The 107,218-nt window shown below is 27.9% G+C and overlaps 4 protein-coding genes across 5 annotated transcripts; all 4 read left to right on the top strand.

The window, feature by feature from the left end:
- Positions 1 to 11,524: 11,524 nt before the first annotated feature.
- LOC107441222 (uncharacterized) lies at positions 11,525 to 33,454 on the top strand. 2 transcript variants are annotated; one of them, XM_087155937.1, is made up of 4 exons: positions 11,525 to 11,560; positions 28,433 to 28,703; positions 29,590 to 29,974; positions 32,133 to 33,454. In XM_087155937.1, the coding sequence occupies exons 2-4, from the start codon at positions 28,447 to 28,449 to the stop codon at positions 32,697 to 32,699; spliced, it is 1,209 nt and encodes a 402-aa protein (XP_087012063.1). In that variant the 5' UTR covers positions 11,525 to 11,560; positions 28,433 to 28,446; the 3' UTR covers positions 32,700 to 33,454. The 2 variants fall into 2 exon arrangements, with proteins under 2 accessions (XP_087012063.1, XP_015909880.1); XM_016054394.4 differs by lacking the exon at positions 11,525 to 11,560 and adding an exon at positions 15,861 to 16,033.
- Positions 33,455 to 42,377: 8,923 nt separating this feature from the next.
- LOC107441223 (uncharacterized) lies at positions 42,378 to 59,338 on the top strand. Its single transcript, XM_087157280.1, has 2 exons — positions 42,378 to 42,451; positions 57,226 to 59,338. Exon 2 carries the CDS (start codon positions 57,233 to 57,235, stop codon positions 57,587 to 57,589), a length of 357 nt encoding a protein of 118 aa, XP_087013406.1. The 5' UTR covers positions 42,378 to 42,451; positions 57,226 to 57,232; the 3' UTR covers positions 57,590 to 59,338.
- Positions 59,339 to 65,548: 6,210 nt separating this feature from the next.
- LOC107441226 (uncharacterized) lies at positions 65,549 to 69,607 on the top strand. The gene is made up of 2 exons (XM_071178128.2): positions 65,549 to 65,753; positions 68,994 to 69,607. Exon 2 carries the CDS (start codon positions 69,000 to 69,002, stop codon positions 69,435 to 69,437), a length of 438 nt encoding a protein of 145 aa, XP_071034229.1. The 5' UTR covers positions 65,549 to 65,753; positions 68,994 to 68,999; the 3' UTR covers positions 69,438 to 69,607.
- A 12,918-nt stretch (positions 69,608 to 82,525) lies between these two features.
- Positions 82,526 to 99,571, top strand: LOC107441224 (uncharacterized). Its single transcript, XM_016054400.4, has 2 exons — positions 82,526 to 82,877; positions 99,042 to 99,571. Exon 2 carries the CDS (start codon positions 99,051 to 99,053, stop codon positions 99,513 to 99,515), a length of 465 nt encoding a protein of 154 aa, XP_015909886.2. The 5' UTR covers positions 82,526 to 82,877; positions 99,042 to 99,050; the 3' UTR covers positions 99,516 to 99,571.
- Positions 99,572 to 107,218: the final 7,647 nt, after the last annotated feature.

Here is a 107,218-nt window from a genome sequence, read left to right as displayed (position 1 = left end):
ATATATATATATATAAACCTCATGATATGATTCAGAATACTATCGCTACCATAATCATAAAAATTAAAGAAAGTTATAATTGTTTTTGTCCCAGAAGATTTACCCGTAAATTAATTACTTCTCCCTTTCTTTACGGTATTTACCATTAAAATAAACTAAAACTTTCGTTCTTTTATAAAGCTTAATGATATTACTATATTATGCAACAACAATATTATAAGTAGTCTCATGATGTTACTATATTAAAACTAAACTAAACTCAGTGGCGCGACAAGGCCTACTGTGCCCATCTCAGTTGTCTTGACCTTGGGCTCTGGGGTGCAGGAGCAGATGTTCCGGCCAGGTGGTCAGCCGAACGCAGAACCCCCAGTGTTTAGTTCCCAAGCATGCTTGGTACTCATTTATCGACCCACTGAAGGGATGAGAGGCTGAGTCAACCTTGCCCGGCCCGAGGATCGAACCAGGGACCTGTGGCACGACAGCTACCGCTCAGGCACTATGTCGATGTTACTATATTATGCAACATTTTATTACAAAAATATTTAGTAACCGCTTTACAATTATTAAACAGAAACAAGTTGTATTTACTTTAATTATAAATTTTATGCAAAGCTTTCCAATCAACGTATGTAATCAAAATAATGAATACAAAAATAACCTTTCAAAATTCGAAATAAATTTTATGAATTCACTTTTTTCCTACTGCTAAATAATACCTTGGGCGAAAAACATGTAAAGAGTTATTCAATAACCAATAGCTAAGAAAGAAATTTAAAAAGTTTATGGATGACTTGATTTAGCAAATTGTAAAACCTGATTTATTAATGCCAAATATTTTTTCAAACGTCATTAAACTGAGTTACATTCAAACTGCTATCAATCCTTTGATGAATTTGGCTTACACTTATAAAACAGATAAGCATTAATCAAAAAGTTTTGAAGAATAACCTTTTCTTATCAATTTTATGTGGATCATTAGTATTGAAATCAATTTCTAATATGTGTTCCAATTAAGGCCAGCAAAATTCTTTAAAGTTGTGAAATTATGTCTAGAAGGAAGATCGAGACTTGAAACAAAAGACGATTCACACTCGCGCCATCAACCATGAGATAAGAGAGCAATAATCCGATTAAGCAAAGATACACTAATTCCCTTTTAACAACGGCGAGAAAAGATCTAATTATGAGGCTAAAAACATATTTTTAGAAGGAATTTGTCCTAATTTAAAATTCATGGACAGGGACACCATTATAAAAATGTTTTAATGTTTTTTTTCATATTTTTACAAAATTTAAAAGTACACATAAGCTGAAAATGAGATAGTTGTGAAAAGTATCATACATTTCGCTTTGACAAGTTTCGTTTGGATTTTTAGTTGATTTGTTAAGCACATTTTTTGTAGCAACTAAAAGATATCGCAAACTTAAACTAGCGTTTTCCAATAACACCAATTATCTCTCTCGCAGAATCGAAAACCTTTTAAATTGTAAACCAATTTACATTATATTTTTGTCGCGTGGAGACTTAAAAAATTCTTTGATTGTTATCATCTTTACTTAAGGGGTGTCGGTAGGGCATATACCAATAATGTTAAAACTTACCTTTTTCTATGTACCATTCCTCAGCATTTAAACTAGATATTGCCTAATGATTTTAACAGTATATTTATATATACATGTTTACACTCTGATAACTGTTTAATTTTTTTAAAAAAATAATGAACTGAGAACTTTTGATTTTTTTAAAAAAGTTTCATAAAAAATCTTTCTTAATTCAAAAACTACTCCCGTTAACTCTGAAGCATTATCATATTATACAACTTATATAATCTAAAATATATCCAAAGGAAAATTCAAGGCGATATTATAAGTTGTATCTTAGGAAAGGTGTTTCGAAAAGGTCAGTTTTATTACTGTTAATGTCTACCTTACTGATTTCCCTTAAAAATTAAACAACATGCGTAAAAATACTACAGTTTTCCTTGAATTTAGAAGTTTTTGTTACGTTTTTCTCACTTATAAACTGAAAATCGTCTTCAACTGTCACCCAATTGAATTAAGAATTTAACAACGTGCAAAAATTTAACTCAATATTCATTAAAATTGATATAAGCTTTATTGGGTTTTTTTTCACTCGTGAATTATATTTAATTACTACCCAATTACTTAAAAATGCAACAGCATGCATACGACTACTGTAGTTTTCGTTTTAGAAGTCTATTTTATCTAATCTTATTACGTTTTTCCGGCGCGCAAATTATAAATTATTTTCACTTTTTACACAATTTATTTTTACCAATGTTGACAATTATGCAGTGTTACTTAATTAAAAACTTCCTTCGCATTAAAAATGTATAACAATAATAACAGTCAACTTGTTTCAAGAGCTCAAAAATAAGTTCAAGATTTGCCAGACGTGAATGAAACGAAACGAAAGTGATTTGATGTATTAAAAGTTAAGTTGCCAACAAAAAATAGGAAATAAATAAACTGGAAAAACCTCAGCAGTCGTGAAAAAATAAAAAGAAATATGAGAAAATCGAACAAGAAAAACTGCTGTCGCTGAGAGGCAATATCAAGGTAAAACGCATTTCCACGCGTCATGGAGAGGTGGTGAGGAACATATGTCTTTAACAAGCAAGTTAGCATTCATATGAAGTAAAAAAGATTCCAGAGCATCAAGATGAACTAATGTGACTGGGGTGGAAATAATTTTGGCATTGTTGAAATTGAATTTATGCTAAAGATTCTAACACTGAGGAGTAATTGATGATTTCTCGTATTCTTGATAACAGATATATCTATCATGCTCTTTAAGGCAATTTTTTTTTTGCATTTTACCTTAATTTGCTTCTTCCAGCCGCAATGTTTTTTCTAAACTAAGAAATTGTTTTTTTTTTTATCTACTTTACTAAACAATTTAACAGACTGCATATAAATAATGTACTTTTCTTTGCACTTCGAAGTTGTTTTACTCCGTTTTTTTCACTTTGAAGTGAGATAAATTTTAATACGTCTTTCTCGCTTACAGATTCTATTTAATTACTACCCAATTGCCTCAAAATGCAGTATATACATATGACTACCGTAGTTTTCTTTTTTACAAATGTATATTTTATCTTATTTTATTACGTTTTTCTTGATCATAAATTCTAAAATTTTTTCGCTTTTTTACCAATTTATTTTTGCTAATATTGAGAGTATGTAATGTGCGAAAAAGGATGAATAGACTAGTTTATTTTGATATAAGGACCGGAAATTTTAGTTTAATGGTTCGAGGGCCTAGTTAAAAACATGCTAATTAATATGAGTAGGTGAATGAATTTACTTTTTTTCAACGGATGGGAAATTTTAAAACGTTATAATCTGGGACAGTAGATAGAATCTGTAAAATATAGAGCGAATAATATAAGTAGTCGAAAGTTTGGACCCCAAAATGTAAATTTCCCTTTTTTTACGCATTTACTCTTCGAAATTTTTTTAAGTTAATCGGAAATGTTTGTACATAATTATAAAACTCGCTTGTAAATCACTAGCTTGTAAATACTATATGTAAAAATGCTACTATTTTTTTCTAAGCGAATTTGAACTTTTAATGTATAGGGGTACAATTTTTAAAATCATAGTTCAGGGAAGGTAAAAAGATTGCGGATATTTTTCATAATTTCAGGATTAAAGTTCCAAATCCGTTAACAAAAAGAATGTTAATTCAGTCGAAAACTTTTTGTATCTAAATTTATCACTTACAGTATTTTCTGGTCTAAGTAATTTACATATTCATGCTCAAATTATTACGGTTAAGTCTTAGTACGAGAAAATCTGATTATTAGATCAAAAAACTTGCAGTCAGAATATTTTATGTTGAACGCATATACTTTTTATTGAATAGTTATAGCATAGCCTTGAAGCGAAGGAAAGATGTTTCTTTTTCACACTAGTAACATACACGAATGTAATCGCCATAATCTAATTGTATTTATTTTTAAAATTTTATATATTTTTCACGATTCAACGATTTTCTGTTATAGTTTTATTTTTATGTTCATTATAAAAATCAACCAAGGGAAAAACGAAATTCAGAAAATATCGTATAGCTTGAACTATTGATTCCAGTTCTCGTGAAAAATGTGACCTTCATAAACATTTACGTAATGTATTTTTTTCTTTTTTTCTCGATTAATCAATTGATGTATTTTTTATTTTTTATATGTGGCTAGACTAGTCTTTAAATTAAGTTCATACAAATTCATGAAATAAACTATAAACGTATAAACTATTATAAGTTTAAAATGTCATTTTTGAAGCTATACTTCTTATGCGATTTTCAACAAGGAAGCGTTAAACGCTTAACGCTGCATTTTTATTGGCCGAGAAATCCCGTGGTAGGATCCAGTTTTCCCTCATTCATTTCCACATTGTTTTGGTTCTCACTAACATAAAAATAATAAATGTCATAAAACTTTTGTTTTTCTATAAAATTTTTTTTAGTTTGTTTTGATACACATATAATTTATTAGGGAGCAGGAGAAAGAGTCGTTGAATAGAACTAGTGATCCTTCTACGACTGCTGATTCTTCTACAATTAACATCGCAGGTTACGAAGTTTAACTTCTTCCGCGCGGAGGGACTCCACGCACTTTTTTTTAAAATATTTCTCGTTTAAAAAATAATTCTTTCACTACCATTAAGATTAAATATATTGTTATAATGACAAAAAATCTGAATATTTTGTTGATACATGTTTAAATAATTTGGAAGCATGCATCTTATATTGAATAAATGCTGAAATCAATGTCGGCTAAAAACAATATAGTTTTTTTTCTTTTTTTGTTTCCAATGAGCTGCACAATCGGTCTTGCCGATAAGCAGACCTAGTGCGTTCTCCAGAGGTGGTATCCACTCTTTCAGGACCACCACAATGGGTGAGATACCGTTGGTCATGTTAATTTGGACGTCTAGTTTCTGCCACACTAGATGACAGCACCGAGACTCTATTTGGATGCTAAAGTGCACTAGGAATTTAATTTTGCCGGAAATGCCAAGAGCCAATAAGGCACTCCAGGGATCTTTTACATGCCGCATAATCATACGACATGGCCGCTGAGAATTTTCTGCATCTCGAAAATCCGGTGTCTGGGCCGGGGATCGAACCCGCAAACTTGGGCTCAGAAGGCCGACGACAAACCAACTGCCCCACCCAGCCACAAAATAATATAGTTAATTCCAATAGTTTTATCAAGTAGCAGTTTAACTTAAGTTATGGTCAGGAGATAAGACAAATTGATTTTATGATGTCTTTTGTTATGAATCCGCAATTTTAACGCGAAAAAATAATTTATTAATTACTCGTAATGGAAAATAGAATTTATAATTCAGTTATAAACTAAGATACATTGTTGCCATGACCAAATTTTGCAATTTTTTAAAAACAATACATTTATTAAAAATATATAAATTGTTTAATAGAAAATATGCTAGTAAACAATCAATAATCAAGCAATCAACTGCAAAATTTATAACTAAATTATAAGATTCGATAAATTTTTGATGACAAAATGTTATCATTCAAAATTTTATCATTCAATTTAATCATACAACTCTTAATTCGATTAATATAATTTAAACATAAAAATTAATGATTATACATCATAGAATAAAATTTTTTTAACTATGTTAGAAGAAAATACAGTTTGTTTTTATCAGAGCAAAAGAGTTGGTAGTTAAAATGTTTGAATCCGTCTCTATATTTTACCGAGAATTCAAGTATTACTCCAACACCGCCTTATACTCAAATAAAGTTTCTTCAAAATATCAATGGAGTAATAACATTAGTGTTAAGTATTTTTTAATTGCAAATTATACATTCCTATTTTTTATGTACAATAAAGCAAAATGAGGTTAATTTAAAATTTACTTTTTCTATTATGACAAAGCAATTGAAAAAATTAATTTTAATATATATTTTTTAAAAATATTGAAATTGTGGAAAACTATGCTAACAAAAGGTTCACAAATCAGTATCTCACCCACAAATTTATAAAAATTTGTTAAGATAAAAAATTGTTTTCTAAATATTAACGAATTTAGAAATTTTTATAAATAATGCATTAAATTCATTCGCTAATTTTTTCAACTAACTTAGTAACTAAACTGAAAAAATGGGGTTGTAAAATTTTTCAGGTAAAAAGATAACTTACTAATAAATCATATATTAATCTCGATTTTTCGATCATTTCAATGATTTTCCGTGTTATTTATTAATAATTTGGTTAAACGTAGGCTCAAAAACGTTCAAATATAACTAGTTTGCAGTAAGTAATAATTTAAATAGTTGTAATAATATTTATTAGAGTAACATTCCTGTTTACATGTACGCAAATATTTGTTTAAAATCGTCATAAAAATGAAAACTGTTTTATCCTCTTTAAAAACTAATACGCCTAATTCTTAACAAACCGGATTTGTGTTAAGGAAAAATAGCACCTATGCTGTAAAATTTTCTTGATCAAATTACGATAAAAAGTAGTGGTATTTTTTGCCGTAAAATTCATTTTTACCGGAAAATATTACGGAACAAAAAATCTGACACACTGTAATTTTTACAGAAATAATTACCGTAAAATTGCTGAATCACTCTAATTAAATAAATATTACAGTAAAAATTACGATATGCTATTTTGCGATAAAAATGAATTCTTACGATAGAATGGATTTTACGGATGGTGCACCCAAAGTACCGGTACTTTGTATGACTTATATTTAATTAAGTACTTATATGGCTTATATTATATCTTATGTTATATCTAATTGACTTATTATTATGTCTAATACTTTATATCTAATTAAGTACGTATTATTTACCTTATTACGCTTAATTACCACTTGTAATATGTTAATGACGCATTACACCGAAAACAGTTTATAACTAACTATTTTTAGCAAGAATGTCTGAACTGCTTAACTAAAATTTTAAAATAATATACAGTGTTATTATAGTGATTCTTACTAGAAAGAAATCTAAGTCAGTATACACGATATAAATTAATCATATGATTTTATTAATTATATTTGGCTTCAAATATCTTTGATATTGATTTATTACCCAAATTTGTATTTGGTAATAGCCAATAATTATTATGGGCATGTTTCCTGACAGTAACTTTTTATAAATGTTTAATAACATCGCACTTTAAGCACTTTTTTAAAGCGTAAACACTCTTCGACACACTATCTATAAAAGTTTTTTATGCTTACAGCAATTTTCTAAATGCTTGAGAGGAGACAATAAATTACTTAACTGCAAATAAATCTGACAATAGTTGTAGAATGTAAGTATATTACTGTTTTTACAGCGATTTTATTTGCCTCAGAGTCGACTATAAATATTTAAGAAGCTTTTAAATGTCCAATTGGTTTCACTTCAACTATAAAATAACAGATTAAAAATGCAGGTATTTGTCTCCTTGATAAAATGATTCAATTAGTTACAAAAAAAGGTTCTTTTATTTCTGGAAATTCGGAAACTTACATGCATACTTAAAAGAAATTATTATTGCTTTTTGATCATGAAAATAGATCTCAATCTAATTTACATTCATATCTACCAGTTTGGTAATTAATGAGGAGCCAATTTCGCAATGAAATTTCATAAGAGCTTAAATTTTAAATGGAGCTCTTGGTCGGATGATAATAAAAATTTAAATTATTTTCTAACAGCTGCAAGTAGGATATCTTACCAAAAAAAAAATATCGGGAATTAAAACTTTGCTCTTCTGTAGTTTAGCAGGAAGGTTCAATTTCATTTCATTTTATAACCGTTGTTGAACAGTCGACCCGAATTTGAGTTTACGGTTACCAATGCTTAACTCCGTATTCTTGTAATTTTGAACCTAATCCAAAAGACAAGGGAATTCCAGGATCAAGTATTGGGAGAAATTTTTACTTCGCTTAGGACTTTTTGTTACTAACCTGAATTTGTGTTACATGGGGCGGAAAACAGCGAAAACCTCTCATGGTTAGTGTGACGGCAAGCGGCCTCTAACCCTCTATTTTGCTGCGGTCGGAGCAAATCGGGTGCAGAATTCTTATCGACAAGCCATTGCTGGAATACGAACCAGCCCCCTACCTAAAGGATCATGCAGTTGTTGACTAATGAAATCCAACTGAGACTATGCAATCGTTGACGAATTGCAACAAGCAAAACTTATCCCCAGTTGAAATTTTGACCACTTTATGCTTAGCTAGTGTTTTAGACAATTTTCTGTTATAGGTAACTTTTTTCACTTAAAATCTCATTTTCATGAAGCATACAGAAAACAATTCCCGTTGTATTTATAGTTTTAAACCGGCAGTCCGGTTTGTTATGTAAAGCCGTAAAGTTAACGTTGTCTGTCAGAAACTTCAACGGTTTCTTACCATATGAGATCAAGTTTTTTCTGTAAGACTTATGAAGAAAAACAGCAATCAAATTGGTTTTTGATCGTAATAAAACAAGTTTTTGAAAGAGAAATCTCAAATAAAAATAAATCTGTTGTTTCAACAGATTTTTTCTATATAGGAACAAGCTTTCTCTTTGACAGTTATGAAGTGAATCTGCACTCGCCGCAGACGTAAATATTACACGCTGGAAGATTTTGTAACTAGCTTTCAGCTCTGGGACTTGAACTTGGGTCACTTCATTTGGAGTCGCGTACTGTCCCTTGAACGAACCAGTTCGGACCAGTGTTATTTTGAAGAAATAGTGATAGTGAGAATTTTGACTCAATATTGCATCAATTTGAATATATCAATTCGAATCACAGTTGTTCTTCGAACGATGTTAAAAACCAGTTATATTACGGAACGCAAAACTGCATGTCAAAAACTAGAATTTCAACTGATTGTCTTACTCAATTTGTGATTAGGGGAAAAAAAAGTGAAAAACCGTTTTGTAAACAAAACGGCTTTAAACCGTTAAATATACGAAGATATTCCATAAAAACTAGGGGTATTTTCATAGTGTATAGAATTTTATTAAAACTATACAATTATACTATGAAACTTGAAAAGAAAGACTTTGAGAAAGCCTAATTATAACTTTTATTACTATTTAAATATGATTTATACAGTGGCTGTCTTGAACCTGGTCTTGAACACGGTTTCCTATAATTGCGTTGCTAATTGTTGCTGAAAGATAATATTTTAAACTTGTATTTGTTTTTATTAGCTTTTATGTCATAACGTTTAAATATTTTAAGAATATAAATTAAGTGCGAAAAAATCTTTAATCATAATAAATTATTGTGATAAATTAAGTAACGCTTTTGATATTTATTTGGTTGATGATATTTGTTAGAATTTTTTAAATATTTACAAATGTCCAGCGTATTTTGAATACTTTGATTAAAATAATATTCAAAAAAATTTTGTAGATAATAAATTCTATAAGATAAGAAAACTTATAATTCATAAATCTCTGAGAACGGTATCTTTCTTAGATAAAAAGAGAGCATCTTATGCTTAGATAATCTAAAACCCAAGGGAATTCCATTAGAAAAATTCACATTAAATATACGATTAGAAAACTGGATTCTAGAATAAAATTAATGAAATGTATCTTTATTTATCATCCATAATCTTTATAGGATGTGCATAGGAAGGATTAACCAAAGACACAATCAGGATACTAATGTATAAAAAAAAAATATAGATTCTGGAAAAGAGAACGTTGAAGTTGTTCTCACAATGGAATAATTTCCGACAGCAACATGTCTACAAATCTAAAATCAGTTGTCTATTTTAGCAATGTTAGTAGTATTTCGCTTTGAGGGATTTGTAATCTAACTCAGCATCCGCGTTTTAAAGAAATTTGGGACGGTTGAGTAAAAGTCTTGATAACAGGGTTGGAAGATTATGCTTTCATCTTGCACTGAATACCGCATGTAAATGCTGTTTTAATGAAAGCTGTAACCAATATCTTGATATAGTTAAACAAATAATCGGTTGTTATTTCCCATATGGGAGTTGCAGTACATCTTTAGGTGGTGTGATATATCATGCAGATATGTGATGCTGTGTAAACAAATAAGTAGTAAATAATCGCGTAAGTATGGAAACCAAAATGTGTTTTAAAATAAACAATTTCGATTTGAGTTATTTAATTATTGCTAATTTTTGATTTTCTACAACTTTGTTGAATCACAAAAACTGGTGTTGTTTGAAAAATATGTAAGGGAGATTGGGTTTAGTTGTCCCATTTACGGTAATACACAGAGAAAAAAAGTTTGGTAAAAGTGCAATTGTCAGAACATGGTAAAGTTTACCGTTTTTCTAGCTATTGGAACGCCAAATCTTAACAAAATCGATGCAAGTACAAATGTTAAGATTTCTGAAACAATTACAGGCAACGACAAGTACATGCAAGTACAATTTGAGCATAGCTAAAAAAAATTTTCTTTAAAAAGTATCTAAAGTAATATTTTTAACAACGGTAATTATTTAGAAACGAATTTTTTATTTTTGAGAATATTTAATTCTAGAAACGTAATATTTTGTGAGCTAGCTGTACATTTGTACAAGATTTCAAGTTTAAAAAAATTCTGAAACTATGTTTTATTTCATGTAAAAAATATCTCTTATGCTATGATTATTTAAAGCTTACTTTTTTAAAATTTTGACTTCAAATAGGATTTACAATAAATTTTTATACAAAATATATAAAAAAAGTAGAATTAAAAAAAATCAACAGTGTTGATAAGTGTTAAGCTTATTTTATTGCTGACAATATTGAACGAATTTAGTTATAATATTGTTAATTACTGCACGAATTAAAATTTTGGCTCACCATAATTAAACAAAACTTTTCAAAAGAAAAAAAATCCAAATAATTAACTGCGTACAAAGAACTAAAAAAACAATAGATCCTTAACGAATTTATTCCTTTTGATACCAGTAGAAGTAAGTTTCTCAAACATAGTCAAAATTTAAGGAAACCATAAATCTTTCTTAATTACATGTATTAAAAATGTTAGCTACGCTTAATTTTTTTTAATGAATTATAACTTATTTTTTTAATTTAGCCCTCAAAAAGAATTTCTAACAAATTTTATATGAAATGTACAGTTTGAACAAAATAATAATTTAACAAATACGATACAACAATAAATGTGAAGATCTTTTATTGATGACAATTTTGAACGAATTTAGTTAGAATAGTACTGTAAATTACTGTCCAAATTAAAATTATTATCAACCATAGTGAAAAACTATTTTTTTCGAAACAACAACTGAAGTAATATTGGTATGCCTTAGACTTACGAGAACTGTGGACGGTACAATCAAAACACATTTGGTATGAAACGTTATAAAAAGTATTCAGTGCCTTTAAATAATACGTATCAAAGTTAATGCAATTTTACGAGTAAAGATTTTTTCCGTCGAATAGATTACTTATCTGAAATCTTATCTGAAAAGTATGCTGTTCAGAAATTTATCTAGATAAGATAATGTAATTTATAGTTTCAATTATGAAACACATTATCTTCAGTTTAGTATTGATTCTAGAGGAAGTTTATCTAGACAAGTATGTATGTGAATGTAATTTATAATTTCAATTATAAATTACATTATATTCAATTTAGTATTGATTCTAGAAGAAGTTTATCTAGATAAGTATGTAAGTTAATGTAATTTATTATTTCAATTATAAATCACATTATCTTCTCTTTAGTCTTGATTTTCGAAGAAGTTTATACAGATAAGTATGTAAGTTAATGTAATTTATAATTTCAACTATAAATCACATTATCTTCAGTTTATTATTGTCTTTCGAAGAAATTTATCTAGATAAGTATGTAAGTTAATGTGATCTTTAATTTCGATTATAAATCACATTGTCTTTCCTTTAGTCTTGATTTTTGTAGTTTATCTAGATAAGAATGAAAGTTAACGTAATTCATAATTTCAATTCTAAATCACATTATCGTCACTTTAGTACTGATTTTCGAAGAAGTTTATCTTGATAAGCATGTAAGTTAATGTAATTTATAATTTCAACTATACATCATATTATCTTCAGTTTAGTATTGTCTTTCGAAGAAGTTTATTTAGATAAGTATGTAAGTTAATGTAATTTATAATTTCAATTATAAATCACATTATCTTCACTTTGGTACTGATTTTCGAAGAAGTTTATTTAGATAAGTATGTAAGGTTATGTAATTTATAATTAATTTCAATTATAAATTACATTATCTTCAGTTTAGTATTGATTTAAATATATTCAGTTCAGTACACTGAGTATGATCAAAACAGCAGTGTTTCTGGCTCTAAGGGAACACCAAAAAACTCTGTAATTTTTATCTAAGAGTTTTGATATTGATTTTGCTAAAATTAACATTAAAATATGATTTTATAATGTGTTATAAAATATAGTAATTTTATCTGTATAATCCAAAATTCATTCATTCGGATAAAATTACTTTTCAGTTTCGTATTTTTGAATAAATGTGTGGTGATAAGAACTATAATTTTGAAAACCAGAATTTCTGGTAAACTGTTACCGCATGAACGAAAAAATTACCACCTGAGTGGTTAGTTTAAATAACGTAAATTTATCAGAAGTACGTTTTTTTTACCGGAATTATCATTATCATCTAGTACGGTAGTTTTGTCGGACTTTTTTTCTCCGTGTAATTATGAATAAATAAAAGATGACAACACAGCATTCGAACCACTGAATTAATGTCTTTGTGAGAAAAACAATATTTTTTCCACTTAAAGAAAATTTTCCTTTCATTCTATTTTCATTTTCAAAAAAATTTTTTTAGCAACTCATCTGAATTTTATTTGAAAAAAATGAGGGTTACGAAATAATGAGGATAGCTTATTTCGACTGATGTCAATTTTGTGTTTATTTAAAAATGCGATGATTGTACTTCAGGACAGTAAAACATAATGTTTTTAAGCGTACGCAACAAATGCATAAGTTATAATTCCCGTATCCTTTTCTATAAGAAATATCTGCTCTATAATCTATTGAAATCTTTTAAATAAAAATTTTTTTGTATCTAATGAGTAATTTTTAATTACGTGCATTATTGTAATATTTTTGCTATTTTTTTAAATTTAGATATTATGAACATTAATGCTGGAAAGTTGTTTTATGACATAAATTTCCATGAGTTTTTTTAAGTTCAATAAACAATTCTTTCTTTCTTCTTAAATCAGTAAATAACTTTGTTTCATAACAAAATAAAATTCCTAATTTAAGTAACTTTTTGAGAAAATTAATTTATTTTAACCATTTATTCACCCATAAAAATAATACTATTTTCATTATCAAATTGGGATCATTTCACTTAGGGGATATGGTGTTAATATTTATCATTACTGTAGATACGAGGGTTGCTATTTATATTTCTGACCTAATAATGAAAAAACAAATATGTAGGATTGAAATTGGTTTTATTGTTTTTCAAAATATTCTCCATGATGATCAATACACTTTTGCATGCGTTTGAACCAATTTTCAAAGCACTTTTTTCAGTCCGATTGAGGTAACTCCAAAACATGCGTTTTGAATGCATCAACCGCTTCTTCGGGGGTCGAAAATCGTTGTCCCCGTAATTTATTTTTGATGTGAGGGAATAAGAAGAAGTCATTGGGTGCCAAATCAGGGCTGTACGGCGGATGACCCATCAGTTCAATCTTTCGCTCCGTCAGAAATGCCTTTGTTTGAGTCGATGTGTGAGAGCTCGCATTGTCATGATGAAGAATGATTCGCCTGTTCTTCTGCTTTTCTCGAATTTCTCCGATGACTTCTGGCAAACAAATGGTCGTGCACCATTCAGAATTGACCGTCCTGCGTTGCTCTAACGCCACTGTTGCCACATGACCGTTAATGTCGAAGAAACAGGCAATCATTTGTTTCGATGTGCTTCTTCTTCGAACAACTTTTGTTGGTTTTGCCTCGTCTTGGAAGACCCATACAGTTGATTGCTGTTTTGTTTCCGGCTCATATGCATAGATCCATGATTCGTCACCTGTGCAGATGTTATACACAGCCTTTGATGTACCTTGAACGTATTTTTCTAACATTTCCTTGCACCAATCGACACGAGCCTTTTTTTGAGCGTTTGTCAGATTATGCGGGATCCAACACGAACAATTTTTTTTTACGCTCAAATGTTCATGCAATATTTTATTGATGCTAGTCATACTAATGTCCAAAGACGCCTATATCTCACGGTATGTCACATGATGATCTTGCTTTATCAGTTTATGCACAGCATCGATCTTTTCTGGCACAACAACGGATTTTGGACGACCTGCACGGGATTCGTCCTGGATCGAACATCGACCACAATTAAATTCGTAGTGCTGTAGGATGGCGCTTTATCACTGAATAAAGAATTAAGTTCATCGAAGCACTCTTGTCTTGACAATCCACGTCGAAAGTTATGAAAAATAATGGCACGAAAATGTTCACGATTCAATTACATTTTTTGAAAGAGAAGAACTTTTCAATTTACTGTCAACAACACAAATGAAACTATAATGGTAAATCATCTGCTGAATTTATGTTTAAAATTATCAAACTTTCGATTAAAATCGTCTGCGGTCGCCTAGCAACACTTACTGTTGCCAAGGCCAGAAATATAAATAGCAACCCTCGTATACCGACATGCTTAGATTTGTACATTTTAATATATTGGCAAAAAAATTTTTTAGGATTAAATTTGCTCGAATAAAACTTTGCCGGGATGCAATTTGTTCTTTTGCTGATTATAAAGGATAAATTAAATTTAGTGATAAAATAAAGTTAATATTTTTGCTGCAGACAAGAACGTGTATTGATTTTAGATCTTGAGCTCTAGTTGAAATTAAATAACTTTTACCTGTCGAAAAATAGCTGAAATTTTTATGAATGATAATTTCATTTGGTGATAATATCATGATAAAATCAATTAATATTATGATAAATTCAATTTAAATACGGTGAAGTACAATGATAGGTGATAATGCTACAAGGAATTATAAATTTTTTAATAAAAGCTAATGAAAAATTGCGACGAAAAAATATGTACATTTGTTGCATAAAACGCTGCACTTGCCAATTAAATTAATAATTTATTTTTTTCGTTAAATAATTTTAAATTTGGATTAAATACCCCCCTAAAAACCTAAAACTTTTGTCAATATATACTGTTATATATATCAATATATTGTGTATGAATTATATGATTTATTGTTCTCGTATCAGAAAGCGTGAACATTATGTAATCACGCAAAAAATGTATAAATAAATTCGAATATTATCGAACAAATTAAAAGTTTAGCTTTGTAGTTCTCTCTTATAAAACAGTTATTCAAAATGATTTTAATAAAAAATAAATAAGCAAAAATTTAGACTGGAATTGAAATTTTTTTTATAATAATACAAAAGCTATATAAGTACAAAATAAATAGACAAATATTATAAGAAAAACTTATTTATAATATCAATTAAAACTTAAACGTTTATCTAAATGAAAACGTTTAAGAGCTGAAAAAAATGATTTGTTCTATTTGACATTCAAACATACATCTTCAAATCCTTCGTGTTTTATCCTAATTTGACGATTTGAACTTAATCAGTTCATACATAATTCAGAATCAAGAAGATTAATTTGTTTCATATTTAATGTTATTTCCGAACTTCCGGAGGGAAAGAAAACATTTTTGTTTCCGCTTCATTAAAAAAAAATCCCATTGACTTACAAGCCTCGTGACACTGAACTTGTCCTGTGAACCAATTTAAAATATCTCAACGGAATGGTGATGCCAATCCGGTGGAACCAAATTCAAACATCAAAAATGGCTCCCGGCTTTGTGGGGAAAAATTCTTTATTGACTATTTGTGGGAGGATCTTGTGTCTTATTGCTAATTATGACGTCTCAGAAACCACGTGATGAAACGGCAAAAAAGATGGTCTCTTAAAAGGCGATCACCGATTCGAAACATTCAGTAATTTTCTGCGTGATTCATGTCACTCAACCATTGATTTGTTTGAAGGTGAGTAACGTTTTATGATTACCATTCAATGGGGAAGTAAAAAAAAATTAATGTTTTTTTTTAAATATTTTATTTTTCATATTTAAGATTGAAAGCAAGTGATAAAAACGATATTCCGAATTGAGAATTTTTTAGTTCAAATTTTTTTTTAATAAAAAAAATTTAATATTTTTAAATAATATTTTATTTAAAACATTTTTATTATAAAAATTTTTTTTTTTCAAAAAATAATAATTTTTTTTTAAATATTTAATTTTTTTAGATAAATAATTGTATTAAATAATTTAGTTGAATTGTAAAAATGATTAGTCTATTCAAATTAACATTCATTCAGTGGATTTTTTTTAATATTTGAAGTTTGCGCGGTTATATGTTAACAGCAAGTTATAACAAAATTATTCTTATTAATTTTAAGTGTTTATCAATCACACAACGAAGGAAGTTTAAGCTAAAATTTATTTTAGGAAAAAAAATCTTGTATAAATTATTTTATTTAATATTTTTTTAAAATTTTCTTCATTAGAAAATCTGTATGGCTCAAGTCTGTTAGTCACTGATTTAAAAAGAGATAATCTTTTTTTAAATGAGCATTCAAATTAGGTAAAGAGTTGATTTCGTTTTTATATTCCAGTTTCTTTTAATATTTACAAATTTATTTAGATTTTGTACCAAGAGTTTTTTGTGAGCTTAAATATGTTTTAACAAAAAATATGTTATATCAAAATATATATGGTATCAAAAATATATGTTATAATTAACGGATTTATTTATTTAATTACTATTTTTATTTTATTGAAAATTTCTGTATTGTTCAAGATATTTGAACTGTAGATGCAAGTAAACTATTACGATTGGCATTGAAATTAAAGAAAAAAATATTTTTAATATTCTTAGTTATGTATTGGCAGTAAGTGAAGTAAAAAGGATTCTCAATCATTTTCAAATTGATAGCAATCTTTAATCAAACACTTTTTAGCTGAAATTTCGTTTAATAAGGAAAATAGGCTTTTTTTATTTAAAATTTTAAAGATTTCATTTAAAACATTTAAAAAAAATTTTTTTTTCATGAAAATTATGTTTGATTTGAAAATCCTAATAATTTAATCGAGCTGAAAACAGTGTGATATTCTGCACCGAGAAAAGAAGTATGGTCGAAACTACCAAGATATGATAAAATTTACTTATTATATAAATATAGAATATGATTAAAATTTACCGGGTGTATAAGAGCACTAAAAAACACAGTAATTTTTACCGAAGTTTTTTGGTAAAATTAACAATAAAATATGGATTTATCATCGTCCTAATTGGTACTAAATGTAGTAAAATTTGGTAATTTTATCACGATGCATAGCAGAGAAAATGAATTATTCGGTTAAATTAATTTTTCAGTTTTATATTTTTACTAAATGTGTAGCAATAAGAACTATAATTTTTACTGTAAACTGTAACCATAACGAATGGAAAAATTATCACATGAATGGTATAAATATTGTATAGTTTGGTCTATTAACAGAATTATGTTTTTTTAAATCAGAAATATGATTGCCATATAATAAGGTATTTATGTCCCCCTGTGTATGGTCAACAAATCAATCAAAGAAAAATTATTATTATTCTCCATAGTTTTTGAGGCTATATGCTTCAAAAAATTTCTTTCTTATTATTGAGAAGTATCAAAATCAGTAAGTATTATGAGATCATATCAAAAAACCTTTTCACTTTAAAATTTTTTTTGAGCGTTTCTGTTTTGTCTTTAATTTTAAAACTCTCTGATTAATTTATTTAAAAGAATTGAAATTTTTTTTCTCTAATATCTTTACGTGCGTATATTTTTTGTTTGAAAGCTTGTTTACTTTTCTGCTTGGTTACTTTTACTTTTTCATCCCTTTCAAAAAACTTCTTAGGTATTAAATTGTTCTCAAATGATGCAAGTGTTACTCTTAATAAATTTGGATAAAACAAATACTTTCAATTTCATCTAAATCTTAAAAATGTTCGTTTTTATTTTTAATGAAACAACTTTTTTTTTGCTTAGATATGTCATATTTGTTTTTATTTAATATGAAAAGTAATGTTCACATATATATTAGTTTTGCTTAATGTATGGAATTTATTTCAAATAAAATTTTGAAATATTGTTGAAGGAGTATAAAGTAAGAAAATAATAAAAAACCTTCAGAGAGATGATAATTTTCATACTATTAGATACTTTATTGATCAGTGTCTACCCATGAAATAAAATCATCTGAAAAACTGAGGAACGAATTGCAGTTATCACCATAAAAATGCAGAAATTTCGAAAGTCTACTAAGACGATTTAAAAAGCTGCAGATTTTATAAATGTTTATTCAAATATTTCAGAGATTTAGACCTGCAAAAGGAAAAATGCGCAACATTTTTCAAATTTCAGCTTTAGTAAAAGAAAAATATAATTAACATTTCTTAACATTCATACCATATAAATAACTTATAGAAATTTTATTTACTTATTTCCAATTAAGGTCATTAAACTTATATTCCGAAATAGATTAATTTTTGATACAATTAGATGTGCAATTTTAATGAGCTTTATCGGATAACAATTTTTCATTGATTATATTTTTATTAGTTAGTTTTTTTTAAATTATTGAGAAATGAATAACGAAATTTTCGGCTAAATATTTAACTATTGATAAAATTAATTAATTTCATTACACTTTGTACTTATGTTGTATGTAACAATTGCATCATAATAATAATATTCACAAAAATATTGTTGCGCTTATGGCTTATTATTATTTTATATAACTATTTGCGTTCAATATTTGATTCAATTTTTGAAAACAGATTTTTGACAAGCTCTAAAAAGATGGAAGCATAACCATATCTAAACTTTAAGCTCTGGAAATAATTAAGTTCTCATTTAAATTATAAAATTAACAATAAGACAAATTTTTTTTAGAGTAAACTTGTTACTCTCTCTAATGAAAGGTATTAATATTAATTATTACAATATTTTTCTATAAATAAATACCTTTAAAAAAACGTTTTTCTAAACGAAAGGACCAATTTTCTAAGCCTAAATAATGGCAAAAAAATTTCAAATATTTTTCAGATGATTAAAATAAAATAATAAAGTTTTAATTGGATGATTACAGCCTTAAAAATGACAGCATTAAAAAACCAATGATTTACTGTGTTAAAGGGTTTTTGAGAAGAATCTTGCGTAATCAGTCTGTAATGCAGCCAACATGTAAAAATAAACAGTGCAATTATTTATACAAAAATAGACAGAGAAAAAAATTCCGGTAAAATTACCCTACTGTAAGGTAATGACATTTCCAGTAAAAAAACCCAATAATTCTTAGTAATAAAAATAAATACAGTATTTGAACCATTCATATAGTTATTTAATCCATTCATAAAATAACGGTTTACCGGAAACTGTGGTTTTTTAAAATTATAGTTATAATTTATAAATTACAGTAGCAACACAATTAGTAAAAACTGAAAAACTGGAAAGCAAATTTTACCGAATAAAGGAGTTTTATACCATAAGCTAAATTATCATGATAAAATTGCCAATTTTTATTACATTTACCAAATTTTAACACATATTAGAAAACAATATTTTACTGTTAATTTTACCAAAATCATTACCAAAGCACTTCCGTAAAAACTGTCGAGCCTTTTGGTCCAATAGAGCCAGAAACATGGCAAATTTTAACATATTCTATATTTTTATTTGTTATGATAACAGTTTACCAGAAATTCTGGTTCTCAAAATTATAGTTCTTATTACTACACAATTAGTAAAAATATGCTAAGTGCAGAATGGTTTTTATGATATGCCCAAAAATATGATAAAATTACCACATTTATTACCAAACAGGAGAATGATAAAATACTATTTTATTGTTAATTTTACCAAAAGTGGTTGTGGGTTTGAATCCCACCGTAGGCATGGATGTAACTTTCTCTCTCTCTCTTTGTGTTCTATGTCCTTTCTTCTGTGTGAATGAAACCAGCTTTATAAACGGGTTTGTGATTGTATGACGTGGGCGACGCTACTCCACCGCCGTGGATTAGCCACAGTTGTCCACTGGGTAACGATAAAAGAGCAGCAATTCTGGCATTTCTAAGGCCTATGGGAAATAGACTCAAATGCCAGCCATTAAACCAAAAAAATTGTCCATTATGATAAAATAATTGGGAAAACAAAAAAAAAGAAGAAAAAAACGCATTTACTTAAACTTTTGAACAAAAACATTCCAAAACCATATTTGACCAAATATCTAACAAGAGTAGTAATTTTTTTCTGATGAAACATTTTACTATCAGGTCAGTAAAACAAACTATGAAAAAAACCGCAAGATGGGAGCATAACAAGAGAATATCTTCGACTTAAGATAATTAAATAATTGTATTGATATTGTAATGATGTTGTATTGTTAAAAGCTTTTAATTAAATTTATATAGTAATGCCTTAATTAAAGATTTATTTGAATTCATACATTTGAAATGATATAAATCACAAAAAAAATTATAACAGATAACGATTAATATCGCTTATGATAAAGCTAGATTTTTTTCGTATAAAGATACTTTAAGATGTTACTAAAATTAACTCCAAATAGGATACAGTTTTTTAATTCAATAATAAAATTTTTTGTATCATCATTTAATAGGCTGCAACACCATACTTGAAAATTGCTTTTTTTCTTAATTTAGCAATTTTGGACACTTTTCTTGCTTTTCTATTTCGTAGCTCAGAAGTTAAGTGTTCGCCTTCCAAATGGACAGCCCAAGTTCGATTGCCGGCGGTAGCTAGTTGATACGAACTCTGATCTCTGCTCGTAGCAACAGTGCTGACGTAAAATATCCTCAGTGGTAGACGGGTGATGGGTTAAAATCCTGTACCATGTTAGATTATGATAGCGTTTTTATTTTTTTCTGGGTCAAATATTAATTCGCCATCCCCGATTCGAAAGATACTTGCTAAGGGAAATCTTTACGAAACACCCAGCATTTAACATGTTTTATGGGCATTTCGTTGTTATATGAACAGTTATATGAGCAGTATTCGGTAAGATCTGTTGCTTGTGTTAAGGTTTTGATTTTGCATGGCACTAATATATTTTTTGCTTCTGCAGTCTTTGTTTTACATTTTTACAAAAATTTGCATCCGATGTTTCGTTTATGGATTCCAATTTCAAACTTTGCTCTTATTATTTAAATAAAATAAATGAAAAACAATTATTTTTAGCTACCGCACAATTTTGCTTAAAAGCACATTTTAATTTTACCGTAATGAAGCTCTTGTCATGACTATCACTTAAAAACCGATTAAATATAATCGGTCATTTGTATTTAGAAACCATGGATTCACCAACTATTTAAGTAAACTAAGCCTTTTCGTAATTTTTTTTCATCATTCCAGCTTTGAATTCTGGATAATTATAAAAACTAATTTTAATTTAACAAGTGAAAAGTTGATTTCTTTGAATTATTACAGTTACAACTGCAGTCAATTATGTACTTACCAATATAAATATTTGTGGGCAGGTCATTAAATGTCAAACACAACAGGCACAAACTTCTTTATTTCAACTTTGTTTAAGTGAATAGTGTTACTTGAGGAAAATATATAAAATGAAATAATAATGCAATATTATGCAAATTGTTTTAAGCTATCTGGTATGCAGTTTACTCCAAGATAAAAATTGCTTTTTAAAGAAAAGCAAATGTTTAATTAGGGAAATATTTTAAAGGAAATGCTTACACAAAATGTAAATAAATATGTACGTATTTAAATCTACGGTTATATTACAAGGATAAAAAACGATTCTGGTAAAATTACCATATAGGAGGGCAATAAAATTTGTTAAAAGAAAGAATTTTATATATTAGCAGTTATCATACCATGTTCTAAAGGTTAAGACTTCTCTCTATTTTACCGAAGAAAAAAGTTTTTTCATGCTTTAAAGTAATAATGAAATTAATAAATTTTGCCTCATCCAAATTTTATCACTTGTTATTAAGGCTTATTTAATTTCTAATTTTACTAATATCATTATCAAAGGGCTTCGGTAAAAACTACTGAGTCTTTCGGTGTCACCATAGAAAGAGAAACTCGGTAAATTTTGCAATATTCTAATAATTTTAACCATACTTTTTTCTCAGTGTAGAATGAATAAACTATTTTAAAACTAGCAATTTAATTCTCTTTTAATATTTTTCTACAAAGTGGTTATTTAGCATTTATGCAAAAAGTTAATTCCCAGTATATTTTTTCAGTTTTAAATAATTATTTTACAACATTATTTTAATTAATAGAGTTGGTTGACTGCACGCAGTTTTACAGAAAATCTAGTTTAAATATAAATGTAATTTATTTAAAACAAAATATAGCTTGATTGCTATTTAAGGATAATTAAACGGTGTTTATTATAATATTTATGTTTATCACGAAATGTTTCTTAATAAATTAAGATCATAGAACTACTTAATAATATACAAAAAGAATACCTAACATTTTTAGTTTTTACCTTTGCCGATTGTTGATTTCTGAAGTAATATCAAATGCAAAATACAATTAAAAATTTAAGCCACATCGGGGAGGTGCATCATTTTATGTATGAACGTATCCTGTGATACTAATTAAAAGAACATAATTTTTCCAGAAGAAATAGAGTGGAATGGATTTATTTTTATTTCGTACATAATAAAATCAAGTCTTTTCGCTATTAACTTAGCATCATTGGTTAGCATATATTTGATTGTTTCGGATTTTAACATACGCTAGATTTTTTTTAATTTTAAGGTCAAGTAAGCATTAAAATAAATGATTAAATTCAATTGTATACCCGTTCTAATTAGTAAGCTCCATCAGACCAAATATTAGCGATAATAAAAATTATTAATACCGTCTAACTGTGTCTTTTCTAAACAATATGTGTAACGGATGGCGCTATGTGCAGTGATGTAAGAGTTAATTACTATTCAGATTCCATAGAGGAACTGTAACGTTACATCATTCTTCGTTGTTGTTGTTAGATATATGTTTCTGTTACAAAGAGTTTTGTTATGAATTTTCAGCTCATTTATCTTATATGGATTAGCGAAATACGGATTCACGAATGAATAACCATTGACCCTAAGACTAGTATATTTCACGTTAGAGCCTCCAATATTAATTTTTGAAGTTAATCATAAGCAATATGTAAGTTCAAATATTGCTTAAGATTAACACTTACCTCTATTCTTGAGCCTCCAAGGAAGTTCACAAAGCTCTTGCATCCAGTTGAAGCAACTTGCTTGATATTGAATCTTGCAAATTCATCAAATACGGTTAACCCATTGTATAAACGTGTCCCTTTTGTTTTTCACGAAATTCAATTTAAGTGATTTTTCAGTGTCATCGAAAAGGAATTGGGTGTATGATTGTTCATGATATCAGTCTCATAAACTTTCAACACATTGAACTTTAAAGTTGACCCCTTGAAAAAAAAAGGGATTTCAACTGCATACTAAAAAAGGATGACTGACAGAATATTAAAATAAGACAAATTTTTTTCCCGGTAAGCTACTATTGTTACGCTATGCTTACATTTCCGTAATTTTTTTATGCAATAAATTCGATAAACATTAGTTTTCATCTTAATTAGATAAAATATTATTATGCAGTTGTGCGCACTCGACAGCTATTCGAAACACAAGAGCAATCACGCCCACAACCGTGATCTTTATCCAGCTCTCATGACCAACACTCAAAGCCCGGTGATACAGTTCTCCCGGCCTCTTACAAAGCAGCAATGAATCAACAAATGGAATCCATTCATCGAATTCTATCACAGATAAAATTCTGGAGGGGGAATAATATAGCTTAGTTACCGCTACAACTATTAAATTCCAATTCTCTAATATATAAGACATGTTAATTCGATTTTACTTGTGTCTTGAGATGCTCTTTAATAGATGAGGGTTGACATTGTTGGTAGCTTAGCTCCACAAGAGGTTTCCAACATGTTAAGATACGTATTTGAAAACTACATGCACAGTAGCTGCCCCATATATTTAGAATCATTTCAGGATTTTTCTTTATAGTATACATGCTGGTTTTATTAATCTGCTTTATGGGGCTTTTTTTTGCCGGAAATACCATTACAGTATGGTAATTTTCCAGAGTTTTTCTTTATGTGTACTTTAAAAAAAAAATAAGTAGTTTTAATTTTTACAATATTATTTTTCCGAAAAAATTACCGCTTTCTTCTGAAAGCTCATTAGGAAATTTCGGCAGTATTTATAAATCAAAATTAAAAAGTATTCAGTTAAGAAATGTCCAGAATGTTTCACTCTATCAAAGCAGTTTTGGTCGTGCAGATTCAGTTTCCGATTTTATTGGAATAAAATTTAAACCTAAGCATATCACATTTACTATTGTAATTTCATTCAAAAACTGCTTATTTAATTCTCATTTAATATTTTTCGATAAAGAGATAATTTAGCATTAGTGCGAAAAGTTAGATCTCAGTATTTTTTTTCAGTCTTAAATAATTATTTTACAAAAATTTTTTAATTGCTCATGTTGATTGTACACAATTTTACTGAAAATCAACTTTAAATATATACATAACTTATTTAAAGCCATTGTATAATGAATATTAAGCTGTGTTTATAATAATGCTTATGTTTATCATAAAATATTGCTTAATAAATTAACATCACAGAACTACTTAATAATAAAAGGAACGACATTTTTAGTTTTAACCGTTCAATTTCGTATAACATCGTTACTTTAATTAATATTTAAATTGCAATATTAAGATTTAAATGAAACTGATTAAAAATAGTTTGGAGATAACCTTAACAATGTTTATTAAATACCTAAGTAATCGAATTGAACAGAATAAAAATACCATTACTTGATGAATTAATAATTTGAGGGCAAATACCGTTATAATACTTATAAATTTCTTGTTGATGGAATCCAACTACTTACAGATAGAATTAGTTTGAGGATTCAATCAGTTTTTTTGTCTAATTAGAATGTATCGATAAAGTTAAAAAAATGTGTTAGACCATTATTTTATATTACATGAGTTGTATTCACTTCGCTCGAAATATCTAAGATTTAAGTGTTAAAGTATTTGGTTTAACCCAGTGTTTCTCAAACTTATGACTTTCGTGTACCCTTTCTAAATTTTTCGTAACGCTGTGTACCACTAATAAATAAGCTAATGTATATTTTTAAATTATGTTTATTTTTCTTTCTTGGTGCAAAATTGTGTTAATAAGTTTATTTGCATCAGTGAGAAGGATGATATTGTTTTTGCTGTGATAACAGGAAAAAAATTTTATTTTTTAAAAATAATCAAAATAAGTAGAATTTTTTACAAACCTTTACTATAAAAAAATTGCACAAAAGTTAAAAATCACAACTGGCTGTTGACACCACTAATTATTAACTCTTAACTTTGCAAAAAATAGCCAATAGAAAAATACGTAATCGTAAATTTTCGTGGCCAGCTTTGTTTTGAAATTAAATTTTTTGAAATTTTACTTTGTTGCAAGATATTTCGCATAAGAACGCGTACCCCTGCTAAGTTGTTCCAGTACCCCTGGGGGTACGCATACCACAGTTTGGGAAACACTGGTTTAACTCTATCTTTTTATATTTAACAATAAATTGTTCAAACAATAAATAGTATCAATTTTGAGAGAGTAAAATTTTCGTTTGATAATTAAATTTATGCAGTTACTGATTCATTTAACGAAAGCTAAATTAATTAATTATTTAGTTTAATTTTTATAAATTATTTGCTAATTATTGTAATATTAATGAAAATTACTGTAGGAAAAGCGAATCACCAGTATTCACCATTTTATTAAACTTTTAATTCATTGGATTAGCAACTGAGTTCTTACTGGGTTCTCTTTTTTAAATAACATTATGCATAATATTAAATGTTTTTGTAATAATGTTCGAAATCATTTGAAATTTTTATTTTATTTTAATGGCACTTTTGTTATTTGTTTTTGTTCGATTTAATTTACATTAATTTTCAGATCTTTAAAATCGAATATCAAGCTTAGAAAAATTAGCATTTTTCATGCCTTTTTTTACTTTTAAACAAGGCTCGAGGTTTCTGCTTTTAATTAAGTTCCAACCTAAAAAATCAGTAAGGTAGATGTTTTGAAAATAGTTGCTTCAGATTATCTAGGAAAATTCAGTTTATACAGGCAATACGTACATTAAATTCCTTTAGCTTAACAAAACTTTTAATTTTGTTGCAACAATTGAAAGTTTTTGTTTACATTGAGTTTTAGTTTGAAAGAACTTATCATATTACATTTTGTCAACAAAACTTCCGATTGAGATAGAAATGATAGCATGCATTCTAACTGATCGGTTATGAAAGAAATACTTGCATCTAAAATCTTTAGTTTAGCGAAATTTCAATTTAAATGATTATGGTATAAGTTATTAGCAGTTCTTGAATCAGGTCTGCTATCTAGGAAATAAGTACGTCTAAAATTCCTTAATTTTAAAAGAATTGTAATTTAAATCAATATAGTAGAAAGTATAGCATTTCTTGAAACTGATTGGTTACTCAAGAAATAAGTACATTTAAAATCCTTCAGTTTTATAAGACTTACGATTTAAATAACTGTGCTAGAAATTATAGGTGAACTTGAAACTGGTCGGCCCATTAGGTTTACAAAACTTTTAATTTAAATTATTGGGATAGTTCTTGAAGGATTTGAAACGAGTTGGTTTGAATTGGTGGCATTAGAGGGTTTTCATATGGATTTGGAACATTTCGTCGAATTGGAGCGTTTAAGGGAGAAATCATCTTCCCTCATCCTTGAAGTCAAGGTCGAGAAATTCGACTGCTTATTGCCGGGTTGTTAAGAAAACTTTAAGTATACTTAAAACAACTTAATGCACGATGTAGGCATTAGTATTCCTCTTCAGAGGGAATTTTGCCGCGCCTCGATTATTTTGAAGCATCCTCGTGACGAGTTTTGTCATTTACATTTGGAATACCTGAAGATGTTTCACTTATCAACAACCGTTAGAGAGATTAGGCAACCTTCTTCTCTTTATCTAAATTAACCTCCATATCATTCTCCATCATTAAATGTAACAAATTTGTAAAGAATTGCAATTTGTAAAAATATGTATTCCAGAAGAGTAACTTATCAAATCAGAGAGTAAGAGATCAAACATGTCCAAATGTTAATTTTCCCATGAACACGGTGTCTAATGATTCACACTATATATAATATATATTATATATATATATATATATATATAGTTCAAAATTAAGAGAAACATAGAAAAAAAATAAATTACAGAATTATTAAAAAAATTATTTGAAAAAAAAAATTATAAAAATCCGGGTGAAGAAATATAGATATAATCTCTTCATCGTCTCACATGATTATATGCGCAAAAGGAGTGCTTTCTAATATAGTATTGCAAATTATATCAATATAATAGTGTGAGGAGCACTCTTTCTGTCCTTTTTGTATTTTTTTTACTGTGCATACATATAACAGGTGTTTGATTGAAAGTTATTCAACGTCTGCAGTATAAGATTGTTTAAGGAGTAGAAATATCGAGGAATGGTCTCCCCGGCTGCTGACACAGATGCAATTATTTAAAAAAAAATTCAGGGGCCCTTTTGTACAGACGAGGCTGAAAGTTTTTGATATAGAGCTTAATTAGGTAGAATTAGGGACCTAAAACCACTTACCGCTTTTAAGATGGTTATAGATTTGTAAGCATTAACTGTGGAATTGAAAATAATAACAAGAAAAAGAGCATACGGCGTTAAATCGTATGATTGACGACCAATTCTGATAAACGAAACTGAAAATTACACGATCAGTTCTGTCTTAGAACGCAAAATATCATCCAACAATGAAAAAGAGTCTGTCTTTGATTTGGGACAAAGCTTTCCATTTCTAATGTGCCCCGAATAGCCCCACTGAATAGTTTTTTTTTATCAGTTTCATTCATGCTAATGAAAATAACTCTTGTGTTTATAACTTTAATGGTTTGGTGCAAAAGTCAAATTTTCAATGAGATTGTGAACACCTTTTAAAAAATGTTGCTGGAATGGCAGGAAGGGACGTTTACAAATTGAAAACTAAAAACAAAAATCTTTCTATTTTTTTTTATATCGATGAAATGGAATTTTCAATCTTAAAGCACAGAACTCTTAAAAGGACAACTTAAAATGACAACTTCAATGAACTAATAGGGATTTACAGGTTATTTGAACTTTTCTTACACTTCAAGAAAATTGTAAATTAAGTCTATCTTTTACAATAATTACCGCACTAAAGTTTGGAATCATATGTTAATATATTGCTTTTTCGGATTATACGATATTATTTCTTTTCCAGACAATTAAAGCACAATGAAGGACAAAAAAGTTATGAAGACCAGCGTAGCTGCTCTCGTTCTATTTATGGCACTGAACAGTGTTCAATCTCAAGGATTAATGGGTGGTGGCTATAAGCACCGAGGTAATCATGCTATAGAATTACTTTTAGCCACAGGAATATTGGCTAAATTGTTCAATCACCGAGGAAAACTTGGGCATGCTGGTCGTCAATTTATGAGCGCGCTTATTGGAGGACCCCGTTATCATCATCCAAGGTTTGCAAACGCCAGGTATGTGAGTTTACCAGTAAAGTATACCGGTCAATATACCAGTAAAATGAAGTTTATTTAAACGTAATATGTATGTTTAACTAATAATTTATGAAGTAATCTGAATCTGGCAGAATTAGACAAAATGTAATTATATCTTTAATTCACATTGACGATTTTTTTCTCACCCAAATTTTAAAATTTATATGTTCTGTCTTTCAGAATATAAAATTATTTTTTCAGACACAATACGTTATTTAATTTCTGTATCGATGAAAATTTTAAAGCATTATCGTAATTTTAAAAAAAAAGCATGCTTAGGAAAAATGCCGTAAAAAATTATGCTACAGTTACGTAGATTCCATCTTGAACGATTATTTTTTGCGGATCCCTTCTTCATTTTAATTGTTTCTTCACACTAATTACTGACTCCATAATTTCAAAAAATAACGTTTTGGTATTTAACGGTTAAAATGTTTTGCTCGTCTTTTTTCAATAAATGATTCGTTGCATTTATGGAAATTAATAGTTAAAGAATAAGAAACGTAAAACAAATTAAAAAAAAATTAAAAAATATTTTTAATAAAACTCAACCTAAATCACAATATGATACTTTATGTTATTAATTTTACTTAATAAGATGGGTACAGTTGTTTATTGAAACCAAAACTGCAATGTTGGGTTATTTGTTAGAATGTTTGATTTTAAGTCTCAATCCTTATTTCCGTATATATTGATATAAAATGTAACAATTGTTTCAAAAACAATATTAATACAAACAGAATGGAATATTGGAGTGCTTTATTTGGAGTTAATATCAAAATTGTTTCTTAAATACCCGGTAAGGTAGAGGCTAAGACCACACTAAGACTAAACTAGAAAATTGCAATATTCTATTTTTTCACAGGTTTCCCCTCGACATGGCTATTGGTCATCCTGCCTTGTTGCAAGACGACATTCTAGATGCTAGTGCATTAAGTTCAATGAATGTTCCCTTAATGGACAACGACCTCCTACTCAACCAAGAGAGTTCATTACTTGCAGCCAGAGCACCACTTCTAATGTCTCCCTCCACACAATTCTTTAACGATGGCCATCTATTTGCTGAGGCACAACTCAACCAACAGCTCTTAGCTGCCAGGAGAGCTAGAAAAATATTAGAAGCCAAGAAACTTTTGGCAGCTTCTGAGGCGAAGAATATTTTAGCAGCACAAAGTGAAGCAATGCAGATGTTAGCAGCTGAAGATGCTGCGCAAGCAACTGCTTTTCTAGCAGCGGATCAATCCCGACAGGTAAAAGAATAGACAGGGGGTTATTTAATCTCCCCCCTTAACATATATTTTTAGAGCCCTTGATAAAAAGCTAAGAAAAATTGCAGACTAAAGTTAGAAATGCAATACTTGAGTAAAGAAATTATCAAAACTTGTGGAATCAGTAATAGAATTGACTAAAACAACGGAAACTGTGGAAAGACTAAAACAACGAAATCTGTTTCAGCCCCAAATAAATCTGAGAGGAGAAGAAATGCGATTTATCTGGCAATTGATCTATTTTTGAGTTTTTAAATCTTGCCAAACTTGCCTTCACCAAATTTTAATAACCTTTTATTTTTTTATGTTTTAACTATTTTATTTAAATACTAAAAGTGCATAATTTGTGACTTTATTTTTGAAAAATGTTCAAAATCCATGGATTAAAAGAGGTAGAGCACTTCGCAACTTTTTATTTTTTCAGAAAAGGAAAATTTTAATTATGGTAACAGAAGTCTTCGCTGGTGAAACGTAACCTCATAATACAACAAATGAACAACAATAATTTACTGCTTGTAAAATAGAAGAATGGATAATAAATAGTGAATTATTTCTTTTATTTTTTATTTTAAAAAAAATAGTAAAAAAATACAAAAGTACTGATTGATCTCAAAAAAATTGAGAATCTTTTTGAGCTTTAAGTTCATATTAACGACAACTGTAAATTTATACTAGATGAGTTGATGAATTGATTGTTTGATGTTTTTTGAATTGATGTATTCGATTAATTGAGTCAAGCTTATTATGCCTAAATATGAATTTAAAGAAAGAATGTGTATAACAACAATAGATAAGCGAAATACAAATGAAATAACATCAGCTAAACATCAGCTGTCATAAAATGAAATAACATCAGCTCATTTAGCTAAACTCATATCAAGCTATATAAAAGAGGAAATCAGGAGTGATAAGTTTCATTTCTTTGTCTGTAAAGTTAAAGATAATATTTGCAATTACACTTATAAAAATTCGCTTAACAAAAGTTGAATTTGTAAACAGTTATAAAATGATATTCTGTATGCTAAAAATGGAAGAAAAAAAATTAAAAGAACTTTTAGAAAAGATTTATGTAGTTTGCTTATGTATCTTTATTAAAGTTTATTTAAACGTTATTTAATTTAACTTTATTAATTATCAAATTTATTCATTATTTTAAATTTATTTCTTAATATAGTGAGCTTCCTTGCAATGATGTAATGTATGATAGCTTCCTTGTAAACATATAATTATAAATTCCGTACTGTTAATGTAATTTTTTTAAGCATGCATCATTGGAAATTAAAACAATTTAGTTTTTTACGCATGAAAAATATTTCCACCGGTGAATTTCACTCTAAGATGTTGTAATTAAAACTAATTAAAGAAAATGAAAAATATACTAGTTTTATAAAATTGTTTTCATAAATTTTTATCCATATAATTAATTTTAACCTGATGATCATAGATTTTATAATTGAATAAGCTACAATATAGAAAAAATATTCTTACTTGCAAAATAGGTTTAATTAATGTCAGTGTTCTATTTTAACTAACCGATTTCCTTTCCATTTGCTAATAGAGGTATTTGGATATCAAAAAGGGAACAAACATAAACAACGCATAATATTTTGAAAAGAAATACAACTGAGCCATAAAATAGGGTAATCATAGTAGGTTTTATTGAAAATCTAAAAAAAATTGATTCGTAACAACACCAGCTAAAGACATTAAAATAATTCACATAGAAACCAAAAAGTTTTTTTAAGAAGAATATCTTAAAACAGACTTTTGTCTTAGAAAAATACCGAAAACTTTGATCTAAATCCAAAGTACTTAGTTAAAAAATAAAAAGAGTTTGTGTTGATTTTGTGGACATACAGTTTCATTTAAGAACTCAACTGTGTAAACAGGATTTTAAAAAATTACAGTTTATATCGTAAAACATAATGCGAATATTTAAAATTTCTGGAAACTTAGGTATGAGAAATATATTATTTATAACTTATTTTGTATTTGGGATTGTAATTTTGTTATTATTTTCAATTTCTTATTGACTTATTATTTTCTATTATTTGTTATCTTATTATTTTACTTTCGCGAATTATTTATCTATCTCTAATTCAAAACTCTTTTCATAATTTAACTATGTTTTATTTCATAGTATTCCAGTGCAATGCCTCCCCCAAAACACTTTGTTCCTCGCCAAGTCAATCAAGGAAATATGTTTCAAGGACACTCAGCCCAACAACAACAGGGCATGTCTTATATGGGAGGACAGCAGCCGTCTCAACAAATGCAAGGCTCAATGAACAGCTTCTTGGGTTCCCAACCACTACAGATGCAAGGCTCAATGAATAGTTTCGCAGGATCCCAACCACAACAGATGCAAGGCTCAATGAACAGCTTCGCAGGATCCCAACCACAACAGATGCAAGGATCAGCAAGCAGTTTTATTCCCTCCCAACCACAGCCGATGCAAGAATCCTTGAATAGTTTTATGGGATCCCAATCCTCACAACAAATGCAGCAAGGTTCTTTGAGCAGCTATTTGGCATCCCAGTCTCCTAACCAAATGCAAGCTGCAGCCAGCAACTACTTCAGATCGCATGCAGTTCCACCTCCAATGCAATCTTCCTCTGCACGAGCTGATCATGTATTGCACCTACCACCAGGAATGAGTGATGCAGAAGCCAACAGAGTCATCGCCAATTTGCATAGATTTATATAATTAGAAAAGAAAGTCGCTGGCGACTTTTACTCATTAGGAACTTTGAGTTTAAAGATATATAATGAGACACCGTTTTTTTTCCAGAGAAGTTGACATTTAGACTATGAAACAACATTGTAAGAGAGTTGACATCTGGCACGCAAAAAAGTACAATTTGTGGATTAACAAATACATCATAATGATCACGTATTTTCTTGCCATCAACTTTGATTGAAATTTTGCAAAGTCAATACATTTAGTTATGAAGAGGACGTAATGGTACTATTTTACATATAAAAGCGAATCTTCATCAAAATTTAGATTTCAATTGGTAAATGCTGATATGCACTAATATCTGTGCTAAGAAATTTTATTGACTTTGTATAATTCATTTCTAAGTTAATGATAGTTTACTTCTATTAACTACATAATTCACTTTTATTAACTACATAGTTTACTTTTATTAACTACATAGTTTACTTTTATTAACTACATTAAAAGATAATGCTTAAAATAATGCAGAGCTGTAGTTAAAAGAGTTTTGAAGACATGCTATTCATATGGCTTTGTTTCAACAGAAAATTTAGAAAATTAAGTTAAAACATATATGCACTTTCACTTTTATGATATACTTTTAGATTCATATTCAAAACAAAGCCTTAGTCATTCATTGTATTTTGTACATAGATAATATAATCAATACTCGATACTGATTGTCTTGTTCGTAATTATGTAAATATTCTTTGTAATCGTTTGAAATAAATGTAGAAAATGCAGTTTCTATTCATTCTTTAGAAGTTTCCAAAATTCTATTAATATATTTTTTATTCATTTTCCAAAATGTTTCTTTATTTATACAAAATTATCCTTACTCGCACTCCACATTGTTGATGTCAAATACTCTCGGTGATATATGAATCATAGGTTAAAATCCCCTCACCCTCGGGTTAATCGAGGGAGTCATTCGTTTTTCCATGTATCGCAAATGCGGGTTAATTCCATCAAAGTCTCCTTCACGTAGGTTCCTCCTTATCTTCTGGGTTTGGTTTAAAATTACTAGACTACGGAATTGAGTATTGATAGTCGTAACTCATAATTGGGTCGGCTATGCAACGTCGGTTATTAATAATATGTGTAATGATAATGCAGTAGATGAAGAAGAGCGAAATAAAGAAAAATCTTAAACTGAATGGCCTTAAAAGAAGGTTTTTGATTGGGAATCTCTCACACCATAAAAAAAAAATAATAATAAAAACTTGAATATTTGCTGTTGTTTACAATTCTTCGACATTTCTCTTTCACATTCAATTCCAGATTTTTTTCTTTGATTCGTTTTACAAGTTAGTGATAAAAAAATGTTTCAATGACTAATTTCCTTGATTAGACCTCAAGGGCTGAGTGGTGAGACTACAAAATACGATTTTTATCTGATGAATAATTCTTGCTCGGGCAGACACGGGCGTTAAGAGGCCTCAGCTCGAGTGGGCTCAGTTTAAAATCTTTCAGGCTCGGACCTAATAAATTAAACTCGAAGTCATCTCTAGTGCGTGAAGTTTCATAATGACATTTTTGCAGTTTTTAATGAAATAAATTAAGAAAAAATTAATTTAATTAAGAAATAATTAATTTAATTTAATTAATTAAGAAATAATTAATTTAATTAAATTGATTAAGGAATAATTAATTTAATTTAATTAATTAAGAAAAACAAATGAGGTATCCCCAATTAAGGTTTGGTTGTTAGCGTTGCACTTGAGTTACTCTAATGGGATTTTGGTCAGGTTCGAAAATTCATCTTTATTGATGATTCGAAAACAATTCTGGCAAATGAGCACACTACATTGCTACAATTTAGATCAGATGATGGTAGTAATCATTTAGCCTTAGCATTGAACTTCCCAACTGACCAACATTGCGTGGACTTTTCCTGTTCTGAAACCATCAAGGACAATACATTATAATGAATTCTGAACCCCTAAAACACAATTGCAATAAGGACAGTTCGTTGAGGCTCTTATCCTTTAGAGCGGGGAATGGAATACTGGAAAACTGTCATAGACTAAAACTAAACCCACCTCTTCTTACAAGGTGACCACAAATGAAGGAATAAAACTTCAATAGTTCAAAAAATTTCCTTTATGAAAAGAGTTTTCTGATAAATTTTATATCATTAATAATTTTTAATTGTTTATTTTTAATTTAAAATTTATTCTTAATTTTTTTCATTTTTCTTTTTTTAGAAATGAGCCAACTTTATCCATTTCTCTATTGACCTTGTTTATAAAACATATTTCATATAATTCCTTACTCTAGTCATCTCTTACTCTAGTCATCTCTAGTCATTTATTATTTTACCCTAGTCATTTCACAATTATCATACATTTTTCACATTATCAAATTATATTCTGAAAATCTCACTATATAGTATAAGAGTTATATTTAAATTTAAATTGAATGGAAATTTCAATTATAAAAAAATTTTTTTTTTGTTCTTACCAGCTTAAAATATAACTATATGTCATTATTTATTTCCATAAAATAAAACTGTAGCTTGTAGTACATGCAGTGAAATTTTAGAAAAATTTATTAAAAAAGAATTGTCCAATTTGTTTCCTAATGCATGGTGAATTTTTACACCGAAACACCTCAAAACTTAGACAATATTTTTTTCGATTAATTGTTACATTTTAACTACCCGATTTACACGAAATATCTTTGTTAAAGTGTTTGTCAGTTTCTAATTGATACTTTAAATCTTTTGATCTATTAACTGTAAAAATCAAAATCAAAATTTAAGAAAAACTAACAAAAATAAAACGATTAATCATATTAATTTAATAAAAAATCTAAAAAAATGTTGTAAAATATCAAATAAATAATTAACAATTGAATTATAATGTATAATAACAGTATATATTATTAAAAAAATTCATAAATACTAAATTCAGTAGTGCTGCCATCTAAGTGGGGAAATATGAACAAAACTATTACACCTATTTTTCTCCTCTGTTGAAAATGGCTAATCTTTACTTAGTAATATTTTCTTTAGGTATGCCGGTTATTCATTTAATTATTATAAAAAAAATTTGCTAAATAAGTGTAAATGAAATAAATTCTACAACTAATTAGTATCTACAACAAGTTTGAATAGAAATGTTAAATGAAGTTCCTGCCTTCATAATTCTCATCAATATTCTTGTTTCTTCTTCTTTTTTTTAATACTGAAAACCGTAAATTTTAGAATACTGAAAACCGTAATACATTGACTCTAAAAGAAAGTTGGCATCCTCTAATGTTTACTAATGACTCATTCTATAGATTCATTTTTTATTTAAGTGTAAATGGCTTGTTTCTGTCAGATAAATACTATTATTCTAAGAATTTGTGTTAAGGAAAGTTTAACGATTAAATTAATAATTTTTAAAAAGGTTTTAATTCATAAAACCAGCTAATGAGAAAAAAATCATGCAACTTTGCGCAGTTATGAATACTTTTCTATTTATTATTCTGGCAAAATGTTAAGCTTTATTTTGCAAACTTAACATTTTGTTAGGCATTTTACAATTTTACTAATATTGTAACTTTTAACATTGTAAAGCAATGTTGAAAGTTACAATAACTTGCGATACAGTAAATGCTCGATAAAGCGAGTCGATCATTTTACGTGAATACTTCGGCAAAATGCTAATATTAAAAATTCAAAAGCTTGTATAGTTTATAAGGATTTAAAAACGTTTGGAATGTTTCTTGTTCATTAATTTTGAAACGACAGTGCACTTTTTTGATATCGAGCATATAATAATAATAATAATAATAATAATAATAATAATAATAATAATAATAATAATAATAATAATAATAATAATAATAATAATAATAATAATAATAATAATAAAAGCATTAATCTGAATTTGCATCACGTTACCCTCTGTTACCAACGTTCCTAAGTGCTTAAATAAATAAATTAAAAAAGAGCTAACAGTAAAACAGTGAACAATTTACACTCAAGTCAAATTTACTGTAAACAACTAAAATTGCCTTGCTTTTTGTTAAATTATATGGGAAAATAACGAAAAAAAAATGAAAGCATGAGAAGGTGAAGTTGCCACTACAATTTAATTTTAAATTTTCTTGCATTGCATATTACAGTATTTTACTCAAACAAGCATTGTTACCTGTCTAGTACTTAATGAACTTAATTTTTTAATGTAACATGGTAGCAAAATGGACTGAGTAACAGAGTGGAAAAAGAAATTGCGAATCAATTGACTAAGACAGGCTCAATTGAAAGGAAGAAATGTTTATAAAGAACGAAGAAACATGATTTGATCTCACCATAAAAATTCAAATGAAAATTAAAACAACAAATTCGAAACAATTATGCTGTATAGTAACAGAGGGGAAAGTGAATGAAACATCTCTGCCTTGTCAAATTTTGTTAGAGTACAACGAATATAACGATTATTTTTAAAAAGTATAAATTACCTAAAAATAGACCACTCTGTGAGTCAAGGAACCCATTTTTGCCAACTCAACAGAAGTAATTTTAAAACTATACATAACATAAGCTGAGCTGTACATTATATGTAGCCCAATTTTCACAACACGATAAATTAAAATTATTTTTAATTGACAATTGTTCTAATTGCAGTAATATGAGCGGTAAAGAAGAGTAAACGTAACAATTTATCTTTATATATGGTATTAAAAAGGTATTTCACGGACATTATTTTTAAAACCCTAATTTCTATATATCTGCATTTTCTAAAAACAAATAATAAATTAATTTGAATGCTTAAAAATGTTATTTGGAATTTTATTTGAGTAATTTAAATTACTTGAAATCATTCGGCATCAAAAGTATAAGTCACTTGAAAATGACCCAAGGAATTGCTATAGATTCAGTAAGTATAGAAAGTACGCAACATCTCTAATTTTGGTAGCTTTTCTGACCAAATTATTGGTACCAGATTTTTCAGAAGGTGGCTCTTCTCGACTTTTTGGGACACAAAAAAGTGTGTTTATACACAATGAAGAACTTTTTAAATTAAAGTTATAAGCTTAAAAATATCTTTAATGTTATCTTTAAAGTATTTAACAAAACCGAGTCGTCTATAATTTATTTTGTAGCAATTGCTTCCGTTAATTCAATGAAAAAAAGAGTGATAGGGGATAGAGCATTCGCCTTCCAATGAGGTGAACCGGGTTCGAATCCCAGCGAAAGCTGGTCGATACGAATCCCGCATCCGGTTTCCAACGACCACAGTGTTGACGTAAAATATCCTCAGTAGTAGATGGATCATGGATTTGAGTCCCCTTGCCGTCAAGCTAACCGTGAGAGGTTTTCATGGATTGCCTCTCCTTGTAACCCAAAAGTGGGTGAGTTCCATCAAAAAGTCCTCCACGAAGGCAAAATTTCTCTCAATGTAAGAGTTCCCTTGTCTTCTGGATTGTGTTCAAAATTACAAGGCTACGGAGTTGAACATTAGCAATCATAAACCCAAAAAATTGGATCGGCTGCTTAATGATGGTTATAAAATAAACTATACAGACGCACACAAATTTATTTTATTGTATACGTAGATATAGATTGTTTGAACTGATTAGTTAGCCTATTTAAGGTCTTTTGTTCCTTTCCTTTTAAATAATAACAATAATAATAATTAAATTCTTTGAAGCAAACCAATAAGATTAATAAAGCAATCGATGTTTTGGTGAAAAATTTCTTAGGAAGCGCAAAAAAAAAAAAAAAAAAAAAAAAAAATTGCGCTCTCAATCTTATTGAATTTTAAAATTACAACTTAGACACTAATGAGTTTTTATAAACACTTTAGTCCGTAAAACCTTTTAAACGAAAAGGAAATATATTATTGCCTTTTTTTCTTTTGAAAAAATAGTTTCCAGGATTAAATATTACCTTGTTTAAAATCAACGGTCTAAAAATATCTTTAAAAAAAGTATCCAAAAATTTTTTTTTAAAGAGGAAAGTTTTTATCAATTTTGAAACTTTATTCTTTTAGCTTCATTTTAGAATGGGCGTTTTCCTGTACATAACTGCAAAGTAAAATCAAGTTAATGGTTAGTTGTCACAAAATGTGACACTCAAAATACTTCTTTTTTCTAAGAAGCAATTTTGGCATAAGGAAAATTTTCCAGTTATTTTTTTTTTAGGTTTTTATGTTATCATGCTTCAAAAAGGCATAACTAGTAAATCTCGTCAAAACAAATTATAGTTAAAAAAAAAGATAAGTCTTAATATTTTATATTTACAAACATATTTTTACCCTGATTTTCTTTTGGTGACTCTTTAACTTGTTGAAATGGGCAGTTAAATGTGCGCTAATAACTTCCAATATTTATTTTAAAACTTATATGTTGGATATTTGAGTTCGAAAAAAATTTGCAGATACGTAACAGATGTACATGTCAATTATTGTCCTTACATATTCGAAATACGATCTACAAATAGATCACGTGTTGTTTGTGAGAAAATTGTCAGACCGTTCTAATGATTAGCGTAAAATTATTAATTTTATTTATACATAGATTAGCAAATATAAAAGTAAATGTAACATAGTATGCAAAATTTTGCAGATTGATACTTGCCATGTTCAACATCTAAAAGGGAGACGATTGTGACTCTAGTACTGATGTTATTTCAGTTTTGGATTATGAACGACATTAGTATATTTAAACAAATATATTATGCTACTGCTTTCAGTTACTGTTTAGCGAGCACTAGTAGTGAACAAAACAACTGGCTAAAGCTGTTCTGGAAGTTGGTGAGAGATAGCGAGCAGGGGCGTTCAATCCTTAGATGTAGGAGGTTAAATCCACGTCCATTATTCTTAAAATGGAATGAGGGGTTGAACATTGGTAGTCGCAAACTCAAAATTGGGTAGTCTGTTCAACGACAGTTATAATGTGCACTTTTATCAAATTTCTTGTAAGAAAGAATCTTGTAAGCCGTGTATATCCAACGCAAGGCACATTGTTGGAATTTTTATTCTTCAACTGTGGTAAATCAAACAGTATATCCATTCAATTAACTGTAAAGTTCACGGTTAGGAGCATTTTTCTACAGTTGCTGGTTTGAAACCGTTTACAATGGGTATGGTAGAAAGTAGAAACCGTGAATACAATGATTTTGAAATCAAAAGGTTTCAAAACCATAAAAATGAAATTTAACTAAACGTTAGAGTTAGATTATGCTCGGCTTTCCGTTAGGAAATGAACTTTGTAATTACGTTGTTGACGAGTTGTGTTTTGTCTAATGAACCGTGGAATATGGCTTAATTGGTCTAACTAGTGGCATCTTATATTACGAAAGAGGGAAAATATTAGACTTATTTTAAGTTAAGTAGCTCTGAGGGGCTGCCATCTTTGAGTGAATGAGAGTTTCATGTTCAAATAGTCCAGAGTCTCCAATTGAGCACTGAAACGTCTGGTCTCGAATTGAGCGCAGAGCACAGGAAACTTTACTGGTAATGAAGGAATGGAGGAAATATTATGGTATTAACGCTGGTATTCGAACAACAGTTCATGAGATTGACAGGTTAGCTCTTTCGGCTAAGATGCGTACATAGCTTCGAGTACTAAGTGATTTCTAAAGCTCATCACACACTTATTACTATAAGATAATAAGTTATCCACATTTGTGTTAGACATCCGATGATGGAAAATAAGAAAAAATGAATTAGTAATTCTTATCACAAGACTTAGCTCTCATATTTTGAAGAACATGCGCTCGATTCCCATTGGCTATGGGTTTAGTTCCGAACTAAAATTCTGGTTGTTTAACTTCATTAAGTAAAAACAGTCAGTGAACTATTTTTCTCACATTAAATGGTTTGAATACCATCTTCTTTTGGTTATTTTACTGATTCTGTTAAATATGTTAAAATAACAATTAAGTAAATTGTTATTTAATCGTTTTTTCCAAGAAATGTCTAACAATGTATTAGAGCACAAAACGCAACATACGCATCTTATAACAATAATTTCTATGATAATTTGATATTTTTAGTCCGGAAGTACATCAAAATGTACTTTTAGGGATTGTAAAGTTTTTTAAAGGAGATTGCAGAAGCTTGTAAAATACTTTTCCTGAAACAATAACAAGAAACAGTTTGATGTAAATATCACCTCAACTCCGATCTGTCAGTGTACAATTTACTATTGTCTTTCGTCGTTAAAATACAACATGGATTTAAACCTTTCTTCCTTTTATATATATATATATATATATATATATATATATATATATATACTCTCCTGTAAAAGTACTAATGAAAATTATCAATGCTACATTCTACAATCTGTAAATAATATCAAATATTTAGGACTACATATTGATTCTAATTTGAAATGGAAAACACATATTAACAATTTAGTTAAAAAATTGCGTTTTGTTTCAGTTAAATTTTATCACTTTAAGAATAAAATTCATTTTAATTTTGTGAAAGCACTCTAATACTCCTGGTCTTATTCTTTAATTAATTATGGTGTAATAATATATGGCGGTGAATATAAATTTTATTTATTTCCCTTAATCTCAGTTCAGAATAAATGCTTCAAGATTACTAATTCTCCAAATATAAATAATTCATGTACAACTACTACCAATATATATACAAGAATGAACCTATTACCATTTCACCATAATGTATTTTTTCGTATTTTACTTTATTTACACAACAATAAATTAATATGCAAATTAAAAACTAATGTGTCTGAAAGGAGACCAACTGAAATATATGAGATTCCCCACTTCACAAAAGAAATTTCCCGAAAACAGTTTTTTTACTTAGCACCTAAATTATATAATAAATTACCATTTCAGTTGCAAAACATCGAAATATATTCTTCTTTTAAGCGTGCTTTATTTCAATTTGTGATAAACATTGACGATTTGGATCACTATTTTTTCACTTTAAAGGAAGCATTGATTTTTCATACGAGTCTTGTGCCAATCCAAATGAATTTCTTATGTTACCATGTTACTTTTGCTATTTTTTTTAATAGTTTCATATATTTCCCCCCCTATTATTACAGTGTTCAGCAATATATGATGTCTTATGATGAGCAAAATAACTTATGATTGTAATATCCCCTCTTTTTTTAAAAAAAATTTTCTATTTTAAATTTATTGCATTACCTTTCTTTGTCGCCTGGACAGGGTTTTCCTGTTGGTGACGAATATATATTCTTTGTATTTATGTGTTTGTTTTTGTTCCCAATAAAGTTATATTTGTTTGTTTGTTTGTTTAAACTACTAAAATAATTTTTTTTAAAAATTTAATAAATAGCATTGCTGTTAGCATCTTAGAATAACTTAGTACTAGCATCGACTATTTTGTATATTTAAAAAATTAAATTGAACTTCAAAATTTAATGTTTCTGGCATACACAAACAATGTTTCCAATAATAACTAGCTTCAAAACTTACCATAAATTTTTCAATACCTAATTTTTTTTATCTCAACCGGTGTAAGCATTTCTAGAATATATGCAGAGGGTATTATTTACAAAAACTTCGTTTAAAGTAATTTTTTCTGTCAATAATTTGCTTGTCACAAGAAAATCTGCCATTTTCCTGGCTACTTTTATTTAGTGATTTATAACCACAATAGATAGAGCCAGCAATCAATATCTTATGTTAATAGATTGATTAGATACCCTCCTATCTAAACATGTCTTGTTGCATCAAGGTCTGTTGCTTGTTGCAAGAACCAACTTTCTTGTTCAAAATCTATTTCAAAATTTTTTTTTAGGTGAGTAGATTTTGTGTTGTCATTTTCCTGGCTTCTTAAAATCATTACTAACTTAAACTACATAGATTTATCTGAGTTATTTTAGAAATACTGTTGTTTTCTGCTGAATATAAACGTCTTAGGCCAAAATATTAAATTAAAGTAAAGTTATATGCTATAAAATGGCGAATTTTTCATTTTCCTGGCTTATGAATGCCAGGACATTGAGGTGTTACTAGAAATGTTTTTAAACTGCTAATACTGCAAAGAGGAAAAGCAAATATTAACCTAATATCACGTTTATGTATGATTGTAATAAGATTGAATGTAATCAAAGTTATTTATTTATTTAATGATTGATTATTTTACACAATTTTATTCTGTACATATCAGCACCAAATTTTTTTTTATTCTTTCTGCAGTAGATAAAAGAATTAATTTAAGTAATTCATGGTCCATCTAACATAAAGGCTTAGGTTTTGTTACTTACTAATAGCTTAAAATGACTGTTTCTTCAAACTTCTCAGCTAATATGTCACTTTCCTGGCATTCAAAATGCGGTGAATTTCCATTTTACTTTTTTCTTGAGCAAATGTCAATAAACTACACTGCTGTCTGTAAAATATTAATAAATGTAACTAAATAAATATGCAAAAAAAATTTAGATTGCTTTGAAGACTTTAAATTTGAAGAAGTTCCTTGGTCCGAATTGTCATGTTTCCTAATAATCACCCATATGAGTGAAAATAAAATAATATTTAAACACCAAATTATGACGAAGTTTTCATCGTAGAAAATAAATATGACACGTAAAATTAGTAAAAATTTGTCTAAAAAATTAAAGTAGTTAAGACGATTTTGTAACATTTTAGTTCCTTAGTTATGGAATTTTATTACATTAGAACGCAAGAAAATCAAAAATGTAGTGGTCAAAAAAAATTAATAAACACTATAGACATAATTAAGCAAAAAAAAATGAAAACTTTTTTTCCTTATATATTTTCTTGTTTAGATAGTTTTAGACATTTGTATAATAAAGTAGAATATTTAGGAAGATTTTGTATCATTTTAGTTGTCTAGTTGTAAGATTTTGTTTTATATTGGAACACACGTAAACCAAAACTGTAGTGGTCAAAAAACACTACAATAAACATAATCGTTCAAAAAAATATATACTGCTAAAAAGATTTAATATTTTTCATAAATATCTTCTTGTTTAGATACTTTTACTTGAGTTTTTAAATTTCCTGTACACATTTTTTTAAATTCGAGATACTAGGGTTGTAATTCTTATTATAATTCTTACTATCCTAAACAGCTAACTTCAGTATTTCCTTATTTAAATTTTTTTATTGCCTCTAATTTAATTTCTTAACTGAAATCTTTATCCTAAAAATGCGTCATATCGTAGAAATAAAAACAGGAAATACCTCATTAGGTAACAAACTTTTCATTTGAAGGAATGAAGATATTAACATCAAGATCTAGACATTGTTTAAACAGAAATAAGTGTTTTTAAATGTTTTTTTAAATAAAATTTCCTCATACGTTAAATTTTTTTGGTTGTTTTATTAGAACTAATTTTGTACTTGAAAAAGAAGTTTAAAAAAAAAGCATTTTCTAAGAGAAGTATTTTAAAGTTTCCTTTTAATTTAAATAACAATTTTGTGAATTGGACGGAATGTTTGTAGGGTAGAGATATTTTAATCTAATTTTAGCTGATTGTTTTTCACAAAGAATAACTGAAGCATTTAATGATTGATGTCATAATAAAAGCAATCTCTCTAAAAAAAGCTCTTTTCTCATCAATTACGAAACAATCCCAACTATAATGACATAAAAAGCTAATAATTAAGTACCACGCTGTACGCATGTACTTTATGAAGAAGAAAAATATTACTTGAAACATTAACTATACCATCTATGTATAATATGTAAAAATAATAAAAAAAACCAATTCAAGAAAAAATAGGAAAAAAGAGAAGAAGAAGTAATATCCTAATGCTGTATATTTGGATGATACTTTTTTCTTTTTTTTTCTAATATTATTTTTAAGAAATTTTGTTTATCACAAGACGTGAGAAAAATTGTGTTTTGTAATAAATAACTACACATTTTTTCAGTTTTATTAAAAATAATGTCTGAATGCTTTATTTTGAGCTTTAGCAAAAGCTTTAGTTAAAAAATTGCAAATGTTTGGTAGCAGGCGTAATTTTCAGTAAACACTATTTTCAGCTTAATGTAAAAATATATACCTATATATTTTTCACAAAAAAAGTAAGTACTTTACTTCAATGCAACAATTTTTCCAAAATATCGATAAACAAGTCTGTTAAGGAAAATAAAAAGATATAATGTTATGAGATTCGCCATTTTTTAAAAGGAAAAGAAATTTTTCAGACATTAAAACCAATTTTTGAAAAGAATTTGATCTTCTTTTTTTCGTACTTTAATTCTCAATTTTTAATGGTTATTTCATTCAAATGCATACCTCTTTTGTTAAACCTAAAAAAACTTTAATTTATTCTTTTTTTCCAAACTTCTTTTTAAGTATTGTAAGTAAAAATTTTCCAGAGATTGAAAATAATTCTATAAGTTCTTATCAGCTTTTCATATGTCATCGCGCAATTGTCAGATTGTGTAGAAAAAATGTATTAATTCCAAATATAGACGATAAATAACAAAATTTAATGCTCGATTGATTTCTTATATTAGAAATAAATTAAAATTTTAATTAAATTTGGTTGCTCAATGAAAGCTATTGTTTAAGAGAAATCCGCAAACAATTTTTTTTATGCCTAAACCTCACATCCACGTAAATAGCAAACGATTTTTTTTTCGTTATAAAATCAACCTTGTTTATTCTTTCCTAGTCAATACAATTTCTTTAACTTCTCTGTATAAATAGTCAGAAAAGCAAACGATTGTTTTCCGCAAGTGATAACGGATCATTGACCATAACTTTTTTTTGTGTTTAATGTGTGAAAACGAAAGTTCAGCTTTTAGCTTGTTTTGCTTTCCGTGTTAACATATAGGGAGTGTAAGGAGGAGCAAAAGATGAGAAGGAAAGATCTACTTCCTGTTGCCACCCTCGTATTCTTTCGGATATTAAACTGCAGTATATAAAGCTTTTTATTTCCAAAGTGGTAAGCATTTATATCACAATTAATGACGTTGTAGGTAAGTGGAATTATTTCAACTTAAGATTAATCATTAATGATACGAGCTTACTTAAATTTATTGATGATGCGTGAATAATATATTAGATATTTCTCTAGCTCTAATTAATCATGAACTCTAGCATTTCTCTGTCTATTGGCAACACTATAGTTATTATTCGTTTTGTTAGGTTGTCTTAAGTAATAATTTAAGTAGTGTTAAATAGTTTATACGTTTATTTAGAATGATTTCATATTTTTATCAATATAATAGGGGGCAAAGCCTCCTGTTCGCTACCGCTCACCAACCCCAATGATTGCTTCGCAATATTTGTTTTTTGTTATTGCTTCGCAATATTCACTTAACATCTATGTACTGAAAGGAATTCTGTTTACTTACGCTCTTGCGGATCTACTTCCCACGTCCAAATATTACTATCTATTATTATTATAAACATTTAGATCTCTTGGTGAACAGAAGTGATTTTTTAATTATAATTTTTTTAAGTGACATTTATATTCTTAATACATTATATTGTTCAAACAAATTTGATGAGTTCTCAACCATAATTTAAAATTTTCGCTTATAATAGCAGTACTGAAAAATAACTTTAAAGGAAAACAATACCTTTACGACTTTTATTAATTTTATGCTGATGACAACCTAAACAATATGGAAATGAATGGCGGAAAACTGGATCCTACCACGTGATTTTCCGGCCAATAAAAATGAGCCGACAACAATGGAAAACGGTATCAGACCATTATGATTTTATGCTATATAGAGAAATAATAGTTTCGAAATAATTACTTAGATTTATTTTTGATCCTAACTAAAATAGCTGTAGAAATTTTAAAAATAAACGGTGCATTATCATATATATATATATATATATATATATATATATATATATATATATATATATATATATATATATATATATATATATATATATATATATATATATATATATATATATATATATATATATATATATATATGTCCGCGTGGATCATGTCGAGAGCCACAACTAGATAGTGAAAAAATTTGGTTAATATAATTGTTTAAAACTAACTAAGGTGTTAGGATTGGAGGAGGGGTTGAATAATTAGATTGTTTACAGACAATTGTGCTGTGCATTCAGCATGGTTACTATCAAAATTTGTGTATAAGATAATTTTGAAAGCTAAACAAGCTGGTCGTCAATGACTGCTGGTATGGTACGAGTTATGTCTTTCTCTGGAAACTATTTTAATTTGATTTGATTTTTTTTTTGTTTAACAGCATAAATATAAACTTTACTCGAAATGCTTATTATATTTAGTCAGGGCTGAGTTATTTAATCATTACAGAATTGCAAATATTTTAAGAGATAATTGATTGTTGAAATGTTAGTTGAATAGTTCCAAAGAAATCACCAAATATTTAGTTAATATATTTACCACTCTTCAAATATACCGCAATTTTATGATTGTTTGGTATTTTAAAATGATATTTTGATAAACTGTTTTAAAAATCACGTTTGTAATTGATTTAAATTTGTAGCTGTTAGAACAAAACTCGTTTTTGCCTTATCGGTTTCTTACTGTTATTCGCGTCTTTTTATTTTGCATTTTTATTTGTAATGTTATAGAATATTAACGATAAACCTTAATTGCTAAGAGTTATTGCACAATTTTTATATAGGACAAGTTAACACAGACATTTCTATGCGAACTTTCTGTAAACAATCTTTAATTTAGCTGCAAATAATTTGGAAAATTTTGAATGGTATTTAAAAAGGCAGAAGCTTTAAACTTCCTAGGCATGGAAAAAAAGAACACCTTTTTTAAAACCTTCAAACATGATCTTTCAAATTGCACCTACATTTTTGTAGGTAAAATCTTCAAAAAATTTTTGCTTTTAAAAGAAGTAATATTTTCAGCATAGAGCTAGTACAGAAGTTTTCACATTATTTTGTCCTGTACATGTACTACTTCATACAAATATACTTTGTTTGCCGAAATATTGATTTATTGACGCATTTAATAGCAAAAATAATTTAATTATGTTCCGTACAGACAACCCTGAAAATAAAACAAGGCTGAAGATAGTAAAGCAAGTTGCAAGAAAGTTTTAAGGAAAATTTTGGAACGAAAGAAAAAACACACATTTAGTTATTAAAGATTCCACACTTAAAAAAAAAACTAAAAAAAAAAAAAAGAAAAAAAAAACATATTACTTTAGGATATGATATTTTGTGAAATCCTATTAAACTTGTTTTTTGCTAGTTTCCAATTCATTTTTCATAGATTTAAACTCATTTTTGACTTGCCCTTTTTTCATTGTTTTCTAAGCCGTTTTTTTTCTTCAAATTAATTGGAATATTAACAAAAAAAAATTAGTAAAAGAGTCAAAGCCCTAGAATTTATTTTCAATTAATTAATATGATTTTTTTAAAATTTATAAATCTACAAAACTTTTAAAGAAAGTTTAAAAAAAAACATATTTTATTTGAATTTTGGTTAAATTTTAATTTTTTTTTGTAATTAATTTTTGAAGAAACCAAAATAAAAGCTTTAAGGTTGATTAAGTTTAGAATAATTTAGGAATTTTTTCCTTAAAATCGGTAAAACAAGTAAATGAACTCAAAGGGTATCAAAGCAAATGTTTTCGCAAATCGATTAGTAATATTTTAATCGAATAAAAGTAATAACACAATAAATAACAAGGTTAATTCAATACTTCTTAGATACGTGAATAATTTTAAAACAAAATAAAACAATTCCTTTTTCTCCGAAAATAGAGTACTCTACAATTAATCAATGACATTGTGGAATCTATTTAAGGTAAATAAAAGGAAGAAGAGTAAATAATGATTTTTATAGAATTATCAGCTAAGTCCGCTAATAATTTCAAATATAGATTTTTTTTTTATTCAAGAAACAGCGAGAACAAAATAAAAATATGGTACAGCAATGGACATACTATAGTTTCGGTTCTCTAAGCAAGAATTTTCCTAGCTGACTAATCACCAAATAACCAATTTAATGCTGCGTTATTACTAACTAAAACAGTCAGAAAAACTGCATTTCTTTGTAGTTAACTACAACTAGAATTAGTTTAATACAAGAGTAGCTAATTAAAACAACAACTAATTTAATACAAATGTAGCTAATAATTACACTATTCGTAATTCAAATGACAAGTATCGGCTCTCTAAACAAGAACCTCCTTTGTCTAAATACCAAAAAACCAATTTAATACTATGTTATTTCGTGTTTAGACACAAAGGAAAGTTCTTATTTAGAGAACCGAAACTATAGTATGTCCATTCCTGGACCTTTTTTATACTTTCATTCACATCGTTTCTAACTTTATTCTACGTAGTTCAAAGAATATCCTATCCTTCTTTTATTTAATTTTTTTTTATTAATAAGTATTTCATTTTTCTTTAAATTTAGGGCAAAAAAATAAGATGTTATGGAAGATTATATTTTATGTATTTCAATGTTGGTTGAATAATCAAAACAATATACATTTCATTTAGTTGTATTTCATCCACGACGAATGGATATCTAAAATAATTATCTTTGCTGTGTCGCGTTAACTTTGCAATCAGTTTTCCTTTAAAATTATCAGTTTTATGCTTCCTGAAAATTTTCCCCTTTATGGTATTCTTATCTTTTATCCGTATTTCATGGAAGATTGAAACCCAAATTGCTGTTTTAGTTAGCCATTTATGCAAAATTGACCATTCTTTGACTGTACCACTGATAGTTAAGTCATCCATCTCTATCACGAGATTCGTGCTCATTCGTTTATTTATTTATTTTTCTTCTTGAAAAAAATAAATACAAAAATGTAATCACTTAGTTTTCCTTATCATTGCCTCAAAACAAAATTAGTTATAAGAAAAAAAAAGGAATCAAATGAATAAAAGATATTTAAGATTTATTGATTATTTTTAATTTCGGTCTCGCATTCGGTGATACAAATTACTTTTAGAATATATTCTATTAAAATCAATGAATGAATTTTAAATCTTATAATCTTGATGAATGAATAAGCAATGATTATTTGTAAGATAACGATAGTTATGAAAATTATATCACTGTATAAGTTGAATTAACTTCAACAATTTTTTTTAGAAATTCAAACGTTTGAAACTAGTACTGAATATCTATTTGGGTTCTGAGAAAAAAAAAGAGTCATAATTTTAAAAAAAAAATTGAAATTTAGGCGTTTCATATTTAGAAAATTATGTATTGTCATTCAAAATCAATTTGAACTCTGTCATTCGAAAAAATTGTGACATGGTGACATATTAATTGATTCAATCATATTTTTTTCTAATTTATGAATATTGTTTATATTTTCAGTATAAAAGATAAACGACATAATTATCGAAACCGATAAGCACGCTTTTTTTTCTTTTTTTCTTTTTCTTTTACTTCAATGAAAGTCACGAATAGTTCTTACAATTAAAACTATATTCTAATGTAAAAAAGAACTTTTAATATTAATGTTTAATTTAGGAAAAAAAAGAAGAGAAATGAAATTTTTTTGGAGGGATTTTTTTCGTTTTCCGACATTTTATAAAATGAATTGAAAAACTATGATAGTTTGTTTAAATAAAATATTGCTTTGAACATTGTAGAGTAACTAACTCTTAATAAGTAAATTAAGAATACGTTACAGAAAGTAGAAAATAATAAACAGTTGCTGATTAGCATTGTTAAAATATTATTAAGCATGATTGTTAAATTGCATAAGTTGAAATTTTGGTAAATATTTTTTTTCGAATTTCCACGACTTACTTATATTTTACTTAAAACACACATTTTTTTGAGAACTTGTTTAATTAGAATATAAATATTGTTTAACTCTTTGAATAAACTGAAGAAATTTTGACTTTTGCTTACAATGAGCTTTTGAATATAAATACGTGGGACTACAATGTTATACAACTGAAAAAAATGAGCCGTAATTTTTAAACTTTCAAAGCATGTTAGTAGAAAAAAAATTTAGAAATACAAATGTTTTTTTTTTTTTTTTTTTTTTTTTTTTTTTAATGATTACAAGAAAAAATGTTCCCTTACGACTCATTGTGCGCCAGTGTTGGGTCTTACAGTTGCGCATCGTTCGCTTTTCACTTCCGATCTGAAATTGAGCTGAAGTCTTGCCACCGTCGAGACCGAACCTCAGATCCTTCTCGCGTCTCGTAAAGTTCTTATACCCCTTTAGTTTATATGAGATTTCTTTTAGAATAATAATTTTTCTGACAAAGAGATTATCCTAAATACCATTTTTCAGTGATTATAATTTTTTTTGACTATAAAAATTGTCTGTTAAAAAATATTTCCATGCTAAGATTTATCTTGAATAAGAAGGGACATAAAGGATAGCTTTGTTCTTTGATTTTAGTTAAAAAATTTTTCTTCGAAATTGATTTTTTTATTATAGCAGAGTAGATTTTAATCTTGAAAAAAATTTGGCTTTTACTATCTTACTACAATTATTTTAACTGACATTGTAAAAAGAATAGTGTAATAATTTCTATGAAATATAGTTTTCTGCGTTTAAATATTTGTGTAAAGCATTAATCAAAAATAAATAATAGAATTACGTATCTAGCTACAACGGAATAAAAAAGATTGTTTTAATTTTATTTTGATTCGCAGTAATTGAAAAAGAAATACTTATTTTTTAAAAAAAACTTAAATTTTAAAGCTATGGTGCTGCCATCTATTAACGTATAATTTAAACTATTTTGTCTCATGTTATCACCATCTGATGAATATTAATGGTGGTTAACTCTACACTAAACTTAAACTTTCAATAAAAAAAGGATTTAAAAATTAGAATATTTAAATAAAAAGAAAAATTTGCCTAATTTTAGATACTGGTAGTTTTGGAGTTTACTTATTTTAATAATTTATTCGAAATGATTTTAATGCAAAAATTGTAATTGATAAAAATAATATAATTTCTTGAACAGTATCACTCATGTATTATTACTTTATTTTCATGTAAAATATAAATAAATTGATACAATTTTGCTTTAATAATTATTTAGGAAAAAAATTAAAAGTAAATAGTTTGAAAGTGTTTAATTTAATCGTAGTTAGTGTTTGAATATGACAGAGCAGCTGCTAATAAATCAATCATATTTGACAAAAATTCCTAATTTACTTCTGTGAGTTTAATTCTTTTGATATTCATTACATCAATCATATAATGAAAATTATATTCTCGATGTATTGAGTGTTGCTAGTAAATGTACATGAAAAATACCAGTGCTATTTTTGTAAAACTATATGATTTTACCAGCATAAAACTTGTGCTAATATTGTTCAGTCTTTTGTTGTTTGCGTGGGAATTCTTCCTTAATAAACAGCATAAGATCACCAAACAAAAAAAAAAAAAAAAAAAAAAAAAAAAAAAAAAAAGAAAATAGTCAACTCTAAAGACGTCATAAATAATATCATGTAATAGAAGTCGGGTGTGATTATAGAGGGGAGGAATTTTTATTTTATTTTATTTTCGATAGAGTCTGCTAAAGAATAGTAAACAAATATTTAAACCAGTTTTAACCAATATTTAATCAGGTATTATATTGAAAAAATTTATAACGATATATTTAACTGCAATGGGATAAAAAAGTATAGTTTCATTTCTTTTTGCTTCTTTGATTTTAATTAACTGTAATTGAAAAATATATGCTTATTTTATTTAAAGAATTTTTGTTTTGTCGTGAAGTTTCAACGCTGCCACCCTTAGCAAAGCATTTAAATTAATTTAGTTACCCTGGTGTCGCCATCTATTGCACATTTAAGCTAACTCTACAATAAATTTTATTTTGTTCTCCTCAATAAACAAATGTACTAAAAATGGAAATATTTAATTTAAAAAAAAAAATATATATATATATATGTTTATTACAAGTTACTGCTAGTTTTAATAAGGACCTCTAACAGTGTGATGATTTCAAAAATTTGGATGATTCAATGAATCTGCAGCACTAATTTCATAAATCCAAAATTGTCACTGACCTCAACTCAGTCAGACAGAAATTATTATTGTAAGAAATCATCCGAATCTTACATGCATGTAGCAAAATTTGAAAATATAAAGACTTAAAATTAATAAAAAAAGCTTAAAAGCACTAAAACTTGATGTTTTTTTTTAAATTTAAGTCGAATTTTATGCAATAATACTAAAAAAAAACAGGAATACTCATAAATCATTAATAGGTTAAGCTTGTAATTAAGTAAGAGAAAGAAAATATTCTTTACTTTGTTCCTTGCGGTATTTTCTGAATTCGCATTTTTTTTTAAAAATATTTATTAGAAAAACCATTAAAAATGTTTTTTTTTTTTTTTTTAAAGGAAAAAGAATTTTCAGAAATTTTTTTCTCTCATTTTGTTTGTTTCTTTTTAAAAACAAAAATAAAACTTCGATCAAAAATAATTTCAAGATACTGTAATGATCTCTGCTGAACTTGCTCACTTATTGGTGGGTTTCTGCTACGGGGGTCTGCAATATCTCCCGTCTTGAGCACAACAGAAAATATGTGAGACATTTTCGAACATCGAACAAATTATCAGTGAGTAAATTACTTAGTGGATGCGACAATTTTTTGTCAGGGAAACTTATTTTACGATTCTAAGCTCCCCTAAAGTTTTTTATATCTCAAGACGAACCTTTACCCAGAGCTTCAAAGCAATAAGAGATTTTATATTTATTAAAATGATATTATATTTATTGAAAAGGATATTATAGTTATTAAAGCGTTAAACATACCAATTTTAGAGTAAAGCGTTAAACCAATCAATTTTAGATTAAGTGATTAAACTTTTTAACGTTACATGCTCTTTTCATCTGATACACAGATTGATTAAATTCGCAGGGTCAATATCATGTTGAAAAGGTAAAAGATTTGATCTTCTCTTGCGTTCCTTCTCCTTAAAAATGAATAAATAATTAAACTAAGAAGGAAACTGCCTTATAACAGTGATATCTATTAATTATAATATTATAAAATAAAAGTTTTAAAGCTTTAGTTTTTCAAATAGACTTGAGATAATATTTCGATGGATCTCTTATGAAAGGTGGTGGATTTCTTATAAACGGGGGGGGGGGGATATTCATCGACAATCGGAGTTAATTTTGGATATGATACACCCTAGGTTTTTCGTTCTAAGTGCGGAAAAATCATAATTATTTTCTCCTTCGTCTACTTGAAAAACGTAGTTTTAAAATTTTTATTTTATTTTATAATTTTTCACTGTTTAATTTTAAGTCTATTGATTTGTTTCGGTTGGAAAAAGAGTCCAAATACATTGGCACAAAAAATAGTGATTATATTTACTTGCCTTTTCATGGAAACGGTTGAAACTTCGAGGAAATGAATGAAATTTTAATGTCAGCCAGCACAGTATTCTACCTCAGTTTTAAGCAAGCTGACTATTCGTAAAGTGGGGGAAATTTGTATTGATGTTAAATTTTTAACGGTAAGTATTAGTGATCGAAAATCGTTGGTATTTGCATTGTCATTTGGCACAACCTCTAGTTAAAATTTTGAACACACTATCTAATTCGACAAAGCTTTGATTGACAATAGATTTCTTTTAACACTAATAAAGAGAAAAAAAATTCAATTGTAGCAGTCGGGTAGCGAATGAAACTTATGCTATCACAAGCGCAGAGATTCGGTTGAGTTTCTATAACTCTAGTTAGTCGGAAAATGGTTGGAGTTTTGAGTGCTTACAAACTCTATTTGATTATACAAACGATAATAAATTCTACTTGAAAGGGACAGGAAATTATGTATATTTTCATTTTTAAAAGGTTTGAAACAACTGTAGTGATTTAAGCGCTGTATCTAGTCGGAAAGTGGTTGAAACTTCGAACCTAAGATACCACCCATACATACAAGAAGACAATTTATTAAAAATTATTGAAAATATAAGCCTTCAGTATTAAATGAATAAAAATAAAAAGACTTATTAGACCCGAAAATATAAAGTTCGCTCATATAAGTTCTTTTGTAAATTTAATGACTTATACTAAGAATATCAAATACCAAATTAATTTTTTTATCCTCATCATTTTCGCCCATATATTTCTTTCTAAATTCTTTTCTTATCACCATAAAATAACAATTCCAAATAATTGCATTCTTATAAATAAACAATTCATACAATGCTTTACAATCTACGATAAGATATAAAGATACATTTAAACAAGTATTTCCATTGACATTTTAAAATAATTGCTTACTATATTTACACACGATTTCATTTTTTAATTTTAATAAATAAAGATCCCTTAATAATCCATTCAAAGAATATTTGATATCAAATGTATTTTTTTATCCTCATTATTATTTTCGCCGAGATTGTTTCTTTTTTTTTTTTTTATCAACATCCCTGAGTTACCGCGCAACGCTGCTCAAAATACGACTATTTCTCATAATTTTCTTCCTTAAACTGAGAGGAAACGTTTAAAAAAAATATATTTAAAAGCCAACCGTTTTATTATGCTGGGAGAAATGTTCACAAAAAAGAATTGTACGAATTGTCCCCATCTCCAAAAGGATAAAGAGTCGAGTATTTTGCGTTTGGCATGTTTTACCTTAGCAAGCCTCAAAAATGTCCGATTTGCGACTTGTGTGTCCTTACTTTTCCTTTTACGCTTTGTTTAGAATGAAAGTGAATGGGGTTCAACGCCCACACGAGCTCGAGATTGGCTTCGTTTGTTTGTCTTTTTTTATTTAAAAATATTTGAGTGAATGTCTGGAATTAACTTCTGACTTGTCGCCTAAGGGGGATTGCTCACTTTTTGCTTGTGTTTTCTTTTCTAGATTTGTGATAAATGAGGATAAAAATCAAAAATGATAAATTTTTTGGACAATTTTTTTTAGGTTATCTGTTCTTGGGAGTACCCGGACGTAAAATAAATATTGATGAATGATTTATTTAGAGATTGGGTTGTTGTTGTGAATATTAAAACATTTAAAACACATAATTATTGTTTTTTTGACTTTCATTAAACAGAAAATTAAAATAATGAATATATATATTGAACTATAAATTAATAATGTATTCACAGTTTCTAGTAATGGGTCGAAAATGAAACACTTTTTTTAAGTTGACAAATATTTTTAATTTTTTTGTGAAACTAAAAAAAAGTATATTTTAATTTAAACCTTCAGGAAACATTTGTAAAATTTCAAACGCATTTTGTCAGTTTCCCGAAGTCCTGCTGTAACATTAAAAATTTAACAGCTTCAAAGACATTATCATTTAACAATATTTTTATAAAATTTTGAAAGTATTTCTCGAATTTGTATTATTCTAACGCTAATTTGATTCGAATAAATTAAGGAAATAAAAAGAATGAGCATATTTTAAATTTGTAGTTTATAAATCTAATGTTTCGTTACTGAAAATAACATTGATTTAAATTATCTAAGATTAAAACATAATTATTTTTTTAAACGAATGCTCTTAAAACTTAATTCTTAACTTAATTCTTTTTTATCCGCAGTTTCGAAATTTATGTAAACATTTAACTCGTTTTTGCTGTAAAAACATATTGCCTTTAACATATTATTTAACAAGTAAGTTTAATTTTACTTACATTATGTGTATTCCTTTATAAAACACAAAAATAGATGAAATTTCTGTTTCTTTTTAATACATTTAAGTCATTAGAATCCTTCTAAGTTTTTTTTTGTTAAAATTTCGCCATATCTTTGGATCCAAAAAAAAATTATTTCATTTATAAAACCTAGTAATCCAAAAGATAAATCTTTGTTGAAAGTTATACTTTATTGTCTTATATTATTTAAATTTCATTTTGAATTGGTAAAATTTTATTATTTAAATTTTGTTATTTAATTTTTGAATTTTATCTTAAATTGTTGGATTCTCAAGTTGAAGCTGAGCTTTTCAAACCATATTATTTTGTATGACAAAATTAGAAAAATCGAATAGTTTTTGAGAAATATAGATTTAAAAAATTCATGATTTTCGCTTAACTTTTGCAATTTCTCATTCAAAATTACACAGTGAAAAATAAAATAAAACTTCCTATACAATATTATACAAAATTGTTTTAGATCAAAATTGAGTTAAACAAAAAAATTATAAATTATTATAAAATTCTTTTACGTGAAATTATTTCGAATAAAAAGTTTTCTAACAGTGCACACAAAATTTTTGGATTATTTACATTGTTTCAGATACATGGGAAAATACGCTAAGAATTAGTATTACGGACTTCATAATATAAGAACATTTATAAACTGATAAACATGTACATTTATAAAAATAAAAAATTACAAAAAATTTATTTCATTAAAATTTACTTGCTAAATTTCTCAAGATACTTAACCTACTTAAAGATTGGCATATGACCTCCCTTTTGCAACTTTACCGTCTTTGACTACCTCAGATCGAATTTTTCGTTTTCTAAATAAACTTTATCAGTCTTACTTTAGTCATGATTTTGCTTCATTATGTTTACATTTGGTTGTTTTTTTTTATATTGGTTTAAATAAATCCAGTTTAAGGATTGCGAGTTCGAAAATTTTATGCCAATGTATAACCCTATAGATTTTAATTTACTGAAGATATATCTTTTTCCAGAAAAACCATGAATACTTTCAAATTGTACAGTGCTATGATAAGCATATTTCTGCTTCTATCAAGCGAAATATGGATAAGTGTTAAGGCAAGGCACCATGGTCAAGGAGGTGGCGGCAACTCAGGTATAGAAATGCTTCTAGCTGCTGGAATTCTCGCCAAGTTGTTGAACAGGCATCATGGGCACCATCAGAGTCATCCGATACCTATCCCGATTCCAATTCACCATCACGGTGGACATCATCATGAAATTCACCATGGCCACCATGATCATCATGGTCACCACAGTACTCAATATTATAATTATGCTCCAGCATATGATCCACAATATTATGCAGCTTCATCATATTTACCAGTTTATTATTAACTCATAGTTAATTTTTGTTCTGTTATGTTAACTTGATGTATTATTGTTATGATTTAATTTTAAGAAAACAGCAGATTCATCTGCAAAATCTCTGATAATTATAAATTAATGAGAAGCTGAGATGATAACAGAATTGGGTACTTGCAAGCGGCGTCACGCGTGGATCAGCCATTCAGGTTTGACACGCACGCGTGATGTCTCAGGTATTAAATGAAATATGATTCGAATATTGATTCAGAGGGATAATAAACCCAAATTTTAAAGCTGTAATGTTAAAACATCATGCACAGCCACGTGATTAGATGAGAGTATCCAATTGTTAAGCTAATATGAAAATAATTTTAGTTAACGAATTAATTATAAGGTTATTGTTTGTTCACACATAAATAGCTTCTGTATTAGCTTGAACTTATACACTAAGGAAGCAAAAGTCATTGAATACATTTTAATACCTTGTTGGAACTCCGCTAACTCTACGAAATGAAATAACACGAAATGGTATTGACACAACAAGTAGTTGAAAGCCTCTTGCAGGAATATTCAGTCACGCAACCTCAATAGATGTCCATAATTGCGAAGGTGCTGCTGGTGCAGGATTTTGAGCATGGACTGGTTCTCTGGAATTGTTCAGAATGATCTTCAAATCAATCTCGAACAATTAAGACCCGGTGACATAGCGCATTGTTCTACATAAAAATTCCATCGTTATTTGGGTACATGAAATCTATGAATGGCTGCAAGTGGTCTCAGATTAGCTGAATATAACCATTTCCAGTCAATGATTGGTGCAATTAAACCATAGGACCTAGTCCATGCAATGAGAAAGCAGTCCACCCTCAGATTATGGAGCCACCATCTGATTCCACAGTAAACCGTTGACAACTTAGGTACATTGCTGGGCTCTGTGAACTCTCTCGAATTCTCGAACACTTCTATTACCATTTCCGGCCCCACATAGATGCTTGCGGTTATTTCACGCAATGTCTGTTAACACTGACAAGTTTGTGCACACATTGGTGGCCTGGGTCCTTAATTGGCCGGCTACTATGTTTTTAATAGTTACCATGTGGTTATCTCTGAAATTAGGTATTTTCGGCACATTCTTGACATTGTAGATCTAGGCATGTTGAATTCCCTTACAATTTCCAAAGAGGAATGTTCTATCTATCTAGCTCTTATTACCATTCCTGTTAATTCTCGTCTTGCTCTTATAATTGCATCAGAAACTTTCTCAGATGATTCACTTGACCACAAATTAAAGTTCTCTCAGTGCCCTCCTGCCTATAAAGAGTTTACACGTGATACTGCTGTCAGTTGTATATGTGCACATAGTTATCTCTTGACTTTTGTTACCTCAGTGCATAAAATGATTCAATGTTTTTAGATAAACCTATAAAGTATTATAAGAATTCATATAAATATACATTTCTAACTGAAAAAAAAAGCTGAACTGATAGCTGAGAAAAAAATATTGTTTCGCATTTAAAATTAACTAGTCGTTATTTCCTGAACTTTAAGCTTTATGATGATTTAATTATCAATCGAAACAATATGATATAAAAATTTTAATAAGGTATATTTCAAGATACATATACATGTGTATACATTTATTTTATCATTTTACTTCATTACTAGCATTGAGCAGCCATTACATTATGGCTCTAATGTTCAGTGTGTAGACGTTGTAAAAATTGTACATAATAATGATTAGATTATTTTATCATTTTTGTAATAAAGATTTTAAAAATATCTAAAGCCTCGTAATATTTTTTTTCTTGTTAATTAGGAAAAATGAAATATTCAAAAGAGAAAAATTTTACTAAGTACTTAGAAATAAATTTTTTTTAGTTACATAGAAGTTAAACAAATAAATACGTACAAGAATAAAACATGTTGCTAAATATGTGGGTAATCTGAGCTACAATATTGAAAAGCAGAATTTCTGATTAACTGTAATTCTTTTGGTTTTCCCAAGCAGGTTTGTTGATTCAGCTGGGGAACTATTCACCATTGCAAAAACCTAATTCAACTACACTGAGAAAAAAGTATGGTTAAAACTACCGGAATGTGGTCAAATTTACAATGTTTCGGTACTTTTAACCGAAGTGCTTTAGTAATAATTTTGCTAAATTAACGATAAAATAAGGTTTCATAATATGTGACAAAGTTTGATAAATGCTGTAAAATTGGTTACTTTTATGATGATACCTTAGTATGAAAACAGTTCTTTTGGTTCAATTTAATTTTCAATTATGTACTTTTTCTTATAAAATGTGTAGTAATAAGAGCAATAATTTTGAAAACCATAATTTCCTGCAAACCATTGCCATATTTACGGAAAAAATTACAAATGAATGGTTTAAAAACAATATATTTAGGTTCTAATAGTCGGACATTTTTTTTGCCTGAGATTTTACTACCACACAATACAGTAATTTGACTAGAATTCTTTTCTGCGTATGTATAGCAGTTGTCTGTGTTCTAGGACAAGAGGTAGAGCGGAAAGTTAACTCTGGATTATTGAACAACCGATTTCTAGATCCATGAATCATGTTGAAATATATTGCATGACGATGGCGATGCTTCGTAAAATAGATTTTTTTTGGTAGATATATTCGATTTACATTATTCGACCCTCCACCAAAAAGAGGTCGATCATTTAGGATTAGCTGGAAAACATTGGTAACTGTTACTTTAGAGACATTAAATGGCTTACAATTTTTTTTCTTCTTAAGCGTTTTTTGAAGCTCAATCGTCAAGGAAAATAAAAAAAGCCATAGTTTAAGTGCCTTACACTTGAAGCAATGTGATAATAAAAAATTTATATCATCTTGCCGTGAAGAATATTTTGAGCTTTAGAACGAACCAATAACTTAAATATTTAAAAAGTTATTAAACTTTCTTTGAAATCTCCAATTTAGCCGCATTTTTTCACATAGACTTTCGCTAATTTTTATGAGCCCTGGTATTGTAGCGTTGGAGCAAGATTTTAAATATTAAAGAATTAGATCACAAACGTTTTTCACTTTCACAAAACTGTGGTTTTTCTCCATTTCGACGTTATGCGCCATTTTCAAAATAAGCGCTGACAGCGCTGGCTTTAGAGAAGCTAAACTTGACCTAACAGTTGCAAATTAGCGGCAGTTATGAAAATAACATATTTTTCGCAAGAAAAGCATCATTTCATCTTACGACGAAGCCTTCAAAAAACAGATTTAATCTTTCCATAGATAACGTGGAACCATTGCCCTTTATAACGGAACAGAAAAATGTATTAAAAAACAAGCAAGCATTAAATAGGGACATTTTTTTCTGAGTTAAAATATTATGCACTATAAGTCATCACTGTAAACCAAAAGATATCAGAATAAAAAAAAAATATTTTTCTTTGCAATTTAGAAGTAAAAAATATTGTAATTATCATATCTTTTTAAGTTTTATAAGATTACTAAATTATTTTAATGTGATGGAATCTTAAACTTTACAATTTGATAAAAAATTATGGTTTTGTAAATCCAAATCTGTCTAAGATGGATCGAGTAATTTTTTAAGAGGGACTTATATAATTTGCCGAAATTAATTTCAAGTTTTGATTGAGTAAAGGCAAGTAATCATTTCGACTTTTATTAAATGAATAATGAATGTATTTATGGGAACTAATTGATTTATTTAATCGCTTCCTTCTTCCGAGGATGTGCATTGAGCATAAGATTATATGATGCAGGGAAAGTATAATGATTGCTTTAATAAAAATTCTTATAAAGGAAACGCATTTCATCTAATATCAATTAAGGAACAAGGGAAAGGAAATGTTTCAAAACGCGTAACAAATACTTGTTTAACTAATACAAATAAACGTAAAATACATTAGAAGACCCAATATTTTCCCATTCTGTATATTATTCAAAAAAAGTTATATGATTTTCCTACAGTCAGGAATCTTGACCTTAATTTTTAACGTTTTAAACGCGTGGTAAAGTTCTGATTTTCAAAAATTATTTTTAAATCTGGATTTTTTAAAAAAATACTCCTCCCCGTTTAGGTTTCTTTTTCTTTTCTTTTCTATTTTTTTTTTTTGGAATTATAAATAAACCTTGCCTCACACTATTTCTCAATACAACTTTGAAACAACAAATTCCCTTCGATAATCAAAATCAAAACTAGTTAATTTTTACGCTAGCAATAATTAGAAGAAATTGTTAATTAGCAATAAATAAAATCTTTATTAGAATATGTTAGATTTAACTGATTTGAGAACTGTTAAAAAAGTAATATTGAAACAATACTTTAGAGCATTACATAACTTTACTCTGAGAAAAAAAATACGGACAATAGTCAAAACTGCCAGAATATCGTCAAATTTCTTGCGTAACTCTCTATGGGAATGCAAAAAATAAGGTAATTTTTACTTAAGGGCTACGGTAATGATTTTGTTGAAATTAATAATAAAATATAAGTTCATTACATTTAAAAAAATTGGTAATTTATCATGAATCCTTAGAGCATGGCATAAAAACAGTTTATTCGGTTAAATAAAATATGATTTTTATATCTATGCTAATTGGTAAATGAGGTAAAATTAGGTAATTTTAATCGATAATTAGGTAACTTTAAGGCGATAATTTAAACAGTGCTAATTAAGTTTAAGATAACGTAAAATTTTTTATCTTGTTAATATCCATTTTATTTAGTAAACACTTGTTAAATTATTTTCCTTCATATAAAGTTTTTACTATATTCTTCTTTACTCTAAAAAAAAATCTAAGGAATACAGATCGTATGACTAAAGTAGGTAGAAATAACAAATTAGTAATTTTACTCGTGAACGATTCTTACAACAGCTCAAATAGCAAACGATTTTGATTCTTTTGTGTTTAGTTCTTTTATTTAATAAAAATTTCAATACAAATGCCAAGATTTATATTTGGCAACATATAATATCTTTCCTTTTTGTTTCTTTTACCATCAACTCAAGCGAGAGCTTATAAAATAAAGATTTCTGTAGAGAATAATGAATTTTTCTACCAAAAAGTTATATGGAATATCATATATAAATCGTCTATACTTATACTTAAAAAAGATCCGGGAAAGCTCAGGGGATAGAGCCTTCGCCTTCCAATGAGAAGAACCGGGTCCGAATGAATCCCGGCGATGGCTGATCGATACGAATTCCGCATCCAGCTTGCACAGACCGCAGTGCTGTCGTAAAATGTACTCAGTGGTAGATGGATCATGGGTTAGAGTTCCCTTACCATCAGGCTTACCGTGGGAGGTTCTCCTGATCTTCCTCTTCGTGTAAAGCAAATACGAGTTAGTTCCATCAAAAAGTCCTTCATGAAGATAATGTTCTCTTATTACTTAATCCAGGCAGTTCTCTTGTCTTCTGGATTGGGTTCAAAATTGCAAGGCTAAGTAGTTGAACATTAGCAGTCGTAAAAGGAAAAAATCGTGTGTAAATGACTTCATTAACAAGTCAAATTCCATCGCTACAATTACATTTAATTGGGCAGCAGGTTTACTCGCACTGTATGTTTTGCTACAAGTTTTACCATTGATAATTTTCCAATGGTATATTTATTCCGTCATAATCCTTGTAAATTTTTCTACAGCTACATGTTTTTAAAGCATTTCTGCAACAGCCCGTAGTGGATCAGGGGGAGTTACAATTCCTCCTAAAGGCTCCACAATTTCAAGACCAACGGCATGATTATGACAATGTGATCAGCATTGCCTTTAATTCTCAGAATAGCTGGTACTCATCTCTCAGAATCTGATTAGACTTCAAGCCGCTACTAGAAATTGAAACTGAGTTTTTTAGTATGATAGTTCAGGGCCTTTCCCTCTGAATCCTGGTTTGTGGTTTGCTTATTTTTTCTGACAAGGTGGAAAAGGGATGTGAGCAATGCTTAGAAATAAGATACTGAAATCCTTTTTTTTCAAAATGTAAAAAAAAATGCAACTAAAAGAATTAAAATTTGAAATTAAAGTGAAATTTTAGAAAAGAAAGAGTCAAAAAAATTTTTTTTAAGGATTTCAGAAGTCAAACTTTTTCAATGAAAATTTATGAAACACTTTTTCTTCTTGCCAAAATTTGGATTGGCTATGAATTTTGTTTCTTTCTTTCTGCTAACAACTATAACTTATAATGGTATCGTTTACAGAGCTTCCATTCAAATTTGAGCATTGCAACTAGTAGGGAATTAGGCAGAATTTCATGAAAGATAAATTTCAATTGGCCAATAATATCTCAATCAAATTTTTTTCTAGCACTCAGGAAGCTATTAAAACTGTTATTGTCATCCAGCACAGATATCCAGGTAAAATTTAAGCACTCTAGCTAGTTGGAAAGTGATAAAAAATTTGACAGACAATAAGCTTCCATTGTAGTAATTTGGAGATAAATTTTTACTATAGCAGTTAGAAAACGATTGAAACTAGCATTTTCCTCAGGTAGAATAATCTGGAGGGATTTAGGCTCTTTAACTAGAAGGAAATTTATCAGAACTTCTATTATAAGATTACTAGATCAAAAACTAGTTAATAATATTGGTAAAGTTTACGATGGTTATCCAAACTTCTTCTTAGAAGTTGAAATAACATTGAAAGCTCAATTTTTCTACTTAAAGTTTTATAAACAATTTCGTTCTTTACATCATGAACTAGCTAGTTGACAATGTATAGTAAAATTGTTGATAATTATTCAAGCTTTTCTTACTTGCTGAAATAATATTGAAATCTCGTTTTAACTATCAAAATCTCTCTCAAATATATCAAAAAATAATTTAGGCTCTTAAACTAGTTAATAAAAAAGTAACAAAATTATGACAGGTATTCAAACCTTTCCTACGTATTGGAATAATATTTTTAAACTCATTAAGACAGCTAAAAATTTTAAAAGCAATGTCGTTTTTAAGAACCCAAACTAGTTAAAAAAATGCAGTAAAATTGATGACAATTATCGAAACGTTTCCTACTTTCTGAAATAATATTAAAAATTCGTTTAGTCCCCTAAAAATTTAATAAACAGTCTTGTTTGTGAGCATATAAACTAGTTAATGAAAATATGTAGTAAAATTGGTGACAGTTATTAAAAAAAATTTTACGCCTTGAAATAATATGGAAAATTCGTTAATCTTCTAATAATTTTATAAACAATATCGCTTTTAAGCACATAAACTAGTTAATAAAAAATTTATTAAAATTGATGACAATTATTTAAACTTTTCTTATGTGTTGATATTGATTTAGTCAGCCAAAAAACTTATAAATATTGTAATTTTCAAGCACTTAACAAGTTAATAAAAATGTAGTAAAATTGATGACAGTTATCCAGAAGTTTCTTACGTGGTGAAATAATATTTTTAAACTCGTTTACACTACTGACAATTTTATAAACAATATCGCTTTTAAGCAGATAAAATAATTTATAAAAAATAGTAGTAAAATTTATGACAGCTATCCAATGACATATTTTCCCAATAAATTTTGTAAACAACTTAATTTTTAAACACATAAAATAGTTTAAATTAGAATTGATGACAGCTATCCAATTATACATGCTGCGTATTTCTTCAATAAATTTTATTAACAATGTCATTTTCAACAAATTCTAGTTAGAGGAAACACACTTAATTTTTATCTATAAAATGCATCGCAGGACAATCTATAACACGACATTTTCTCACATAATTTATTTCCTGAAAATTATCTTAAAAACGCATTCCCCTTTTATTTCGTTTCCCATCAATATCTCATAAATCGATTTAGGAAAAGTAAAAACACCGAAAAGTGAAAGTATTAGCATGACATGTCGTTCTAAAACGTATCTACTTAAACCCTTTCCTTAATTCTAACAATTCCCAAAAATAGCGTTGGGTGAAGTGTAGCCGACAGATCGGAACGTTGAGCACTTATGTGGCCCGCGGGTTCGCTAAATAAGTTACTAACTGGTATCTAAATCCTCTATTCAAATCCCTTTGTCGTCTAAAGACCCGCAATTTAACACTGCACCTTTCCTTAATAAGGAGTGGCATGTATTTTTAAAGAGGAAGGGGGAGGTGTCGTTCATATAAATACTACTTTTTAAACTTTTGAGGGAAAAAAACTTAAATCAGTTTTCATTTGGATATTTGTGCAGTAGCCAAGTTCGGATAACCTTTACAAAGTAAGTAAATATTTACGAACGAATGTAGTTTTAACTAAAAGTGAAAACAAAGAGATAATCGAACTATACTTGTTCAATGTTCATAAAAAAAATCGGTTCTATTTAAGGCAATCAATTTTTCATTTTATTGAGCCTTTAAAACTGTAATGTATATAAAAAACGTGGTAATAAGGATATAATTTGTTTAAAACATATAAATATACTCGCTTCTGTAAGGCACACTAAACAATCAAAGATTTCTTAAAAGTTTCTCCATTTGTTTCTATTACTTTAATAAACATGTCTTCAAAAAGCTAATATTTTTTTTAAAAAAAGAACATTAATCTTTAATTTGTTTGGAGTATTACATATGACAAATTTTGAATTTAAAATAAATAAATACAAAATAATACTTAACTATTCATTAAATTATTCTTGATATATGTTGTTACCCAACAAATGAAATACAAGTGAGAATCAGGCTTTTAATTTTAAAAGAGATTAATTTCATAACTCAAAGTTTTTATTCGAAATATATTATCAAAACTTCATTCGTCAATAACGTTTAAATAAAATTTTCAGTAGAAGTTTGGAATTGTCGCAACGAAATGCAATTTTAAAACTATTTTATTAAAACAATAAAGATATTTTCGCATTACAATAAAAATAATGCTTTAAATTATCATAATAGAATATGTCTCTTTTTATAAGTTTCTGAAAACTCTTTATTGCAATGTAATATCATCAGACTTATGAAAAACAAATGTTTTGCAGTTTTTTTATCTCAATTAAATATTTACTATTTTAAAATTATTAATTAATTTAATTACAAAATAATTGACGTTTTCAGAAGCACTCAATTTCTTTATTTATTATAGATACGCTATTAGCGAAATAATTTTCTTCCCTTTAAATTGTAATATTTTAGAACAAATATAAGCATAAAAAAAGCAAATAGATCTTTTTCAACAATGAATAAAATTACTTTTTTAATTAAATTTTGCGGGACCAGTATTACTTAGAAACGAAACTATTTTAAATATCTGGACAAAAGTTTAAGATACTGTAAATTGCCATCTGCATTGTTTTTAAATGATCGCAGTAATGTTTTTCTTAAAAATAAGAGCACTCTGTATTACCTGAATAATGTTTCGAAATGTGTTGTATTGAAAATAACAGTAATATTTTGCTATAGAACGTACATATTTACTTACAACTACGATACCTAATGATATGCACGGACAGCTTTCATTTCAAAAGATTATTTTCTTCATCATAATTATAGTAGCATTGGCGATTTTTTCTCCAAAGTGCCACTTGTTCAGATGGAGCTGCATTAAGTTTCCTTATTTTTTATTTTTTATTGTATATTGCGTTTAAAAATAGTCAATTATAAACTTATTCCTATACATTTAAGCCAGTTTATACATATTTTGAATGGGAATGTACTAAAAAAATGATTTGCGTAGTTAAATTAATATGTAATTTAAAACCAATTGTTAGCATTCTGGAACAGGTGTGCAAATTAGAATTTTTCTCTCAGTTTTCACTTTCAGTAAATAAATCTATATTCCGAAAAAAATAAAAAAAATTGAAATATTTATTTGAAATAATATGCAAATTTATGAATTTTTTATAATTAAAATTTAGGAGACTGATCACTTTTTACTTTTTGGTTTACTATCAGCTTATTTCAAATTTATGTGCATTATCACTTTAAATTCAACTTTTGTTTGTTACATTTACAAATTTTCTTAAAAAACTGTATTTTGCTGCATGTTTGATGCAGCTAGTAATCGTACATTGAATTAAAGTTTTAATGAATCGAAGACAACTGATATTTGAATTATACAAAAATTTCATTAACGGAGTTTCAAATACTGCAGATTGACGGTATTTTCCTGGCTGTCAAATTTTAAAATATTTTCTATATTTAAATCAGTTAAGTCAACATCTTCTAGATGAGAGAAGGCATCTGCACAGGGTACCATTAGCGAGAAATCCAATCCCTCAGAAGTGCGAACGTATTGACATTTTTCACATAACGCTCACTGTCCAGTTTAGTAGGCTGGACGCAGTGACCTTTTTCAATATCTCTCATTGCGTAGTTTATGTCCGTTACGTCGGACTACTAGATTGATCCGTCCAACCAATTTAGCTTGAATTATATCATTGTAGTAGATAAAAGCATAAAATACCTAAATAAAAATGTATACGTCTTTGTAAAATGTTTTTACAAGTAATACAAGTACAAATAATTGATTCGTATGAAAAATTAATTTCAATTCTTTGTTGTTCTGAAACTCAAATTTGTTTCGAAGTTGAAAGTAATTTTTGTTCATGAGTATTTAGATGTTGTTTATTAAAATCCTGGAAATGACAATGAAAATTGGTTTTATATAATGTCAGTAATTGAACTTAATTTCAATATCAGCAACTATTCTATTTTGATGAAATTAATGAAACTAAATATCTTTTACCTCCAAAAATTAAAGGAATTTAACTGATTCTACTAAAAAGAAAAATCTATTTCCACCAACAATTTTTTGGAGAAAAAAAATAATATAAATACATAGATTGTTCCAGACAGACTGTCCTATATGATAAGAATTACTTAAAGAAACAAAATTAACGCATACTCATTAGGGGTTGCTGTTTAATTTTAAAAAGGGAAAAACGCTATTGAAATCTGACAGATAACTATTCAGAAAAGTGGGTGTGCAAAACAGCAAAATATTTCAGCAAATATTTAACTTTGATCTGTTATTTTATATGATCTATATATTCAGGTAGAATTTTGGCGTTCTTTCTAATAAAACTCTTTTAAATCCTAATTGTTTTTACTAGCAATAGAACTGTTCTTGGTGTTTTGTACAACCGCTTTTCTTATCATAATATTTTAACCCTTTTTTTAACGTGATAACACGTAATAATATTTTTTTACCATAACGTACTAATCATAATGCGTTTTTTGTTGTTTAAATATTGATCTATTATCCCTAATATACATACTTTTTTTCTTCATTTTTGATAAATTAAGTGCAACTATTGAGAAACTTTCTGTGCTTATAAACTTTTCCTTTCTCGTTACATTTTTGATAACTTATTCCATACACAAGACATTTTAATTTATATTTGCTCTTGCAAAATATACCGATGCATCAAAAGTTATAAAACGGCTGAAACAACTTCTCCAATACAGATGTTTTAGTGAAATTTAAAGAAAAGAATAATTAACCTTTTTTCGTTTCTTTTGCTTAGGAAAAAATGAACTCCAGAACTTTATTCGCTTTGTTAGTAGCTTGCTGCGTTCTCTCTGGAGATTTCATCACTCAGGTTATGGCCGGACGACACCATCACAACAATCAAGGTATTGAACTTTTGTTAGCTGCTGGTATCCTAGCAAAATTGTTACGTAAAAAGCAGCATCACCATCACCATGGACATCATCATCATGGGCACCATCACCACTCTGGATCAGGAATTGTTGAAATGCAAGTACCCGCTCCTATGGCTGGATACACCGCCCAGACAGCTGGAGCCGCAACAACCTATTCCTCTTCTGTGGAATATCCTCAAATGTACCCTGCTTCCTCTCAGTCCATCCCTGTACCCCCAATGCCTTACGGAGCAGCTTCAGCAGCTGGTTATATTGGATTCGAACCTCAACCCATGGCTTTTGTACCACCCATGATGGGCCCTTGAGCACTTATTTGAGCTGAATTCAAATACATAGATATATATTTTTCATCCTAGCATAGGTTTTTACGAATTGAGTCATTACGCTTGGCTCTCATTGCTTCTTAAAAGCTATAAACTGAATTAAAAGATATAATATTAGAGCAATAAGGTTTAAACATTAAGCTAGTTTGGAGTAAATCGGCTCATCCTTGCTCTTTAATCTCAGTTTTAATAATTTAGTAAATCTTTTAATTGGGATATATTAAGGTGAAGCGCTAATTAGTATACATATTATTCCTTTTAGAGAGAATTAAAAAATTGGTAATTAATGCTTAAATTATTTTTTTTTTATTAATAATCGTTTTTTTTTTTTGACAGAAAAAAATATCTTTTTCACTTCTTACAAAAGTTGTATGTTCTAACACATATTCTCAATTTTTATGTTTATTTATATATATGAATAGAAATATCTATTTTTAACATTGCTCTCTATTGAAATTTATGTTTTCATATCTATTTGTGACAGAAAAAAAACAGGTCTCCCGCTTTACTCGAAAGGTCAATGCATATTCTAACTTTTTATATCCTTTTTGTATAATTTCTTTTTTTCTTTTTCTTTTTTTTTTTTTTTGCATTTTTTTTTTTTTTACATTTCTTTCTATTTTTTGTATCTATATTTGACAGAAATATATATATATCGGGTTTTTTTTTATTAATGTTAAAGAAATTTACTCGGATTCTAAATTTTTATTTCTACTGATCTCTCTTAAATCAGTAATTAAATAATTTAAAATTTCACAATATCTTTAACACGTTAGGAAAAGCATTTTTGTAATTGAATTAAATGGTCAATAAATATATCATATTGAAAACTTATCATATTAAATAAAAGTAGTTGTAAGAGTTGTATATAGTAGATCTGTAAATATGCTCTTTTGTGAGTTTGTAAATATAAAACTTCGCAATTGTAAATAATTCACATGTAAATTTATGCAACTATGCATGAGATGGTGATTTGGCATGTTATAATATATATGGTACAAATATTATTATGATAACAATGTTGTTTTTATAGTTGCATTTAGTTTGTGTATCGAAAAAATATAATAAAATGAAAAGAGAATTTCTGTTGTCTCTTATTTTTAGGCTATTAAGATACCAAAGTTTACTACAATACAGAAAGCAATATTTATTTTACTATATGGCTATTCAAATGTTCCTCCTTATTACTTATTTTCGAAATTGCTTCAAAATATCCATTATTTTTCTCTGAAATGTCGTTGTTTTTAACAAAAAGAGGAAAGAAAAGTTTTAAGCAGAAATATCTTTGTTAATGAAATCGATTTATTCGAAGAAAAAAGACAGTTTCACAATCATTTTCTTTAAATATACTTCTAATTCTCACTTCTATTTTATGAATATAGTTCATATCTCTCATTTTATCATTTTGTATATAATTTAGATTTTAATTGGATGCCTGCAAGTGACATCATTGTAGATAAATTGGGGCATTTGCTGATTTAGAAGCCAATTAGGTTCGACACACATTTTTGAAGGTATCCGAATAAATCTGATTTAAATCTCATAGTTAGGCATAATCACTTCATTTCCTCTCGATTTGCAGTTTCAATAAACTTTTATGTAATTTATCAGTTACAAAGACAAACTTATCTTCTGTACTTTGTTGATGTCAGCATTTAGAAGAAGCAGCGTCTTTGTGCAACTCTTTTTTCAAAGTGTTACATAACATATTTGTCAACTTTTTCCAAAGGCATCAAGACTCTAACCTTTGATTTATCTACCAGTAAAAGCAGTTTTTTTTCAACATCACAGTTTTTGGCAAACTAAATTTCTATATTTAGGGTAGCACAAATTCTACTCATTATTCTCATAAGCAGAGAGCTTAATCCTGGTACTTTCGCATTTCTTTAAGTCGAATTTTTATATTTTACAAAAAAAAAAAACTATTCTAAATCGTTGACACTATCAGCACATTTAAGTTAGTTGAAAGAAAATTTATAATCCTATCTATTTTTCATAACAACACTTTTTGCTTGGACAGATGATTTGCAAAATAAACCTTGTGGCATACCGTTTAAAATTTTTCGCCAATGAGATGCCTGCAAGTGACGTAGTGTGGGTATTTCCATCCTGATTGGTCGTTGAAACGTGATATTTATTTACGCTAGCAACTGTTCTCTCCATTCTATTTCGAAAAAAACTAAGCACGCCAAGTATCAATTCCTTTAAGTCACACATTCTATATTCTTTCACAAAGATTCTTCAGCAAAGATTTCAATTCTTTCCCTGCATATTTCTTGCTTAACAAAAAGACAGGCACGAATTCATGTAGACCATAAACTAATTATGCATCGAAGTTACCAGGTACACAAAACAGAAATATATTGCAATAAAATAAACAAATCTAAATAAAAGACGTACACAAGAAAGAATTATATTTCAATGAATTCTGTGCGTGATACGGCACTGTATTTAGTTAACAATCTAACTTATGTGAAGAAACGTAGCTCAACTTCAACGAACCATTATGCTTATAAACGATCAACTAGCTCTGGCGTCATAGGGCAAAAGGGTGATTATCTGTAACCTTCTTCTTCTTCCTGCAGTGCAAGTACCCAATTATCTTCTGATTTATTTGTTTATTACTTTCAATGCGATACCTACAAATGGCGTAGTGTGGGTATCTTGATTCTGATTAGCTGTTGAAACGGGGCATTTGTTTATGTTGGCAACTGTTCTTTCCATTCTATTTCGAGTAAACCAAGCTCACCAAGTATCGATTCACAAAGATTTCAATTCTTTCACTATACATTTCTTAGTTAACACAAAGACAGGCACAAAGCTATGTAGAACATAAACAAACTAATTATGTATTGAAGCTGCCGGGCAATTTAAAAGCAAAAATATGTCACGGTTACAATAAAATTCGCAAACAAAAAATAAATCTAAAAAGAGATGTAGACGAGAAGGAATCACATTTTAATACATTCAATGTGCGACAAGGAGTTTTACTTAATTATTTTAATGTTAATTGACATTGTAACTTATGTGGAGAAACGCAACTTCAACTTGGAGAAACGTCGACTTTAACACACCATATTGTTTATATACGATCAGCTGGCGCTGAGATCATAGGTCACGTGTCTGTGTATAAGTGATCGTCTTCTTCTCGAGTTGCAAGCATCCAATTTTGACAAAGAAGAACAAGCTTATAAAAGCAAAAATTTCGTGAAATGAATACAGTTTCCTATTTCTCTTGGTATTATTATTATTCTATTATTATTATTATTATTCTATTGCTATTATTATTATCCTATGAGAGGTATAAAATAGCAACCATCAGTAATGTTTGCGAGCTATATAGTTCTCATTACTCAAAAAGGAAGTTTACATCATGTTCTTTAATATTTAAATATTTTTAATTCGTTATGTCTGAAGTTATCTGAAACTACGTGTCATGTTTATAGTTATGCTTTTAAAACACGTTTCTATAAAACTAAATAACTTAAAATCAAAGAAAATTACATTAAAAAAATAAATTATGTACGGGGAGGCAAAATTAAGGCATAAATGGTATTAATTCGTTTAGGAGAAGCGTGAAAAATATCCAAATTATTATTAATGCTAATGACGGTTAGTTAATTATTGAAATAAAAAACTATGTACTTAATGGCAAAACTGATGGAGAAATGGTATTTATTTATCCAGGGGAATGGTAAAAAATTGCCTCCAATGATGATTAAATTACTTTGGCAATGTGTACTCATCGAAGTAAAAAAAAATTAACTATTGCTAAAAGCAAAATTAATGGAGAAATATTACTATTTCTTTTAGCGAAACGTAAAAATTCTCCATTGCAATACCATCATTGCGTAATCACCATTACGCCAATGATGTTCAATTAAATTTGGAAAGGGGTGCTAACTGAAATTAAAAAAATATACTGAGGAATTTTTTTCATTAATTAATTATTATTCGAAATTAATACAGAAACTGTATTAAACTGTTTAGGAGAAACATAAAAAATTGTCACGCTATTATTGTCTCCAATGATGCTTAATTAATTTTCATAAGATGCACAACTGGTGCTATGGGAATTGGTGCAGTAGTAATATGTACAAATTACACTAATTCAAGTATTATATGTTATATTAGCATGTTTGGTACTGTTTAAAACTGCAATGCTTTACAGTTTTAATATATATACTGGGGAACTAGGTTTTTAGGTTCCTTTAAAAGGATAAATACTGGAGTAAAATTTGTAGATAGTGGTAAATTTTGATCATGGATCTCGAGGAAAAGTATTACGCCAAATAATACTGCATACAGTTTTTCTTTATTTTGATGCGATGAACTTCTAAAAACGTGTTTTGCTGATTGTAATAACGCAAAGTCACCTGAAAAGAAGCAATTAATAACTAAAATAAATAAATAAACACTTCAACAGTATTAATTGGATTTCAGTTCTGCGCATGTTCAGTGTTCAGTATTGATTTAATGATTATTTTCCTCCTTTTTTCAACCTGTAGGAAGAGCGGATACTCAGCTACTCTGTAATATTAAAATGAAGAGTTCGTGTGTGTCTCTCTCTGTCTCTAACTACAGAATCGTTTGTTCTATCGTTCGAAAATTTAGAAAGTGACTGCAAGGGGAAATTTTAACACTCAGTCATAAAATTCGTTCAAAAACAGATCGTTCAGAAAAGACATGTAAAAAATGGAATTTACACACTGATTTAGCATTACTCATTGTTTTAAGTAAACTATGGATGGTTCTATTTTATTTTCAAATATTTGTAACATCATTAACATTTGCTAGCTTACAGCTCTCATGATTAAAAAAAAAGAAGTTAATTGTACGTTTTTATAATATTTAATTATTTGTTATTCGCAAAATTAGTAGAGAAATGGTGCTCATTAGTTTAAAAGAAACATAAAAAATCGCCACGCTATTGTTGTCGCCAATGATGCTTAATTTTTGTGAGAGGTACTACTGGTCTTCTCAAAATTTACTCCAGCTTTAGTAGCTACCAATATAGGCACAAAATATTATATAGATATATTTGGTGCCGATTAAAACTACATCAATACTATGAAGTTTTATAATAGACACTGCGGAATGAGGATTTTTAATCCCCTCGAAAGTGATAAAACCGAGAAAAATGGCTTGATTGAGGCAAATTTTGGCTATCATGAGTTAGGCTCGATCATGCTATCTGAATAATATTGACCCCAATGATAATGAATACAGTTAATCCTCATTTTGATTGGCTGAATTACTAAGCATATGTTTTACTCAATCTAATAACGTAAAGGTAACAAACGTATGGACAAAAAACAATAAATTAATTCAATTGGAATTATTTTAGCTTCATTTACTGCGTTGGTATAAGTCTGTCAGTTTTGAGCATTATTTAAGTGTAATTAGTACTGATTTACAATTTTTTTTTTACCCCGGATGAAGATCGGGAATTTAGCCACCATAAAATAAATGGTTTACATTACTTTTAAAAATGAAGGTATTTCGCTAATTTTCCAGTGAATGTTTATACTAATCTAGTTTTTCCTTTTTAAGGAAAGTCATGATTTAAATTTTCAGAAGTACCCTGAATTTTAAAATTTTTACTTCCGAAATTAAGTATAAAATTGGGGACGAAGATTAGGAATTCAATTGTTATTCAATTCATATTTATAATATTAGACATTCATTTTTGCACTTTTCGCTGTTATTCTACAATATTCGAGTTTGACATGCACTTCATATAAGATTTTAACATTCAAAGCTTCAAATCGTGCCCTATGAATAAATGCTAAATCGGGCATAAACACAAATCACATTAAAACCTGCGATTAATCTCGACAGTACCAGCGTAAAACTCATGAGCCATTTGCCACATTTACTGCATTTGCGCCGTGGTGACTCAGGAGATAGAGCGCTCTCCTCCCAATGAGGTGAACCGGGTTCGAATCCCAGCGATGACTGGTTTATTCGAATTCTGCACCCGGCTCGAACCAACCACAGTGCTGACGTGAAATATCCTCAGTGGTAGATGGATCATGGGTTAGAGTCCCCTTGCCATCTGGCTAACCATGGGAGGTTTTCGCGGTTTTCCTCTCCATGTAACGCTGGGTTAGTTCCATCAAAAAAGTCCTCCACGAAGGCAAATTTCGCCCAATAGTTGATCCAGGAGTTTCCTTGTCTTCTGGATTCGATTCAAAATTACACGGCTATGGAATTGAACATTAGTAATCGAAAACCCAAAAATTGTGTCAGTTCAACGACGGTTATAAAAGTAAATAGTATAAAATTTACTGCGCTTGGTTCATCCATCTTTAGTCCATAAATAGTCAACAAGCAAGTATGTTACATCTGCATTACCCTTTGTAGGGCCATTCTTTTTTTCTAGTAATATTAGAATATTCTTGTAGTGGAGATTGAATTATATATAAAATAAAAAAAATTTAACTTTATACCAAAAATTAATTTCATTTTTAAGACAATTTTTTGGTAAGATTTTCAAAATGTTGCCTGCTGTTAAAAATTGATCATACACTTGTATTTCTGTGCTTATAAATTGCCGAATTTAAAAACTCTGTGTTAATAATAACAAGTAAACTCGGTGAGGAATTATCAAATAAATGAACGCATAAAGCACAAGTACTTTATTGATATTTTTTATGTGTTTTTTGAAGCTAAAAGTACTTTTGCTTCACAAATCATAGTTGGAAAAAAAATTTCATTGACATTTAAAAATTAATGAAGTTGGTGGAAATTATGCTTATCATGGCCTCATAAAAGGCTAATTGGATATGTTTCTTGTTGATGAGTAAAGAACGTGAAGTCTTTTAGCTTGTGTACTTTCAGACAACCATCCTTCAGGATATTTTTCTTGACCATTGGCCCAGAAAGGGATTCTATAGTCACCGCAAATAATTTTTTTCCATTCCTGGTATATTTTGCTGTTGTAACATAATTGCACATTCATTAAAAAGACTAATATAATTTGAATGATAATACGCTATATATTTGTAAAAGTTTTCTTTTAAACAATCAATAACGAATGATTAGTGAGTATTTATAATCTGTGAGTATTTATAATCTAAAATTCCAGTAGAGCATAACTGGCAGCAGTCTGTCATTCAAATTAACAGTTAAAGTTTATAGTTAGTAGCATTTTTTACCTTAAAGGGTTTTAAACCATTTACAAAAATATCGTAAATACGAAACTACTTAGTTTTGTCATCATTTACAACTAACATGGATTTCAAACCGTAAATTGGATGAACCCGATTTCAGAGTTCCGTTATGCAATGGAGTTAGGTTGAGGTAGAGTTATGTTTTGTCAAATGAACCGTGGAATATGGCTAAATTAGTTTATCTTGGTGTCATCTATCGTCAGAGACTGTTGAGGAGAGCAGGACACAGTAAACTCCTTATGTGTTAAATGAAAGGAAAAAATATTGTGGTGTCAACGCTGGGATTCGAACCCGGTTCAGTCGATATTGAGATTGACTTATTAGCCCTCTCGGCTGAAGTATAATAACTAAATAACTTCATAAAGTGTTCACTACACGTATATCACTGTAAGATTATTGGCCATCCGCTGTTGTGTTAAGCATCTAATGATAGAAAAAATGACTTAGCTTCCAGCTTTCTATGAACGCGCTCTCTATTTTCATTGTCTTTTGACTTAGATGGGGTCTGTACTGGCGGAAGATGTTTTCACACCCGATCGATGCTAAAAATGGCTTCCTTAATTCAATTTTGCCATAATTATAAAATTCATTAACTAAAAAAAATAATTATGTCTATTTATTTTTTTAGTTATTTTATTTAATATGATAGTCAAAATGCTTTTGAATTGATTGCAATCTGTTGCTTCATTTTAAAGAGTGTAGTTTTATATAACGAAATACAAAATTTGAATGAAATCGGTCGAATTTGTAATATATACATTTTAAATATATGCAATATATTTTACATATATACGTTTTTAAAATTCGATATTCAATTTCTAAAGACTTTTATTTCGAAAAAGAAGGAGAGAAAAACAAATAAGTCCAAATATTGGAAAATAATGAAGGACACATTGTGATATAGCGTCAAAAAAATCATCCATTTGCAATTTTTCTTTCATTCTTTGATTGAAAAGCAAAATTTTCTGATTGCTTACCCATATTACAAAATGATGTTTCAATTAAAAAGAATTTCTATTTCTTTTTTTTAAAACTAACTTCATAAAACTAATATGACATAACTCACTAAATTGAAAAGAATAAATTCCAGGGTTAAATAAAAAGAGACGCAAGTCCACATTTTCACTCTCTAAGATCACTCCTCCCTCTGTCTTGCATTAAATCTTTTACATGGAGAACTTTTAACCATAAAAAAGTTTATCTTGGAATATCTGAAATAAAACCTATAAATATATTTTCCAAACAAAAAATATTTGAAGAAAAGAGGAAATCAATAGTTTAGTGAACTATTATTATTATTATAATCAATAGTATTACCATTAAATCTGGATCTCGTTCAGCACCCCCGTAACTTGGCACTCTGGGTGATTACCACCTTGCCCACCCCTTCCATTTCTCTATCATGGATGAAATAAAATACCTATATTCATGTGATGGAAAATTATTAATGTTTAGGTACAGTTCAATACACTATAAGTTTGGATAATTGTATATTATTACTGAGTATCGTAATTAAAAAATGTATTATTAAAGCATTAGTCATGACTTTTTAAATTTTTTTTTTTGGTACAGTGTAAGAAAATTAAAATAGGTAATTTAGTGCTGTACTAAATTTCAGCTAAAAGAAAACTATGTTTCATAAAATATAATAACTTCTAAAATATTAAAATATTTAATTTGTTTATTTTTAAAAAATGATTATATTTTCTGCTGTATTGGCTCTAGACTTTAAATACTTTGATTAACAATCTCTACAATTTGTGCTATTTATCAAAAGTGCTATTTTTATGCATAAAGTATCAGATATTTTTTGGGCAGCATCTTTCTATTTAATTACAAAAATTTATTATCGCATTAATCTTGTCATCAAATATATTTTTCTTCAATTTATATTTTATGTAAATCAATAAAATCTTTGATCAATTTAATGTACCTTTTTCAATAGAAGTATGAATATTAATAATTATTAATCCCCTTTTATGATACTTTATTTTAATTCATATAGAAAATTCAGGACTTATCAATACAAATTTTTGCTTTAATAAATGTAATCTCTAAACTAATAAAAAAAATGGCTCTCATAAAGCCTCGCTTGAATGATAGCTTACTTTCCTACTTAAATCAAAACAGGAACGATGAACACACGAGTTTCACACGCATTGCGATCTGAAGATGAGTCAATGTACAAAGAGATTAAGATCACAATATTAATAGGATTACCCAGGCTTATAAATACTTATTCACAAATATGAAGCAGAAAGATTATTTTTTTATTTATATAAAACAAATGCTTATTATTAAAGATTTTATTCAACATAGATAAAATAATTTTGTTAAGTTGAGAGAAATTATCATGAATTCGTTGATAAAACCGAAAACACAAGAAGTCCATAATCCTGATAATTATATTAAATTTAAAAAGGAATAATGTCAGCAAATATTAAAGAACTCAGGAACACATTTCCGGAACTTTTTTTGATTCACCGTTTCAAATTTCTTTTACTGTTGCATTGCTAGACGCGTTTAAATGCTACTTTGCAAAATCGACTTCGTGAATCGTTGTAGATGGTCGCTCTGCTGCGAGCAACCCCTGTAAGTGCTTGGGTCGTAGCTGGGGGTAGGCCGTGAGGCGTGCCCAAAGGAATTGGACATAGCTTTCTTGCTTTTTCAGTGGATGTTAGGTCTCGTTGCCTGAATAGCGTGGACTTTCTAATTTGTTATGTATTTAAAATTTGTATGCCTTAATATTAAGATTTTAAGTTTAGTTTTAAATAAAATTATCTCCACCATTTTCAACCATCGATAATTTGAAAAAAGATTGGAATTTCTCAAACTGAATGTAGGAAAACGATATTCTAATACAAAAAAAAAAAAATTACTTTTAAGTGATAAAATTTTCATTTTTTCACAAAGCCTTCATTCACTGTTTCATTTGCTTGCTTTTCCTAGAATGCGATCTTGTTGGTTAAAGTCATTTTAGGAATCGGAAACAAATCTGATGCTGCTGTTATGTTCTCAGAATTTGTAAATATCATTAGTCCCAAGTGTTTCAAGGTACAAGACTTTATCAAAAATTCTTTGCAATTAGTTCGAGATAAATATTTAATAAGAAATATTTTGCTATAAAATTATATTTTGGTGTCAGTAAATAATATTTCTACTTCAACTATCTTCAGTTGCACGAATAACAAATGTTTTTTCGTACTATTTCGTTAGGAAATCTCACGAAAAATGAAAAAAAATTCTATTTCTATTCTAGAAAAAAAAAAAAGCCCAAAAATTATCTGTTAATACATTGCATTATTATAATAAATTTTAATACTACTTTTAATCAGTTTATACATTTAATGTTTTTTAACTGAAAAAAATGCTTCTTGACACAAAATTACACTGTTAAAAAATTTCAGAACAAATTACTGTATAAAGTTCCAGCACTTTGGGTGCATCATCCGTAAAATCCATTTTTACCATAAAATATTACAGCATAATTTTTACAATAATATTTATTTCATTTGAGTAATTCAGTGATTTTAGGGTAATTATTACTGTAAGAATTACGGTAAATCAGATTTTTTTGTTTCGTAACAAGTTCCGGTAAAAAGTACCCGCACCATGAGTGCCGGTATTACTTACCGTAATTCGATCCAAAACTTTTTACAGTGTACATGAATTTCAAAAAAAAAATTCAAATTTTCAAAATTATCTCACACGGTAGCTGTTATTTTAATTGAAATTTTGAAATTAATTGATTTTTTCCTTTCCTTATAATAACCATAAAAAATCAATTAATTGACATCTTTATTTAAGTAATAATTTTCTAAGACGGAAGTAAGCAACAATTGAAAACAACACAGAATTTCCACACTATTTAATTTAAATTTGCCAACAATATAATAATGTTCAAGAATAGTACTCATTTTAATTTTATTTTGTTTATAACTTTGTCTTAATTTTTAATACGTAATTATTATTTCTTAATTTTAAGATATCTATCTCATATCTTTGTGAGATATAAATTTTACTTATCTTTCTGAGATCATATTTAACTCATATCTAAATTTAGTTTGTTGAATTTAATTTTTTTAAATTTAATTGTTAAATCGTTTATATTAATATATTGTAAAATACCCGTCTAAGCGGTGTTCGAGCTTATTTTGCAACAAAAATTTATAGATGAAAACTAGCTCAGCAGAAACTACCCTTTATCTTTATAAAGGAAAAGGGTATTACATCACAATTTAAACATCACAAAACATCACAATTTATTTAATTTATCCATAAAATAAAATAAATTGTGATGTTTTACTAAGATAAACAATAATTTCTTAAAGCAGAAGTAAGTATTTGATTAACAATTCAGAACATCAAACAACACAAAATTTCTCCACAATTTATTTTAAATTAGCCAACAAAAAATTAATGCTCGAAAATATGTACTCATCTTAGTTTTAATTTGCTTTTTATTTTTATCGTACTTTTTAAGTTACGTATTTCATATTTTAATTTTTAAGATATCTAAATCATATCTTCCTGAGATATTAACATCACATTATACTCATATCTTAATTTAATTTGTAATTTTTAATTTGTTTAATTTAATTTGCAACTTTTTTAGATCAAAATATTGTTAAAATAATTTCCTTCTATGCTATGTTGTATATTATGCAAAAAAAATTTAATGATAAACAAAAAAACTTTCCGGAAACTCCTCATACAAATAAATTAATTGAGAAGTTTATTTAAATAATCAATAAATTTTAAAAGCAAAATAACCATTAAAATAACAATTCAAATTATCAAAGCAACACAAAATTTTCAAACAATTTAATTTAATTTACCCAACAATAAATTAATGCTCGAAAATAGTACTTTTCTTAATTTTAAATTGCTTTTTACTTTTATCTTCCTTTTTAAGATACCATTCTCATATCCTAATTGTTAAGATATCTATTTCATATCATAGTGAGATATTAATGCCATATTTAACTCATATTTTCTTATGTTTGATGTGTTTATTTTAATTTGTAATATTCCTTATAGCAAAATATTGCTAAAATAATTTCCGTCTTTGCTATGTTGTATTATTATGCACCAAAAATTTAATGATAAACAAAAAAACTTTCCGGAAACTCCTTATAAAAATAAATCAGTAGAGAAGTTTACTTAAATAAACAATAAATTTTAAAAAACAAAGTAAGCATTAAATTAACAATTCAAATGATCAAAACAACACAGAATTTGCAAACAATTTTATTTAACTTAACAAAAATAAATTGATGCTCGAAAATAGTACTTTTCTTAATATCAAATTGTTTTTTATTTTTATCTTAATTTTTAAGAAACCCATCTCATATCTTAATTATTAAGATACCTATCTCATATCTTAAGGAGATAATGTCATATTTTACTCATATTTTATTTAATTTCTTGTGTTTAATAAGTTTAACTTAATTTGTAATATTGCTTGCAAATAATTTCCGTCTTTGCTATGCTGTACTATATTGCGCAACAAAAATTTAATAATGAAAAAAAATGTTCCGGAAACCCTTATTTCCTTATAGCAGTCATAAATCTAAATTAATTGAGATGTTTGATTAAATAAATAATAATTTCTAAAAACGGAAGTCATTTTATTAACAACTCAAAACATCAAAACAACTCTACACTTCCCAACAATTTAAATCAAATTAGCAAACAATAAATTAATGTTGGAAAATAGAATTCATATCTTAATTTTATCACATTCGCTCAACTCATGCATACCCAAGTGCCACCCCCTTCACTTCCAGTGATGTAAAAAAAAAGATATTATCTGGGATACATTACGTTAATCTTCTGTTAGATATACTAAATCATTTTTGAAATGTCAATAGCTCTTGGATAATGTTCAAAACGCGCGTGTCGATTAAATCTTCTCGTGCCTAGGGTTCAGGAAATTATTAGGGGACCATTATCAGTGAAAGCGTTGTGCTTCCTTTTTCGAAATCGCACAAACGCGATTAAAAGTTAGTTTTACTTTTTCCGTTTTGATGAGGTTTTCCTTTTGCTTGAGAAAAGCCGGAATGATGTATTTATAAATCGTAAACAGATAATAACTTGGAAAATCTTGATCTGGCTAAGAAAAAGGGGAGGAGTCAACATTTTTTCTAAAACTGCTAAGTATAAAAAGACTTTCGGTTTCTTAAACCTCAGACATTTCACAAAAAACCAAAGTTGGAAAAAGAGCAAAGAAGGAGCATTCATTAAGGTAACGTATATCTTAAAGAAAGTAACAGTTACGAAAAATAAGATGCGTATCAAAAATTTACCTCTTCTTTCCTAGTTACAAGTAACTAAGAAAAAGAAAAATTTTAATACTAGTCTATAATAGTTCTATTATTAAAAGGAAATTAAAAAAATTGGAATAAAAATGAATTTCTTATAAATTAATTATTATAATTGCTGATTAATCAAACTAGTTATTAGATAAAATAATTATTAGTTAATATAACTTATATAATGGATTTTCTTAATATACTCTGCCATATATAAAAACTCGGATACACAAAGTAATAATTCAAAATTACAGTAACTTATAAATACAGCAGTTTTGAAATGCCATTGAAAGATGAAATGAAATTAAAAAGATGTCAAAGAAATTTTATAAATAAAGTTTAAATTTTGAAAATTTTTTATTATTATTAATCGTGAAGAAATTTCCTGGAATTATATGAACCATCAAATTGATAAATATCTATATATTATTTTAGTAATTTTAAATAATTTTTTATAAAGTTATGTAAAGTTTTTGCAGAGAAATAATTATAATGCTAATGTATTTAATGTTGTACTGAAGTAAAATATAACAATTCCATTCAAAATAAGCTAAATATGTTGAATGTCATTCATTCGTTTGCAATTTTGTATTTATAAGGAAAGAAGTTCAGTTTAGCTCCTTCCAAAAAAATATTTCTTAATTTCTGCAAAAATATTATTTGTTTTTAAGCAAGTAAAGATGGTGAACAAACGAATAGGGGTTCATAAAATTATTTTATCAAAATTTATCGAGATATCTTAAAATAACCGATCTCTTTATTAGTAACATTTTGTATTATATATTTTCTAATTAAATTTATACATAGTCTATTTTCTCTTTTATGTATATATATATTATTAGTAGTAGTAGTAGTATTAATCATATGAAACCTTTGAAAATGTGAAAATGTTAAATTTGATTTACAAACTTGTTTACAAATCTAAATAAACTTAAAAGTGGTTCTTGTTTCTAAAAATCTACTTAAGTTACATTACAATGTATAAAATCCAACTATATTGCAATAGTTTTAAAACATAAATTTTCCAAGGAAGAGTTCAAAAATATTAAATGTACAAAGCATCATTTTCTTTAAAGCCTAAAAAATTTTTGTAATATTGAACCTTCAGATTTTACTTGGTACAAAAGAAAGAAAAAATAATATTCCTGCTTCCGAACAAAATTTATAATAATTTTTACTTTCTCAAAAAATAGCAAAGTAATTATTAATTATAATATAATACTTAATATTATTTAAGAATAACAATGAAATTAAAAATAATTATAGAATTAATGAAAATAATATAATTACGCATAAATAATTTAAAATTTAATGCTTTTATTTTTTATTTTACATAAAGGAAATTAAAAAATTTTGATACTGAAACGTTTTAAAAATATTTTAAAAAACGTGTTCGTTGTGCGATATGACGAATGTTTACAGCGCACTGGAATAATTTTTAAATCCCTCTTAACGTGATAAACTACGTTAAGCTATCCCACCCAAGGAGCTGACTTTGTGATACAGAGACAATTTTGAATTAAAATTTTCAAACAATTTAGGATAAAATGTTACTTATTATATTAAAATGAGCTATAGCTTGCTAGATATTCAGACCTCTACAGTATACTTTCAACAAAATATCTTTATTTAAAAACATTTAATCTGACCTGAAGTAATCTAATTTTCGGTACTATATTTTCTTCAATACTTTATTTATTCAACTTTATCTTATCTATCTTATTCTATCCTATCTCTTATTCACTATATTTTAATATGAAGCAAAAGGGAACAATATTTGAGAGAAAAAAAATGTATACTTTTCACTGTTATTTCAGAGTGTCAAATAATAAAAAAAAAATAATAATCGGATTTTAGAGAACTTGGAAATGCTTGAGGGCCCAATCTTAAATATACTTATATATAATGTAAAAAATATTTCAAGATATTTTAAGTTAGAAAAGCACAAACAAAAAAGTATTTCTCTGAATAAGCACACTTTTTTTCAACGGATTTAAATCTGATTTTTAAAATATGGAGCGGGACCGCAGCGTGGAAAATATAGTTCTAATAGTTTAGACAGTAAGATGATCAAAGGTTTTAGTCCCTTAAAGTTGCCTTCACTTTTGACTTTTCTAGAAAAATCTTAATACAATATGAAAACTTTTTGCAAACAATTATTGAATTTCATTCAAATAATATTTTTAAATAATTCTTTATTAAAAAGTATTCTTTATTAATTTAATTTATTATTTGTCGAGACATTTTCAAGTCAAGCAAGTTTTACAATATTGTAATAAATGATAAAATACAAAATTTGAACGATATTGGTAGAATTATCAAATTTTGAAAAATTCTTATTTTTAAAATTGAATTTCTCAAGAACTGTTCCACTGATGTCATTCAAATGTTTTATTTTATTACCACTTAAAATTGCATTCCTTAAAAATGATCTAAAAATTTGTGCACTTTGCAATTTAAAATGTTTTATACTATTAATGAATAAAATAATAATAAAATAATAAATATTTATTAGAGTTATTTTTTCTGTGGCATTTCCTTTGGATAAACGAATTTTATAATTGTGAGCAAAAATTTTGCGTTTCTCTTAGTAAATTCTCAAGATATAGAGAAACTCGCAAATAATAATAATAATATTCGAATTGTTCCAGTTAAGGTAAAAACTTTCGACCCCACCCTGGAACAAGCAATCGGGGCCATATTTGTTTATTCCCTGTATTTTTTTCAATGTTATTACCACTCATTTAGTAAAATGTACAAAACTGAAAAGTAAATTTAACTGTAAGTGGTTTTCATGCCATCTTTTAGGTATCATTATAATTTTTCCAAATTTTATGATATTTAACAAATTTTATGCCAAATTATAAACAATATTTCATGGTTAATTTTTTTCAAAATCATTTAAAAATTACCGAGCTCTTTGGTGCTCTCATTGAGACCAGAACGCTCTAAGTTTTAGCATATTCTGATAGTTTTGACTATACATTTTTTTTCAGTGTAACACGTGAAAATACAGGGTCGCCATTCAAAGTCTTCGCTTCCTTATTTTCTTCATGTTACTTTTAATTCTTTGACACGCTAGTGGTATTTTAAATTTTCTGAGTGACATTCACAAAATATTATGGGGACCGGAAAATAATGTCATTTCGGAGATGGCTTTCGTAAAAGAGGAATAAAATAAGGAGGGGTTAGAAAATGTAAGAAAAATGCATGTGCAGAGCGATTTATATTAATATTTAAAAAGTCAGAAGTCGCCATACCTCAAATTTAGGAAACTTTTCTAATAAAAAACTAAAATAATTTCCTTGACCTCTGTCTGCCATGAATTAAAAACGAAATAATGTTATTCTGAAACACCATTTATAAACTCTTTAACAAGAATAAATTACTTCTAACGAATCAATTCTCTTATGAAGACAATAAAGGCATTTTTGCATAATTTTCAGCAATTTTTAGAAGTGGAATTAACACCAAGTTCTTTTTTTTTTTTTTTTAAAGAATATAAAAAAGCTGCATACCTTCAACGTTTGATGAAAAAATTCATTATAATTAATTATGCATGAAGAAACATAATCTTAATCATCAAAGATTTTCCAATTATGAAACTAGGGAGCTAAGATTTTATTCTAAAAATAAAATATTTATCTAATGAAAGATAAGTTTAATAATTTTTTCAGCTCATTCAAAATTAGTTAATTAAGGCAGGAGATTGAAAAATATTAAAGTATTAATTTAAATCTAATTTAAATTCTGAAATTGCGGGTAGCAGGTTTGTATATCTTATAAAATATTTTATTCTATAATTTACTTATTTAATTATCGCTTAAGAAAAACTATAAATAATTAGTTTTGTAGAAAAAAAATTCATTAACTGTATGCAGTTAAACTATTTATATTTGTTTTTTGTTTTTTCAAATTATTTATACTTGTTTTTGAGCCGTGTTGACTTAGAGGTTAGAGCACTCGCTTTCCAACGAGTTGAACCGATTTCGAATCCTAGCGCTGACTGGTTGATTCGAATTCCGCAGAAACCAGAGTGCTGGCGTAAAATATCGTCAGTGGTAGACCGATCATGGGCTAGAGTCCCCTTGCCATCAGCCAATTCGTGGAAGATTTCCGTGGTTTTCCTTGTCATGTAATGCAAATGTAGGTTGGTTGCATCAAAAAAATCCTCCACGAAGACAAATTTCTTCCAATACTTGACACTGGAGTTCCCTTGTCTTCTGTATTGGGTTAACAATTACAAGGCTACGGAGTTGAACATTGGTAGTCGTAAACCCTAAATTGGGTAGGCCGTTCAATTACGGTTATAAATAAAAACATTTTTTTGTAAAAACATTTATTTTAAATTTTCTTTAAATTTATATAAGTGTCTAAAAAATTTATGTTCTATTTACACTTCATATTTATAACTTTGAAAGATATCAAAATATTTTCGAAACAATTAATACACATTTTGTGTATAAAAATAAACAAGTAATTCAAACAAGGAAATGGCACGAGAACGCTTCTAATTATCTTTATGCGTGCAATAAAACTAAACATCGATTATTTTACAGTTTAAGTGCTTACCCTGCTTATTATAAAACTTAGTATCCGTAACTTTTTTCCGTATATCTGAGATAATTTATTTAAATTTATATTTCTCATATCGTGTTTCCTGAACATAAGGTAAAAAAGAAACCAAAATGTTGGTTTGCTGGAAAGTTTTATTTCTAAGGAAATGTTTTTACTAATAACATCCGTTACTTTAAAATAATTTAAAAATAGCTTTAAACAGTATTTAATTTTTCCTATTTTCGTTTTTAAATTAAACAGACAATTATTAATTTAAAGACTTGTAGTTGTAGAGTTTTTATTTCTAAGAAAATGCTTTTGCTAATAACATCCGTTGCTTTGAAAGAATGTAAAGATAGCACTATACAGTTTTTGATTTTTCTTATTTTCGTTTTTAAATAAAACGAACACTTATTAATTTACAGATTTGTAGAGTTTTATTAAAAAAATGCTCTTACTAATAACATCCGCTAATTTAAATGAATGTAAAAGTAGCTCGAAACAGTATTTAATTTTTATTATTTTCGTTTTTAAATTAAACAGACAATTATTAACTTAAAGGTTTGCAGTTTAAGAGTTTTTATTTCCAAGAAAATGCCTTTACTAATAACATCCGTTACTTAAAAGAATGTAAAGATAGCACTAAACAGTATTTAATTCTTTTGATTTTAACTTTTTAACTAAAACGAACAATTATTAATTTGAATATCTGCAGTTGTGTATCTACTGTCCATATTTTATATTTAAAAGCATATCTTATATGTATGCATGTTTTATATTTTAAAAATACATAATTTAATTGATCATTCAATTTTTACACTTGGTGCCAGAACAACAATGAATTAATGTGTTCTAGTTTTCACTAAATAGATTACTTAGTTTTTAACATTTTAATCATGCTATTTAATTTTCTTATAATTGTTTCCAGAACAACAATCAATCAATATGTTTCTAATTTTCGTCGAATGAAGAAATTAATTTTTAATTTTTCTAATGTCATTTAATTCTTTTTACGAATTTTGTCATAATAACAATGTCGAAATAAATTTTTAATTTTCCTTAAATAAATAAGTTAATTTTTGATATTTTATTATAATATTTATTTTGTTTTAAATTGTTGCTGGAACATCAATGAACAAATCCATTTCTAATTCCCTCGAAATAAAGAATAACTGTTCCCAGAACAAGGCGGAATCAATATGTTTCTAATTGTCATCGAATAAATGAATTAATTATTCTTTTTTTAATATTATTAAGTTCTTTTTTACGAACTTTGCCTAAACAACAATGAACGTGAGTTTCTAATTTTCATTAAATAAAGGAATTCATTTATAATAATATTTATTTTGATAAGAATAATTATTCTTTTACCATTGTCGCCGAAACAACAATGAACAAGCGTGTATCTAATTTTTAGGCAACAAATGTGTTAGCTTTTAATATTTATGTTATGTACTTTTTCACAATTATTGCCAGAACAACAATGACCAAATGTTCCAATTTTTGAGAAAAAAATAAATTAAATTTCAATTATTAATAATAATATTTAACCTTTTTGATACTGTTGCCAAAAAAATTTCAAACGTGTTTCGAAGTTTCGGGATATAAATAAATAAATTCCTAATTTTTAATAATAATATTACATTTAATTTTATAATTTCTGGTAGGACTAAATGAATTTGCTTCTTTTTTCACTCAATAAATGAAAAGTCCAGTGTTAAATACAGCAATTTAGCAATCAGTTTGATAGTTTTGATATGATAGTGATGTATTTAAATATATTTTTTCGATGTGGTATATTTACAATATTGTAGTGTTTAGGTCACAGAAATACTAAATCTTTCTTCTTTGCAATCCGATGAAAGATAATTTATATACAAATAATTATATTATGCTTTAACGAAAATTTGTACTTAATTTTTTCTCAAATTTCATACATTTTTACTTAATATATTTCATATTAATCTTAGCCATTTCCCATTGTTTGTGTAGTCGATATATCTATAAATAATTTTTAACAATTGCAGCCAAATTATTAGTATTTATATAACTGCAGTGTGTTTTGTTAATCATCATCAATTTATTTATTAGAATCCTTGTCAAATTAAAGTTAAAAAAATATGCAGAATAGGATTTGCAAACTATTTTTTTAAGTAACAAAGAAACCAAAATGCTATCAAACTTAAATGAATTACTACTGTAGAAGGCATTTCTGAAAGAGAGAATTTTTATGCTAAAAATGTAGTTCCAACTCTTGTTTAAGTTCTTATGGATAACTTTCATAACATATGGATAACTTTCTGAATGTTAAATATGTTTTTATAATTTTTTGCGTCTTAGGTTGTTTTTTAAAGATTTTTTTTGGCCAAGAAAAAGAAAAAAAAGCAACCCTAATGAAAACTAAATAAAACTTTAATTTTAAACTATATCAGCTTGAATACTTAATTGCGACATATTTCCAAAATGGCGAGGTTTTTCCTCCTATATGAAATAAATGAATAATTCTCATTTATCGCATATAGTTATAGTTATACTAACAATTTAAATCACAAAGTTTTTTATTTCTACAAAAAATGTAGCCTATATACATTTCGGCTTTTTGCAAAGTTTTCATAATTAGCTTCGAGGGACTAAATTCAGCAGTCATGGCCAACTGTTAAATACTCAGAACAACAATAATTTAAGCATATCATTAACAAAAAGCTTTCTTTTTAGAGCTACTAATTTATTACATATGTAATACTACTGATTTCTTTAAACATTTGAGACTGTTCGTCGAATGTTCAGTCGTCATGTCAAACAAAGATTTTTATTCATTAAAAATGATTATTTTAAAGGACGACTGAGTCTTCCAATAACAGCCTTAAATGTTTAAGGGTTTAAACCTGTTCATCAAGGACTCAATCATTGTATAAAATAATGATTTTTAGTGCATAATATGCTTCGTTTAACTGTTATAAATTTACGACAGCAATAAAAAATCTTATCATTCATAAAAAAGCTTTATTTTATATGAAAATTGAGACATCGAAGAACGACTTTAAACATTTAAGGTTGTTATTGGAAGGCTCAGTGGTTTATTAAAATAATGATGTTTAGTGAATATCAGCAGATAATTGCCTCTCTGTATGGTAATGGCATTTATGATTTAAAAAAAATTCTGGTTAACAAAGCAAAAATGCACGGAATAAAAATTATTTATTTGTTAGCTTTCCCTTACCATTTTATATGGTGATGATTTACCGGAAATTCCGGTTTTCAGAATTATAATTCTCAATGCCACATGTTCAGTAAACAATACTAAACTAAAAAGTGAATTTAATCAAATAAATGGTTGTTATGCCATGCTCTTGGATGTTATGGTAATATCACGTTTTACACCACATTTACCAAATTTTACTACATAATATAGTAAAATATTTTATTGTTAATTTTATCAAAATCGCTGCCAACGCACTTCAGTTAAAATTTCCGAGGCTTATGGTGCTCCCATCAAACCAGAAACCTGGTAAATTTTACCCCATACTCTGGAAGTTTTGCAGATGCATTTTTTCTCAGTGCAAAAAGCGTGATTTTATATTACAGCTGAACAACCTTGAATTTTTTTAGGTTTGAGCATTTAAAATTTCAATAAAGAAGAGCGTATTATGAATTTAAATATAAAAATACTGTACATTGGTTGCAAAAAGAAATAAATAAAAAAAATGCGATCAAACGCAGCTTTATTATAAATTATTTCATTGTGAAAATTGCTCACTTTCACTGGACACGCATCATAAATTTGGATTCAGACGGATTTTTTCTTCATCTTATTCAAGAATGTGAAATGGCATCGTTATCTAAAAATGATTAAGATAGAAGTCTAAAAGAACACAGAAAAAAGGAAATTAGAGCAACAAAATTGGGATGAATTGCAGAAGGAATTCTTAAACTGTTGCTAAATATAAAAGAAAACAATTTTTTTATTCTTTATCGTGTATCATTAAAATAATTTTTATAGGCTTATTAAATGGTATCTTTAAGCAAGATTTCTTTCGATAAGTATTTCTTAATTCTAGCATTTAATTATTTGCATTCATTGCATTTGTATTCAATGCATTTATTGTACTTGAATTTAATGCCTTTCGTATTTCTATTGCTATTTCACTGAGTAGATTTCAAATAAAGATTGTGGCTAACCTCGTTGCTTCCTTTATATTTAAAATTTAATTTTTCTTTATATTTTCTTCATATCTTTTTCTTTATATTTCAGTTGTTTACTCCTTATTTTTTGAAAAAATTCTGTGCATTTTTTACGTTTTTAATTCATGAATGTGGAAATAAGTTATAAGAAAAATAACAAATTTAATTTGAAAATAATAGTCTTTTTAAATTTATATTATTTAAATAAGAAAGGAAATAATATCATGATATGCAAACACTATTTTTGCTCTTTTAATAACAGCATGGTAAACATATTTATAATTATTTAGGTGGTCAAATTTCAAAGGTGAATTATGTCATATTTTGTAGCTTTATTTTTATTTAACAAACTTTTAATGCGAAATAAAATTGATTTAATGACATATAATTTAACAATAAATGAGTTAAGGAAAAAAATTAAATTTAGACAAAATCCTGATTTTGCTAAAAGAAACCAAAGTATTTTAATATCTATTACTTTTAGATTTATGATTAGAAAACTTGATAAAAAAAACACGACATTTTTTGTAAACATTAGTATTAAATAAAATATGATTAAAAGATGCAATCGTATATTTACATAAAGGTAAATTTTTCTTATTGAAAGTCGAATCAATTTAAAACAAACGATTTATTTATTTTATATGCAATAAACTGTTGCATTAATATCTGCTTAATAACAGTAAGTGTTCTTATATGTGTAATGTTCTTTGCGTGTAATTTGCATATTGATTTTATATATTTGTATGTGTCTAGTTTTCTCTTATGTATGCTATTCTTAAAATACATAAATAAAATGCTAATTCTTAAAATACATAAAGTCGAAAAATTACGTCTAAATGTTGCACAAATATTTTGAAACAAACAATTTAAAGCTTGTATGCCTTTAGTATATAATTTTAAATTTTTTTATAAAGATGAAGACAAAACTGTACACTTTGAGGTTTTCAAATAAATATTTATTCAAGGTAAAAAGTCAGGAAATCTTACAAATCACAGTTGAGGGAAGCGAATGTAGAAAAAACCAAAACCTGTTAGAATACAGGGGAATTAAATATTTTACATAATTTTATCTATAATTTTGAGAGTCAGAATTTACAGTAAACCATTACTTTATGAACTGAAAAATTACCAAATGAATGAATACAATATATTTTGGTTTTATTAACTAAATTAGCGTTTTTTTTCTCTAGAAACGTCATTACCATTACCATAATTTCGTCAGAATCTTTTTCTCCGAGTAGCTTTATAATTTTAATTTTAAAAAATTTATATTTTCATTCCTTTTCTTATTTTATTCTTATTATTCCAGTTTTGATTTTAAAAAACACATTGAAACCAACGAATTTCATTCTTTGTTATCCTATTAGTTTTTATAACTCACTATTGAAGTAACAAAAATGTTTACGTTCGTAAGTTTAAACAAAGTATTAGCGGGACCGGAAAGTAATGTCATTTTGATGCATTTTATATTTGTTATCACGATTTTATTTTTAATCACTAATGTATTCTCCCACGTTGGCAGCAACCTTTCAATGCTGGATCGAAAATGAATCGAAATGGATCGAAAAAAATTAATTGGTTTTATGCCGAAACGACATTACTTTCCGGTCCCTCTAATACAATGTAATTAAGTTTTACAAAAAGTATTAGGCTACTTCAATTTTACTGATACCTCTAAGCAATTCTTTTCACGTAACAAAAATTTATTATGGTGATAATTCATATTTAGTAATAAATAACGATTTATAGATAAATAGAAAAAAACTAATCGTGACACCTGATGTTTCAAATATAAATTAGAAGCAAGATCTCTAAATTGAATACATTCGATAGTTGCCCATTCATCTGAGAGTGTGAACAATGTAACACAAGAGCTGTCTTATTTTACAGAACCTATTCTTGTGGATCAGTCAATGAACCGAGAGAAGATCCGGAATTCATTTAAGCGTGACTCTCTCTCTTGTTGAGTTAGCCTTTTCAATTTATTGAACGGCTTATTTTTTTTGTGATCCGAGAAAGTGTGCTCGGTTTTGTAGGGCGATCTGCTTATTAAATTTACGGATCTTATCATGAGAACTGATTCACATTTTTTTAAAGGGAATTTTATTTCTTTTTATTCGTCGATATAATGATAATGTTTTTTTTTATCACAGATGTATGGTTTATGAAAGGAATTTGATTGTATTTAGTATATCTGTCAGACTTGTATTTAGTATATCTGTCAAAATATGAAAATGGTTCATTTCTTGTTTTGTACGACTATGTATTCGCATTCCATTTACGAGACAGCACGTGGTATAATTTAAATTTGAGTCAGTTCTTTTTTTATCTGAAAAACTGCTCTTGGCTTTGTCAGGTGATCTTTTTATTGAATTAAAGTTTAGGAATCTCAGCATGAGAACCGATTCATACTTTTTGTATAATGCATTTCTCATTCATAATTTATTTCTCATTTAGATAATATATTTTTATTACAGTTCATGAAAGTTACTTGATTTAAGACTTGTATTTTGTATAACTGACTTAATGCAAAAGCAGATTTTTCCTAATTTTGTACCAATCTGTATTCACATTCCATTTAATTGACATCTTGTGATAGAATTTGTAGTTGAGTCGGTCTTTTTTTTCAGTCTGATTAAATGCACTTGGTATTATCTGCTTATTTAATTTACGGACCTTATTTTGAGGAGCGATTAATAATATTTGAAGAGAGTTTTTTTATTCTTTGATACTCTGATAGCCAGTTTTGCATTTGTATTTTTTAGCTTTCAAATAGAAATGAAGGTAAAGTTTTATTGATTCGTTTTTCCGAACACAATGCGGAGTGAGTTTTAATATGCATTTCCATTTAATTAATGGCTTATTTTTTGTAGTCGGAAAAAACGCGCTTGGTTTTTTCGAGTGATTTGCTTATTAAATTTACGGATCTTGTTGTTGAGGGATATTTATTCATTGATATAGGAAAATTTATTTTTTCATGACAGACATCGTAAAAAATTATAGTTGTGAAAGGTACTTAAATGTAGACTTTTATTTAATATCAATACTTTTATTTAATAACCATCAAAATGCGAAAACAGATATTTTTTTAAGAATTTTATATGAATCTGTATCCTCATACTATTTAATAGACATCGTGTGGTAAGTTGTAATTTAGTCAGTCTTTTTTTTTTCTTTTTGCGAGAAAGAGCGCTTGGCTTTGTAGGGTGATCTGTTTACGGATACTCCTTTTTATTCGGTGATATAACGATAATAAATTTTTTTATGACAGATGTATAGTTTATGAAAGGTACTTGTATTGAAAACTTGTCGTATAACTTTCAGAAAATTGAAGCAGATTTCTTATTATTTTGTACTAATGTGCATTTACATTCCATTTACTAGAAATCTTGTGGTGCTAATGTGGTAGTTAAATCAGCCTTTGATTTTTTTAAACCATATTATTTATGTGATCTGAGAGAAGGAGTTCTGTGATCGGGTGATTGTTTTGTAGGGTGATCTGCTCATTCAATTTACGAATCTTTTCATTAGAGCTGATTCACACTCGTGAGAGAGAAGTTTACTTTTTTCTATTCCTATGTAAATTGATAACGTCTTTAGTATTAAAGATTTAAATTACTTCGTAAAAGGTTTAAATTAAAAAAAGGTAAATTTTATTGATTTTGCAAAAATTTAAGTTCAAAGTTTTCAACTAAACATTTTGTCATTCAAAGTTAAAATTGCACTCCAAGTTTTGGAACGGCAGTTTTATAGGGGATTTACGGATTTCCTCATTGGAACTAATACATGCTATTTAGAGAGATTTTTTTTAAATCTATGATAAAGAAAATGACGTATTTCTTGCGATAAATGTATTGTAAATTTATCATACTGGTAAACTTACTTGTTAATTCACAATTTGTGAGAAAAAAAGTGTAATTTTTCTTAGTTTTACACATGAAACTCATTTCTTAAACATCGAGTGGTGAAGAATGGAACTATTTTATTTCAATAAAATTAATTGGAAATAAATTTATTTTAATGCATGTCCTACTAGAGTAAATCATGTTTTTATTGGAAATATTGTTATACATCAAATTTATTCTACCGACACCATATTATCATGATATTATACTGTCTCCCATATAAGAAAACAATATTTTAGACGATATTTTAGTCATACTTCTCTTTACAGTATTTCTTTATGTTATCAAATAATTGTAAGTAGCAAATCTCAACGAAGGGTGCTAATTGCAAATATTTGTGTGTTTTTAAGATGGTTTGAGGTTCGAAATACATTATAAACAAGCAACCCATAATTAAATATGGAAAAGCAGCACTTGTCTTTTGGAATCAAGTCAAAATGCAAGGAATGCAAACGCTCTGACGTGAATAAGTAATAAAAATGCGAATAAGTAATAAGTGCACGCGCGAATAAGTAATAAAAGCACGGCGCGATTTAATTCCTATTATCAACATTAAGATTAGAGGAAAGATGGTTATAGTTTAAAAAAAATTCTTAAAAGTGAAATAAAAACAACCAGTTAACTTGTCTGAATGATAAAAATTTTAAGTACTGGTGTTAATAAACCTTTCGTAATGGTAACATTATTTATAACCTATCAGGAGAGCAATGGTAGAATTATTAAGAGTAACAAAAAGCATTTCCATTCTTCATAAAATAATATGCATAAAGTATAATATGTAATCATCATAAAATAATATATTCCTTTTGATAGTTGCTACTATCTTTAATTGTTCATAAATTTGAGAAACAAATGCAACAAAGCGAAATCCTAGCTGATTTTGTTTTTTGGCTATTTTGTGTAATATATTTATTCTTTTCTTCAATTCTCCAAAAACTGACAAATTATGCTTCCTTAAATAATACAAAATTGTTTATATTAACCTCATTAATCATTTCATCCATTTTTTAAGTCATCAATGGCCTAAATTACTTCAGATTTCTTCATTAATCTGAGAAAAAACTTTTATACAAGATGTGAAATTTGGTATAGAATTATAAATTGACAACAATGCATTCAAAAACTCAAGAAATATGTTAATTTCTATTTCTTTCTTCGCTGTATTTGATGAGATGATCTGTTAGGCCGTGAGAAAAAACCTAAATACTTATGTGAACCTGTTTATTTATGAATTCATCCGATTTCTTTCTTATCATAACATGTGAACAAATTTTTGTTACTAGTATCTTATTATGCCCGATAGTCCTTGACAATGAATTTGCAAAATTTTTAAACTGATTTTTTAATTTTATTTAAAAACGTTGTGATTTTTGCAGCAGCAGCAGCCCTTTCAAATGTTTAAATGCAATTTTTTAACGCTTGAGAAAAAGAGTTGCTTTTTGTATTTTTTGTTATTTATTTCGCTAGAATACGTTTACAATGAGACTGCGCAAAAAATGTGAAACAAATGTGAACGATAAATTAAGAAAATTTTCTGGGATTCACGTAATGTATTTATACGCTTGATAAAAATCTTTTACAATATGTTTGATTTGTTAAAAATAACAAAAAAATGTTGAGACTAAATAATAGTTAAAAATAAATAAATTTAAAAAAAAAAGATTTTTCTCTTGATCAGATGCTTTTAACCATTTAACTTTTTAAAGAACAAAATCTTTCTTAGCCAGATACAAGGATCTCAGAAGATTTAAAAATATTTTTATAATAAAAGTATATTTAATTTTTCATGCTTTTCCTTAAGTTTCGAAAAAAAATTTTTTTTAATTTTTAAAACTTATTTACTATATTTATTATTCCACTTGTATTTAATATTGTTAATATTTACTACTTTTGGGAATTTGGTTAAATATATTCCTTTGTTTCGCGAACTATAAAATAAGACAAGCACAAATATGTTGTTCTCTTCAACCAAAATTAAATAATTGCATTTAATTCTTATCAAAGCCAGCACTGTACACTGTCATAAATTTCTCGGAAAAAATCGATAAGTAATAATTTATTTAACTCTTTGTTTACCACATTAACAAAGCAGTCAAATAATTATAATAACAAATATTACAACTGTTGACTGTTCGAAAAACCATTTATTAACTGCTCTCACTTAATACAGTTAAACAACGAGACTTTTATCGCATCAACTAGGCTCGCCTAATGAAGCCACTTAGTTTCTTGCATCTGCGTACATATTAAAGCGGACAGGGCTAATCTGTCAATCTCATGACCAACAAAGTAGAGGTTCGAGTCCTAGCATTGACATCACAATATTTCCTCCATTCTTTTCAACACATAAAGAGTTTCCAGTGTCCTGCACTACCCAATTTAAGAGCCTGAAATATTAAAATATGGTACTTTTATTTACTCATTTATGGTAGCGCCATGCTCAGTTAAACTTTTTTTTTAACTTTTGGAACCATGTTAGTAGTAAATGGTTATGAAAACCACATGGTTTTGTATTTATAGTTTTTTAACCATATTAGCTGTAAAAGGTATCGAAACCATAAAGGTAAAAAATGTTCTTTACCGCTAATTTTACGGTTGATTGGATGGACAGACTGCTGCCGGTTGTTTTACAGTAATTTTAGAATGAAAATCCTAACAGTGGATAAACCCATTTAATACAAATTTTTTTGACAGTAAAAATCATCTTATAACCTAACATTAGTTTAACATGCATCCAAAAGCTTTACACACCTAAAGTTTTAAATACACTGAATAGTTTTAAAGCTTGTAATAAAAATAAATAAAGGTTATTTAAAAAATAAGTAAATTCTTAAAATGTATTTATCGATAAACGTTTATGTAAACTCAGTTACGCGGATTGGCGTTATCGGTCGAATCAAATTTTCCTTTTCTTTTGAATTAGACATCGCATCCCGTGATTGCGTACTGTTACTATGTTTTTCAATACCTTCGTTACTACTGTTTGTAAAAGCTTACAGTTGCAATTTTTCCTTGATTATTTTTTACAATAAAGATCCAAATTCTGCCAAGTAAGATGTTTTGTTACCGATATACAAACAACTGCTGTTTTTTAATGCCGGATGTATTTATCCAAATTTAAATATTTGAAAAAAGAGTTAGAACAATTCTGCGGAAATTGTTTCAAAATCACAGTCTTCCATTATCTGCAACTGTTAAAAAATTTACTGTTCAACTTCGGCTCAATCAATCAACAACAATCAAAAAAATTATCAAAATGGTATTTTTGGAGCGTTTTCATAGATAAAAAAATTTCACTTACAATAAGAATAAACAATCGCATCATATAAATATTATGTATAGCCATAAATTACTTTATGTAAACTTTATAACTTCCACTTATATGTAAATAAAATGCATGTTAAGTCGGGTTTTTCGACAAAAAATAACACATATGTATGCTTTTTTCAGGCAATCATTATGTCAAACAAATACCATTGCTTGATTGTTGCGTTAGCAGTATTCTCTTGCCAAGTATTCTTACCGGTCCATTCTTACAAACACCAACAGAACAATGATGGTCTAGCAGTGCTTTTGGCTGCCGGATTGCTCGCCAAGATCCTGCGCCATAAGCATGAAGAGCACCATGTACACATCCCAGTACCAGTACACCATCATGAAGATCATCATGAACATCATGAACATCACGGACATCATGGTTCTGGATCTGCAAGGATTCCAATGCAACACCCAGCAGGAGTACAAGTACCAATGCAACACCCAGCTGGAGTACCAGTACATGCAGCAGCATTGCCTATGCAGCATGTATATGGTGGTGCCATGGTTGGAGTACCATCTCATGCAATCATCCGACGTATCATATACACAGCACCACAACCGCATATGCAACATGCTGCTCCCAATCCACATGCAATGCCATATTAGAACTTGGTAAATCGAATTTTCATTTGCAGCAACTGCCATTATTTCACGATCACTTTACATTCAGAATTGCATAATTGACTGTTCATGATCTTTTGTTTAGCTTACTAATTTTGCTTGTTTTTTAAAAATTTCATATTTGATTTGAACATATTCTCAGCAAATTTAAATTTAAATTTTATATTGCTATTGCAGTTTTTACAGTGAGTATTTGTACATAACACTTAACTAACTCAACACTGGATTATAAATTTTGGAAAACCATCAGAATGCTTTTTAGCATGCTGCATTTTTATTCTGTAAATAATTTATTTTGAAACATTCAAGCTGTGATTCTGTAAATTTCGCTAGTCAAAATAGTTATTATTAATGCTGAATTTCAAACAATTTATTTCAGCAAACATTTACGATGCAATATGAGTTTGTTATTATTTATTGATATAATAAATATTTTATTGTGTATGTATATGAAGTGTTCTTTATTTAAAAAAAAGTATTAAAATGCTAAAATGCAAAACTACAACAGTGAAATTGTGACTAATGACTAAATGATAGTTAAAGTCACAATCGAAGTTTATATTTACTATTTTTACGATGCATAACAAAGCTCCAAGACGCTATTTATTCGAATAAAATATAGAAGTTATGGAGGTCATTTGAAGAATTATTTAAATTAATATTATATAAAAATTTATTTATAGAGAACAGTTAAAAGGAACGTTATTATAAAGTAAGCCTTAAGGCAATGCTTTATGGTTAAATAGTTCCAGGAATGATTCATGAATAAAAAAGTGCTTAGGAATAAAAAAGCGTGTTATACACACTTTTTTAACACAAACAATAGTTTTACAGTAGAATTTTTTATGGTCGAGACTGAATTCTTTGCGATCTTATTGAAATAATTAAGTAATTCTAACAATGTGTATTGTTATATTAATCATTGTTCAAAAAAGTAATATAGAATTTTAAGAAAAACATTTAAATAAAAAATGTATAAAATTTACAAAAAAAGCGTTGCATAATTTTAACTTTATATTGTTATGTTAAGCATTATTCAAAAAAACTAATTAATATAAAACTCAAGGGTAAAAATGCATTTCAAAGTGCAATAATGCAAGTACTTCATAATAATTTCCCGTTTCCAAGTGTTATAATTGCTACGCAGTAAAACTCTAAATGAAATGCAAAATTAAACACCCGAAATAAGAATGAAAATGGAAACAGGTCTAACATTTTTTCAATATATAGAAATATGGTAGCAAATAAATTTTTGATTGTAATAACCAGTTTAAAAATAAATTAATCAAAGGTAAAATCATTGTTAACAATTTATGCAATGTTATAAAATTCGCGTTCAAAATGGTTAAATAACAATTTATTTAGAAGTTATTTTACCATATTCAAACAAAAAAGTTCAATAACCATAAAAAAAAGTTGGTATTCAAGCTATTAACAATGAGAAAAACTGTTTATTAATTGCGTTCAAATAATATGGTTGAACAACTAGAATTGTATCGCATCAACTAGGTCTACCTAATGAAGTCATTTAGTTCCTAGCAGCTGAGAACATTTTATAGCCGACCGGGCTAATCTGTCAATCTCATAACCGACACCTAAATATTTCCTCCATTCCCTTCAACACATTCCCTTCAACAAGTTCTCTCCAACACAATCCCTTCAACATTCCCAATTTTTGACCCTGGACTGTTAGAATATGATTCTATCATTCAGCTATAGACGGCAGCACCATATCTCCAATGCCCATTACACAACGAAAAGCGTAACACAAATGTCCTGCTAAATTTCATTTTTAAGGTTTTTAAACCATACTAGTCGTAAATGGTTAAAAAAAACTTTGTTTTGTATTCATGTTTTTTAACCCTACTAGTTGTAAGTGTTTAAATCAGAACCCTCTTAAAGTATAACCAGCATAATTTCTAATACAATTACAGTAGGGACAAATCAAATAAACTTAATTCATAAAAAAAGAAAGTTGGCAGCTAAATTAAATAAACCTATCGATTGTATGCTAAGAAAAAAAGTATGTTCAAAACTATATGGTAAAATTTACCACGTACATGGCTCTCTGGGAACACCAAAGACCTCTGTAATTTATCCGAAGGGTCTTGGTAATGATTTTGATAAAATTAATAATAAAATGTGGTTTTATAATATGTGATAATTTTATGCATGTAATTGTGATAAATGTGGTAATTTTATCATGAGAACTTAGAGCATGGCATAAAAACCATTTATTCGGTAAAATTTACTTATCCGCTATGCATTTTTTACTTAATATGTGATAATAAGAGCTTTAATTTTGAAAAAAAATGCTTGTAAACCATTACAAAATGAATGGTTTAAATACCTTATATGTTTTTATGCATTTATAATCAGAATCATAGATTTAGTTGTTTAAATGGATTTAGAGAAAATAGTTTCGGCAGTACTAAAGGCGTCTTTACAGTAATTAATTGATCTGTACATAAAAGTAAATTATTTACAATATGTTAAAAACTCTTGAATTAATATTGCTGACATATATTGTAGAAATAATTTATGCTTAGTATTCCGTGATGCTCACTCTAAATATACATTTTTAAAATTCTTCTCTAAATTAAAGTGAAGAAGTATATGCAATAGGAGTCGCATATTCATATTTAAGTCAGGAAAAAACTTTATTGAAATCTAATAAATTAATAACTGAGAAACTTGCTAGAATTTTTAACAATATCCTTTCCAGAAAATGCAAATTAATCAGATATATTTAGATGTGTATACTTTAAATGTAATGCAACATATTAAAACATTTAATAAAAATTTACAATTTTCAAAAAAAAAAATAAAATTATTGGTATTTTTAATTGTTATTATACATAAGGAAACAAAGCGAATTATAATAGGAAAATAAAGTTAAGTTTTCAATTCAGCTTACATATTTTCATCGTTTTATAAACAAAGAAGTAACCATCAATATAACTTTAATAAAATCTAAACTACTTAGTCATTTTACCTCTTTTAAAGAAAAAAAAACCTAACTAACTATTCCTTGTTATTTAAATAGCATACTTTTCCGAGAAAACGTACGCAGTCAGACGTAAAAAAAATATGTTGTTTGTTTTAAACTTTTTTCCGCGAGTAGTTAAACAACTTTTCCTCGCATAGCCAGAAATAACACTCACATATCGTGTCCATTCATCGAATGCATTGAAATGACATATTTGGTTCATCTTTGCTACATTATCATTTATTGACGTAAGCACGAAAATAATATGCCAAAGAAATATAATATTCTTTCGTACAAAAATTGTAATAAATAATACATTTGTAATCAAAACATGCAATATTCATTTTAAAAAGAAATTTTAAAAATTCGAGTACAATACTTTTTTGAATTTCTTAAAATGCATATCTTCTCAAAAAGCTAAGCCTCCTCCAATAAAGAAACTGAAAATTATTTTCTGTCTTGGCACAAAACAAAATTTTAAGTTTTAAATCGTATTGACATAACATCCAGAAAATTTCTGCATTCTAAATGGTTGGAAAGTGGCATATATTCTCAATTGACAATAAATTGCTATTGGTGACAGATTGTGCTAGTAACTACTTGAAAATTATTAAAACTTGTATTGTCTTCAAGCACTGAGCTTGAACCTCGGCGACTCAGTAAATAGAGCTCTCGCCTCCCAATGAGGTGATTCAGGTTCGAACCCTAGCGATGGCTGGTTGATACAAATTCGACTTCCGGCTCACACCAACCACAGTGCTGTCATATAATATCCTCAGTGGTAAATGGATCATGGGTAAGAGTCCCTTTACTGACAGGCTTACTATGGTATTTTTTCACGGCTTTCCTCCCCAAGTTTTTCCCCTTAATTTGCAATGTGAAGAAACGAATTAAATTTTTTTTAAAGTAGAAACTGAAAAAAAAAATAAACAAATTCTCATATTTTTAAATTTTGACATATTTTTACACCCCTAAACACGTAAGAATTATTCAAACAAAACAATTTTCGACAAGATCTATTTAAATCATTTTCCAATTAAAGTAAAGGAATAAACTACGCTATTTCCAAGGTGAGACTTTTACACGGAACAGTTCTTTAATATTATTTCCAGTCAGGTAATTTACCAGTTCCTGAAATTTCTACGAGATAAAACCACTCAATATACAGAAGTAATGCCTTGTCTATATAAAAATGATTTATATAATACTAAGGTATCGTTCTATGAAGAAGAATAAAAATGAATTTGAAAAATATATTTGATAATTGTCATGGTCATAGAAAATGTTTTCCAAATAAAATAATAAAATTAAATTCTTGAGTTGAAATTTGGAAATTGTTTTAGCCACAACTTGAATCACAAATATCAATTTTAGAGTTAATATTGTAAGAAGAATTTTTTTTTTAATTTTTAAAATTGAACAAGATTAAAAATACTAATAATTCTTTCCGAATATTTATAATTATTATTTTGTAGCTAGATCCTACAGTTTTAGAGTTCAATTTACTAAAAGCTACAGATTCGGCTTTTGCTACTAGGAGCTTAGATTAATATTTAATTAAGTGTAGGATCAAATTCTTCGAGCCGTGTTGACTTTATGGGACAGAGTGCTCGTCCCCCGATGAGGTGACCCAGATTCAAACCCTTATGGTAGCTGGTTGGTGCGAATTCTGCTCCTGGTTCACACTGACGACAGTGCTGACGCAAAATATCCCCTTTGGTAGATAATTCATGGGTTAGGATTCCCTTGCCTTCGGGCAAACCATACGAGGTTTTCGAGGATTTCCTCTCCAATTTATTTAAATGAGAAATTGTTCCATCAAAAGTCCTCCACAAAGGTTGGTTTGTCTCACTGCTTGATTCAGGAGTCCCCTCGTCTTCTAGGTTAGGTTCAAAATTACAAGATTACAGGGCAAACACTGATAGTCGCAAACTCAGAATTGAGCTGTTTAACACCGGTTATAAAATGAAATAATTAAATGCACTGGAAGATTCTTCTTCTTTTCATTGTTTTAAATATAAATAATGAAACTTTATTAAAAACAGGCCTTAAAGACATGTATGGGAACATTTTTCAAAACTACGTTTTGTACGTAATTGAATAAGAATATTTAAGAGCTACAAGTTAAGGGAGGAGCTTCAAAATTCGGATCGAAATAAGTATGAAAATTATTGAGACACTCTGAATATTCTATACCAATATGCTGATAGATTGTCTAGATTAATTGGAATGAAATTGAAGAAAATCATCAGTCATTAATTTTTTGGAATCTCTTCTGTCAGCTAATTTTAATATTTTTCAAACTGTGTAGGAAAGACTTAAAGTATATATATGTTATGTTACTGTGAATGACCGAAATTGGTGGTTTTTGACTTCCTCCGGTGAATGTTGACAATCACATAGTCGCTTTGGTAAATGTCCGAAATAAATACTACAGGTCTAGGTAAGTGCCACTGCCCGGTATACATTTGCCCGGTATGCTCTACATCAATGTCATTTTAAGGTTCAGTGCCACTGCCCAGTATGCATTTACTCTGAACATTGATGTTTCTCGTAATCTATTTTCAGCAGATCTTAAAATATCGAATAAATATAATACTATCAACGAATAAATTACTATCAAATCGGATATGACAAATATTTTGGACATTCACCAAAACGATTATGTGATTGTTGACATTCACCGGTGAAAGTCGACATTCTTTTGATTTCGGTCATTCACGGTAACATATATACTTCCATTTTTTGTAAATTATTTTTTTAAAAAATGCAAGCCCTTTTTTAAATATTCACCAAGTTGTTTTCCTTTCAGCATAAAGAATTAAATAAAATTGTTCTTCAAAAAGCGTGCGAAAGGGCAACACTGTTTCTCAGTCACGCAGTTTATAAATGTCTCTCATGAATACAAACAGTATTTCATTTTAAAAACGAGTATTCGAACGAAAAGGGAAAGCGAAGATAACCGTTTGATTTTGCTGAATCAGGCGAGCAAACGAAAGTCAAATGTGTCATCACCAGAGGCTACACTCGCAAGAGCTCTTTTTTTTTTTCCTCAATCGTTTTCTGAGACAGGGGCCTTGCTCTAGCCTCAATAATGAGAAAGAGATTTCAAATCTAACTTCATCCGTAGCTGATCATTAACCTATTACATAGCGGCACGCATTTTGAGAAGAACGTTGCCATTGGTTAGAAGTCATTACCGCAGACGATAATCATAATTATTGTTCGGTAATGTATAACATCCATCGATGTCCAACAAGATATATGCTCATACCTGGCGACAGTTCATTATACTCTTTAATGAAGGATTTATTGTATTTTCACGAAAGTGGAATAAAATAGTTGATAGTGTCTTTTAAGAGGTAGGGCGTGGTGTTTGAACGCCCAGTTTTTTTTTTTTTTTTCATTTTGAGTAATCATTTTTTTATCGAAATTCGTATTGCTAAAACTGCTTTGGTGACTATATTACTGCGGTATCTTAAAGGGTCTAAGATTAAGTAGCACTATGAAAATTTTAAAGAGAAACAAAAGTTTTAGAACTTGTTTTATTAATCAAAAAAGATTTAGAATGGTTGAAAAATTTAGCTCATATCCGTATTAGAATGCAAGATAGAATTTAGTTTCATTTTTCTCCTGTTGAACTTCAAATGTTACTGTACATTTGAGTTTGCTTGTTTTTTCACATTTCTTTGACAGCTTTAAAGTATCATATATTGCATATAAACTATTATATAGCGGCACGTATTTTGAGAAGAATGTTGCCATTGGTTAGCAGTTATTATTGCAGACGGTAATCATAATTATTGTTCGGTAATGTATAACATCAGTATCAATGTTCAGCAAGATTAACAAGCAATATGCTCATATTTGGCCACAGTTCATTATACTCTTTAGTCAAATATTTTTATGAATGTGGAAGCTTGCGATTTATTGTATTTTTAAGAAAGTGGAATAAAATAGATGATCGCGTCTTCTAAGAAGTAGGGTGTAGTGTTTGAACTCCCATTTTTTCCGATTTCAGTAACAATTTTTGTAATAGAAATATGTATCGTTAAAAACAACTCGGTAATTATAACTATAGTATCTTAAAAGGGACCACTATGAAAATTTTAAGGAAAAACAAAAGCTTTGGAAATTTCGGAATTAGTTCTATTAATAAAAAAAAATATTAATTATTGTTAAAATGGTTGAAAACTACGCTCGTGTTTGTATCAGAATGCGAGATGGAATTTCGTTTCATTTTTCTTCCGCTAAACTTCAAGAGCAGCTGTACTTTTGAGTTTTTTCTCACGTTCTTTTACAACTTAAAAGTAGCATATAATGTTTATATTCTAGATAATTTACTTTAATTAGTCCTCGAACCAGAACAAGTGGTTTACGGAATTCTCTTTTTAGTTTAAATATATTCCATTAAAAATAGTCAACAAAATAAATATTAAAATACTTGCTCCTCGTACAGAATAAAAAAAGGAAGCGATCAATATATCATTACTGAACAGCATTAAAATTCTTGCACATAACTGAAAGATATATACCAACACAACTAATAAAGTTAAAACATTCAATTTTTTAAAATTTATTATTATATTTTGTCCTTCCACCGGGCTTTACGTTATTTGATTAAGCAAAAAAAAATATAGTAGTTCAATACATCGAAGTAAAGATTAACTGTATTCAGAATTATTTGAGATGATGCTGT

The sequence above is a fragment of the Parasteatoda tepidariorum genome, chromosome 2 (genome assembly GCF_982258835.1).
Source record: "Parasteatoda tepidariorum strain Cologne lab strain chromosome 2, Ptep-v5.0, whole genome shotgun sequence".
Lineage (NCBI taxonomy): Eukaryota > Metazoa > Arthropoda > Arachnida > Araneae > Theridiidae > Parasteatoda > Parasteatoda tepidariorum.
The sequence above is the reverse complement of the archived record's forward strand: the minus strand, read 5'-3'. Positions and strand labels throughout refer to the sequence as shown.

Coding starts and splice junctions, on each gene's coding strand:
- LOC107441222 (XM_087155937.1), top strand. CDS start 28,447: ATGAAGGACAAAAAAGTTATGAAGACCAGCGTAGCTGCTCTCGTTCTA. Junction 28,704..29,589: donor CCAAGGTTTGCAAACGCCAG/GTATGTGAGTTT, acceptor ATTTTTTCACAG/GTTTCCCCTCGACATGGCTA. Junction 29,975..32,132: donor CAGCGGATCAATCCCGACAG/GTAAAAGAATAG, acceptor TTTATTTCATAG/TATTCCAGTGCAATGCCTCC.
- LOC107441223 (XM_087157280.1), top strand. CDS start 57,233: ATGAATACTTTCAAATTGTACAGTGCTATGATAAGCATATTTCTGCTT.
- LOC107441224 (XM_016054400.4), top strand. CDS start 99,051: ATGTCAAACAAATACCATTGCTTGATTGTTGCGTTAGCAGTATTCTCT.
- LOC107441226 (XM_071178128.2), top strand. CDS start 69,000: ATGAACTCCAGAACTTTATTCGCTTTGTTAGTAGCTTGCTGCGTTCTC.